The sequence below is a fragment of the Pangasianodon hypophthalmus genome, chromosome 11, assembly GCF_027358585.1.
Source record: "Pangasianodon hypophthalmus isolate fPanHyp1 chromosome 11, fPanHyp1.pri, whole genome shotgun sequence".
NCBI classification, from domain to species: Eukaryota; Metazoa; Chordata; class Actinopteri; order Siluriformes; family Pangasiidae; genus Pangasianodon; species Pangasianodon hypophthalmus.
In genome coordinates this window covers 26162936-26280435 of record NC_069720.1, presented here as the reverse complement: position 1 = coordinate 26280435, position 117500 = coordinate 26162936, and the positions used below count along the sequence as shown (strand labels likewise).

The following is a 117500-nucleotide window of genomic DNA, read 5'->3' as shown; positions in this document are numbered from 1 at the left end:
AATATTTATGTTACTATAATAAATTGGATTATTTTTGACTGATCAGTTGTCTACAGACATTAGACCTCATTTTAAAGGTTTGAGAGTCTTGATTAAAGCAATGATTAAATGATTAAAATAATCTATTTTGGTGACAGTTATGCATTGGTTGATGAACTTATTTAATTCAGGAAAATGAGTTAAAGATTTTGAGTGAGTTACTACCTTTCGTATGTAAGACTCAGAGTTGTGCTCACAGTGTAAATGGTCGTGGTCCATTTTTAAATATAAATGTGCTCTAAGTAAGCAGGAGCTTTGTGACTTTGTGGAAAAGGTCACGATATGCACCAGTGGTGGTTGCAAGGGCTGAAACAGAACTAACAGAACTTTTATTACTCTTCATGTATGACTTCATACATTAAGCCTACGACCTGGCTTGTATGGTCATAGCTCATAAACAAGTATTTGTGTGGAGGCTGCCAGTGTGTGTAACTGTTTGCTAGCCTTCTCCATGCAGGATGGTAAAGCAGTTTCTATAATCTTGATGACGTAGGAGAAGCATTATAAGCTCTCCTTATTCCACTTTCCACTTTGATTGTGTTCCAGTCAGAAAGCATTTCCCTAGTTCGGACGACAGCTGTCCTCTGAGTTCCTTACTGTCCTTACTGAGACAAATTTGAGGAAAAGCTATTGTGCATACAGTAGTGTTACTGTGTTTGGCAGCAAAACAAATCTGCCACTAGTGCAGGATCCATCCACAGGTAAGCTGGTGACCAAGAGTGGAAAAAAATGTCACATGAGCAGTGCCCTAAAGTTTATGACATTGGGATATGTGTAGTGAGTTACCTACCTAGGCAGCTTACAAATGAAATGATATTTTTATGTGATAACAATAACAATGGCATGCATGTTGAAAACACAACTTATCATACAGCTTATTATCAGCACAGGCCTTACTCTTCCATTAGTCACACTATGGAAGAGAGAATCTCTAGCAATTCTGCACCAACACAGTAAGTTGCTCCACCAACACACACTCTTATTTATAGCAATGACGCAACTAGAAACATCAAACAGACAAACACTCCATCTGCTACAGACTAATCAGTGTGCATGGTGTTCATGTGTATTTCCGCTCTTTCTAAAGACTGTGCAACTACAAAGCACCACACTACAAAATTACCCTATAAAAGTTTTACTCCTACTAAAGTGGCTAGCTGTGTGTGTGTGTGTTTGTGTGTGTGTGTAAAAACTGGATCTCAGATTTATGATTTAGGCCATATACGTGCCATTCATGAAAGAACTGCTGTACCTGAGACACATGCTGTATTCCACCATCACAAATACCTCACCATCATCACTCCACTGTGGACATTGTCCTAAACCACACACTCTATTCTCTATACAAGCCAATTAAACACCATCACCACTCCAATGTGGACATGTCCCAAACCACATGCCCTATTCACGTTACACAATTTCAGAGGATCAGAGGGGAGGAATAAGGGATACAAGAAAAGGTGAGACTCCCTGTGGAGGGATGAAAGTGCCCTCAACTCTTTTCTTATCTGTCTCTATTTCTGTCTTCTAAACCTCCGTCTCTCTGTAGCTCTCTCTGTGTATCTCTATCTTTTTTCTCTGTCTGTCTGTCTTCTGTTTCTTTCCGTCCTCTGTGTCTTTTTCTTAGTCCTTGTCTCAGTCTCTTTATGCATAAAAACATATTTTTAACTTAAAGGAACACCCCAGTTTAATTAAAGCTCAGCATGGAAACATCTTCCACACCCTTTTATTTACACATGGGACTTTGTACATAGTGCGCACACACACACACACACACACACACACACACACACACACACGGAACCAGCAAGCTCAGGATGGTACAAAGGACAACAAGGTCAGCAACTACTGTACAAAAGAATCTGCTGAGCTGTCAGTCTACCATCTCTCTCTCTCCCTCTCTCTCTCTCTCTCTCTCACACAACACACACACACACACACACACACACACAAAGCTTGATGTTGCCATGGAAACATGTCTGGAAGGCAGAGGTGTGTAAAATAAACAAATGGAAACACACACACACACACACACACAAACAAGGGTCCAGTAACCAGAGATATTTAAGTGCTTGCCAATGATATAAGAAACCTAGACTTGTATGATGTTCGAAGATTGTGTTACCCCGAATTCACACCAGATGTGACAAGTCAAGTCCTCAGTCAGTTTTTGCACTTTGATTTTAATCTGTTTTGGCTCCAGCATTCGATTATAAGTTATGAGTAAGTACATTTACATTTCTGAGAATTTATTTAGAGGGAAACTGTTTAACGTTTAATAATTCATGGAATAAGTCTGCTTTCAGAGCAACCAAAATCCCTCGCTGACATTCAGCCACGCCCCCTCTGAGCCAAGATGAGCAAAATCTCCTTCTTTCCAATTACACTTGTCTGTTGCTCACCGTGTGGCTCATGGCATTTATGAATGCAGTTTTGCTATAGAATAATGAAGGAGAAGTCGGTGCTTTATCTCCATAATTTCCACTGACACAGACAGTGTGGTGCCTATACACCAGATAAGTCATGTTCGATGACTAACATCTCAGAAATGTGAATGATCAACAGCATTGGGCCAAAACAAGATTTACACAAAAACATATAAATCTCCTTAATTGACTTATTCAAATGATTACAGTGCTCTGTCCCAGTGCTCTGTCCCTCAATCCCAACTGCGTACTTCCATAATAAATAGTATGCCAACATTGCCTAAAGCAGGAGGTTAGCATAAATAAATAAATAAATGATGTCCTAACATCACATTACCATTCCATACTATCTTGTTTTTGGTGTCTTTTTAACTGGATGCAAACACTTAGCTAGCTAATCTTAGCTTTGTTAGCATTGGTATGTATCACAGATACAGATGTAGCCAGGTACAGATGGGTGCAGCTGTAGGCCAGTAGGCCATCACCATTTGTAAATATAAATAAAGAATAAGATGGAAAATGAGGTGGGAATTAATGTCAACGTTTCTGCTGCCGCTGCTTCCATAACTCTTATTCACTCTTAACTGCAGTCTGGAAAATACTGTCAAACCTCATACTGACTCCATCAGTCGCTACTGCTGTCAGACCATCAGAAGTTTACATTACATACAGACTTACATTAGTGAAGATTGATAGAGTGTGGTTTGGAATGACATTACCCATAATGCCTGAGGGATTTATCTGGGTGGCAAAAGCCTCCATGAAAATCTCTTTACGTACTAATGAAATTAATGTCCGCAAGGGAAATAAATATCATATAAAATCATTTATAATCTCCCATAGGCGCAACTGAGATACTGTTACAGAGAGAGAGAGAGAGAAATTGATGCTTTTTGTTAGTTGTGTTTTGGGTTGAATATTTCATTCTTGTTCATTGTTCTCTGATAAGCCCCTTCTCTGCTTCATAATGTGAATTCATTACATCTTCTCAGAATATAGAATATGGCTAATAGGGCGACATTAACATATGTTTAGAATAGCGTGTTTTTTTTTTGTTTGTTTGTTTTTAGCATTCTGCAAAGGATTTTCTTCTTCGAACAAGATACTCATCTCTTGCTTTAGGATCAGACTTAACTCAGTCCCAGGGGTATGCAGTTATTTTTCGACTAAGTGGCATATTGTAAACAGGTTATAATTTTTTGATATTTTTGAGTTTACTTGAATTTAACAGACACAGAATTGATGACCTAAGCAAAAGGGGTCTTTATCTCACCAAAGTTCAATATACAGTATAATTTATAATAAAATATAGATTAAAAAATATAAAATTTAATTTTCATTATTTTCTTGAGATGCGTAACACATGACAGCCACATTTGGCAACTATATAGCAGTACTTAAAGAAGTAAATGTTCTGAAATGTTTTGAAGTCTTACAAACCTTCATGATGTTTGCAAGGATGTTGCTGTATAATATTTTCAGGATTGCACTAATGGTCGGGGTCACACCACATGACATTTGGACTCTTCTAATAAACAAAAAATAACCAATACCTAAAAAAATTGGAAAATAAAGTGGGTCCATGTATTTATGAGAGATGCTAGATATGTTTTATGCCTTATTATGCATTTGAGTTTTTTAGTTGGACAGAAAAAAGTGTGTCATGTTATCGACCGGTCTATAGTTTTTTAGGAACTAGCTCAGCTGTAACAACACATGAGCAACAGAGGAGAAAACTTGGGGTCAAAAAAGAAAAAAGTGATTATTTTGAGAACTGCCCTGGGTACGCTTTGCATTCACAATGCATCAAGAACCAAAACCACAAAGTAGACTTGGAAAAAAACAACCTGCTCAGCCCACCTCCTGAGATGGTCTGAGTTCAGTTAAAGTGGCTGCAACTAGCCAAGTGTGAAAACACCCTAAAGCTGGCAAGTGACTAATTAACTGAAGATGAATCCTGAGTGTTAGAGCTGGAAAACTGCAAAGTATCTTAGATGGCTATCCATGCGCACTGCTGGTCTAAACATTTTTTAATGTCTGTAAATATTATATATTATACTGTTTTTGCCCATAACGCCCAGCCCTACTTACTGCCTATGCTGTCTCATGAGTCAGTGCTTTAGAACACAGCAATTTAATAGTTATAAAGGTACCTATAAGAAAACTTTATACTTATGCTTAGACACTTTGAAGGTAGTATACATTATGATTTTGCCAAGATACAGTCATAATCTCTAATCCCAAATATTAGTCAGGTACTATTGGTGATAATAGAATGAATATTTATTTCATTATTTTTCTCATTAGAAATAGCAGTGTTCCTCGCATAGGCACAAACCTTACCAAGACAAAGCGCATACTGAAGGTAAATGAATGATGCTATAATGTGCCCCGTATTAATGTACTATATAGTGCACATGATCCTTCAGTGTGTGGAATCGGAAGTAGGTTGGCATTTGTAACACAGTCCAGTAAGCTACACACATTTTCACATTTTAGACCCAAGGTCAAGAGCAATGACAGTTCAGTAGATATGGTCAAGTATATTTTGTAGCCTGGAGTTGATCAAACATGTCACATTACCTCTTATCTTAATTTTCACAGCAATAGGGAAAGGCACGTTGTGTGCAGCAGACAGACTGCTCTCTCAATATATGGGGCAAAGAAAGCAGTTAACTATAAGCGACTATAAAGAAATAAAAAATATGCCACATTACCAAAATAAATTGATTCTGAGTATGAACTTGTGCGTTCAGTGTGAAAACACCCTTACACACTACAACCAGTATAACAATATAACATACGATAACTCACAGCTGCAAAATTCTGAAATTTGAACATCATCTCTGGAACAGAAGTATAAACAGTTAACACACCTGAAATGAACACACACTGGCCTGTGCAGGTGGATCTCTCGGATGAGGAAATGTAACTGCTGCACATCTCCAGCTAATGGCTAACGCACACAAATTAAGGTCACGCTCCCTGTTTATGTTTGAATGTACGCAATCAGAGAAGCAGGAAGTGCACTGTGTGAAAGTGAACTATGAACTGTAAATTCATGTGCACTTCCTGTTAACTGGTCTAAAATGATATAGTAATTTATGACAAGCAGTGTGTGATGTCAAGTGATAAACACCTCATCCACCCACATCCACATTTGTACTGTCCTTGTGAGGATGTTCCATTGATATAGTAGCATTAGGTTCCCATCTTCTTCTAAGTGGCCCCCGATATTGTGATTATGAGTCAATACGCAACTGTACACTATTATAAATATATATATATATATATATATATATATATATATATATATATATATATATATGTTTTTTTTTTTTTTTTTTTTTTACACATACCAGACTGCATAATACAGTAGACTATTTGTCATAAACTACTGCTTATAAAAAAGTAACTTCCTTTTAATCTCAACCCAGGAGAGTCTATGGGGATTTAAAACTTAACACACTTCTCCTAAGCCTGCTGTTTTTACCACCTAATTGAAGATACAGAGGAAGTAACTTTATCATTGTGGGCTTGATTAAATGTTTATTACAACTCACATACTATAAGCAATATTTTATGATAAGCAGTATTTTATGATAAATAAAGAACTTATTATGCAGCCTGTTGAACGTGTTGTTTGATTCACTGACGCTTTATATACCACCCTTCACTTGGTGAAATTTCAACATTAAAATGATATCCCATTCACTACATTGTGCACTGTTGGAGGTGCCCGATATTTCTGATGTCCAGTTCACTGAAATCCCACAATGCACTGCAGCATGTTAATGTACACATTGCACCCATAAAGCACTGAGTTGTTTTATGACACACAATGTCGGTGTGTCAGGGGCATGGCCGAGTGTCAGCTGCCATTGTGCCCTCTTCCTTAATCGAGGTCCCCTTCGAAAGAATTGGCATGGACCTCGTTGGGCCATTAAAAGGACCAAGCCATCATTTTGTGTTAGTTTTAGTGGCAACATGATACCTGGAAGCTGTGGCTCTTCACAACATCTCAGCATGCAGCATTGCGGAGGCACCCTTCCATGTTATCTCTTGAGTCAGGATCCCAAAAGAGATCCTGACTGACTAGTACACTACCTTTATGTCACGCACTCTTTGTGAACTGTATGAATTATTAGGGATTAATTCAATTCACACCAGTCTTTACCATCTGCAGACGGACAGCTGCCTGAATGGTTTAATCAAACACAGAACAACATGATTCATAAGTTTGTTCACGACGATGATCGACATTGGGATAGGTGGCTCAAACCTCTGTTGTTTGCAGTACAAGAGGTCCCACAAGCCTTCATGGTGTTTTCCCCATTCGATTTATTGTACGGGAGCAAACCTCATGGCATCTTAGACACTCAGACATTTTTGGGAAAATTGGGAGCAAAAATTAAATTCAGCAAAATTAATATTTTCTTGACCTGACAGCAGAACATCAGGCCCAAGAACGACAATCCCGAATGTTTGACAGGGGTACTTGGCTATGAGAATTTACACCGGGATATGAGGAACTCATTTTACCACACACATCGAGCTCTAAATTACTCCGAAAGTGGCAAGGGCCCTCTCAGGTCACATAGCAAGACAGCAAAGTCAACTATGAGGTCAGGCAAACAGACAGAAGCGATGTACATCAAATATACCACCTCAATCTCCTGAAACTGTGGAGAGAGGAAGATCCTGTCTCTCTGCCGATGGTGGTTCCTGAAAGGAATGAGCTGGGACTGGAGGTAAGTCTAAAAAGTGTGCCCCAATTCACTCCAGGCCCTTGTGGAGACCACCTCTCACCATCCCAGAGAGCACAGGTTGCCAGGTAAAAGTGTTTTGTGTGGGGGCCCGCTGTTGCATTCTCCTGACTTTTCTCTCTCTTTTGTTCTGCAGACTGATGCATCGGACAGGGGGCTGGGGGCCATTTTGTCCCAGGTGGTGGAGGGAGAGAAGCGCCCTGTGGTGTACATCATCCGCAATCATGAAAGAGAACAAGTGTCTAGCCATCAAGTGGCCGGTCCTCACCCTCAGATACTACCTACTGGGCGGTCCTTTCCCTCTGTTCCCTCTAATGATCAAGCGTCAGCTGTGGACGGAGAGGAGGCAGGTTGAACCGGCAGGTAACACGTGATGATTCTCATCTGTGTATTATTACCACCAGTCTCCTTACTTGTGTTTCTTTGTGCTTTCAATGACTGCCGTAACCAGAAAGAGAATGAGTGATCTAGCTGGCAGACCATGCAACACACACACACGCTGAGGAGCATGAACTTGAACTCGAACGGAGAGAAAGCCACGAATTCCTGAAGGGCCCTGTTCAGTTGGTTTGCCCTTTTTTGTTAGTTTTTGAAAGTGGATTGAAAAGCGCGATGTAAATAAACACGAGCCCGTAGCTCACCTCCACCTGCCTCCCGAGTCTTCCTCCGTACCTTACACACCAGGTTTTACAGTAGGGCACAAATGCTACGTTTCTGACCTCTGACTATTAAAAACCAAAGAAACTGCCCTCTCATTTTGGAATTCCTACTCGTAAAATGGAAACATCAAATTCACATGGCTGCTCACAGCATCAACTGTAAACACAACAACTTCTTACCTTTAAATGAGTTATACTATATATACAATTAATTGCTTTAGATCAATCAACATACAAACATATTCAGTTGTTAAATCTATAACACTAACTCTAAAGTTCACCTCTTTGAGGAGGACAGTATACAGTAGAGCGCTCTTAAAAGAGGTAGCTCACAGTGCCATCCAATAAAGCATAAAATATAACTCAACTAAATAGCTTAGCAATAGGCTACTAGCTTGATAATATACTTGATAGCTTGGTAGTAGCCTACTATCACACTGTAAATGTTAAGAATAGACGAGTTGCTACTAGACTTAAGCCAGTCAACTATTTTTTACAGATGTTGTAATACAACAGCAGCCACATCAGAAGAACAGAAGAAACCCTGAAGCCAGAGCATATGCAGTAGACATGGCCGGTCAGACATTTGAGTCCACCCATATTGGTGATGGACACTATACTTGTTCATGTTGGGAGTGCGCACACTGTGAGATATTACCTGAAATGGAACTCAAGATGGCGCGTTGGGTAACTCAAAGTAGTAAGTACAGCTTTATTAAGTCATATGTAAAATGTTAAATTGTAGTATAATTTTTGCAAGTATATTCATTTTACTGTTGTCAAGAAAGGACTGACTGAAAGATGAAAAAATGATTGACTGAGCTACCATTTGCTAGCTAGCTGACATTATCCATCATTTTAATCAAAGTTATATAAGTATAAGTAGCTAATGTAACATAACAACTGTAAATATACTGGTAAACTGCAGTCAACATTTACACTCAACACAACCTTTTTTTGAGGAATTGACATCTACAGTAATTTACCCATCTGAATAGAGAACTGTGTGTCTTTTATGCTTGTTCTGTTGGTGTAGTTTGTTTAAAAAGGAGTGACTGGCTATAGCCAAGCTATTTTCTAGTGTTAGCTATGGTCTCATACAGTCAATAAATTGGTTAAGAAAATTAGCTAGTGTTAGTTGCCTTGGTTTATTCCATGACTTTGTGCACTCACATTGTAATTAGTACACTGAGCTTTCTTTGACCTCAAAATCAGCAACTTACACAAAAAAAATCTGCAAGGAACTCCCCTCTGAGGGTCTGTTAGAAAAGTTTACAGCAGAACAAGACATGGCTTTGCTACAGAACTCTCAAGAGCTTCAGGTGCATATTAGAAAGTGCGAGCGTGTTAATGAGGGCTCAACTGCCTTGTCCAAAACTGTCAATCACCTCATCAACCACGCCTTATTTATTTATTTATTTATCATCAAAAACACATTAATCTTAAAGAAAAATATTGGGGGGAGATCAAGGTCACCTGAACTTGTAAAAACGTCAGAACACTATTCTCAAAAATAATTTGAGGAGATGTAACTTAATTTTTGTAACTTAAAAACATAATTTTGGCCTGTGTTCTATTTTCTTACTTAGGAAGGTGCAGGGTTAAAAATTGTACTGCAGTCAGCCACTAGAGGGCCTCAGAGACATTTTGGCTTAATTTTTTTTTTCTCCACTGTTTGAATCCACCCATATACAGTCATTGGTACATACTGACAGCACTGTTCTTCGCCCTCTATTGTACGTAGTGTCACCAGAATTGCAGAATTGCTTACCAGAATTTTGATTAATATTAATGCATGCCACTGTATGCTGCAATTTAAGGTAATAAATATCATCGCTATCAGGCTATCATCACAGTAGCTAGGTATTATCTTCATAATCTAGACAGCTAGCTCAACATACAACTTGAATGTTGTAAGGATGATGTTACGTTTGATTGACTCAGCAACCACAGCGCAGTACAACAGCGCAGTACAACAGCAAAGTGAAAGTGCTTTACCAATTACTAGCCAATCATAGTGCTGAATACTGAAAAATGATAGCACTATGTACACTAACAACACTAACAACACTAAAGAGACTGTTATTAACTTACTGTGACCTTCTACACTACAGAATGCTATAGTGTAACTTACATATACCATATAAAACAAACTGTGTTTCAATAGAAGCAGTTAAGAGTGAATACGAGCACAGAACAGAATGTCCTTATTAGGAACGGAAACACAGTGGACATCAACACAGTTTTTGTCTCTGGGTGACATACACACACACACACACACACACACACACACACACACAAACACACACACAATTCTTAAGAGTTGTGAATATGTTTAAACTCTAGATTAAGCACTGCATTGAAGGGTGTGTGTGGATGTGTGTGTGTGTGTGTGTGTGTGTGTGTGTGTGTGTGTCTGTGTACAACACTCTCCAACCACTACATACCCTGAGGATAGCCACCTGCCTCTGACTGCAGCTGAGCCCAATACACACATGCGCCTCCAGGGATCAAAGACACAGATAACCATACAGTCAGTCAAAACAAATTGCATACACCCTCTCTCTGTGTCACACACACACACACACACACACACACACAATCAAATGCACACATCAGCAGCCAGTCAGTGAACGCAAGAGAATCAGACTTATTTACATCACAGAGAGAGAGAGAGAGAGAGAGAGAGAGAGAGAGAGAGAGAGACAGAAAGAGAAAGAGAGAGAGACAGAGAAAGAAAATCTTTACCATAAAAGGAGAGATCAACACTCCTCTGTTCACACACATACACACACACACACACAATCTTACTTGCGTGGACCTTCCACTGATATAATTATTTATGCAGACCATTAATGCTATGCTGTTCCTAAGTCTAACCCCAAACTTAACCTCAGTAAACAAAAGGAAACATTTAGGCCCTTTTAGATTTGGAAGGGCCTAAATAGAAAAAAAGTTATACATGCCCACAGGGCATCCCCACATATTCCTATCCTCATAAGGGCATTTCGTCTGTACCAAGATATAAAATGTCCGCAAATACACACACCCACTCACACCCAAATTTATATTTCTTTAAACGTGCTCATAAGTGACCACTGTAAAAAAGTTATCAGCTAAATATTTATGTTAATTACCAGAAATATTCTAATTATGATTATTATGTTAATTACAATGAGCCACAGACGGACTGTGTTAGTTCTGAGCTTTGTCAGGTTTTTAGGTTTAAAAGTTTGTCACAAAATGCAAAATCCCTGTCCAGTCCCTGCAAAATCCCTGCTTTTATATCTATCTATCTATCTATCTATCTATCTATCTATATATGTATGTGTGTGTGTATGTATATATATATATGTATGATATAAGGCTTAAGGCTAAAAACTCCAAAGAAATTAAAAAATACTGTAATTCTCATACAAGATCTTTTCCACAGACTATGCACTGTTTGACTTATATAGCATGCATAACTGCACCATCCGGTGTCACCCAGCAGAGGATGGGTTCCCTTTTGAGTCTGGTTCCCCTCAAAGTTTCTTCCTCATGTTGTCTCAGGGTGTTTTTCCTCGCTGTCACCTCTGGCTTGCTCATTAGGGATCTAAATCCATATTTTGCATCTGGATTTCTGTAAAGCTGCTTTGTGGCAATGTCCGCTGTTAAAAGAGCTATATAAATAAAATTGAACTGAATTGAATACACAGCACACACTCTGATTAATTTCCATAAATGCCTTGCTAGCTCCCTGGAGAGTGTATAGTGCTCTGTCTGCACTATCTCTGTTTAAACATGCATATCAGCTGTTCTGAGATTAGTGAAGTCAGTTTGGCTTCTCTCTGTGTTTTACTGAGCTTCTTTTCTTCTCGCCGATTATAACTTGATGGTGGTCAGTGTGATAACACACAAAATGACTCACAAAAAACATGATCCACATAGGAAAGGCTACAGCTGTAGGCAAAAAACTAAAACAATAATGAACAATACTGTCCTCTCTCCAGTCAGGTTCAAAATTAATGTTGCATCTACAAAAGTCTACAAAATATAAAAATGATAGGGTGGATTTTAGGAGAGAGAAACCCCTGTTTCCGTTAAAGGTGTGAATGTGGAGTTGGTTCAGTATTATAAATATCTGGAGGTTACTCTAAATGAGTCAAAGTTGCACAGCAGTGGAGCTTGTTTATGGACATTTTTTATTTGTTGACTTTTATAATACAGACAGAAAGTACCCTATTTAGTCAAGTCTAGTCTTTATCATGTTGAATAAACAGTTTTTGTTGTATAAACAGAATATAGCCTTTATGCCAACTGTGGACACAAATCCTTGTTACGCCCCTATTAGGCGGCAAAAACAAGAGAAAAAACTGAGTCGTATGAATCCAGTATTTGAGGTGATAATAATTTAAATCCCAGATTTAAATTATACATCCTGATTCTTTTACATCTGTAAGATCACAGGAAAGTGGTGTCCCCACAAAGCATGGGACTAGTGTCCCTATGATGTTATATTTACAAGAATACATGTGTGTGTATGCATGTGTGTGTGCATGTGTGTGTCTGTCTCCTGCAGCTGCTGTGATAAGGATGTTAATTATCCATTAATGTGTGATTAAAAACTGTACATATCCGCCTTTAATCTGGACTTCCATTAATGAGCCATAAAACACACAGGATGTGCTCTGTGTGTGTGTGTATGTGTGTGTATATGTATGTGTGTGTGTGAGAGAGAGAGAGAGAGAGAGAGAGAGAGAGAGAGAATGATGCACACATGTAGCACCTGTGTGGACGTATCTCCAAGTAATTAGCTCCATAATGAAGAATACACATGAACTAAATGTGTATTTATATGTTGTTTGCTGTCTGAATATCCTGATCAATTCACTTCAGTTGGTTTGACATCATAAGTGTGTGTGTGTGTGTGTGTGTGTGTGTGTGTGTGTGCTATTTCTTACTAATACCCAGGAGCTTGAGCTACAATGGCATTAGACTGAAACATTCCTGCTAAACTCTACACACACACACACAAACACACACACACACACACAGTGGGAGAGAGTGAGAGAGAGAGAGACAGAGAGAAACCCTTGGGAAGCTCAGGTTTTCTGTAATTAAATTCACTCTGCTCCCATAGAGCTGCACTGAGGGAACAACAACCAACGTAAAAGAAGATAGTGGAATGATGAAAATACACACACACACACACACACACACACACACAGAGGTTACTCAGAAGAACTGACTTCTTCAATAATAAACATTGGCTAGAGCAGGTTGTGTTTCAGTCCACATACGTCTGACAGAGAAGGCCAAACATTCAAGCAGGGAATCTATTACCTTCAGCAACTATTTTTTGCAACAGTTACAATTATGGATGTCCCTGCTTTTGTCCCTCTCATACAGCTATATATATAGCTCTAACTCTCATACAGATATAAACTGAAACATTTAAGCATTTCATATATTTTTGGGTCCAACTTCATATTAAGTGTGTAATACTTAATACTTCATAATAAATGTGTAGTGACATATAAATCGTACAGGTAACTCTAATGTAGTTGGTGTGTATTTATGCTCTGTTACAACACTACATGTTATATAAATATTCATGTGTATCAGCTTCATTTCTGGCTTTTGTAAGTGCAGGATGTTCTGTCTTAGGTGTAATGGGGAGGGTAATTATACCTGTATGAACTGCTGGTTTTCAAATACGATTTCCTTTCTGATTCGGATTGTACCCACATATTAATTCAATTCTATTCACTTTTATTTATATAGTTCTTTTAACCATGGACATTGCCACAAAGCAGCTTTACAGAAATCCAGATATAGGTTTAGATTTTTCCCTAATGAGAAAGCCAGAGACGACGCTGGCAAGGATAAACTCCCTGAGACCACATGAGGAAGAAACCTTGAGAGGAACCAGACTCAAAAGGGAACCCATCCTCATCTGGGGGACACCAGATAGTGAGATTATGAGTCATTAATCATACACAGCTGTATACTATCAAGAAGTGCTCAGTGTGTTGAAAGGAACTTCAGTGTGTTGAAAGGAACTTCAGTGTGTTGAAAGGATCTTCACTCATTTTTTATTTCATTAGTGTTTTTAGCTTTAAAGATACAGCACCCAAGTGAAGTTGTCCACTGTATAAACTGTTTTCAGTAAAAGCAATCTTCAGGCTGTCCAAGTGAGACCATCCACAGCCATTTTTGGGGTATCTGTGTGGTATTGTCCACTTAATTTATACAGAGGTTACACGTTATATATAATAGGCAGTCAGTTTTGTTGTAGTTGGTATGTAGGTACAGTATACTATGTAGCTTAGTATGTACATGTACAGCAAATTCTGCCTCGACCACATCAGCATTATTGTGAGCCTCTGAAGTGCCATAATAAAAGGCTATTCATTTTTTTTTTTATTTCTATTGATTGATATTTCTAGAGCTAAAAAGAGCTAATATACATGTAAATTATTCAACTGTATGAACTATTAAGTGATGTTTTCCAAATATCAAAAATATATAACACTAAGAAAGAGATTTAAAAAGAACTCACATATGATTATCTCTGAATGTCCTTAGTCTCCCATCTCCCTTGTCTTTGTGTCCCATCAGCTTTTCTTTTTTCAACATGTTTGTAGGTCTCTACACTGTGATACATTTTGGGATTTGGAATTAATCAGTGGATCACACTAAAGGCCCACACCCAGAGGCACAGCTGGGGTTAAAGCAACACATATACAGTGCAGCTGATAATATACTTGTCAAATAACATGTTTTGCACAATAATCACGCTGTAATTATGTTTTATAAAAGGTCAACATCATTACCATTCCTCCATATTTGGAAAAGGCAACATTATTAATATGCCGAGATTGGTTGATGGAAGATCATGCACAGAATGATTAAATAACAAATTCGTGCCATCACCACATCAGAGTGGTGCATGCAGAAAACGGGTGGTCACTACAGGCCGTTTCAATATTCATACAGTTCAGTACAGTATGCATATGTAAAGCATATTATGTAGGATATTATGAATACGTAAAGCATAGTTTGTATGTTAGTGGCCATACATACAGCGTAGTATGTAGTTTAGTATGTCTATATACAGTATGGTATGCAGACTAGTATGTCTATGTACACTTTGGTATGTAGGGTAGTACGTGTATATACAGTCTAGTATGTAGGGTAGTACGTGTATATACAGTCTAGTATGTAGGGTAGTACGTGTATATACAGTCTAGTATGTAGGGTAGTACGTGTATATACAGTCTAGTATGTAGGGTAGTACGTGTATATACAGTCTAGTATGTAGGTTAGTATGTCTATGTCTAAGTTAAAATCCTAGTATGCTCATATGTAAGTATGTTTGAAGATTAAAACATGATCAATGATTAAAGCGTTAAAGTGTTAAAACATTAAACTGTTACTTGGATATTCCAGGAGGTTGCTAGGGTGTTGCTAGGTGGTAGGTGATACAGACTATGATATTAAAGAAAGAAAAGTATGATAGCCTCTGGTGGGTGTGATTTCAGGACCTGTAATAGGCAGTTGAGATGTAATAGGATGCACTTTGACCTTTGGGATGAACTTGGGATGCACAAATCCCCACACTCCAAAATCTAGTGGAAAGCTTTCTCAGAAGAGTGGAGGTTATTGTAATAGCAAAGGGGAAATAAATCTGGAGTGGGATGTTCAACAAGCAGATATGGGTGTGATGGTCAGGTTTACACATACTTTTGGCCAAATAGTGTACCCTTGTTCAACTGTTTTTGAGGGAATATCATTAACCAGGGTTGATAGCTTTCAGCAAATTTTCATGCCCAACTACAACTACATCTCAAACACCAGACAAAAGACTAGCTCAAAATACTTAGGCATTGGAAAAGTGAGACATCTTTTTTCTCAGCCTTTCTCAACATGTGAAATACTTGTTTCTCACTCCTTTCTGATGTATAGACATTACTCTAAAATTCTCCACACTGTCTGCATGTACACATTGCTTTTTCATGAAACTTTATTAGATTTAATTCAGAATATTTGCTATAAAACAAGATCTTGGCAGACAGAGTATTTTTAAACTAGCCCAATCAAGCAGCCCTGTCCTGTCTGATGCTAATTCAGGGAGAAAGAGAGAGAGAGAGAGAGAGAGAGAGAGAGAGACAGCTCTTTGACCACTTGGTGCAATAATAATTCTTTGGAAGCTAAATGGGGTAGTGAGCACACTGCCCCAGGATTGTGTAACATCTAGAAAAGCTAGATCAAAAATCAACAGTAAAGCTTATATCTGTTAAATAGCAACACTTCTTAAATTGTTGGTCACTCAAAAGGGGTAATTAATATTTAAATGGAGTTTAAAATGTATGCAGTTGTGAATGAGTACTTGAAGATTAATATTTGATAACATTTAATATATATGATGGCCCTCTGCTCCATCTGCCCCTATGGACGAGCTGCCACTGCCCTTTTTTACAGACCAAAGAGACCACAGTTTCTCTCTTTAAAAGACCCAGAAGTTGTGATTCATGCTCTTATTACAACACAGTTGGACTACTGTAGTTCTCTGTATGTTGACTTGCCTCACACTGCCTTATCTCGCTTTAGCTTGTGCAAAATGCAGCAGCTAGATTTTTAACAGGAACCAAAAAGAGGGACCATATTTCCCCTGTTTTGGCATCTCTTTCTGGTCTTGCTACAGAGTACATTATTGACTTTCTTCACCCCTACTCTCCTGCCAGAATGCTAAGATCTTGTAATCAACTTCTTCTCTCTGTCCCCCATTGTCATATTAAGACAAAGGGTGATCAAGCCTCTTCTGTGGTTGGGGCCAAACGCTGGAACCATCTCCCTTTTCACATGATGTCTGCTCCATCTTTAGCCATTTTTAAATCTTCTCTTAAAAATTATTTTTATTCTTTGTCTTATGATGCTATTTAATGTGTTGCTATATGATGTTATGTACAGCATTTTGGATCACCTGTTGTCTTTAAACAATAATATAAATAAGTTTTATATTGTAAATATAAAAATATATATATAAATATTTATAAAAAATATATATAAATAAAAATTTGACTTAATTTGACTTGACTGTATTGCCTTCTTGTGCACAAAACTGAGGTTTGCAAACTCACAGGTCAAAGTTCACCTAGATAAAGTTGCCATGTAGCGAAAGTAACGGCTACCAAAAGCACTTTAAATGTCATAAATGCATGCATGTTGACAGCTCTCATGTCAAACTTTCACTCTCTCACTCTATTGTTCTCTCTGATGATTGGCTGCTGGCTCCTGTCAGTTACTTTCCATGCTTGAAGTGCCACACACCTCTGAACCAGCACTGACTGTGAATTACCATTACAGACCTGCCAGGGTCTCACAGCAACTCAGAAATATCATACTATAGAGCAGAGGTATGCAAACTAAAGGAATTGCAGGGGTGACAGGTGAGAAATGAGATGGAAAATACCATAACTAAATATTTAAATGACTATGTCAGGCCTGCTTGTCTTTATGCAAAGTATTTTACTTTTGAGCTCAGAACTTTAACATCGGAGTACACTAGAACTAGTTATCACTCAAAAATACTCCAAAAGAGCAGTCTTCTTTTTTCATCATAAAAATGGCAAATCCACAAGAATGACTGACAGTCCTGCCTCCATCCAGTCAGACGTGCTTAAACAGTTTCTAACAGTTTGCAAGCTCTCAAAAACCTGGGAAGTGGAGAAAAAGTCTGAATACCTCTGGAAGGAACACTCACTCACTTTCAGCAACCACTTTATCCTTGTCAGGCTCACAGATCTGGAGACTATCCCAGTAACACTGAGTGTGAGGCAGGAATATGTATCGGATGGGACGCCCGTCCATGCACGCATGCATTCACACACTCATTCACAGTTAGGGGCAAATTGTAGCCAATCAACATACTGGCATGTTTTAGGGAGGTGTGAAGAAAACCCATGCGAATATGAGGAGAACATGAACAGAACTCCACACACACTAACCCTCACTTGAAAAGTTATTGTTGTGAGGCAAATGAGTGTGAGCTCCAGTGGCAAAAATGAAAAAAGTCTTGACATGTCTTGGCTAAATGATAACACTGTGGCTAGGAAATCCATTGTGTAAGATTACTCAACAAACTAACACGGTAATTTTTAAAAATGGGAGGCTGAGCATTTTTAATGACAAATTGCACCCAGGTTCCAAAACAGCTCTGAGGCTAAACAGCACTAGCTGTCAAGCCCTGTTAGCTAATTTAGCATTTGTGGGTGAGGTATTTCTTAATTATTTTCTGTAATGAAGCTGAATGTTGGTCCAAGAGGTTCATTATGATTCTCCCAGGTGTGTTACCGTTCAGTGGGAACTCCTCTGAGGCTCACTTAAGGCTTTATTACTGTTCCCTCTGTGTGTTTGTGTCCTGTGTGTTAGTTAGTTAGTTGGGGGTAGTGTCCCTAAATGACAGCTGTTAAGTAAACGCTATAAGAATATCTCTTCTCTGTTATTTTCGCAATCAACGCAATCAAGAAAACAAAGGCTTGGTAAGTCAGGTGATGCACACTGAATGACTGTCCAAGGTCTGTTTATATAGGGTGTGAGTGTAATTGGAAACAGGTGTGTGTGATTAAACTTCAGGAGATTATGAAAGTGACTGTTGAGTGTTGTGCTGGGGATTGAAGTTTGTAGTGGCCATGTTTGTATGCCGTGGTGCGTTCTGGGAAGTTGAGTTAGGATTAGACCTGAGGATTAGACCTGACAGTAGGCATTCAGATTGGTTGTTTTGTTTTGTTTTTTTTTTTTCATTAATTATAAACCCTACACCACTATGCTCCCAGAAACACTGGAAAAACACTGGACTAGAAATAGTAGCAGTTTCAACATGGTGTGTGAATTCTGGCTCTGACACTTCCACACCCTCAGCTGCATCACTCCGTCATAATTGGTCTAAAATAGAGGTGTGCGCGGGACTGTTTTTTAATCCTGCTTGCCTGATTATTATTTTTGTTTGTACCTGCCCACAATATTTTCTAATGAATTTAGTTGTTTTGTAGTAAATTTAGTAGCCTAATTTAAACTACCACTACCCTGACCAGGCAGGTACTAAGGGTGATCGAAAGAGTTACTTAGTCTTTCGACAATACAAGTAAAAAGTTCTCAGATCAGGTTCTCAAGTTTTGCAACATAATTACCTCCAATTAGTATATGTATTTGTACGCTTTCAGAACACATTATCTTTTCACATCACATTGTCACATTATCTAGATAATGCATTTGTATTAAGTTGCATTCTAATAATAAAAGTTACTATAACTTGGATGGGGGCAGCAAAGATTCTTTGTAAGGATGACATCATGGAACACACTCACCACAATACATCCAGTTGTTGATTAGTGTAGCTACAGCTAGCTAAAGCAACTAATAAATTCAACAGAAGTCTCGCAAGAAAAAGGGAATTTGTAATGTAGAAACATAACACAGTTCTTATAACAGAAACAGCCCTGATATCAGGTGAGAAGTCTTGGTTTCCTCCAAGGTCTCTTCCTCTATCATAAAGGGTTTCCCGTGTGTCTGCTGTTGCCTTGTCTTGCTCACTAGGCATAAAGTCACTGATGTCAGCTATGAGACTGTTATTCTAAGTCATAAAACACACAAAAACGTACAATTCTCCAAAATGATATTTGTGTGTACGCTTTGTGCTCATGTTTGCATGTCCATACATGTGTGGGGTGTGGCTGTGTGTGTGTTTGTGCGTTTTTGTTTGCAACCCTGTTTACATGTGTGTGTATGAAATATGAATATGTGACTACTACATAAGCATTTGAATATGTGAATATGTAAATATATGCAAAATATGAATATGCAATTTCTCACTGCATGTGTTTCTTTTTGTTTTCTGTGTGTGCGCGTGTGTGTGTGTGCGTGTGTGTGTGTGGACTCATCGTGGGGGCTGGGCTGTTTTGTACGTTCACACACATTTATCACACCCTCTGCTCTGGAACCTTCTGAGAGGTCGACTACAGCTTCCAAGTGATGTTACAGTAAAGATGGTTCTATCAGCCAATCAGAGCACGAGCCTCAGAGTGGGCCAATCAGATCACTGGTGGTGGGAACAGGACTGATGAGGGAGTGAAACAGCAGTGACAGCTCAGCACACTCACACACATTCGCACTCTTCGACAACCCTCGTAACAGTGGATCAGAGATTAGATCTCTCACCAAGTCACTGTGGAGAATGTGTTTCACAATTTCATTTCTGAATCTTTAATAATTTAAAGAAGGGGGGAGGGGGAACCAGCAAGATTCCACATGTTTTTGTATCATCAGTTGCTACTTACTTAGCATTAATTTAAAATCTTTTAGTGTTTAAAGTTCTTAAAGGCTTTGCCATTCTTCATCCATGAAGGAATGACCAACTGTGCTCCGGATGGAGGTTTCATTTACATTTTGTTGTTATTAAAGCCATGTTGATCTGTGAAGCACCAGCCTACTTTTCTTGGAGGGTAGAGGAGTGTGATAATCACCTCTGTGTGTGTGGATGTGTGTGTGTGTGTGTGTGTGTGTGTGTGTGTGTGTGTGTGTGGATGTGTGGGTGTGATGGGCCGATGGCAGCAGTAATCTGCCTTTGCTGTCATCTACAGGAGTTTTTCCCTATACATCATGGACAGAGACAGAAAAAAAGGGGGAAATGAGAGAGAGAAGCAGAGACCAGGGTGGGGGAGGAGTGTTGAAAATGCAAAGTCAGTGGAAAAAAGGGTGGAGAAATGGGAAATGGGAAGGACAATTAGCAGTGATTTTGTCAGCCTCCCTAAGGCAGGTGTATATTATTAATTCATACCTCTGTGAAAGCACTATTTAAGCACACTATGAGCTTTACTGTTGCTTTACTGTTTGGGTTGCTGTTGTCACACAGATGTGTCATAGCACACATGTCACACATAGGCTACATCAATTACATCAAACCATTTGGAAGAAAATAGATATTATTTTGATACTGTAAAATTTGTAAATATCAAATGCTGCAGTTGAACACAAAAATGGAATACTGTTTCATTACACACGTTTTATAGGAAGTAGCTCAATCTGCTTTTCCTTTTTGCCTTTCACAGGAACTTCTTTTAATCAAGGTTAAACAAATGGCCTGTCAGCTGTATCAATGCTTTAATGCTCTCCACACCCTTTATGTGTTCTGGCATGAGAGTCTTCATAATTAAAACTCTTCATTATGGAACTTGCATTTAGTCTCTATATTTTTGTTGTCTGTATATTTGATCATTTCCACCATTTTACACCATTTTGCTTTTAAACCACAAATTGCTCCTCATAAAGAATGGACCGAATAGCTCATCAGGCAAGCACATTTTGCGTGATGAGCTATAGTCTTAAACTGAACCTTGATTTCAGGCACACTATGAGTCATGTTTTGTGAGAACTAGAGCCACTGAGACAACAATAGAGAGGAAACAGTAAGAGACACAGCTCTTATCTGACCAGACAGGAGCTGTTGCTGTTGGCTTCGGGGGTAAACACACTATCATTATCTTCATTACACACACACACTCACACACCTCCACTCGCACTCAGTCAAAGAATGACAAAAAACTCCTGACAGCTGATAAATTAACACCATTAAAATTAGACTGAATTTAAATTCGACATGTCAAACATCCCAGATACCACCATCTGTGCTCCTTTAGGACAGAGGCTTTCTAGGTAGGACAGGTAAAGTCTGTCTTGTTTGGAAAGCAACATAAGGACATAATTACAGCTGTCAGACTCTGCCATGCAAGACCTTGAGTTATTTTGGCTGTATGTTAGGGGCCATTGTCTTGAAACGTCCGTCTTCTCCCCGGATTCATTTTTTTTTTGCTGATGAGATTAAATTCTCCTCTAATATCTCCTGGAACATCGTTCCATTCATGTTTCCTTTGATGGCATGTAAGTACCATTTACAGAGAATCAGCCCCATATCATGATGCTCCCACCCCCATGCTTCACTGTGGGTATGGTGTTCTAGGGATCATACGCATAACCCTTTCTTCTTCAAACATAACGAGCTGAATTATTGCCAGAATTCTAGTTTTTTACATTTGAGATCTTTAGGAACTCCTTCATCTTCACAATGTTAAGAGAGTTGTGCTCAAGGTTGTTCTGGCTACACCAGGAGGCTAACTGTAGCTCCTGGTAGTACTTTGACTCTTCACTGTCGGAGATGAGACCAATCACAGTAATGTCATCTGCAAATTCGATCAACTTCACAGATGCATCACTGGAAACGCAGTCATTTGTTTAAAGCGAATATAAAAGTGGTGAGAGGATACAACCTTGTAGTGCTCCAGTGCTGAGTGACCAGAGTTCAGAAATGTTCTGAAGATTGTGATCCACATGTAGATGGAACCAGGTACATGCAAAGAGATGAGTTTCTCTTGCAGGAGTTCAGGTACAATGGTTTTGATGGCCGAACAGAAATCTACAAAGAGGATCCTGGCATATGTGTTTGGAGAGTCTAGGTGCTTTAATACGAAGTTAAGCCCGATATTAACTGCATTATCCACAGATCTGTTGCTTTTGTAGGGAAGCTGCAGTGGATTCAGAAGATCCTGAGTACTGGATTTGAGAAATCCAATCACCAGTCTTTCAAAGGTCTTCATGATAACAGAGGTGAGGGCTACTGGTCTGTAATTATTAAGGGCAGTTATCTTTGGGGTTTTTGGAACTGGGACAGATGTCTTGAAGTATGCCAGAAGAGTATTCCGCTCCAATGACCAGTTGTATATGTCCGTAAAGATGGGGGATGGCTGATCAGCACAGTATTTGATATATGCTATTGACATATATCATATATCATTTACTTCTCGGTTACACCTGCCCTCACCTTATTAACAGCTCCACACCAGTGCTCATATGATTCCTGGTAATTTTGCATGCCAAAATGTTTCAGTGTTCCATCATGCTGAATCACTCCATCATCATCAGTGTTTGAACAAGTCACTCTCAGATTTGGCTCTAAGCACCCTACTGTAGTCATTCTGAAATGTGGGAGTGTGGCCAACAACTAGACCTGATGCTCCTTACAAAGGGTTTGAAATAATGGCAACACACAAAACCGCAACATCACCCTCAAAATATGCCTTTGGCTTATGTAGCATAGGCCCCTGATCTGTTTCTCTCAGTCCAACTCACATAATGTAATATTGTAGATTATATAGCTATTACATAATATATGTAGATAATGAAAATAATGTAGTATTACATAATGTAACATGATACTTAATAGCTACATTATATAAATGTCTTTTGTAACAATACTGTGTGTTTTTGATCACAGTATATTATATTACTGAACATAAGCACAGGCTTTAGGATCTGGAAACGCTGCCCCTTGGCGCCTCAATAAATAATTGAATAGGGGAAAAGGCTGAGGCTGAGGCTCATCGATCAAGGCCATTATCCTATCCCGTTATGTTACTCAAGGGCAGTGACAAGTTGCAGATGGGTGGAGTCAGAGCTGTCAATCGAAATCTCAAAGTCAATCTTCGGATTTATGTTAGCAAAGAATGAGGGCATCTTTGCTGAGAAATATCATCTAATAATGAACACGCAGGCTGTGTTCTCTAAGCATCAAGGTTGTGGCAGTGCTGTAATTTTAACCATTAAAAGCACCCCCAAGAGAGAAAAGACAACAAAAATAAAACAGGAAGTAGGAAGTCCAGAAATGTGATACATGCACATAATACTTTCTCTCTCTCTCTCTTGCACACACACACACACACACACACACACAGATACAAAGAGTAAACCTTTGCAGATGAAATACAACTCAAAGTTCAATTAATCACCCAAGGTTTTAATCTGGATTTTCAGAAACCAGAAGCACATGGCAAATCATTATAGTTAACATCCAAAAACATATGTTTTTCCCAACTTGGCCATGCCTGATGCGAATAGAGATTTAGGATAAGACCTGAAATTTACAAAGAAAAGATCTGGTATGTCTCAGCCTACCATGAGCTGTATACTCCCTAGTGTGCTGCATGCCATCATTCTTCCTGAATACATCTGCACAGACAGTAACCCGAGCTCAGGATCGAACCAGTGACCCTGGAGCTGTGAGACAGCAACGCTACCCACTGTTAGCTTTCATTTCGTGTTAATGTGATCTGTTTTTGATCTGAGGTGAATTGAATTTAGATGAAATGGATTTAGGGATTTAATGCACAATCGCTCAGGATGTGTACAGCGAACATGTGTCACTGTTCCAGATTTGACCATCTGACACACTGATCTTAATTTAAATACCACATAATATTGTACATCCATCTATTTATCTGTCTATCCATGTAGCTATTCACCCATCCATCTGTCTATCATCATGCATGTATGTATTTATTCATCATACATACATCCAGACAGCCAGCCATCTATCCTTTCGTCTGTTTGGGCCACCTGTCCCCCGATAAACAGAGAGAGAGAGAGAGAGAGAGAGAGAGTGTGTGTGTGTGTGTGTGTGTGTGTGTGTGTGTGTGTGTGTGCGAGACAGATGGTGTTTGGGGCCTCTGAGAATTACAGACCTGGTGGTTTTACTCTCTGACCCCGCCCACCTGCCCCCGCTTCACATACACATACGTTTATCTTACTATCCTTGTGAAGAACTTAAATTGACATAAATATTAACCCACCTAACTAACATTACATTACAGATAAATCTAACCCTAACCTTTATCTCAGCAACCAAAAAGAAACCTATATTTTAAAAAAGCAGTTTTTCTTGTGGGGACCAGCCAAATATCAGATATTTCTATCCTTGTGGGGACATTTGAGAGAGAAGGAAACAGCTGATAATGTAGTACCTGAATATTTGCTGGACAGCTAAAGAGAAAAGGCAGGTCACTGCATAACCTCACAACTGAACCTCCAGAAGATCCTCCACAGAAACAACCGCCAATTTTACAGCCCCGGCCCAGCTGCCTCTGACACACACAGCAGCACCTCCTTCAGGGGGCTTACAGTGCACTTCCCCAGTGTGGACACACTACTCACAGCAAAAATGCACATTTTTAAAAAGTACACAAGCATAACTCTTGCTCCAGAATAAAGATATCTAGTAACAGTTATCCCACTGATACTGCTGAGCTTATCAAACAAATTTCAAAGGATAATCATATAAATATCAAGGAGAAGAAGCTAAGCTGCATTTAATGGCCACTGAATGACTGAAAAAACACTGAAGATCAATACAGACAAAATACACACATCCACCAGCACAGGAAACATACGCTAATTAACCTTCTGGAGTGATTTAAAGGCCAATAAAGAGTTTTGAACACAGATGCTGAGGGTGTAAAGTGCTGAAATTCAATAGGGACTGATGACCTTATTGACCTTAACCATATGGAAGTGTACAGAGAAACACGGACCTCAGACAATACACTTTACTGCTCATATTTTATTGGCTACTACACACACTTCTGTGGTTCTTTTTATTTATGTAAAATATTACAGTTGTTTAAACACTTTTTATAGGCTATAATCTGAATCAAGTCTGAGTCCACTACCATTTTTTTTTTTTTGAAGTTGCTGTATATTATCATCCCTAGTGCTCTCAACCAACAAGACCACACTGTACGAGATATTACGAAATATTTCAATAATATAGATCCGTATTTGCAGTGGGCAATGGCAAAATGTCACAAAATGTATTAGACACTTAGGATAGCTAACTAAAATAAAAGAATATACAAAACCAGATTTCTGTGTTGTCTCCATATACTGTACATCGGCATTTACAATGTTGAAACACATGCACATAAAGCTCTGATTTCATGGCATTTTAAGATTTTGTGGCAGAAAGAATGATCGTGAAAAATCATTATCAAGAACTCAGAAACAGCAAAACAAATCAAACATAAAACTGAGTCCTGGTTGATCAGCACAAGAGTTTCAGCACACATAAAGAAAGAGCTCACAAACATCCTCTTTCCTGTGGGTATAGCTCAAGAAACGAGCTTGACACTTTGAACATCAATTAAAGTGCAGAACAATCCTGTGAAATTATTATTTATTAATATTACCCTACCACTCTGCCCCTGGAAACACCAGGGAAAAACTAATGAAAAACCCCGGGGGTAGAAATGCTAACACTATCAGCATGTCATAAATAAATGCTGTAAATGCATCGTGTAACCTGGTCTTTGCTTGTTGAGCGTCATAGATGGTCTAATGTAGGTCTGAATGAGATATTAAAAGTACATATACTGCAAAGTGTTCCTAAAATATCTACAAAATTGAATTAAGGAATGTACAAAGAAAAACAGCTCTCAGACAGTCTGAACCACATTTATTCAATGAACATTATGCGACTAATGTATTGTCTGCTCTTTATTGATCTTCCACTCCTCCCTGTCAGTGAGGGGAATGAACAGCAGGGCCTCTCTCACATCCTCACAGGATTCACTTCCATGCCTCACTGTACAGTGATTAAAAACATTCAAATACAGACCGTAGGAGTGGAAAGAGTCTAATTATCCAACACACAGAGAATCTAAAGCTGTCTCAGTTATCTGATTCACTTAATTATAATAATGCATTTCCTGTAGAGGAACTGTAGCTGAATAAAACTCCATAATATATTAACATCATAATATAACCCTTGCTTATATTCTATTTTGCTCATTTCATCTAGTTAAGCAATGTCCAAAACACTAGAGTTCTACTGTCCTAATTAGAATTAATGCTACTGAGCAAAGCACAGTCAACTATGCTGTGGTATAAATGAGGAATAAAATATGATGGGCATGCTCACTCAGTCACTCACTCACTCACTCATTCACTCAATCACTCACTCAGTCACTCACTCACTCATTCACTCATTCATTCACTCACTCACTCAATCACTCGCTGGCTCGCTCACTCACTCACTCACTCACTCGCTCGCTCAAGCACTCATTCAATCACTCGCTGGCTCGCTCACTCATTCACTCACTCACTCACTCACTCACTCATTCACTCACTCACTCACTCACTCGCTCAAGCACTCATTCAATCACTCGCTGGCTCGCTCACTCATTCACTCATTCACTCAGTCACTCACTCACTCATTCACTCAATCACTCACTCAGTCAGTCACTCATTCACTCACTCACTCACTCGCTCATTCATTCACTCAATCACTCACTCAATCACTCGCTGGCTCACTCGCTCAAGCACTCATTCAATCACTCGCTCACTCACTCATTCACTCAGTCACTCACTCAATCACTCACTCGCTCACTCACTCAATCACTCACTCGCTCACTCACTCACTCACTCACTCATTCACTCAATCACTCACTCAATCACTCGCTGGCTCGCTCACTCATTCACTCATTCACTCACTCACTCAGTCACTCACTCAATCACTCACTCGCTCAAGCACTCATTCAATCACTCGCTCACTCACTCACTCACTCACTCACTGGCTCACTCACTCACTCACTCACTCGCTCACTCAATCACTCACTCACTTGCTCGCTCACTCAATCACTCACTCACTCACTCACACACTCACTCACTCATTGACTCACTCACTCATTGACTCACTCCTTCACTCACTCCTTCACTCACTCATTCACTCACTCATTCACTCACTCACTTACACACTGACTGACTGACTCACTCACTCACTCACTCATTCACCCACTCATTCATTCACCCACTCATTCATTCACTCATTCACTCAATCAGTCACTCATTCATTCTCTCACTCATTCACTCACTCACTCATTTACTCACTCAATCACTTTCAGACACTGCTTTATCCTGGTCAGAGTTGCAGTGGGTCCGGAGCCTATCCCTGGTCACTGGCCATGAGGCAGGAATACACCCTGGATGAAATGCCAGTCCTTCACAGGGCAAAATGCACACACACACACACACACATTCACACCTAGGGGCAATTTATCTTAGCCAATCCACCTATCCAGCCAATCTACCAATACCTTCTGACCAATCAGATTTAAGAATTTACCAGTGCTGTGATATAAGGCATTGTTGACTAAGTTATACAGTATAGCAAGTACTATGAAAAAGCAGGAAGGATTGAAAAAGCATTTGCATAGTTCAACATGATGAGAGGAAACACAGCTATAAACCTTTTGGCATATTAGATGTATAGGGGTTGTCTGGATTACACAAAGACTCATCATAGTTCCAATCTCAGCTCCCTATGCTGCTCCCATGTATTTGCATCAAATTTAAGCCCCTGGGCATGTGTCAGTAATCAGTTACACAATTAATCAGTTGTTTGATAATCAGTCATGCCTGTAGCTCTGCTCTCGCTGCAGTAGCTGCCATGTCAGCCCATTAAACTCACACACAGGAACTGCAGGAAGTCTCATGAAAGTTACAGGTTGGGCAAATGAAGTGTGTACAATGTCTCCTTTTTACATCTAAGGAGGTCAACAAGCCAAGACATGTTTCGTGTCAAGTTTGCTTCTTTGGTTTTTCACTGGAGCTACACGGCTAATGTAGCTACACAGTAAAGAAAGCTTATAGCCTCCACTTTAGCATTATGCAAACTGCATGCCTAAATCATAATTTATTGTACCTTGTAGTGCTGTAACAAAACAATTTTCCTCAGGGATCAATAAAGTACTCTATCTATCTATCTATCTATCTATCTCTCTCTAATGCAGAAGCCAGGATGTCATTAATGTAAATCCTCTTACCTTCTTCTGCTCCTCTGGTCCGTGTATCACCTGTTTCCTCCGATGCCGCTGAGCTGGAGGCGTCTTTGCTCCCGAATCCGACATCTTCTGACAAATTCTTCAGTTATAAAAATCCAACTGCGACCCTTCTGCAGAACTCTTCAATATGGTATTTCGTCCATCAGAGCCACTCGGTTCGACTCATCACCATTGCCATGCCAATGTGCAGTGTCATTCGCTCATGTGAACTGTTCACCTAGGGCTAAAGTTCAGCTCAGCCTCTCTGTCATCTACTGGTCCAGCCATCCAAACTTCGTCCTCATGCATTTTTCCGTAATTGTTTGAAATCCTCAAACTTGTTAATCCATGTACGCTTTAGGACGACATGTTCCTGTATTAATGCGCCTCAGCAGCTTCTTGGGAGTCCCAACAGAACAAGAGACAAGAGAGACTGTGATAAATTGAGAGATAAGAAAAATAAGTAAAGGTATCATGCATGCATGTGTGTCTGTGTGTGTGTGTTAATCAGTTCTACAATATTCACAACATTGTTGTAAAGGAACATTTCAATATATCAGGACTATCTCTAGATATCTGCTGGGTGGAGGATGCCTAGTTAGGGCAGAAACAGTCGGATGTCAGCATAAGGACAGCCATCTCATCATCATTTTGGAAAAATCTGTCAGTCCCATAATTCTGTTTACCACACAAGAGAGATGTATAAGTCAGTGGCCATGTCGGTTCTTTCTGTCGGCTAAGAAGCCTAACCGTTTGGCTCCATGGTGCACGATGGAACATGTTAGTGCTTAAAGTGTCCATTACTTCACACGTCATTTGATTAGAAAGTACAGTCCATCATCTGCATATTTATTGTATTACTTTCAGTTTGTCTTTCTCAGCATCCACACACTGCACAGTTATGAACACTCAGCCATCATCGAGAATAGTGTGTAAATTATGTGGCAGGGCTAAATGTTTTATCACTGTAGTAATATAACCACAGTATAACTATATTTAAACCATGACAAAATGTTAGATATGAAAGTGTAATATCTAAACACAATGTGATTAAATAAGATAGATAATATGTGAATGAAGCCTCAAAGTGCTGCACAGGTTCAAGGCTAACACAGCAGTCTGCGTTCACTTAGAGACCAATATGGAGGTCTGAATGAGGGTTTTAAATTACAGTACACACATAAACACACACTTCTATGACTGTGAGATATTTCCATTCACTCGTATTACTCTACCTACAGTACATATTACTTGGAGAAAGGGATTTTTGTGAGGCTCCTTATTGTCATGTAGTGTGCTACCATCTTTATGAGATCACTGTCACTACTGACATTCCTTTTTAGGTAGTTTTCAGGACACACACACACACTCACCCACACATACACACACACACACAAACACACACACACAGTATCATAGGCTAAAACACCATAAAAATGTTTATGTTTCTGATTTGGCAGTATCATTAATAACATTACTGACATTTAGTTTTTGTCAGTTTTAGGGACACACACACACACACACACACACACACTCACACACACTCCATATTGTCATGTAGTGTACTATCACCATTATGAGACCAAATGACCCTCAGAACCAGCTAAAGACCTGCACATAACACACACACACAGCAGTAAATCAACCTAGGTTCAGACAAAAACCTCATTAAAACGCATTAAAAAAAAGACAAAAAAAAAATATCACAACCAATAACAGCCATATTCCTAAACGGCACGCGGGAGGACTCACTTTTAGGCACGCGCGCACACGGATCGTTAAACTTACACCGATCTGGGCGTGATACACACTCGATTGTGTTGACACGCGCTTTGTCGAGAGTTAAAACATCCCCAATCCGCAAAAAATCAGGCATCAGTGAAGCAGACTGAATCTCACCCCTGTGTCCGGGTCCCGCGCGCGCCCTGCAGCTCATCACGCAGCGCTTTAGTTTCAATTCTGTGAGAAGATGTACTGCTTCAGCACCAGCATCACTCTCTCTCTCTCTCTCTCTCTCTCTCTCTCCCCCCCTTCCCTCCCTCTCTCTCTCTCTCTCTCTCTCTCTCTCTCTATCTCTCTCCCCCCCTTCCCTCCCTCTCTCTCTCTCTCTCTCTCTCTCTCTCTCTCTCTTTCTGGGGGAGGAGGAGGAGAAACCCCGCTATACCAACCCCGAGGACCCAGTGATGCTGCATTACGTCTCTGCACACACTGCGTTGCCTCGGTCCAGCTCTGTTTCCATGGCAACTGGCAAGCAGAACGCGCGTGTCGCCATCTAGAGAGCAAAGCAGCGGCAGGATGATTTCTCCTCACCTTTAAGCAGTACATACAAAGCAAACGACCATGTGGCATGCTGCTATCACTAAGAGAAAGATAAGAAGAGAAAAATAGATGGAGAGAAAGAGACACAGAGATTTATAAAGCACATTAAAACCCAGCTTGCGGTGATTAGGTGCTGTGCATCAGTGAAAAAGGAACAAGAAATAAAATAGTATTAAAAATAACAAATAATTTTAATAATTAAAATAATGCATAAAACAGCCAGAAAACAAATAGCAACACAAAAAAAATTACAACAAATGCGTCAGACTATAATCTATACCACCTTTAAGATGGAGGTATACAGTATAGCTGGTAAAGCTGTTCCATAGACGGCAAACGCCCTGTTACTCTGTTATACACTACATGGCCAAAAGTATGTGGAAACCTGGCCATCACACCCAAATGTGGCTCTTCCCCAAAACATTGCCACAAAGTCTGAAGCACACAATTGTATAGAAAGTCTTTGTGTCCTGTAGCATTACAGTCTCCCTTCACTAGAACTCAAACCTGTTCCAGCATGACAATGCCCCTGTACACAAAGCGAGCTCCATGAAGACATGGTGTGTGAAGGTTGGAGTGGAAGAACTCGAGTTTCCTGCACAGAGCCCTGAATTTACTCAACACCACTGAACACCTTTGGGATGAACTGGAACACAGACTGAACCCCAGACCTCCTCGACATCCCAACATCAGCGCCTGACCTCACTAATGCTCTTGTAGCTGAATGAACACAAATCCCCACAGCCACGCTCCAACATCTAGTGGAAAGCTTCCCAGAAGAGTGGAGCTTATTATAACAGCAAACACAGGGGGGAATAAACCTGGAATGAGACGTTCATCAAGCAGATATGGGTGTGATGGTCAGGTGTCCACATACAGTACAGTCCATATACTGTACTTCTCTGAGCAAAGATACTCACACAGGGTGACGTCTTCACACTTGCACTTAAGGTGAGCAGGTGGCAGAGTCGCATAAACCACAACAAAATGAACAGAAAAAGAGACAGCGAGAAAATCTTCGAAGCCTGTGGTCCCCTGATCCACACTGGCACTTCCCATTGTTTTATTTGCACAATTTACTGTAACTAAAGTTGAGTAAAATTTACTTAAAGAAAACGAAAACTGCCAGTTAAATTTACTTATATTTTTTTATGAGAATAATCCTTGGTGCCATGTAAACCCTACTTAAAATATACTTAATTAAATTTACTAAGACTTGTGTGAAAATTGCTTTTACATTTTTCTTGAGTAAATTCCACTTCAATATGTTTTTCAATGTGTATTCATATTAATTGTGGGTAATTACAGGCTGCAAACAGCTGTGAAGTAATTTCACACGTTCACAGATCTATTATAGGCTACATAATGATATAAATAGGTGTAAAAAAAAATGTAAATAAAACGTAAAAAATAAAAAACGTATGTTGTGGCATGATTAAACATACAAGTCGGTACATCAGAGCCGCTTACACAGTGAGTGAAGAGGCCAACATCAAAGCACAATTTTCAGCAGTGTCCGGTTTCCCAAACGTAATCGTAAATGACTGCACTCATGTTGCTATGAGGGCATCTAATCAGAATTTTGCCAATCGAAAGCAATTTAATTCTCTAAATGATTTTCTCTAAATTAAGTCATTTTTTTTTTTACCCCAAACCTACACAGAGCAGAGGAGAGACACTACACTGACGCACCACTGGCCTGCCTAAAGCGAGATGTTGTCTGGACGTGACGGGAGGGAGACTGCTTCAGGAGGGACACTGCTTCAGGAGGGAGACTGCTTCAGGAGGGACACTGCTTCAGGAGGGAGACTGCTTCAGGAGGGAGACTGCTTCAGGTGGGACACTGCTTCAGGAGGGAGACTGCTTCAGGAGGGAGACTGCTTCAGGAGGGACACTGCTTCAGGTGGGAGACTGCTTCAGGAGGGACACTGCTTCAGGAGGGAGACTGCTTCAGGTGGGACACTGCTTCAGGTGGGACACTGCTTCAGGAGGGAGACTGCTTCAGGAGGGACACTGCTTCAGGAGGGAGACTGCTTCAGGTGGGACACTGCTTCAGGTGGGACACTGCTTCAGGAGGGAGACTGCTTCAGGAGGGACACTGCTTCAGGAGGGAGACTGCTTCAGGAGGGACACTGCTTCAGGAGGGAGACTGCTTCAGGAGGGACACTGCTTCAGGTGGGAGACTGCTTCAGGAGGGAGACTGCTTCAGGAGGGAGACTGCTTCAGGTGGGACACTGCTTCAGGAGGGAGACTGCTTCAGGAGGGAGACTGCTTCAGGAGGGACACTGCTTCAGGAGGGAGACTGCTTCAGGAGGGACACTGCTTCAGGTGGGACACTGCTTCAGGAGGGAGACTGCTTCCGGAGGGAGACAACTTCAGGTGGGAGACTGCTTCAGGAGGGAGACTGCTTCAGGAGGGAGACTGCTTCAGGTGGGACACTGCTTCAGGAGGGACACTGCTTCAGGTGGGAGACTGAATCATCAGCACATTGGGCAAGAAGGGCAAATGTCTCAGTGTTTCAGAGGCCAGTTACAACACTGAAGGGGTTACACAGCTCACTGGCTGAAACAGAAGAACCTCAACAATATCAATAGTTCTTCACAGATCCAGCCTCTATGGGAGAGTGGTCAGAAGGAATTCAATTCTGAGAAAGATTAACATAAAGGCACACCTGGAGGATGCTATATAGCATGTCTGACCACTTCAAGGAAAGATTTTCAGACATTGGGTCTAAAAGCAAAGCATTAAGTTTGGCACAGATAAAATTCAACACAACACCCAGGTAGCACCATTCCTACCATCAAGGACGTTGGTGGTAGCATCATGCTCTGGGGTTGCATTTCAGCAAGAGGAAATGGAAACCCTGTTGCCATCAAGTGCAACATGGATGGAGCCAAATACAAGCAAATTCTTGAGAAGAACCTGTTCCAGTCAGCCAGAAATCTGTGTCTATGGTGAAAATATGCGATCCAACAGGACAATGAGCCTAAGCACAGGGCAAACACTACAAAGGAATGGCTTGAAAAAAGGTTTGTGTTTTGGATTGGCAGAGTCAAAGCCCAGACTTAAATACAATTGAAAATCTGTGGCATGACCTGAAAATTGATGTCCACCACATTCTACATCTAATCTGGGAGATGGAGAAAATTTGCTTATTTGAATACTTATCAATTAAACAATGTTTAGATTGTATTATTTTTAAAATAATTATGAGGCCATCTAAATACTCCATTTGATTTTATTTCAGTAAATAATCCCATTCTAATATATATATGTTTGATGAGCGATAACTGCTAACACTTTTTGGAGGCACTGTACATATCTAACAAGGGGGTTGCTAGTTTATCTTTAAAAACTTTGTAGGTTAACCATCCAGTCCTGCTGCTTTTCCACCTCTCATTTTAGCAAAAGTTTCTATTATTTCCTCTTTTAGTGGCAAATCTAACTGATCTTTGACTGCTTCAGGCAATAAAAGAATGTTGAGAACCAATAGTTTTGTTGTTCCTATTCTGATTTATCCAGGGCTTGATAACACAAAGTAAGTGTAGAATTTATCATTTTTGGATCTGCTTGTAAGTCAGTAGGAGGGGTTTTAATTTTAGTATTGGTTCTGATTGAGTCCAGCATTTTACCTTTTATTTTTAAAAGTAAAAAATAAATAAATAATAATAAAAAATAATTCCCTGCCTTGTTTGTCAGATTTTTTTAATGGATATGCAGCTGTTCTTACTCATTATACCATGCTCTAAGAAGAGTGAGTTCTTGCTGTAGAGACTGATCTTGTTAAGTCTGTATGAACCTGAAGCTCCTTTTCTTTGATGTCTCCTTGAATGAAATCAGAGTCAGCAGAACCTGAACCTGAATTTTTAATGTTAGAAAGAAAACCATGTTTATGTAATGTGAAAATTTATGTAATGTGACAGACACATCCATTTCCCATATGGCTCAGAAGGCTCACATTTATTTGTTAAATCAAACTCACAATTATTCTTTATACATTTCAGATACAGCACTATGTATTTTTACAAAGCTAACCAGAGAATGCTAGCACCTCAATGTTAAGGTCAAGTTTATCAGTTTATTTGGACGCACATGCACACACACACATGCACACACATGGCTCTGTTTTTCCAAGACTGTTCAAGTGAAAAATCAGGACCAGTAAGTCATAAAGGTAAAGCCAAAGCTACAAAACATTCAGATAATTAAACAGTCATGTACACAGTTCACAAGTTGTTAGTGGTCATTAGTGGATGATCTCAGTGTTCCTCTGAGCTCACGTCCAGCTTCCTCTGAGGGATGTACAGGCTCTTACTGGCAGTGGGCGTGACCACGGTGGAGACTGGTGTGTGGAAAAAGCACTGCTGGGGGGCGGAGCCACTTTTGGGCGTGGTCAGGGCCGGCTAAAGACAAAAAGTTTAGGAAATAATTGCTATTATTTTATTATTATGTGGAGCACAAAGTATATGTGCATGTCTGCATTGTGCTCACCTGCTGCAGGCTGATGAGTGTGAGAGGTGAGACGGGCTTGATGAAGATCATGCCGTGTGTTTGGAGCGGTGTGTGAGCATGCGCGTGTGTGCAGGGTATGGGGCTCGGCTGCTCCGGTGCTGGTACTGTATGTGTGGTGTTGGGTGTGTTGTGGATCAGAGCAAGGTTCTGCAGGGTGAAGTTGAGGATGGAAGGGTTGGGGCTGACCCGGTGGGTGGGGCGATGGACAGGTAGAGGGGATGGGGTGAACTCCTGAGGTGAAGGGGCTATCGAACCTGCAAATCACAACAGAAATAAATTAATAATTATCAGAGAAGCTGGACACAGTGAGACAGACAGATAGTAGGTCTGTCCAAGTCCTAATACAATTATGTATTATGATTCAGTATTTAACGAGAGCAAAAGAGCAAAAATATTATATCAGACCTTTCTAAAATACATGAAATACATCATTAAAAACAGATTTGTTAAAGCGATGATACATTATTTAATGTCTACAAAACTAAAATTTTTATTTCTAAAAATAAATAAAAATTATTTAACACTGAAGAGAAAAATTTTTAATTTGTACAAATATTAACATTATACTTTTTTAAGATTAGGTAGAAAATTTTACATCACATCAACTGTTTCAGTCTGTAATGATTATTTTGAAATTAAACATTAATAAAAAAAGATGGAGAAAACCCCACGGCCTCAGTGTTTCCAGAGACACAATATTTTATGAATTAAAAAAAAAAAAAGTGATTACACCACCAATCAATCACTAACTCTCTGAATGGGTTCACTGTGTTTGTGTTTGTGTGTGTGTGTGTGTGTGAGAGAGAGAGAGAGATTTACCTGCAGTTGGTGTGCGATAGATGTATGTTGGCGTTTTATTTGTCTCTCCACTGGAGGTCGAAGTCTCTTTAAAGCTAAGCAGAGGCTGTTGGGAAATTGGAATCAAATAACCTGTGGGGATCAGAGTCTGATACACATACACACACACACACACACACACACACACACACACACACACACACCAGAATTAGAAGTAGACATCTCAGGGGCATAATTAGCGATTTGTAGTAAGGCATGTCCTTTACTGAATTGCTGGATCATGATAGTAACTAATTATTTTACCATAATTTACAACATTATCAGGATATACTATATTTTATAAAGATTTTATCTGTAGCTCTACTCACTGGCCACTATATGAACAAGAAGAAAACCAAGACAGCATCTCTTTCAGGTCTCTGTAATACTGTTTCTCAAGCTGCCTCCACCCAGAGAAGGTGAACAAGAAGGAAGTGACAGTATTGAGACATGCTGCTAATACTAATAAAATGTGTTTAATATTGTGATCTACTATATAACTGATTACAGCTTAGGACTGTGACATCCCACAGTGGTGATATCTACTACATTCAAAGCTTTGTTACTTTCATGTAGTAAGCTTACTATTCACTCTCCTGTTAATATTGTGGCTATGAATTGACTAAAGCCTTGACTGATTTAGTGCTATTTAAAATAATAAAACAATAGACCTCACACCACTAACGTATCCTCACTGGAAACACCGCTGTGTCAGTTTAATGCCACGTAATTGAACCTTTTTCAAATGTATTAAAAAACCCTGAAAACTCATATTTAGATAACTATTCAGGCCCTTTATTCAGTACTTTGTAGAAGCACCTCTGGCAGCAGTTACAGCTTCAGGTGTTCTTGGGTAAGTCTCTAAAAGCTTTGCAATGGAAATAGGCAGTTTCTTTCATTCTCTCATTCCTGCCAGATCCACTCAAGCTCAATCAGAGTGAATGGTGAGTGCCTGTGAACCTCCATCTTCAGGTCTCTCCACAGTTGGCTGGACCACTCAAGGAAATCCTTCTCTCAATTCTGACTGTCTCCCCGTCCCTGCAACTTAGAAGCACCACAATAGCATGATGCTGCCACCACCATGCTTCACCATAGGGAGAGTATTACCAGTTGCTGAGTAGTGCCTGGTTTTTGCCAGACGTAACTCTTGGAATTCAGGACAAAGACTTCAATGTTTCTCTTATCAGACTAGAAAATCTCTTTCCTCATGTTCTCAGAGTCCTTTAGGTGTATACCACATTCATTTTGCACAGGATCCGTCTAGCCTCTCTACCATAAAGACCTAATTGATGGAGTATTTCTGAGATGGTTGTCCTTCTAGCAGGTTCTTGGACACCAGGGAGATCAAACTCTAGAGACATCTCAAAATAATGAAAGCAAACAGGATGTACCTGAGCTCAATCTGGAGTGCCTTAGCCAAGGGTCTGAATAATTAACTAAATAAGAGATTTAAGATTTTAATTTAGGGCTGCACAGTATGTCTAAATTATTGAATTATTACAAATGTAAATATTGCGATATGCATACAACTAAATGATTTTAATACTTCAAAAAGTTACGAAAAGTGAAAGTTTTAGGGCGATGCAGATAGCAGAGAATACTTTCTTTTCCACAAAAGAACATGAAAAATGTACGTGGGTTATGTCATTTTCAGTTTTTAAATATATATATATGTACAGTATATAAATATAATTTGATAAATTGATTTTACATAATTATAGCATTATCATACCACATTATTTAACAAGTTATTGCATATCGCATTTATCTTCAGTATAGTGCAGCCCTATTTTAATGACACAATAAAGTACAAAAGGTGAAGCAGTCTGAATACTTTCCAAAGCCACTATAATCACTCAAGCCAAAACAGTAAAGGTAATATGAGGTAGTGCTTCTATATTATTAGTCGACTAATTGTTAGGAAATTGAATACCATTTTTAATTAGAGCTTTATTTAATGTTAACATCAAACATCAGAATGGTGAAAAATATGATCTCAGTGAATTTGACTGTGACATGGTTGTTGGGTGAGTATTTTAGAAACTACTCAGCTCCTTCCTCACACAGAATGGTGCGAAAAAACAAAAAAAATCCAGTGAGAAGCAGTTCTGCTGTCAGAAATGACTTGATGAGAGAGGTCAGAGGAGAATGGTCAGACTGTTTCAAGCTGACAGGACGACTATCCGCTCTCTGTGCTTCAAGGAACTAGTCAGACTCGGAAGTTGTTCTCCTTTTTTTTTTAGTTATCGTTGTTTTATTTTTTTTCCCCATAATTTTAATAATTCATTTTGATGTCATTTTTGTGAAAAGTAGAGAAAACAGGCACCAAATTTTTAAAAACTTTTCGCTAACTCGGTGCCTTTTGTACCAATTTTCAACCCTGATCCTGTAACTTGTTTTGATCACTCCTTGGTCTTCATGATGCTGTTTGTTTAGGCATGTTCTCTAACAAACTCTGGGTTTTTCCAGGAACAGACGGGTGTTTATATTGAGATCCCACAACACTCTAATTACAAGCAGGTTGACTACATTCAACTAATTACGTGACTTCTGATGGCAACTAGTTGCACCAGAACTAATTTAAGAGTTTCACAACAACAGGGCTGAATACTTTAGTATTTAGTATCTAGCTTATGTCTAGCGCAGGGATTCCGAAACTAGGGGTCGCAAAAGAAACTTGGCTTGTGGCCGCAAAAAAAACATAAAACATATGTGGTTATTTGCCCAAAACGTTTGGGAAGCCCTGTTCTAGTGTGTCCAGTTGTTTCTTCATACTGTTAGGTTGTTCTTGTGTGTGTGTGTGTGTGTGTGAGAGAGAGAGAGAGAGAGAGAGAGAGAGAGATTCTCTCTACCTCTGTGTTTGTGTGTCCAGCCGAATCCTGCAGAGTGGGTGTAACCTGGCTCTGTATTTTCTCTTCCCTCTCCTCTGTCTCCAGGAAGTGCTGCAGCTCCATGTTGTGCTCCACAGTATCAGGATTATTATGGGGTGTTTTGTTAAATTCAGGCTCGAGGTGCAGAGCTCTCGCTGAGGCACGGCTGGAACTCAGGGCTCCTCTACGATCTTTCAGACGAGCCTGCAGGATCTCACACAGCTTAGGGGACAAGCTCTGGAACACACAACCATACACAGACACACACATCTGAATAACTTCTGCAAAATAACCTACTCCCTTACAGCTCAGATTTAAAAAAAAAAAAAAAAAAAAAAAAAAAAAAAAAAAAAAAAAAAAAAAAAAAGCTTTTAGCTTTTGTAGCAAAGAATGAGCTATTCACCTTTGAGTTCATCTCAGGCCGTTTAATCTTAGCTGGACTTCTTTCTAAACTTTCTAAGCACGTCCGTTTCAGAGCAGGACTTGCCGGCTCGAAACCGTGCACCCTCTGGCCTGTCACTGTTACAGACGCTGGTGACGCCTTCGTGTTTGCTCCTCTGGGGCTTTCAAAGGTCATGGAGCGCACAGCAGTGCTAGAGGGCAGAGGCCTGGCAACATGGCGAGGACGGACAGGGGTGTGGCTGACGTACACAGCATGGGGAAGCAGCACAGGAACGAGGGAGCAGCAGGGAGGAGGCGCAAGCGATAACTGCACCGTCCGAGGACAAGCCTCTGCCCCTGATGTCATCACGGGGGGAATGGGTGACAACATTGAGTTTTTCTGCTGCAAGTGAGCAGCCTCTTTCAGATCGCTCTGCTTCTGGGCATTCCTAAAATTAACAGCAGTAACAAGCAATGTTAATTAATAACAATCAAACTGTTTTTCCAATTTTGTTTAAATTAGTCATGACACAGATTAGTAAAAGGAATCAGACTTCCTATTTAGAGGAAAGCTCTTCCTTGGCATATATAAGAGGAAATGTGGCAGTAAAATTAAGTTCTCACAATGAATGTAAATACTAACTGGTGGAAATTCATTTTTATTAATTAGCTATGTCAGCATTTTTGCATTTTCACCAAACCCTGAGGCTGATTGTACAGCCAACTTTAGTCTATTAAAAAAACAAAGTAAATTTGAAATAAATGCATGGTGACATGAATTATGCAATAGCCTCTACAGTTTTACTGCCAACATTTCTTTTGCAATTAAGTAGTTATAAGGTTTTTTTACATAGCTTGCTGGTCCAGCTGCATTTTACAAATCTCAGCGAGGTGATCCATTTTACTTGAATAGAAACTTCCATTAACCGCATCACCTGAAACAATGAGAAAGAACTATAAGCACCATTGGGACAAATTTCTTTTCTCAAGGCAGAAATAAAAACATCTGAAATCATGTCCTCACTTGTGATTTTAATGGGGCTTGATGGAGCAGAGTTGATCTTCCTGCGATCATCCTGGATGCTTTTGGCCAATTTGACGAGTGAATGATGTCGTGTGAAGCCTCGTTTAGTGCTGGGAGAGCAGAAAAGGTTTTTGGTGCAGTTGTCTACAGACGAGCGGGACTCGAGGGGCCGAGGGCAAGAAGAAGCCTCAACCTGCAAACCTGAAACAAAGCAAAAAGAGTAAGACAAATCAGCAAACCATCTACAGGTGAATCATATCTTAATAAAACGATGAACGTACAGAACAGGGAAAACACAAATACGAAATGAATCAAATGGACTGTCACATGGTGTAACCCCATTAGGTGGCACTGACCTTGTAAGGACAGATTCTCTGGTCCAGTCCATTTAAATGCGGGTTTTCTTCCTCGTTCTTCCGTCACATGCACTTTCTTAATAAGCTTAAGACTACTGAGGACGTTAGAGATGTCATATAGACGACGAATCTTTGCTAAAAACACAAAATGGAGAAGAAAAGGAAAATTAGAAAATGAGTACATTCAACAATTAGCATCAGGCTAATCATACAATCCCCTGTAATGTTTTTCAAGCATCTTGTCCATGGAACAGTATTATGAGATTACTCTGAAGCAGAGCCTTCGAAGGCAGCAACCTCCTGAATGCAACAGAGCAGAGTGACACTATTAGAGCTTGTCGGAACAGTATTTTACAGGATTTTAATATTTGTTGGAGCTTCCGAATGCCCAAATACCCATTCTCAAACCCACTCTTACAATCAATGATCATTAATTTCATGATTAATGATAATATTAGGTACGTTCTTTACTGTATTTGAAAATATAGCCAGTAGATGACAATGATGTATTAATAGTGTCTACTGGTGATAGCACAAATAAACTAAAATGAACCATGTGTATGAACTAACAGCAAGAGTTATTGTTGTAAACTATTTTTTAAATTATTGCACAAATCACTTTTGGAAACTTAAACTTAGCCTACAGTCTAAAAGTCGTGTACGGTTCAGTAGCTGTGTAACAATAAGGTAAAAATGAACAAGAACTCAGTGTCAGCAGTGTCAACAGGGATGCCTCTGCCACCAGCAGAAACCATAACACTGCCACCATCTAGTGGCAGAGGCATAAAAATTAAGGTGTTGTAGGTGTTCACCTTGTGCATCTGACTTCAGACCCCCCAACATCATACCTTCGTTCTGCCGGTCAGGGTTTTTAAAGCAATAATCCATTTTATTTGGTGTCAAATATATTTTATAGAACATGTTCTGTATTCAGGGCTGCCGTATTTGTTCAACAGTTATAAAGTAATTTGGGTCACTTCACCCATCTTTCCACAAATGGCTTGCAATTTGAACGTTTAGTGTAGTACACAAGGTGGAGAAATCATTACGTCATTGCCTATGTGGTGTACTTATACAGGGTTTAGGAAGGTAAATATGAAGTTTCTGTATATTAATTAGAGAAAAGTATTTTAATTGTTTGGGCCAGCCCTCGACACTATCCACCCTAACAATGCTGTGCAGAAGTGTATTACTCACTCTTGAACTTGCTCTTGTCCTGGTCCACCACCTGGTCTTCTCCGATCAGGATCTTGGCTGCGATTTCCAGGCTCACCACACGTGGACTCGACACCAGGAACAGCATAACGAACTTCTGACTCATCACACGCAGGGACTTATCCTTACGGCTAGCTGTGGGTGCAGTAGGCCATGGGAAATAAAAATATTAGTACTGTGATACATGTGTCCCTCTTACAAACTAAATTAACTTAAAATCAGACACCTACACGTGCTCCACACACTCTAATCCACAATAACACACTATAACACATATACTCATGAATGACTTTACGAGGGAAACATGGTAGCAGTCTGAAACCCCAACAACATTTTAAGCTAAAATTTCAGTGTTAAATGTAATGTAATGTACTCTGGGCTCTTAATGAGAAAGATTTAGCTCCACACTGACCCCCTTTAGCATCGACAGTGGCTTCACTAAATCCTGGCTCCTTCTGTGTGATTTCTCCATCGACGTCCTCGTTCTCTTTCTCCTCTCCCTCCATCTCCAGCATGTCCTCTGCATGTCTCTGCCGTATCTGCTGGATCTGCTGGCTATAGTGGTGTTTCTCTCCCTCTCTTTGGAGCAGTGCTAGTGTGTGTGCTAGCTGAGCACGACCATGCCATGTGTAGCGGTTTTTAGCCAAACGGCTGACCATGTTCAGGCTCTCCAGAACGTTCATGATGTCATATATACGTCGCCGTTCCACATCTGAGAGAGAACCAAAACATACAATTAAAACCGACATCCACATAGCTGTGGATATACCAGCCAATTGTAAATCACTAGAAATACTTTGCAAGTGTGTGAGACGTGTGCAAACACAACAGACTGTATTATATTTAATGCAAGATCCAACAACAACCAAATTTGAGTACTCTCAATTTCTTTGAAGAGAACGTGAACTGCTGAAATAACCAAAGTGCATGTATGATATATATGCATGTACTATGCTTTTTGTAAGAGGCTTACTCAGTTCAACAGCAACATCATCAAGGCAAATGTCATTGTTTAGAGCTGGATTCGGATAATCTGGATATCGAGCCAAAAATTTGTGACACAGCAACCCGAGGCTTTTCTCTTTTCGGCTGAGCTGCAGCCTCTCTGACTCTTCTCCTTGTTCAGTATCCTGTAGAGTCAAAAGCAAACATACCACCAACACACGTTAGAGCAGGCAGACGGTCAGGTCAAACACGGGCCAACCCAGCATGCCTCAGTCCCAGCACGTGGATATGTCAGTGCGAAGCTTCCCAGACAAAACAGTCCAGTATCCAGCATTAGGCTGATATCAGCAGAAAATGCTCTATTGGATATTGGAAGGGAAAATGATCCTGATCTGATTCTATAACAAATCTGTCCTGAAATATCTCAGAATTTTTTGAGGCACATCAAATAATGTAAAGTAGAGGGATTAATCAGCATCGCCTTTCTCTTTCCTGCAGGCTTCTCCTCAGACAAGCTTCTCGTCTGAGTGAGCAGCATGGACATTTTAAGTACCTCAACTGTAAAAATCACTCATTTTAAAGCAGAGCAGTTGAAAAATTGTATCAGCATCAATCTATACTCAAGGTTTCAGTATCGCTATTCAAAAGAAAAGTCCACCAATAGCCTTATTGTACAATGTCAGTAGGTTGTCCAGCTGGATAAATGCAACTTAGTATTAAACCAGACTGTCAGACTTTGAGCTTGCCTTGTGTGCTTCGTGTGCAACACAACATGAACTCTAAAATTGGGCTAAAATTGACAGACAGCTAGAGTTCAACAATGGCATCTTTACCTGCAGTTATTAAGGTGAAGAGATGCACAACTAAGTTAAGGAAGAAATGACACTTGGATTTTTTTTTAAATAACAATAATTACCTTAAAAAACCTCATGGTTTAAGGCCAGACCTTACACACAGGAATGTATGAATCCAGAGTGGCCCAGATTCATAACAATATTAATATACTTCAGGGTCCATGTAGGCAGTCATGCAAATTTTAAACACAACAGTAGTAAAGCATAACATCCCCAGAAAACACCAGCGGTACCACAATGTGTATTCAGCTTCTTTATGTGCTCCAGAAGGTAGCCAGACAGACCTTTTGGTGGTCTTGAAGGCTACACAAGAGGTTTTTAAAATTTTAAACCCGGTTAGTGTTATTTACTCATTAACAGTCTAGAACAGTAAATAAGTATGTGATTTGAGAAACTTTTCATATATTTAATTATTGTTAGTATGAGTATTACCCACTTACTTTTCTGGCAATATTACACATACTGGTGTCATAATATATTTGTATCGTGTCAAATAAACTATATATCCTTACAGCACTTTGTAAGCAGTACGTAAATAAAGCTGAACAAACCCTAGACATATTTGTTTTCATTGTCACAATTACCTGAGAGGAGTTCTCATGTTCCTCAGTGCTGTTCTTCTCTTTCTCTCGGTTGCGTATTTCTGGACTCGCAGCGCTGATCAACATTTTCAGGTTGGACGTCGGTGTCCACGGTTCCCCTCCCGGGGCCTCCGAGCCCTTCGTAGGTGTGGATAAAGGTCCCATGGCCTTCTGAGCTTCCTGAAGTTTTCCTAAAGTTGTTAACTGTGTTTGTGGCTCCACAAACACAACTTTTTTCTGTTAAAGAGGAAGAATAATCAGATCACTGGGACTGCGAGTACACAGTCAGTGAACTACTGCAGACTTTGCTGGTTATGCACGGACAGGGAGGTTAACTGGCGAGCAAGGGCCGAATGTTAAATGACTTACCTGCGTGTTTAAGTATTAACAGATGGACATAACACACTGACCTTCTCACGCGCTGCACCTGAGCTGCTTGGGTTTGGGTTAATCTCAAGCTTCTGCTTCAACTGCTGACCATCCAGTAAAGTGCTGCTCATCTTCCACCTGCATGTGAGGTAAATAAATAAATAAATTTGCACATACAGGGCGGAAAAAAAGAGCCTAGTTAGAATAGGAACTGTTATATAAGCTGAGTTGGTTATAATGAATGGGTGCAGTGGTCGCTATGCGACGGTAGCTTGAGCAACCCGGCTGCTGAAGTCTCCAGTTCTTCTGGAGAAATTACCTTTTCTTTACAGCATTGTACAGTCTGGGAGAAAGCATCGCAGAGCCCTGATCAGGGTGTAATGACACAGGGTTAATGAGCTGGCACACACTGCTCTGAGTAATGACGCGCTGAGGCACGAATTGTTGCGCAAATCGGAGTTATTTTGATTTCAAATCGCCGCGGCCCGGTAACCAGGACGCTTGGCGGTAACTGACATCCGCTCTATCGAAGCTACCGTACTACGTGTAAGTACACGCCCACTCCATGAACACAGCCAATGAGCGCAAGGCATGAGGTGTCGTCACACTCAAAGCGGCCAATGAGCATGTAGCGGAAAACGGAATTCCACAGCGGCGCGCGCTGGTGCGCACTTTTTTGAAATGTTGGCGCGGAATTTCCTACTCAAGAGTCCAAAGTTACAAGCCGGAACTCCTGAATGTAACTAATTAACACTAAAAAACTGAGCGCACGGAGTTTAAAACCTCCAGAAATGTGCACATGACCCCGAAATGCTTAAAGTCTGCATTAAATATTCAAACAGTCGGGTTAGACTGACGCTAATCACACTTCCCTGTGTAGCCGGACTGCTAAAGCTCCAGCCGCAGCCCATAACCAGGTCTGTATTCACACTAAACTCATCCCCGCATCACCAGCACCCTTTCCCCCGGCACTGAACACTCACTCCAGACCCACAGCTGCAGTGTGAGCGACCTCGGGACAAAATGATCCCCTAACGGTGGGAGGTTTGATTATTAGCATGTGTGCTAGCTTTAATCGCACAGCTGGAGAACTCGGGGAAACAGACATGATATTAATCTCTCATTTATGTTACAGATACATTTCACACCATTTTAAATACTTCAGTATCCAATTACAACGCAGAGCAGAGGCTAGCAGTAATACACAGACCTGAGAGTTACTCCTGCTCTGTGTGTGTGTGTGTGTGTGTGTGTGTAGCTCCGTTTTGTCTGTAGAAAGGTGTAAGAAACCTCTTACCCGTCTCGGGAGATAATGCCGTCTGACTTCGTCTGAAAAGTGGCTCACGGCTCCATGGAAAGAGCAAATCCCGCTTCGTTTACAGAGAAAACTCTTTAGCTGTTAGCCCGAGACTGTTAGCAAGCTAGCTAACTAGTAATAAAGCGGTAATTAAAACAAGCAACTGCTGTCAGCACTGGAAACCCAGTCTGAGGAACACGCAGGCATGAAAAATAAAATAAAACTAACTAGCATTAAAGAAAACTTTCCCCAGTCGCATACCGTTCAGTAGCTCAGACCAAAAGGCTGTGCTAATCCAGGACAGAAAGTGTTAATGCAATCAAACCTCCCGCCAGCAGACTGAACACAGCGCGCTTTCTCCCGCCCCCCACACTCACACACTCTCACACACACACACACACAGCCGTAATACACAGAGGAGAGGGAGAGAGAGAGAGAGAGAGAGAGAGAATGTTAACTATACCATAGTAAAGAACTAAACAGTATTAACAGTTGATGAACACACAGACCTATTGATTGTTATTTATTATAATCAACAAATTCAGAGTACACCTGAAATAAATGTAGCGTAGTTATTTTTTATTTTGTGTAAAAATGTAAACAGAAAAACAGAACTGCATGATCCGCAGTTAATATTCAGGTTTATAAATCTGTTATTTCTGACTTTGGAACAGTTTGCACATGTGGGCGGGGCTTAGAAGATGACTCACAGGTCACCTGGAGTTTCCTGGACTTGTCCCAAAATGGCGACCTGCGGCCTTTCTCTATGGTGACGTCATCAAGGTGCGACCTGTAGCGGGTGGGTGAGTGGTAGAGGGCTTGATTGTGTAAAAGTGAGGATTTGGGAGAAGAATTTTTACAATTGGACTGTGTTCAGTGGCTCACAGCGAGGAGAGGTACAGCAGTGCAGTGAAATGCTGGTGATGCCCATTCTTAATAAAAGTAATGCATGGCCAAGAATTAATAAAGTGTGGGAATGAGATTATTATCCAGTCAAGTTTTGTCTGACTGGAGGGCTGTTTTGGGTGATTGCATTTCTCTAGTGGATTACTCTCAACGCCAGCGCCCTCCTTACCTGGGGACAGAGGAGCTGCTCTGTTTCTGTCAGCCTGCTTTCAGGGACACTTGGAGGCCACTGAGGGGCTTTTAGCTTTCCCCGAGGGGCAGTAGGCCTACAGTGAGGGGAGGTGTTAGGCATCTCCAATTACTGCTTCAGAGAATATCTACAGTCACATCCAAGACCTAGAAGCTGCATTGTCCAGGGTATCTAGGTTTATTTTGGCCAATAATTGACACTACCAACAACATATCTAATGTTTCACTTGTGGAACTAAAGCACAGGCTTTGCGAGAGAAACTCAAATTAATATTCAAATTAATATTAGAAAAATTAATATTAGTAATGTTGAAGATGGATTTTGTGTGCTAATAGTTTTAAATGTTCCTGGGAGTCACATTCAACCAAGCCACATTTAAATGAGTGTATGTGCTATTTTGGTCTTTTTCACTATCCTGACGCACTGCACTAGTGTAGTTCAGCAATAAAAATGGACAAAGTTCCCCGTCCATCTACCTCCACTAAACAAACTAGCATTGTGTCTCAAATCACATACTTTTGTACTATTCTAGACAGTTATTGAGTACTAATAGTAACTGGTTCTCCTATTACAGTTAGTGTTAGAATTTTAAAAACCTGTCATGTTGCCATCAAACCTACCAAAAGATCAGATTTGTGTACCAGTCTTCTGGATTTTCTAGATTAGTAAATTCTTTTCAATGTAAGGTCAGAGTTTTTGATTTGAGATGCAGCTCATGACAACAATCACGACAGCGGTGGAAAGTGTTAAAAGAGACAGAGTTCTACAGTGCATCGCTGTGCATTAAATCGCTAAACATTTTATAGTTAGACTTGGAAACCTGAGGGACAGGTATAGTAAATGTTGCAATCTTCCAGATGTACATGAGATACGAAGTGCTTGTGTGACTACAGCTGCTCGTGTTGCTGCTGTCATGCGCCAATGTATAAACCAGGCTGCTAACAACACAACACTTTCCACTAGACTGGTAAATAGGTGCAAACAATATTCCATTAATATTACACATACATATGTTATTGACATAATAAATGGTTGAAATCTTACAGTAGTCCTATATTATGAATCTGGAATAAAAGAAAAAGTAGGTCGCAGAAAATTCATAATGTCCCAAAATTTTTGGGAACCCCTGAAATAAGACAATTGACCTGTGTTACAGTAATATTAAACATGGCAAAGCTAACAGCGAACTACCTTTTAGGACCTCTGATCATGACACCATCCACCTGTTACCTACCTAAACTAAAGGAGTAAAAAAAAAAAAAAACCTGATAAAACAGACTCAGGTGTGGGACGTTGATAACCAAGAGGGAATGCTCTGATTGAATGGACTGGGATGTGTTTGAATGCACAAGTATCCATGAATATGTTGACGTTGTCACTTCCCATTATAACCTCCTCATTAACGATGTAATTCCAGTTAAATAAATAAAGATGTGCACACTAAACCTTGGATCACAACTGGAATGAGGAAACATCTGGTTGAAAAAAAAATGTGCATTCAGATTGGATAGGCAAAAGAGCAAATCCATTCAAAGGTTTAAAAAAACAGTCAAAAGCCAATTACAGTAGTCAAATACAAGAACAGCTAAACAGCAAACCATGAGAGGCATGGCAGGGAATTAACCCACAACTGTTCAAAACTCTAAAAGCAGCAACCAAACACTAACAGTAGAATTAGCTAACCAACTTAACAGATTTTATGCCAGATTTTATATGGACCAAGTAAAGATAACTAAGGTAGAGGTGGACAGTGAATGCAACCCAGAACAAGTCTTCTGATATTAAATGAAGGAAAGATTTGGGACCTGATAGGCAAGATGGTAACACTGAAGAAGTGCAAGGAACAGCTCAGCCTGTTTTCAAGGTTGTGTTCTCTCACATGTGTATATTGTACTTTATATACAAATGACAGCCATCACCCAATGTGCACACTGTTTAAATATGCTGATGATGTTGCTTTGGTCATTCTGCTAACACACAATTATAGTGAAGATCTTTACAGGGAGGAGATTGAGGGTTTTTATAAGTGGTGCACTGAACACTTTACCGCTCTTCAACACAACAAAACCCTGAAATATTTAATTAAAATCTGAAACACTTGTCTAAAAGCCACCAATAGGGGTGGCATAGTAGCAGCAACCCATGACCATAGATTTTGGTGAAACAGGACAACAATAAAAACAACACTTAAAAATAAAATTAAACCAAGAGGCTATCACACTTGACTTTTGCAAAAAGAAAAGAAATTAGCAGACCCTGAAACATTACTGTTTCTGAATCTAAGTAAACCTTGGGAAAATTATTGACAATAAACTAACCTTGAAAGTCAGTAGTGAGGCAAGACATACACTTTATTCTTCTAAGACAACTGAGGAAATTCAAGACTGACAAGACCATAATGATGCTCATTTATAAAAGCTTTATTACACTGTTTTAACCTTTTCACTGTTGATGTGGTGATCTCTGTGTCCAGAACAAAAAAATCATTTAAAAAGAGTAATTAGGACAAGCTTTATTTTGTTGCATGTATTTCTCATGTTGTGTAAAACAAATTCCCTTCAGGGCAATAAATGTTCATATCATAGCAACATTAAGTTGTCAGAACATTTTAAAATTAAGTCATGGCCACAGTTTAAGCCAAGTTTACACTGCACCTTGTTGCTTTTCACAGACAAAAGAATGCATCACATCGTAAAAGAACTTGGTTGTGATGTGTTCTTATCACACGTAATGTTGTATACTCACTGGCACTGGTTTAAGTTGGTTTTTCACTGTGTAATTCCAGCTGTCTTTTACAATTATTACATAATAACATCTTACGATGTTCTGCCATACTGGATGCACAGCGATGCAGCACAGGTTTGTAACTTGTCAACTTGAAAGCATGAAATGGTTTCACACTGTCATAATAGTAAAACTTGATGAACAGAACTTTTGTGTGATAATTAGCTAGATGCATACACTGTTAAACATTTACTGTAGATTTTACATTAATTTACTGGCAACCTGGGTTATAAAATTTGAAAGAAGTATGTTGATGCAGGATACAGCTGAGTTGAAGGGTCTTGCTCAAGGCAGTTTGAACACTGGGGTTTGAACACATGCCCTATCTTATCTGCAACTGGAAGTCATAACCACTGAGCTACCACAGCTAGCACAACTAGCGTGCACTGATTCATTGCAATCTTTTAGTGGTTCTTGCTTGGCCCCTGGAGGACTAGCGTTTAGGCCACAGTGCTCTCACCGCTGCGGCCGGGGTTCGATAAACCACAATACAGTGCACTTCCAGTGCTGGTCCCAAGCCTGGATAAAATTGGGGAGGGTTGTGTCAGGAAGGGCATGTGGTGTAAAAACTGTGCCCAATCAAAATATGCAGCCCAATGATCTGCTATGGTAACCCATAATGGGAGCAGCCAAAAGAAGAAAAACAATTAAATATTAGCTCTCTTAGACTGTGGGCCAAGCCTGAAAAACGTTCACTTTCAGTAGTGGCTTGTCCATAGGGCTAATTCAGTACTAACTGCTTCCTTTGAATGACCAAGGATTTAAAAAAAAAAAAAAGTCTCCTGCTTACTTTTCTAGATGTTGTGCAATTGTAGGGCAGCGTGTTCACTGGGACACTTAGTGGAGTGACTAAGGGATTGCTGCAGTCCTGCATGAGGCCCACAGTTTTAGACCTGTAGTTACAGGACCCGAGAGCTCCTCGATCAAACGCTAGGTGGAAATACATACAGTTTTAGGATCGTGAAGCGGAAAAAGTCAATCGATTATGCTTCCTATATTTTTCCTCAACATTTGATTAAACAGATCATTTTTTTTAGGCCAATTAATGTTTTTCAGCTGGCTGATTTAGCTAAAATCAGTCAACATTATACAAGCTGATAGCTGGCTACATGGATAATATTGGGTGTAAAAAGCTCGCACTCGGTAACTAATATTTAATCAGCTTGTGTTTTTGTTTTCCCAGTTAAGGCTAATCTTTGACATAGGTGTCTAGTCTACTAGTCTTTGATAATCATTCAACAAGGTTTTTCTGTGGTCTCTGGTCTACAGTACCCCAAATATAACATAAATTTGACATATAAAAATATAACATATTTTACTCAAAAATGAGTGTTATAATTTCGTGTGACGTTTATTCACCATAAATTGCAAAAAAGGAATGTAAATCTTGTGTAAATCTTGTGTTGCTTAAAATGTGTTTCTGCATAAATATGTGATAATAAATAGCCTGTTCAATTTTGACTGAAAACGTGTAGAAGCCTGACTGTAAAGTATAAATGTTTTAACAAATAAATGAAAATTGTTCTTTTTTGGTGGTGATCTTTTGCCACCTTTAACGTGATATAACAACCAACAAAATTCAAGTGGAAAAAATGTTTTAGGAAAAAAAAAAAGAAAAAAGCCTATAACCTATAATAAAATACAATAACCTTATTGCATAAGTGTGCACACCCTTTTATAATGGGGCATGTGACAGTGTTCAGAATGAACCAATCACATTCAAACTCATGTTCAAATGTAATTATCGTACACCTGCCATCACTTAAACAATTCTGTTTAACCCCCAAAATGGTAAGCTGTTTCTGTAGGATTTTCTTGACATATTATTGGTTTCATCAGACTGCTGAAGCCATGGTCCACAAAGAGCTTAGAAAGCATGTACAATATCTCACTGTCAAAAGGTCTACAGTCAGGTCCATAAATATTGGGACATCGACACAATTCTAACATTTTTGGCTCTATACACCACCACAATGGATTTCAAATGAAACGAACAAGATGTGCTTTAACTGCAGACTGTCAGCTTTAATTTGAGGGTATTTACATCCAAATCAGGTGAACAACAGTTTGCATATGTGCCTCCCACTTGTTAAGGGACCAAAAGTGATGGGACAATTGGCTTCTCAACTGTTCCATGGCCAGGTGTGTGTTATTCCCTCATTATCCCAATTACAATGAGCAGATAAAAGGTCCAGAGTTCATTTCAAGTGTGCTATTTGCATTTGGAATCTGTTGCTGTCAACTCTCAAGGTGAGATCCAAAGAGCTGTCACCATCAGTGAAGCAAGCCATCATTAAGCTGAAAAAACAAAACAAACCCATCAGAGAGATAGCAAAAACATCAGGCGTGGCCAAAACAACTGTTTGGAACATTCTTAAAAAGAAGGAATGCACCGGTGAGCTCAGCAACACCAAAAGACCCGGAAGACCACGGAAAACAACTGTGGTGGATGACCGAAGAATTCTTTCCCTGGTGAAGAAAACACCCTTCACAACAGTTGGCCAGATCAAGAACACTCTCCAGGAGGTAGGTGTATGTGTGTCAACAATCAAGAGAAGACTTCACCAGAGTGAATACAGAGGGTTCACCACAAGATGTAAACCATTGGTGAGCCTCAAAAACAGGAAGGGCAGATTAGAGTTTGCCAAACGACATCTAAAAAAGCCTTCACAGTTCTGGAACAACATCCTATGGACAGATGAAACCAAGATCAACTTGTACCAGAGTGATGGGAAGAGAAAAGTACAGTGAAAGAAAGGAACAGCTCATGATCCAAAGTATACCACATCATGTGTCAAACATGGTGGAAGCAGTGTCATGGCGTGGGCATGTATGGCTGCCAGTGGAACTGGTTCTCTTGTATTTATTGATGATGTGACTGCTGACAAAAGCAGCAGGATGAATTCTGAAGTGTTTCGGGCAATATTATCTGCTCATATTCAGCCAAATGCTTCAGAACTCATTGGACAGCGCTTCACAGTGCAGATGGACAATGACCCAAAGCATACTGCAAAAGCAACCAAAGAGTTTTTGAAGGGAAAGAAGTGGACTGTTATGCAATGGCCAAGTCAATCACCTGACCTGAATCCGATTGAGCATGCATTTCACTTGCTGAAGACAAAACTGAAGGGAAAATGCCCCAAGAACAAGCAGGAACTGAAGACAGTTGCAGTAGAGGCCTGGCAGAGCATCACCAGGGATGAAACCCAGCGTCTGGTGATGTCTATGCGTTCCAGACTTCGGGCTGTAATTGACTGCAAAGGATTTGCAACCAAGTATTAAAAAGTGAAAGTTTGATTTATGATTATTATTCTGTCCCATTACTTTTGGTCCCTTAACAAGTGGGAGGCACATATGCAAACTGTTGTAATTCCTACGCCGTCCTACACCGTTTAATTTAGATATCATGCATGTATGCATATGTAGTTGTATGCAGATAAACAAAATGATCTTATTTACACTTGTGCTGAATGTGGTCAGAGTGTGTCTCAATGTGGATTGAGTCATCAAATCTTAATTTGATCAGAATAAGTCCTGGGTCCCTTGTCACCAGCATTTGATAAGTGAAACCCAAATGTGATCCAATTACTGAAAACTGAATCCAATCAACTGCTAATTATGAGGCTCACATCAGGTTTGCTGGTGCATGTATGTATGTATTTGACTCTGTCCATATTACCTAAAATTCAGTGTTATCTTTTAAACTCTGCCAAACTCTTGCTTTTTGTGTATGATAAATGTATTATATTTGCTTTGTATTATATTAGTGAGAGACTGCCATTTGATGCAGCTATTTTGAAAGACCTTAGGAAGAGAGGCTTAAAAAGTGCTTATTTGTCAAGTATTTGTCTGTCTATGGGTCAGGCTGACTCTTTCCTCGAAATCAACTTCCCAGAACACACTGCAGCATACAAACATGGCCGCTATGGACTACAATCCCCAGCAAAACACTCAACCGACATGTCCATCATCTACTGAGTTTTGATCACACACACCTGTTTCCGAATTACTCTCACACCCTATATAAACAAACCTGGGACATAATGAAGTAATGCCCAGTGTGTCTTACCTGAACCTACCAAGCATTTTGTTCTCTGATCACTATACTGGTGTTTTGACTCTTTTGCTTCCTGGTTTTTGTATTCTGGTCTCTGCTATGATGTACTGTTTGCCAATCACCTGACGCCTTGCCTGTTTTTTGACTTTGACCCTATCTCATGTTTTGGTATTGTCTGCCTTGGTTATTAAACTGCTTGAACTGCATTTGCATCTGTCTCAGCCTCTCCATTGTGACTGATTACTTTGCTGCTTAAATGGATGCAGCAAGAGAGCCAGATTTGTGCCATGCTCTTACAGCACAAGGATAGTTGATGGGAGAGCAGCAGCAGCATCTGGCTGATCTCCACAATAAAATTAACCTCCTTTCTCAAGCTCTCGCCTCCACCGTAGCACATTAAGCTCCTGCTCCGTCAGCCAGTGTGCCGTCGCCAGCTCAGTCACCAGTGATACCTCTCTTTGTAAAGGGTTCCTCCTGCAATGCTCCCTTTATTTCGCCAGCCACAAGGGAATGCCAGTCACAGAAAATAGCACACTTCATGAATCTGCTGGGTTTTTAATCACTCCCCAGAGTGAAAAGAAGTAGGAGAGCAACTTCTATCCCTCAATCAAGTTACCCGTCAGATGGCCGAATACGCCCTTGAATTTCGCACAATAGCGGCGGGCAGTGGATGGAATGACGCCGCATTAAAAGCCGCATTTCACCAAGGCCTCAACCCAGAAATACTTACTGAAATGGCATGCGGTGATGAACCGCTCACATTCGACTCCGTCATAGACCTCACCATCTGCCTTGACCATCTACTCCACAGCCGTAGTCCTTACAAAGAGGTGGGGAGCCCCCAGTGAGAGGGAGAGAGAGAGAAAAATCGGCACAAACATTTGTGTTTTTACTGCAGCAGTCCCGACTACCTCATTGAGCTATGCCCGATATGCACCAAGACCACAGCTAAGCTGCCACTGTCCTCCAGCGGGCGCTCCAAACCCCATTTTGAAATGGTGAGTTTGTACCAATCTCTTTCTGACCAGTCACTTACACTTCCAGTAACAGTACAGTTCTGGTTTCTGTTTTGACAGCATTAATCGACTCTTGATCTGTGGGTAACTTCACGGACTTGGACACTGTAACCCGCCTGAACATTCCAACACAACCACTGCTATGCCCACTAAGCATCCACGCCATCGGGAGGCGCCATCGAACTCCACACACTGCCCCTTCTGTTACAAGTCAGCGCTCTCCACCAAGAGCGGATCACGTTCATGGTAACAGTCACAACTAAACATCTCATTATCTTGGGCTTCCCGTGGATGCAAATCCACAACCCTCAAATCTCCTGGTGGCACAAAGAGATCACCCACTGGTCTGCCCATTGTCACCACCACTGCCTTCTCTTACCCCAGCTCTGCTTGGCCTCTACCTCTGTGGAAAGCCCTGATCATCCTGTGCCCATCGACATTCCCCCCAAGTACCTGGACCTCCGTGAAATTTTCAGTAAAGCTAAAACCAGCGGCTTACCTCCACACCGCCACTATGACTGCGCTATAGAGCTACTTCCTGGAACCACACCTCCCCGCAGCCGAATCTATCCACTTTCAATCACAGAACATAAAGCCATGGAAGATTACAACCAAGAAGCGCTGCAACAGGGATACATTCGCCCTTTCACATCTCCTGCATCAGCTGGGTTTTTCTCTGTGGATAAAAAAAGGGGGGATCTCAGACCCTGTATTGACTATCGCGGGCTCCACCAGATCACTGTGAAATATCGATATCCCTTACCCCTGGTTCCATCTGCACAAGAACAATTCAGTTCAGCTTAGATATTCACAAAGTTGGACCTGCGCAGCGCATATAATCTAGTGGAAGACTGCTTTTATCACCACCTGTGGCCACTATGAGTACTGCGTCATGCCGTATGGGCTCTCTTGCACCCCTCAGTTTTCCAGAATTTAATCATTGATGTCCTGAGGGATATGTTGGGCCAATATGTCATATCCTCATCTACTCCCCATCCTATGAAACTCATGTGTTCCATGTTCGCCAGGTTCTCCAGCTTCTTGCACATCATCAGTTGTTTATTAAAGGGGAGAAGTATGAATTTCACAAAAGCACCATTTCCTTCCTGGGTTACATCATTAGCCTAGATGGGGTCACCAGGGACCAAGCAAATGTGTCTGCTGTCACATAGTGGCCCAAACAATGAATCAGAGAAAAGCCCAAGCTTCACCCACTGGCCTATTTTTCCAAAAAACTTACCCCAGCCAAACAAAATTATGATATCGGGAACAGAGAGCTGTTGGCAGTAAAACTGGCCGTTGAAGAGAGGCGCCACTGGCTGGAAGGGGCCATCATGCATTCACCATATTTACTGACCATAAAAACCATGAGTACCTCAAAATGGTGAAGCGTCTTAACCCTCGCCAGGCTCAATGGCCACTGTTCTTCGCTCGGTTCCAGTTCACCCTCTCTTATCAACAAGGCTCCAAGAATACCAAGGCTGATGCCCTATCATGCATGCATACAGCCTGCCCTCATAGAAGCAGTGAGGAGCTCATTCTCTCTCCATCTTATTTTGTGGGAGCTATTACCTGGGAAATGGACCAAGCAATCGCCTGTACCTCTCCACACCAGGTTCCTTGTTCATGTCCCCTGAATAAGAGTAAGAGTAAGTAAGTAAGAGTAAGATATTCCTTTATTTGTCCCACAGTGGGGAAATTGCATTTAGCAACAGCAGGGGTACAGTATAGAAAGAGTATGCACACAAGAACAGCAGGGGTACAGTACAGAAAGAGTATGCACACAAGAACAAGGTAGATTAAAAACTATTCTGTACATAAATGGCTTAAATAGTGCTAAAAGCAAAAATCCTAACACAAAACAAAAAAAGGAGAGGGGTATATACATATAAGTACAGGTTGGTTGAGAATAGTGTAGCTTGCCAGTAGTGTGACGGTATTGCACATTAAAATATTGCACACTGATATTGCACATAAATGTAAATAAGTGTAAATACTGCACTGAGAGTTTATAAATAAATAAATCAGCAGTGTTCATTATAAAGTCTTACAGCAACAGGAAGGAAAAGACCGACGAAATCTCTCCTTTACACACTGAGGGTGGAGCAGTCTGTCACTGAAGCTGCTCTCCAGAGCTGACAGGGCGTCCCGCAGGGGGTGGAACTCATGGTCCAGCATAGATGTCAGTTTTGTCAGGACTTGTCTGTCACCAACCTCCCGCACTGAGTCCAGAGGACAGCCCAGGACAGAGCTGGACCTCTTGATGACCTTGTCCAGCTTTTTCCTCTCCCTCTCAGTGATGCTGCTGCTCCAACAGACCACACCATACAGGATGGCTGATGCCACCACAGAGTCATAAAAAGTCTTTAGGAGCGTCCCCTGCACACCAAAGGACCGCAGTCTCCTCAGGAGGTAGAGCCTGCTCTGACCCTTCCTGTACAGTGCGTCTGTGTTGTGAGTCCAGTCCAGTTTGTGGTTTAGATGAACACCCAGGTACTTATAAGAGTCCACTCTCTCAATGTCCATTCCCTGGATGTTCACCAGTGAGGGGGCAGACCGGTGTCTGCGGAAATCCACCACCATCTCCTTGGTCTTTCCCGCGTTGATGAGGAGGTGATTTGGCCGACACCAGTCCACGAAGTCCTGCATCAGTCTTCTGTACTCTGCGTCATCGTCCTCACTGATCAGGCCAACGATGGCTGAGTCGTCAGAGAACTTGAGCAGGACACAGCTGTTCGTGTTGTATCTGAAGTCTGCAGTGTAGAGGGTGAAAAGGAAGGGTGCGAGCACCATGCCCTGGGGGACACCCACACTGCAGGTCAGGGTGTCAGATACGCAGTCCCTAGCTCTCACAAACTGGGGCCTATCTGTGAGAAGTCAAAGAATAAAATCCTCACAGCGCTGCCGGGCTTCTCCAGGTGAGTTAGAGCACGGTGCAGCAGGAAGATCACAGTGTCCAGCACTCCAATCCCGGGTCGGTAGGCGAACTGCAGCGGGTCCATCGCTGCAGAGCGTAGGTGGCCCAGGACCAGTCTCTCCAGTGTCTTCACCAGATGTGATGTGAGAGCCACCGGCCTAAAGCTGCTGAGGTCTCTAGCGTGCTGTGTTTTGGGCACTGGTACCACACAGGAGGTCTTCCATAGCTGTGGTACCACCCTCAGCTTGAGGCTCATGTTGAAGACTTGCCCCATAATCCCACACAGTTCCTCTGCGCAGGATTTCAGGAGCCTGGAGCCGATACCGTCAGGTCCAGCTGCCTTCCTTGCTTTGATCCTCCTCAGCTCTTTCCTCACCTGGCCAGGTGTGAAAGACAGAGGTGGGCTGAGGGGGTGAATGAGTCTATGGGGCCGTGAGGGGGTGGTGTGGAGTGAGCCAGAGGTGTGGGGGGCTGGGGGAGGGGGGCATTGTCCCGTTCACGAGGTGTGGTGCAGCTGCATGGGGGGGAGTAGTGGGTGACTGGTCAAACCGGTTGAAGTGATGGTTCAAGTCATTGACCCACTGCAGGTCCCCCACAACCTGGGAGTGGGGTGCTTTGAAGCCTGAGATGGTCTTTAGGCTCCTCCACACCCCACTGATGTTTTGCTGCTTCAGCTGCTCCTCCATCTTCCTCTTGTAGCTGGCCTTGCCCTCCCTGATCTTCTTTCTCAGCTCCTTTTGTACAGTCCTGAGGTCCTCCTTGTCCCCTGACCTGAAAGCTCTCTTCTTCTCCTTCAGGAGAGCTTTGATGTCAGGGGTAATCCACGGTTTGTTGTTAGCAAAACACCGTACCGTTTTGGAGGGCACAGTGTTTTCAACACAGAAGTTGATATAGCCTGTTATGGTGTCTGTGATGGCATTGATGTCCTCCCCATGTGGGTCAAAGAGCTCAGCCCACACAGTGGTGTTAAAGCAGTCCCTCAGAGCCTCCTCGCTCTCAGTGGACCACCTCATCACCACACGGGACTCCACAGGGTGCCTGTGTACAACAGGTTTATACACAGGCTGTAGATAGACAATATTGTGGTCAGCTCTGCCAAGGGGGGGAAGGGGGGATGCAGAATATGCCTTGGTGTTGGCATAAAATAAGTCCAATGTTTTATTGTCTCTTGTGTGACATGTGACATATTGTGTGAGTGTTGGTAACACAGAGGAGGGTGGTGCATGGTTAAAGTCTCCAGAGATGAGGAAGAGGGCCTGTGGGTGTTGTGTCTGCAGCCTGTTGGTAACAGAGAGCAGTGTATCGCAGGCAATGTCCGCTTTAGCAGAGGGGGGCACATACGCAGCTATTGCAATAACATGCGAGAACTCCCGTGGCAAGTAGAATGGCCTCATGCTAACAGCTAACAGTTCAATGTCCTTGCTGCACAGTTCCATTTTCACTGAACAATGTCCTGGTTTGCACCATCTCTCATTGACAAACACAGCAAGACCTCCTCCCTTCCTCTTACCACTGTCCTTCGTCCTGTCCGCCCTCAGGAGATGAAAATAATCCAATATGATGGCGGAGTCTGGTATGTGAGGGGTTAACCAGGTGTCCGTGAACACAATGATGCTACACTCTCTGTACTCCCGCTGATGCCGAGTCAGCGCCGCCAGTTCGTCAGTTTTATTGAGAAGAGATCTCACGTTTCCCATGATGACGGAGGGGAGAACAGGTCTGTAGCGTCTCTTCTTCTCCCGGAGTTTTCTTCCCGCTCGGCGTCCTCGGCGAGTCTTCCGAAGCAGCAAATCACATGTTTGTCCGATATAGACACACGCTCGCTCCGCAGCGCGATCAGCTGTTCCCTAGTGTAAACAATAGACGCTCGGGTCCCGACGCACATTGTAATTATCAATAAGTGTCTAAAACAAAGTGAAACCAAAAAAAAAGTGGTAGGATTACGCAGTGCAGCTATTAAACAAAAAAATTAACATAAAAAGAGAGAGTTTAACTAAGTAAAAGTTAGAAAGAAAGACGAAAGGTGTAAGAGCTGCTGCAGCCAGCAGCCAGCTCGTGCCGGCGCCGGAAGTTAAAAAAAAAAAAAAAGAAAAAAAAAAAAAAGAAAAAAAAAAAAAACCTATTTGTACCAACCAATCTGCGAACTCAAATCATGAAATGGGCAGACAACTTCATAGCCACTGGTCAACCAGGGACCCAAAGTACTTACCACCTGCTATGAGCCACTACCCTTACTACAGAGGCCCTGGTCACACATTGCTTCAATTCTGATCTTCCGGAATCCCAAGGTCACACCACCATCCTGGTCATTGTCGACCGGTTCTCAAAGTCACTCCGCCTCATTTCTCTGCCCAGGTTACCCACTGCTTTCGCCACAGCTGAAATCCTCTTTGACCATGTATTCAGGTATTTTGGGATTCCTGGGGACATTGTCAGTTACCGAGGCACCCAATTCACCTCTAGAGTTTGGGCATAACTGTCTGGATACCACCAGAAGACCAATGGACAGGTGGAGAGGGCCAACCAGGAGATTGACTGCTTCTTAAGAACATTCTGTGCTAACAACCAGGAGGATTGGTCCTGGTTTCTGCCTTGCACAAAACTCAAAACTCATTACTACACTCAGCCACCCAGCTGACTCCCTTTCAGTCAGTGCTCAGATACCAGCCCCCACTATTTCCCAGGAACCCTAACCCAACCAATCCAACCAATTCACCAGGAGTAGATGACTGGTTCCAAAGAAGAGAACAAGTGTGGGAAAGTACCCATCAGCATTTGGAACGTAGCCCAGTCCAATAAAGAAACTGCTGACTGGCACCAAGGAAAAACCCCCACTACCAACCCAGGGACAGAGTCTGGTTATCCACCAAGGACTTCCATCAACCCCAAGCCTGCCAGAAATTAAGCCCCTGGTGCATCGGCCCTTTAAAAATCCTGAAACAAATAAATGAAGTTACATAAAAACTAGACCAGCCACGTCACCGCTGCATAGCTCTTTCGTTCCGTGTTACCCACTTGAAACCCATGATACCAGGACCCCTAGCCACTGACACACCTCCCCTTGAAATTGAAGGCCAGCCTATATATCTAGTCAAAATGATACTCAATTCTCATCGCAAAAACGACAAATTAGAGTACCTTATCGATTGGGAGGGTTACAGTCATTCCAATGCTGGATACATGCACATGACATCCTCAACCCCAACCTGTGCTGGGAATTCCATATCAGCCACCCTGAATGCCTGGGCCCATGACGATGAGGGGGTGGGTGGGGGATGGGGGGATTTGATGTCTCTGTCAGCTCGACTCCTTCCTCAAACTCAACTTCCCAGAACATTCTGCGGCATACAAAAAATGGCCGCTATGCACTACAATCCCCAGCACAACACTCAAGCTCCATGTTCATCATCTCCCGAGTTTTGATCACACACACACCTGTTACACACATGCCAATTATGCTCACACCCTACATAAACAGACCTTCAATCAGTGTGAAGTTTTCGAATCACTATCCTGTTTTTTTTAATGATGTTTTGCTTCCTGGTTTTTGTATTCTGGTCTCTGCTACGTTGTTCTGTTTGCCAATCACTTGACACCTTGCCTGTTGTTTTGACTTTGAGCCTGTCTCACATTTTGGTACTGTCTGCCTTGGTTATTAAACTGCTTGAAGTGCGATTACATCTGTCTCAGCCTCTCCGTTGTGACACCCGGTACACACGTTTAAATGACAAGGAGCTACAATTAGTTTAGTGCAGTGTTAATACATTTTTAAGGTCTTCATTCTGTTATTATAGTCATTCCTGCAATAAGGATGGATTGTTTTGCTACTTACTGATTTGTTTAGAAGTTGTTACACCTTTATTTGGCACTGATCTGTCTAAATGTAATTCAGGTTTGATAATTCATTATAAAATGTTTACGTTTGCCTCTTGGTGCCTCTTGAATCTAAGAGTCAAAATTGTTTTATGTCAGTAATGCGATATCACTGATTCTTCTGTTTTTAATTATAGGTGCCAATTATATGTGGGGTTCTACTCAAATTCATATCAATGTAATCAAATTCAAATCAACGTAAAATGAATCCATAATAATTCATCTTTGTGTAAGGACTTACAGTTGAAACCAGATATTTACATACACTTCAGAAAACTTTTTTTTCTTTACTGTCAAACATTAAATCAGAGTAAACTTTTTCTGTTTTAGATCAATAAATATTAACATATTTTTTGCATTTGTTAAATGTCAGAATCGAGCGAGGGAGAATTTGTATGTATTTTTTTTATCACTTTCATCAAAGTCAGAAGTATACATACACTAAGTTTATGTCTTTAAACAAAAAGAAAACTCCAGATGATTCCATTCTTAGCTTAAGAAGCTTCTGATAGGTTAATTGATTCCATGTGAGTTAATTGGTGGCACACCTGTGGATGCGTATAAAGGCACACCTCAAACACAGAGCCTCTTTCTTTGACATCATGGGAAAATCAAGAGAAATCAACCAAGACATCAGGAAAAAAATTGTGGACCTCCACAAGTGTGGCTCATCCTTAGGTACAATTTCCAGATGCCTGGAGGTCCCACGTTCATCCGTTCAGACAATAATACGCAAGTAAAAAAAACATGGGAATGTACAACCATCATACGAATCAACCCCAGGACAAAAGGAAAAGACCTTGTGAAGATGCTGGCTGAAACTGGTAAGACAGTGTCATTATCCACAGTAAAACGAGTCCTGTACTACCATGAGCTGAAAGGTTACTCTGGGAGGAGAAAGCCATTACTTCAAAACCACCATAAAAAAGCCAGACTACAGTTTGCAGCTGCACATGGGGAAAAAAATCTTAATTTCTGGAGACATGTCCTGCGGTCTGACGAAACAAAAATTGAACTGTTCGGCCATAATGATAAACAGTATATTTGGAGGAAAAGGGCGAAGCTTTGAAGCCTCAGAACACCATCCCAACTGTGAAGTATGGGGGTGGTAGTATAATGTTGTGGGGCTGCTTTCCTGCAGAAGGGACTGGTGCACTTCACAAAATAGATGGCATCATGAGAAAAGAAAATTATGTGGATATATTGAAGCAACATCTGAAGACATCAGCCAGGAAGTTAAAGCTTGGGCGCAAATGGGTCTTCCAAATGGACAATGACCCCAAGCATACCTCCAAATTAGTTACAAAGTGGCTTAAGGACAACACAGTCAAGGTATTGGAGAGGCCATCACAAAGCCCTGATCTCAATCCCATAGAAAATTTGTGGGCGGCACTGAAAAGGCGAGTGCGAGCAAAAAGGCCTACAAACCTGACCCAGTTACACCAGTTCTGTCAAGAGGAGTGGGCCAAAATTCCAGCAAACTATTGTAGAAAGCTTGTGGAAGGATACCCGAAACATTTGGCCCAAGTGAAACAGTTTGGGGCAATTCTACCAAATACTAAGGAAGTGTATGTATACTTCTGACTTTGATGAAAGTGCTAAAAAAAAAAAATACATAAAAATTCTCCCTCGCTCGAATCTGACATTTAACAAATGCAAAAAATATGTTAATATTTTTGATCTAAAACAGAAAAAGGTTACTCTGATTTAATGTTTGACAGTAAAGAAAAAAAAGTTTGTGTTTTTTCTGAAGTGTATGTAAATATCTGGTTTCAACTGTAGATCACCAATTAATTGCCACATCACTTATTTGTTAAAACCTTTACTTTTACTTTTATCTACTTGAGTATTTTTAAATGTAAATACCTATTTACTTTAACTGCAGTATATTTTTGGTATCATACTTCCACTTTTAATTGAGTAAGATTTTGATTATACACTATATGGTATGGTGATCCCTTCTATTGCATTATATTGTGCATGAAGAAATTCAGTTGTTAACATGATAATGATAAAATAAGGCTGTGTGGTTTTATGGATCATGTCTGCTCCACCTCTAAAACTAACAGGCACATAACATGCACAGCGTGGCACCTGAGATCAAGTCATCATTTAACATAGTCAGTAAAATGAAGACATGCACTCACAGTCCTGAACACAAGTTTATTTTAAAAGCATGTGAAGGAGAAATCATTGCAGTTGCTGTTATTCAGTGCGCAAAATGCGGCCGGCATTAGGACTCTCGTTTAGCACACCGACACTGTGTGGAGGCCACAGCTGCAACATAAATACACAAAAGCATGAATACTGCTGAGAAGGAAGTACTGTAACTCCACCCACTGCCATGTTTTGTTTACTCATATGCATGGCAGGTCATGGGCTATACAAATATTTTAATATACAGGCATTCATATTGTTCACTTTGTGTTTAGTTTGATGTACTGCTTGGCAAAAAATACAAGTACAATATAATCTAAATAATGTTAGCTAGGCTAATCAAACTACCAAAACAAATTAGTGTGCCAACATTAACCAACTATTTAACTTAAACATTGTCTCTACAGCAGTAGCTATCTAAAGTACCTAGGAAAATTTGCTAGCAAGCTATGTAACATTAAATTAAAAATATAATTTAGGGACCACACTGGTAGAACAACGTTATTGCAAGTAACTTAAAGAAAAACATTTTAATTTTTTTTTTTTTTTTTAATGTATGTGGGTTGTGCTCCGCATTGTTACAATCTGATGGTAGAGTCACAAATCAGTGCACATTCAGGGAGTATTCAAGGCTGCACCCCAGAACAGCATGCTCCGTACCAAAAGGTAATGGGAGTGGTTTAGTATGAAAATTATTTTACAGTGTGACTGTCACAAGTCTCAAGAACTACTGTAGATGAAAGAGTGAACCTATTGCCTTCCACCAGAGCATGTGCTTCAGCTAGCTTTCTACCATTAGCAGGGTAGCTTGCTACTGTTTGCTGTTCAACAATAGCAAGCTAACTGGCTTACATTAGAGAGCATATGAAAACATGCCCAGCCCTGCACAGATCTGACGTCGTGATTAACCTGTGAGGCAGTAATGCTACCCCGTGCATCACCGTACCACTCTGTTAAATCTCTACTTTAACTACATTTTTTCTAGCAGTGATGGATTTTTTTTTTTTTCCTGATTTTCTCCCTAATTTTAGCCATGGCCAATTCCTACCTTTCAGTTAGGTCTCCCCTATCACCCGACAGCTACCAACCAGGGAAGGCGATGGCTATCACATGCTTCCTCTGAGACATGTGAAGCCAGGTGACCGCATCTTTTTGAACTGCTGCTCATTCCATGTCAGGGGGCGGCATAACACACACAGAGGAAAGCACTACCCACCCACATCTGCATGCATGAGCTCACAGATGCCCATGGTTGGCTAGTGTTGCTGTGATTGATTGATAGGGGAGAGAGTATGTCACCCTCTCTCCCTGAGATCACGGCCAATTTTGCTTTCTTGGACTCCCGGCCACGGAGGATTCAAACTTGCAATCTCTGGATGATAGGGCGACCGCTTTTCTGTTGCTATGATATCCAGTGATATTTACTACAATTATACTGTATATCCAGACTTGCCACTCGCGAATATTAACAGACACCGCCTGGAAGCCCCGCCCCTTCCCCTTTCATCTCACATGCTTTCAACTTGGGCAGCACTCTTGCTTTCTGCAAAGGTAAATGGAGAAAAATCCACCAATCCACAGAGTTTTTATGATTGCTACAGTTCCCAGTTGTCCTTTTAAACTTATTTGGTCATATGCAGAGCTGAGTTAAGTATGTGTAGTGAGGATTTAATACGAAATTGCCCACCTCAATATTCAGATCTATTAAGCCCAAGTGTCTGATAGTTTGTTGTAACCTCAATGTCTCAGAAAAACTATGGAAAGCCATTCGAGACCAATATTAAATACAGTACACAAATATGGCACTATTAATCCATTAATAATATCGCCCCTTTAAAGTCCATGAAAATGAGGCTATCGGAGGATATCAGTGTAGCAGATGAGACCATGGTCAGCTTATCCTTTAAACCACCAATATGCTTTTTTTTCCTACAGGAGAGTGCATTGAATTAACAGAAACATTATTTTAATAATTTAACAACTCAAAATAATGAATTAAAAGCATGATTAAATAACCTACATGCCACGCACATTGCAATTTCATGACCATGAAGTAGTATCTTATGCAATTCCAAATAAGGTGGTTGGAGGCCATATTGTTAAATTAAACCAAATTTGCAGTGATGTGATAATTACTACTAGGACCATTCTTGCAGCAATATATTAGCAATATACCATATAGCAATAGACTCATATTAGATTTATTTCAATGCTTCTCATTCATATATCATAGTCCTTTTTATTTTTCATGTTTAAATAGTCTTTTGAATTCATATCAAAATACACTTGTTTTCTATCCCTGAATTTTTGGGGTTTAAAGGCAAGTGTTTGCGTTTACATGTGATAGTCAGTACGCCATTGAGAAATCCTGTCTCGGAAGCATGAACTACCCCCAGGTCATCAGCATTATGTGAATGGTGCACATAGAAAATTTACTTAAGTGATTTAAGGTTTGTTTGCTCGGTTAGCTGAAAAAACAGAAAATCATAGTTTTCAGGTTGCTCCTGTATCACCCTGGCAAGATGTCAAAAATCACAGATGCTATAGGTAAAGCCTACACGTTGGCACCTCTAAATAATATCAGTCACTTTGATATAGTGTTGTGCAATTTGCAGTCCTGGGTTATACCTTTAAACACACTCGTCCTTGTATGAGTCCATAGGGAACAGGGCCGTAACATCGTGAGTCTGTAGAGTTCTGCAAATTATCACCTTCCAGCCACACATGACCTCTTGGTACCTAACACACACACATACACACAGACACACATATGGTCATGAAATGAGAAAATGTTATACTCATCCAATCTGCACCATTAATATGGATAAAACATCAGCTATCTTCATCTCTTAATTAAAATTAAAATGTAATACAATACTGAGGTCTCTTGATACGATTTAGTTGCATACAGTTTCGAATACAGAAAAAATAAGCATTGCCTGAATATGTGTATTAGGTTCCAATTGAGTCAATTTTCAATTGATTAAAACATTCAACATTATTATAAGTTTGAATCATTGTACTTTTATAATGACACATTGTTTGTGTGATCCATTCAGACTCCGTTCAGCAGCATATACTGAAAAAAACACTGTGCATTAGTGTGTGACAAAATTAAACACTCTGGCCAATACAGCTAATGAGTTATGGTGTGAAAGGTTGCAAGGTCTCAGCAAAATTTCCACCCCAAATATACAATACTGTGCAAAAGTCTTGGCACCCCCCCCCCCCCCCCCCCTTTTTTTTTTTAGTACAATCTTTGTTATAGATGTTTATTTTCTGACTTCTACATTATTGATTCAGTACAAAAACATTTTATATTCCAAACATTAGTTTTCCAGCACAAAATGAAACTTTACAGAAAATGTTTGTATGTCAGTAAAGAAAGCAGCAGATTCCATAAGAGACACTTTTCAGATAAAAACATAATGAAGGCTGCTGGGTTTCGCTGCAGAAATAAGAAGCGAGTCGACAGTCAAAGTCTCCAGAAGAACTGTGGCTGCTTCTGCAAGATGCTCAGTAACACTTACAGCTCATTTCCTTATAAAACTGCACACACTGCACCTGAGAATACTATTTTTTTTAAAGCGAAGGATCGTCACACCAAATATTGACTTATTATATATTATTATATTATATTATTATTATATTATTACTGTTTACTGCTCTTTATAGTATTTTTTTTTAACGTAGAAACATTTAATTTCATTATTTTTGAAGGCATTTTAGCTCTACAGCATTTCTTTCCATGTGCCTAAGACTTTTGCACAGAACTATATATGTGTATATATATATATATATATATATATATATATATATATATATATATATATATATATATATATATATATATGTATATGTATTTCACAGGGAGACACATGTGAATTGATGTATGGTGGTTTCTGTGCTTTACTGCTGTATAAAGCCAAACCTCCGTTGATGTGAGGACCCATGCTGTGATTGATTCTGTTGAGTGCAAAACAGTCATGTTCAACACAAACTTCCAGGTATTACATAGTCAAGAACACAGTACATATTGACACAGATACAGTTTATACTTACAAAAGTGTGTGTCTTAAATGTATCCGATGGTCCACTGGTGCACACTTTATCTCCTTCCAGTCCAATAACTCGTTTACAGATGTTCATGTTTGGGTCAAATGGGCTCTTAGCAATCACAATGTCCCCTCTGAAATTTTAAAATTCAAACACACATACTTATGGAAACTGACAGTTCACTAGTTAGCAGTCTAAGGCCATCTATATATTTTATAGCAAAACACACACACACACACACACACACACACACAGACTCCACTCTGAGCAAGCAAACTACACTCACTTCTCTATGCGATACAAATGTCTGCTGAGGCGTTCTGAAAAAACAACGTCGTGATCGGTGATGGTTGGCTCCATTGACGGTCCTGAACACTGCACGTGGAATTAACACACACACGCAAACATTACCACAAGACCCACTTTGTTTGACTGGCTGTGTTCAAAATGAAATGTTAGCATCACAAAAAGTCGCAAATTTTGAATTGGAAACCATTTATTCATAAAAAAACTAAAAACAAGGAACACTAGAAGCTGGATTTAAAATGTAATGAACTAATTTGCATATTAGCATGCAATATAACTAATGTACTTCAGTCTGAACAGAGACACATTTGACTACAAGTGTAAATGCATGTGGTTAAAATCTGAATGCAAACCAAATACAAGCTGCATGAAAGGCACTGAAGTCAGATGCTATTAAATGTTCTTGTTCATTTAATGATAAGACTTGTTTATTTAAATCTAATGCCTATTTGCTCTGTTGATACACACATTACAAAGCACAAAAATTATAGTCAGGAGCAGTCATCACATATTACTTTAACAAAATCGGTATGGAGAGAAACTTAGAAATTCACCATATAGGCCTGCAGTACCCAGGACAATCCCATACGAATCATATATATTTACATATGTCAGTCTGCTGTCAGTCTGAGTGTTTGCTCTTTTCCTATTTACCTCAAAATCAGCTGACAGTGTGTTAGTTGGGACCAAGAGACCACCTTTTCAAATTATTATTACTAAAGTATACACAATAATGCGAATATTTGATTCACCATGATTCTTGTCAAGACCTTTACCACAAAGTCATGTTGTTACCGTATTACGTAGTATCCGGGTAGTAGCATTCTTGGGCTGTGGCATTTGGCTCATATTTGACTCAAAACTTGCAGAGGAGAAAGGAAGCTCTAATCTCAATCTTCTGATTGAAGTAGGTCAGCTACGAGTTACTTAAGCCACGGTCGCTGTGGCTAAGGACACAGTCATTCATTTGCTACAGACATAGCAGAATAAAATTGGGTCTGGTGGGGAGTATAAAGTCTGTACTGCTCTAGGAGGGCTATGACTTAGATAGCAGGTGACGAATTACAAACTGTTTTGCTTGTACTAAGACATATGTTTTTTTTATGGCAACAAAAATGGTTATTTGGAATTTTATGTATACCTTGGCTGGGAGGCCTGTATGAGTTGTTTATGTGATTATGTTTAACTTTATGTGTATTGTGAGTTAGGAAAACAGATGTAATTGATGTTCAGTGAACTCACCATGACAAACTCTCCAATGTACTCAAATGTGCAGTGAGCGATGCAGCCATACTGAACAGTGTAGCCGATAAAACCCAACACCTTGCTGAACAAACGCTGTGACATCACACACCCCTGCAAAACACCTGTAGCAAGCCAGATGACAGACACCAGCTTAATAAAGTTGAGGAATGTGTAAAAGACATTAGAAACTGGATGCTTATTAACTTTCTCTTACTTAATTCTGACAAGACAGAAGTACTTGTACTAGGACCACATGCAGCTAGAAGTAAGCTTTCTGATTACATAATAACTCTGGATGACCTTTCTGTTTCATCATGTGCAGCAGTAAAAGACCTTGGTGTGATTATCGACTCTAGTCTTTCTTTTGAAGCTCATGTAGATAATATAACTAGGATTGCTTTCTTTCATCTCAGAAATATTGCTAAAATAAGAAATATATTGTCACTACACTATGCAGAAAAATTAGTTCATGCTTTTGTTACCTCTAGGTTGGATTATTGTAATGCCTTGCTGTCTGGATGTTCCAGTAGGAGCATAAACAAGCTCCAGTTAGTCCAGAATGCAGCAGCGAGAGTCCTTACTAGAACCAGAAGATATGACCACATCACGCCTATCTTATCCACACTGCATTGGCTCCCAATCAAATTTCGTATTGATTATAAAATACTACTATTGACCTATAAAGCACTAAATGGTCTCGCGCCACAGTACCTGAGCGAACTTTTGGTCTTTTATGATCCGTCACGCCTACTCAGATCAAAAGATGCAGGCTATTTGTTGGTACCTCGAATAATGCGGGCTACAGCTGGGGGTAGAGCTTTCTCATACAAAGCCCCACAGTTATGGAACAGCCTTCCACTTAGTGTTCGGGGCTCAGACACAGTCTCAGTGTTTAAGTCTAGGCTGAAAACATATTTGTTTAGTCAAGCCTTTTGTGAATAGTTTTCTTAGGTACAGGGGCAGGTCTGGAGGGTTTCACAGGCATAGAGTGTTGTGGTGAAATGGGATGTTTGGATGCTGTCGCCCCCCCACTCTCACACGTTCACTCAGGTTTGTCGACGGTGGAGTGGCTGGCTGCCTTATGTCCCAGGGTGCCCTCATGTCTGTGTTAGCTTCTGGCTCTCCCTTTCAGTTATGCTGTCATAGCTAGTCTTGCCGGAGTCCCTGCTTGCACTCTGCATGCAAAGTACATCGTGCTTAACCATTAGAGGACAAAAGCTCACCTAACAATCTCTTCCTTTCTCTCCATCTCTCTCTCTCCCTCACTCTCTGTCGAGCTACACATGCTACTTCTGAGATGCCAGTGATGCCAGTGATCCTGACCCCTTCTGCTCCTCCTCGCTGCCTGACCCATCCTGATGCCCTACTTCTGGTTGGAGTTCTCATCGGTTGAGTTCGCTCGCTGCTGCTGGGGGTGGCCCCATATGGACTGCCTGAAGAACTGTTTGGATTGCTGGGGATGGTGCCACCTGGGGGCTGTGGAGATGGCTTGGGGATCACATATGGGGAGCTGTACTGTAATGGCTTGGGACTGCGATAGCTGTAGTGGCTTTGGGGCTGCAGTTGCCACGAGCAGCTTCGTACTCAGGACTCCATCAGTGGACAGTGGATAGATTTTAACCAGCCGGACCTCTTGCAAATACTGTGATGAATTTATTGGTTGCACAATTGCACTATTTGTCCATATAGTACACAATAGAAGGGATTTATTTATAATTGCACTACCCGTTGCACCCAGATGAGGATGGGTTCCCTTTTGAGCCTGGTTCCTCTCAAGGTTTCTTCCTCATATCATCTCGGGGAGTTTTTCCTTGCCACCGTCGCCACTGGCTTGCTCATTAGGGATAAATTCACAGTGATAAATTTAAATATTTACAATATATTTTTGTGAATCCATTTATTTCTGTAAAGCTGCTTTGTGACAATGTCCATTGTTAAAAGCGCTATACAAATAAAATTGAATTGAATTGAATTGAATACCCTGTAACATCAACCACTACTGTAGAACAGTCTCACATTAGACACACTCTCACATTACACACAGTATAACATCTTTCACACATGAAATGTAGCTCAAAGGTCTTCACAATGATATGGCAAAAGACAATCAAAGAAATCATAAGACTCCAATAGGGGAAAACGTGGTTCAGTGATTATGACATTGGACTGCTGATTGCAAAGTTATGAGTTCAAATCCCAGTGCTTACAAAGATAAATGTAAGTCACTCTTTAAGTAGGGACATACTATGATCAGCTAAAAAACTAGGCTTGAACAGGTTTGTAAAACAATATAAATAAGAAATAATAAAAATCAGACTTTATAAAACCTTACTTATAAACTTGTATACTGCCTGCCTGATCTCAAATGGTAAATCACTGTTTTTTTAGGTGCATAAAAAAGAAGCCTGCTTTGCCACATTTCTTTTTGTTGACTCTGCATACATTGAGCAAGCCTTGAGCAAGTACTAGATCTTAAAGTGTAATAAATTGATTGATTACAGGTTAAATATGAAATTTAACTCTTTCTGTTGTTCTACACTATTAAAATGTAAAGCAGGCTGAGTTATATAGTGCTATACAGTTCACACACATCTGAGTTTTAGTCACCCAGCTCCCCCTGAAACCTCTAATTTATCTAAAGATTGTCTGCTACAGACTCAGCTACATTTTTGTCACTCAGTCTTAGACAGTGGTCACAGCTGGGCTCTAAACTTCCTGAATGTGTTGTCTACAAAACTGACTTAATTTCAGCCTTGGAGTCTCTTCATGTACTTCCAGGCCCTGACAGAAACATGGATAACTCAAGAAAACACAGTAACTGTAGCTGTTTGCATTCTTGCATCTCAACAAGAGACTGGTGGAGGTAGAGGCAGAGGTCTGCTTCTATCCCAGAAATGCCACACTGCTCTTTTTCATATCCATCCATTAAATTCCACATTATTATTATACACACTAACCTTATTGTCATCTACTGCACACCAAACTCCATGGAAAATGAGATGAGAAAGATATCCTCCTGAGTCTCCAGTTGCTAGAACTGAATCTCCTATCACAACAATATTCAATCCTCTTCCTCCTTTCACTATTTTCTTCCCTTGTAACAAAACCTCAAATCAAGCCCCTCAAAATGAATGACTCTCAGAGGACAACATGGTGGACAACATGGTCTATTGACTCCCATGTTGCAGTTTTGAAGTCTTTATTTGGTCACCATCTGAGGAACAAATCTCTGCTGTGTTCTATGATTTTCATTTAGCTCTGACACCTGCAGTATGTTACCCAAATGAATGGAGAAGTGCGCTTTTTTGCTCCGCTCGTTCTGTCAGTGGAGTTCGTTTAAAAAGGAGAGACTGGCTAACTTGATTCAAGCCTTAGCTAAGGTCATACAGTCAATAGTAAATTGATATGAAATATAGCTAGTGTTAGCTGCCTTGGTTTACAAAGGATTAAAAAAGTCTAAACACCCCTGTTAAAATGGCAGGTTTTTGTGATAAAAAAAATGAAACCAAGATAAATAATTTCAGAACTTTTTCCATCTTTTTCCAGAACCTTTGAAATTACATTGTATAAAAATTAAGTAAAAAACAATCAGAAACATTGTAGGGAAAATTAGGAAAAATAAAAAAGTTACAATAACCTGGATGCATAAGTGTGCACACCCTTTTATAATTGGGGGTGTGGTTGTGTTCATAATGAACTGATCACATTCAGTCTCATGTTCAAAAGTAATTATCATACAGCTGTCATCACTGAAATTATTCTGATTAACCCCAAATAAAGATGTTAAAGATATACAGCTGTTTCTCTAGGATTTTCTTCTTGGCTTCGTCTGACTGCTGAAGCCATGGTCCACAAAGAGCTTACAAAGTATGTACAGGATCTCTTCTGGGAAGATTAACCACTGTTCCAAGTTTTCTCCATTTGGAGATAATGGCTCTCGCTGCGGTTGCTGGAGTCCCAGAGCCTTAGAAGTGTCTTTGTAACCCTTTCCTGATGGAAATATTTAAATAACTTTCTTTCTCAATTCTTGCAGAATTTCTTTTGATCATGGCATAGCGTGCTGCATGTTGAAACCTTTTTGCTTGTTTCACACTGCAAGATAGATTCTATTTAATTGATGTTTTCATTCAAAAGGGCTTGCAGTAATCAAACCTGGGTGTGTCTCATCTAACTGAACCCAATTATCAATTAAATTTGGCTAATTGTTTGATTAAGTAACTTAGGGGACAATTACTTTTTCACACAGGGCCAGCTGGTATTGGAAAACATTTTTCCTATAAATTAATTAGTGTTTTGTCTTATATTAAATTTTGTTTGAAGATCTAAAACAATTAAGTATGAGAACTATGCCAAAAAAGAAAGGGGCAAATTCTTTTTCACAACACTGTAACTGATAACTAAATGCTGGAGTTGCCTGGAGCTCATATGAAGACCCAGCAAACAGTATTGGACTTGGTATCGGTGGGTACAAAAAAGCTTACTCGTGCTGGGTACAACTTCTACGCTTGGTTTGAGGTGCAGAATGACGCGATGGCGAGGAAGACCACCCCTCCTCCCAATGACCAGTGTCCCAATGACATTCCTGGCAGAGTGCTCAGAGGATGTGCAGACCAGCTTGTGGATGCTTACACGGACATCTTCAACACCTCCCTGAGGAGCGCCGTCATTCCAATGTGCTTCAAGGCCACCACCATCGTCCCTGTGTTAAAAGTTTCCAGTGTCCTGCCTCAACGACTACCGTCCCGTTGAACTCACACCCATCATCAGAAAGTGCTTTGAGAGGCTCGCCAAGAGGCACATCAAGACCCTGCTGCCCCCCTCACTGGACTCCCTGCAATTCGCATACTGTCCCAACCGCTCAACGGATGACGCCATCACCACCACCCTCCATCTGGCCCTCACCCACCTGGACAAAAAAGACACATATGTTCGAATGTTGTTCATAGACTTTAGTTCAGCATTCACCACAATCATTCCTCAGCACCTGATTGGAAAGCTGAACCTGCTGAACCTGCTGGGACTGAACACCTCCCTCTGCAACTGGATCCTGGACTTCCTGACCGGGAGACCTCAGTCAGTCCGGATCGGGAACAGCATCTCCAACACCACCACACTGAGCACTGGGGCCCCCCAGGGCTGTGTGCTCAGTCCATTGCTGTTCACTCTGCTGACTCATGACTGTGTAGCAACGCACAGCTCGAATCACATCATCAAGTTCGCCGATGACACGACCGCGGTGGGTCTCATCAGCAAGAATGACGAGTCAGTATACAGAGAGGAGGTGCAGCGGCTAACGGACTGGTGCAGAGCCAACAACCTGTCTCTGAACGTGGACAAAACTAAAGAGATGGCTGTTGACTTCAGGAGAGCACGGCGCGACCACTCTCTATTGGCGGCTCCTCCATGGAGATCGTCAAGAGCACCAAATTTCTTGGTGTTCACCTGGCAGAGAACCTCACATGGTCCCTCAACACCAGCTCCATAAAAAAAAAAGCCCAGCAGCGTCTCTACTTTCTGCGAAGGCTGAGGAAAGCCCATCTCCCACCCCCCATCTCCTCACCATGTTCTACATAGGGACTATCGAGAGTATCCTGTGCAGCTGCATCACTGCCTGGTTTGGGAATTGCACCATCTCGGATCGCGAGACCCTGCAGCATATAGTGTGGACAGCTGAGAAGATCATCAGGGTCTCTCTACCCTCCATCACCAGACACTTACTCCTCACGCTGCATCCGCAGAGCCGCACCCCCTCACACAAACTCTTCACTCTCACAGCCAGACTGTGCAACAGTTTCTTCCCCCAAGCCATCAGACACCTCAACACTTAGAGACTGGACTGAAAACACACACACACTCAACTGAACATCACCCCATCCTCTTTGCAATTTTTTACACATCTCCGTATTCAATTTCTGCTGCTACAAATGTTTATTATATACTGTATATTATCTTTATACTCTCTACCTGGCTGCTACTCCTTATGTTTACATTTACAGCTACTTGTATTGTTACTCTTTTGCACTACTGTCGTCTGATTCAACTTCTACTAGAACTGTGTGCTAGTCGGCGCTGCACTGTAACTTATTGTGCCTATTGTCTTGTTTTGGTAGTTTTGTACTGTCTTTTGCTGTCTGCACATTTTTACACTGTGCACTTTATGTAAATATATGTAGTCTCCTGTATTATTATTATTATTATTATTATTATTAATCAATTAGTAAGCTACTAACACTCTTATCATAGTAAACAAAAATCGACAGACTGAATGTCACTGGCATTTATCTTTGAAACCTCCTGCAGACCCCGAGTGTAAACACCGCAGTTATGATTGTGGTGAATGAACCGGAAACACAGGAACCGTACTGAGAAGAATGCGAAAGTGTTCTTTAATTTTTTTTTTTAATAAAGTCAAAACTTTATTTTTAAAATGAATTTACGGGGGAAAAAAGAACTAATTTCCCATTTCAGTATGTACCAAGACAAACAGAAATAAAATAAAATAAAACCTGTTTTCTTGTTTTCGTTTCGAAGCGAAAAAGAACTGAGCTCCTGCACACACCGCCAACATCTCCTCCTACAACACTTTCTATATCTTTATTTATATATTTATATAAAGTTACACTTATTCACGCCCTTTAAAACACGAATGTACACATTAGAAGCAGTATTCGTATAATAACCTTACCTTTTTAGTTATAGCTGGAATATTTTATTCATGTCCGTCTGCTATGACCTTTGAACTCGCGAACGTAATGCTCTGATTGGCGGCGCCATTATACGTCATCTGTTTTCCTCTATCAGGCATGGCGGCGCCCATGGAGAGCGCGACTAAAGGGATTCGTTTATCGGGAAGCGCTACCAGTTTTCAGAAAAAATCGCGCAGTAAATTGATTCAGATTCCTGGTACTAAACCGTCCGTTCATACCGGGCAGCTCATCATCTCTACCGGTGTACCGTCACTGGACTGCGCTCTCGGTGAGTCGGCTTCACATTAACGGTTCCGCACAGCGACTGTGAAAGTCACATTTAAAACACGGCACATAAAGTTTAATGTAATAAAACCCTGCTGTGGGACGATAGCTGCTGCCATTGGGACAGGATCAAAAGCGGAATATATTGAAAATCTACGTCCGTATACAGTTAGCATAAATAACTGGACTGTAAGTTGATAGAGAAGAGGTAACCTATATTTTTATTTAAAAAGTGTTAAACGATATCTTTTCTTATTATTTTACTGATTCTTCTAGATATAATGACTTGTCTTGACGTTTCTTATTTCATTAGGAGGAGGACTGGCAGTGGGAAGCCTGCTGCTTATTGGTAAGATCTCACTCATACACCTCACAGTCTCTATGAAACAAGTGCTTTAAAGTGTCCATCAAAAACAAATCCTTGTTCTCCTAGAATAATTCTGGGTCAACTAGCGCTTCTCAACAGCATGGCTCGAGAACAAATCCTAACCTGGGGCTGTCCGTATTTTTGGCAAGTGCATGTGTCGCTTTCCCAACACATACTTATACAGGATTGCCTGTATTGCGATGATGGGTTTCTGTTAGAAAAATCACACCTTTTCCTCGACATATACTACTAAGCTTTCCCAGTGAAAACACCTTTTATCATATCTTGAAAATGGCTTTAAGTGCATAAACTGTGAAAAGGAAAGGTACTTTAAAAGGTTCCACACCTGAACACAAAGTACTTGAATTTCACTCTTTATTAGTTAGACCAAAGAATCTGAGTCCTCTTTTGCATCTTGGACTGATTTTGCATTGGCAAAATTCTCACAAATCAGACAGCATGAGTGGATATCAGGACCAGTATATACTCAATATAGTCAAAATGCGTCATAAGGTTTTAATAATGACAAATGTTTGAATAGTAGAGCACACACATGTTTTCTTCCCATTAACCTAAATCATTAAAATTGTTTATCATTGTTTATATAATTGTTCATAATTGTGAGTCTGTGGGAGCCAGGAACCTGTTTCCCTGCAATAAGATGGTCCCATCAAGTGATAGATGGAATTTTTTATTGAGTTGCTGTGGTTTACATCTTCTACATTGTCTACTGGGAGTCCCTTAGAAGGAAAACATGTGTGAGAGAGCTGAAGGCAATATAAAGCCTCGCACTTGCACATGTCACAATATCACGATATCACGATTGCAGTTTTCTATAAATAAATCAACTGTAAATCTAAATAAATCTATTTGCTTATTCTGTTCATTTATAGCTGTACATGTCCATTTTATCATAGATGAGACATTTTATTCAAAACAGCCTGAGAAAACTAACAGTGTGGCTCTCTCAAAGCTGAGATTTTTAAAAAGGGTTTTTATCAGTTTCTGTTGTGAGCTATTATGTTTTTTTTATATAGCCTACACTTTCAAAAAGGTGTTAGGGACCATGATCACATCTCCAGACTGTAGAAAACGTTAAGTAATACATATGATGAGGGAACATTTTATTGTATTTGGAAAAAATTTTATTTTGCAAGCCTTGATCAAACTTGCAGAAGAAAGTTAAATATTTCTGGGCAACAGCACACACCTCTCCAGCAACCAATTAGCATTTGCCAGTGAAGTCTGGTTGACACAGAGCACTGTAGATGCAGTTAGCATGTGGAGGACCATGCCTGAGAACATAAAAAGCATATCTACATTGTTGCACAAACACATGTTAATGCAGCATAAGATGCCTTTAGCTAGCTGACTTTTTGTCATTCCTCTATATCTTGTATACATTGGAATTAAATGTTTCTCCAGGACCATGGTGCAACATAGAAGAGCATGTAAGACTACATAAAGTGCAAATACACAGCAGTGTGAGACGAGTGCAGGTCAATAAACGCACTGAACTTGGGGTGTTATCTGTAAACTATTTTTTTATTAACTGTAAACCTCAGTCACTCTGGATCGGGAGCAGCATCTCCAACACCACCACACTGAGCACTGGGGCCCCCAGGGCTGTGTGGTCAGTCCACTGCTGTTCACTCTGCTGACTCACGACTGTGTAGCAATGCACAGCTCGAATCACATCATCAAGTTCGCCGATGACACGACCGCGGTGGGTCTCATCAGCAAGAACGACGAGTCAGCATACAGAGAGGAGGTGCAGCTGCTAACGGACTGGTGCGGAACCAACAACCTGTCTCTGAATGTGGACAAAACAAAAGGCTGCTGACTTCAGGAGAGCACTGTGCCACCACTCTCCGCTGAACATCAATGGCTCCTCTGTGGAGATCGTCAAGAGCACCAAATTCCTTGGCGAAGAACCTCACCCGGTCCCGCAACACCAGCTCCGTGACCAAGAAAGCCCAGCAGCGTCTCTACTTTCTGTGAAAGCTAAGAAAAGCCCATCTCCCACCCCGATCCTCACCACATTCTACAGAGGGACTATAGAGAGCATCCTGAGCAGCTGCATGTTTTGGAAATTGCACCATCTCAGATTGCAAGACCCTGCAGCAAATAGTGATGACAGCTGAGAAGATCATCGGTTTCTCTTTTCCCTCTATCATAGACATTTACACCACACGCTGCATCCACAAAGCCACCAGCATTGCGGATGACCCCACGCACCCCTCACACAAACTCTTCACCCTCCTGCTGTCTGGCAAATGTTACCGAAGCATTCGGGCCCTCACGACCCGACTGTGTAACAGTTTTTTCCCCTAAGCCCTCAGACTCTTCAGTACCCAGAGACTGGACTGACAACACACACACACTCAAATGAACATCATGCCACTCCCTTTGCACTGTCTCTTACTGTTCCTGTTGTCCTGCTTTAGTAGTTAGAGTACTATCTTGTGCTGTTTGCACATGTTTGCACGTGCACTTTATGTAGTATTGTGTAGTCTCATGTAGTTCTGTGTTCTTTTGTGTAGCACCATGGTCCTGGAGGAATGTCGTTTCGTGTCGCTGTGTACTGTACTAAATATTGACTAAATTTAAAGGCTATTTTTTTCAGAAGACAAAAACTATGACTAAAGCAGTGTGAAAATTAACACTGGCCTGAGAGCCTAGTTTGAATCCTTTTTTTTTATTATTTATTTATTTTTTAAAATAATTTTATGATTTTATGCACTTTATTTTAAAACTAAATGCACGTTGTTAACAGCAAGGTTTGTTCTTTGCAGTATACAATATAGCACGGTGCTGTTTGGTTTGTATATGTTCGTTGCGCCCTCTTGTTGAATGTCGATTTAAAAAACTGGTGTTTGTTTTGACTTTCCAATTCCGATGTTTGAATAAAAGTTCATTCCTCTTTAAAAGGGTATACTTGCATTGTTATGCTATTATATTATCATTATATCAGTGGCATAAAATGGTTTTAAAATGACAATATCATCATTTATGGCAATTATTTCTGGGATAATATATCGTCCAACAATAGTAGTTGTTGTGACAGGCCTAGCTGTGACTTCCAGGTGAGAGATTTAGGTGTATTGAAGGAAATGCATTTCGAGATAAGATTTATTATTTTGTGTGTGTGTGTTTTGCAGAAGAGGATGAGTCTGACAGTTACTCACATGCATTGCTGCAATATTTCCTGGCAGAAGGGGTGATGAGTGGACACGAACTCTTCGTTGCTTCTGCTCAAGATCACCCTGATGACATCGTAAAGGTAATCACACTGTGCTGTATAGTCACAATATGCACTATCAGAGGTGATTCTAGCGACTGTGGCAGTGAAGAAAAAACTCTTTACAACAGTCAGTTAGATCAAGAACACCCTCCAGGAGGTAGGCATATGTGTCAAAGTCAGCAATCAAGCGAAGGCTTCACCAGAGTAAATACAGAGGGGTTACCACAAAATGTAAGCCTCAAAAACAGTAAGACCAGATTAGAGTTTGCCAAAACATCTAAAAAAGCCCCTACAGTTCTGGAACAACATTCAATGGACAGAAGAGACAAAGATCAACTTGTACCAGAATTATGGGAAGAGAAGAGTATAGAGAAGTGAAGTACAGTCAGGTCCGTAAATATTGGGACAGTGACACAGTTTTGGTAATTTTGCCTCTGTACACCACCACAGTGGATTTGAAATGAAGCAGTCAAGATGTGACTGAAGCGTAGACTTTCAGCTTTAATTCAAGGGGTTTAACAAAAATATTGCATTAACCGTTTAGGAATTACAGCCATTTTTTACAGCCAATGGAGTTCCTCCATTTTCACAGGCTCAAAAGTAATGGGACAATTGACTGATAAGCAGTTTCATGGCCAGCTGTGGCCTGTTTCCTCCTTATATCATGATAAATTAAGGAGATAAAAGGTCTGGAGCTGATTCCAAGTGTTGAATTTGCATTTGGTAGCTGTTCATGGGAACTCTCAATATGCCGTCCAAAGAGGTGTTGATGCAAGTGAAGGAGGCCATCATTAGGCTGAAAAACCAAAACAGACCTATCAGAGAGATAGCAGAAACTTTAGGAGGGCCAAATCAACAATTTGGTGCATTCTTAAAAAGAAGGAATGCACTGGCGAGCTCAGCAACACCAAAAGGCCTGGGAGACCACAGAAAACCACTAAAGTGGATGATCGTAGAATTCTTTCCTTGGTGAAGAACAACCCCTTCACAACATCTAGCCAAGTCAGGAACACTCTGGAGGAGGTAGGCCTATCATTGTCAAAGTCTACAATCAAGAGCCACCTTCATGAATGTAAATACAGACGGTTTACCTCAAGATGCAAACCGCTGGTAACACTCAAGAACAAAAAGGCCAGATTAGACTTTGCTAAAAAACCTCTAAAAAAAAAAGCCTGACCAGTTCTGATGCAAGATTAACTTGTACCAGAATGATGAGAAGAGAAAAGTATGGAGAAGGAAAGGAAGGGCTCATGATCCAAAGCATACCACATCATCCGTCAAACATGTGGAGGCAGTGTTATGGCATGGGCATGTTTGGCTGCCAATGGAACTGGGTCACTGGGGTTTATTGATAATGTGACTGCTGATGGAAGTAGCAGGATGAATTCTGAAGTGTACAGAGCTATACTTTCTGCTCAGATTCAGTCAAATACTGATAGGACAGCGCTTCACAGTACAGATGGATAACAACCCAAAACATACTGTGAAAGCAGCCCAAGAGCTTGGAAATTAAATATTCTTAAATGGCCGAGTCAGTCACCTGACCTCAACCCAACTGAGCTGCTTTTCACTTACTGAAGACAAATCTGAAGGCAGAATGACCCACAAACAAGCAGCAACTGAAGATGGCTGCAGTAAAGACCTGGCAAATCATCTCAAGGGAGGAAACTCAGCATTTGGTGATGTCCATGGGGTCCAGACTTCAGGTAGTCATTGACTGCAAAGGATTTACCTCCAAGTAATAAAAATAATCCTAATATTTATGATTATATTAGTTTGTCCCATTACTTTTGAGCCTGTGAAAATGGAGGAACTCTGTAAAAAATGGCTGTAATTCCTAAACGGTTAATGCAATATTTTTGTTAAACCCCTTGAATTAAAGCTGAAAGTCTACGCTTCAGTCACATCTTGACTGCTTCATTTCAAATCCACTGTGGTGGTGTACAGAGGCAAAATTACCAAAACTGTCACTGTCCCAATATTTATGGACCTGACTGTAACTGCTAATGATCTGAAGCATACCACCTCATCTTGTAGCGTGGGCGTGTATAGCTGCCTTTGGAACTTGTTCAGTTTTATTTACTGATAATGTCACTGCTGACAAAAGCAGCAGGATCAATTCATCATCCAAATGATTCAGAACTTATTGAACGATGCTTCATATGGACAATGACCCGAAGCATACTTCAAAAGTAACCCAAGATGTTTTTAAGGCAAAGAAGTGGAATGTTCTGCAATGGTCAAGTCAATCCCCTGACCTGAAGGTAAATGCCTTGAGAACAAGCAGGAAGTGAAGACAGCTTCAGTAAAGGCCTGGCAGAGCATGACCAGGGAAGAAACCCAGGGAAGACATCTAATGTCTATGGGCTCCAGACTTCAGACAGTCATTGACTTTGGATTTGGATATTACACTTCAGTACAATGACTGAAAGTGTAGGCATTATATTCTGCATGCTAGATGTAGTGCTAGATCAAGGTTTCAAACTAGATAAACCACTGTTACATATAGGCTACAACAGAACACCCTGGGTAAAGTGTTGGCTCTTATACTCTATATACAGTATATGTTAACTAAGCCATCGAGACAATCTACAAATTCTACCAAGCATGCTAGCTAAATAATTAGCATTATGTCATCCAAACCAAGCACCAACTCCTAGTTAGCTGCTTGCTTGCCAAAATGATGATGGGCTAGCCTTTTTGGTTTAGCCTACAGTTGTCATCCTTAGTTTTTGTGTTATTAGATTATCTCTACCACTTACCACAGTTCTGCTTTCTCTTTTCCTATTCTTGTCATTTTCAGAAGCGTGACAATTCAAAATAAACTTGTGCAACCTCCACATGCTAGCATGATGGGGGCCCGTTTAGAGAGGTTCCTGGAGTTGTTAATTACCCATATGAGGTTTTGGGGGAGTTTTTCACTTTGAGATCTGACATTTTCATGGACTTCTTATCAGCATTCAGGGCCCCCCTCAAAACTCGGTGGCCCAAATGATTGCCTTCCTTGCCTGTCCTGTAGCTACACCACTGTGAACTGTGTATTTCTCAGTGTAGCAAATGGATATTTGTAGACCAGTGATGTTGAAACAAACTTTTTCACTAAATGGAAATGGAGGTCACCACACAGTATATCGCATCATTTACAAAACCAAAATGGCTGCTTTAAATCTGTGGTGTAGCACCATTCATGTTGACCATTTCGCTTGCATAAATGATTGTTGTTTAAGGGCCATCTTTGAATCATTTATTTTTTGTTTGTGGTGAACAACAGTGACTTTATTCAGACAAATTCAGATGCTAATTAGAAAATGCTCTTCAAACTTATATAACCCCTGGCAAAAATTATGGAATCACCACACTTAGAGAATGTTCACCCAGCTTTTTTACTTTATAGCAAACAAACAAATCACAGATATCACACAAAAAAGGTTTTGTTCAATAGCTTAACATTCTGGTTTGTGAAATATACATAAAAAAAATTCAAGGACATTTTTTTTTTATTAATGGCATGTCTTTTTCCAAATCAAGTAGAGGAAAAAATTATGGAATCAATTTTTAATTTCCATTTCTAAAACAAATACTGGGACAAGTCTAAAAATGCTAATAAGTCAGCAATTAAAAGGGAGTGCTTACACACTTTAATGGGCTGTTGGATTTGGCTAATTGAAAGGAAACATGGCTCCAATGAGAGAGTTGTCAGATGAAACAATGGAAAGGATTATAAAACTCCTTCAACAAGGAATTTCAACATGGAGTTTGGCCAAAGAAGTTGGTTGCTCCCAGTCAGCTGTGTCTAAAATTTGTTGCAAGTATTAACTTAATGGGAAGGTTATGAAAGGTAGATATACAGGCAGACTAAGGAGGATGTCAAAGCATCAGGATAGAAAACTCAAAGCACTATGCCTTGAAAATAGAAAATGCACAACAAAACAAATGAAAAACAAGTGGGCGGAAACAGGAGTCAATGTTTGTGACAGAACTGTAAGAAACCGGCTGAATGAAATGGGATTCACATATAGAAAAGCCAAAAGAAAACCAGCACTAACACCAAAACAGAAGAAAACAAGGTTACAGTGGGCTAAGGAGAAGCAGTCATGGAGTGTGGATGATTGGATGAAAGTGAAATTCAGTGATGAATCATGAATCTGCATTGGCCAAGGAGATGATGCTGGAACTTTTGTCTGGTGCCGTTCTAACAAAACATATAAAGATGACTGCCTGAACCAATCAAATTTCCCAACTTCTTTATGATATTGGGTTGCATGTCAGGTAAAGGACCAGGGGAGATGGCAGTCATTACCTCAGCAGTCAATGCACAGTTGTACAGTGACATTTTGGACATTTTCTCATTCCATCCATAGAAAATAGGTTTGGTGATGATGAAATAATTTTTCAGGATGACGATGCATCTTGCCACAGAGCAAACAGTTTTAAAGCTTTTTTTCAGGAAAGGCATATCAACTCAATGATATGGCCAGCAAAGAGTCTGGATCTCAATCCAATTGAAAATTTATGGTGGAAAGTAAAAAAACTGGTCCATGTTAAGGCTCCACCCTGCAAAGCTGATCTGTCAACTGCTATTCGAGAAAGTTGGAACCAGATTGAAGGGGAATATTGTTTTTCATTAGTGAGGTCTATGCCTCAAAGAATAAAAGCCAGAGGAGGAGCAACAAAGTATTAATTGTGTTTTTTTTTTTTTGTTGATGATTCCATAATTTTTTCCTCAACATTGAGTGATTCCATAATTTTTTCCTCTACTTGATTTGGAAAAAGTGATAGTGATAGTGAAGTGACTTGTGGCCAAGTATGGTGACCCATACTAGGAATTTGTGCTCTGCATTTAACCCATCCAAGTGCACACACACAGTAGTGAACACACACACCGTGAACACACACCCGGAGCAGTGGGCAGCCTTTTTTGCTGCAGCGCCCGGGGAGCAGTAGGGGGTTCGGTGCCTTGCTCAAGGGTCTCACCTCAGTCGTGGTATTGAGGGTGGGAGAGAGCGCTGGTCATTCAATCCCCCACCTACAATCCCTGCCGGACCTGAGACTCAAACCCACAACCTTCAGGTTCACCTTCGGGTTGCAAGTCCGAGTCTCTAACCATTAGGCCACGACTGCCCCCATAAGACATGCCATTAATAAAAAAAAAAATAAATGTCCTTGAATTTTTTTTATGTATATTTCACAAACCAGAATGTTAAGCTATTGAACAAAACCTTTTTTGTGTGATATCTGTGATTTGTTTGTTTGCTATAAAGTAAAAAAGCTGGGTTAACATTCTCTAAGTGTGGTGATTCCATAATTTTTGCCAGGGGTTATATAAGTTTGAAGAGCATTTTCTAATTAGCATCTGAATTTGTCTGAATAAAGTCACTGTTGTTCACCACAAACAAAAAATAAATGATTCAAAGATGGCCCTTAAACAACAATCATTTATGCAAGCGAAATGGTCAACATGAATGGTGCTACACCACAGATTTAAAGCAGCCATTTTGGTTTTGTAAATGATGCGATATACTGTGTGGTGACCTCCATTTCCATTTAGTGAAAAAGTTTGTTTCAACATCACTGGTCTACAAATATCCATTCGCTACACTGAGAAATACACAGTTCACAGTGGTGTAGCTACAGGACAGGCAAGGAAGGCAATCTTTTGGGCTACCGAGTTTTGAGGGGGGCCCTGAATGCTGATAATGCTGATATTTCACAAACCAGAATGTTAAGCTATTGATTCCATAATTTTTTCCTCAACATTGAGTGATTCCATAATTTTTTCCTCTGCTTGATTTGGAAAAAGACATGCCATTAATAAAAAAAAATGTATATTTCACAAACCAGAATGTTAAGCTATTGAACAAAACCTTTTTTGTGTCATACCTGTGATTTTGTTTGTTTGCTATAAAGTAAAAAGGCTGGGTGAACATCCTCTAAGTGTGGTGATTCCATAATTTTTGCCAGGGGTTGTATTTGCTACTGCACTTTCTCATTGCATTTGCATTTTCATTTTCAATGGGGTATGTCTGTCAATCAAATACTATGGGACAGAATTTTTGTTGCAGGGTTTTGCAGGAAGTGCACACAGCCGACATCACTAAAACGGTTTTAGTTACATATGGAAATTTCTATTGTTCAGCACCTCAAATGGTTCACTCAGACACTCCATAAAATTATACAAGTTAACAAATGATGAGCTGTGCAGAATATACCACTCTATCTGCTTGATGGGAATATTTATCACTGGCCATCCTGGTCCCCTTGTTGGCATTCTTCCACCTGAAGCCTGTCAATCACTTGATATAAGGGTGGGTGATTGGGCAAAAATATAATATTTTTTCATGCTGCATCACAATCCACGATATGATCAAGATTAATTTTCTTGTAGTTTTTTAAGACTATTTTGCAAGTTACTGAGCAGAGCAACCAAACTAATTTCATGCTTGAAATCCATGCTTGATTGTTTGCTAAAGTATTTAAAAGTGTTTAAAAAATGTACGTCACACTATTAATGTCCAGAGTATTTAAAAGTGCAATAAATGGAAAGATGATTGACTGGCAAGTGAGCATCGATCCATCCGTTTTCTATACCACTTATCCTACGCAGGGTAACGGGGAAGCCTGGCGTCTATACCAGGGAACTTGGGGCACGAGGCGGGGGACACCATGGACAGGGGGCCAGCCCATCACAGGGCGCAATTGTGCACACTCGCTCAGACATCCATGCACACGCTACGGACGATTTGGAAATGCCAATCACCATCTACAACACATGTCTTTGGACTGGGGGAGGAAACCGGAGTACCCGGAGAAAACCCCCGAAGTACAGGGCGAACTTGCAAACTTCGTGCACACAGGGTGGAGGCGGGAATCAAACAGGTCTTCAGTTGCGCAACTGTACAGGGCTTTCATTGCCGTATTTTGCGCTTCACTATGTGCCACACATTCTTAATTGGAGACATGTCAGTGTCATCACCCAACACTGATAACAGCTTTGATAACAGCTTTGATAGTCCTTTTCCTATTTAGCCTGAAAAACACAATGTTTTGTCCAAAAACTGTTTGAACAGAACGTTGACTCGTCGCACACACTGTGTTACTGTTCATCTCGGATGAGACCAAGCCTAGTGATGTCTGTTGCGCTTCTGGACATTGTTGATGTATGGCTTCGGCTTTACATAACCAAGCCTTAACTTGCATCTGTGGATGCAACAGCAAAGTTTTACTGAAGTATCTCTATTACAGACATGTTGCAGTTTTTAAGACAGTGATGTCTGAGGGCTCGGAGATCATGCACATTCATTTAATTATATTGTATAATTATAATTATAGTGTGCACTGTGGAAGGTGAAATGCCCCAAATCCTATCGATTAGTGTTTGGAGTGTGTTGTTTTCAAAGTTCTGGTTTATTCATTGACTCATCTGTTGACAAATTGGTGAGCCTTGACCCATCCTTGCTCTTAAAGGACTAGGCCTTTCTCTGAGGCTCCTTATATATATTTTAACACGGGTGCCTCATCTGTCTCACCTTGTTATTTCAACTTTTCACATCGTTATTAGTTCTAAATTGCCTGTCCTACCTTTTTCTGGAACGTGTTACAGGCATCAGTTTTAGAATAAATGTATTTCTTCAAAAAACAATGATGTTGATTAGGCAAAACATGAAATACCTTGTCTTAATACCGTTTTTGTTTGAATGCAAGTCAAAGTAAATTTACAAATTACTGTTTTCTGTTTTTAATTGCATTTAATTTACCATCTCACTTTCTGATTGCATAATAACTCTGAATGGCCTTTCTGTTTCATCATGTGCAGTAGTACAAGACCTTGGTGTGATTATTGACTCCAGTCTTTCATTTGAAGCTCATGTAGAGACAGTATTACTAGGATTGCTTTCTTTCATCTCAGAAATATTGCTAAGATAAGAAATATATTGTCACTACGTGATGCAGAAAAGTTAGTTCATGCTTTTGTTACCTCTGGGTTGGATTATTGTAATGCCTTGCTGTCTGGATGTTCCATTAGATGCGTAAACAAGCTCCAGTTAGTCCAGAATGCAGCAGTGAGAGTCCTTACTAGAACCAGAAGATATGACCACATCACGCCTATCTTATCCACACTGCACTGGCTCCCAATCAAATTTGTATTGATTATAAAATACTACTATTGACTTATATAGAATGGTCTCGTGCCACAGTACCTGAGCGAACCTTTGGTCTTTTATAGTCCTTCATGCCTACTTTGATCAAAAGGTGCAGTTTATTTGTTGATATCTCGAATAGTGAAGGCTGCAGCAGGGGGTAGAGCTTTTTCTTACAAAGCCCCACAGTTATGGAGCAGCCTTCCAGTTAGTGTTCAGGGCTCAGATACAGTCTCAGTGTTTAAGTCTAGGCTGAAAACATATTTGTTTAGTCAAGCCTTTTAAATAGTTTTTTCTTAGGTAAAGGAGCAGATCTGAAGTGTTCACAGGCATAGAGTGTTGTGGTGAACTGGGATGTTTGGATGCTGTCGCCCCCCCACTCTCACGCGTATACTCAGGTTTGTTGATGGTGGAGTGACTGGCTGCCTTATGTCCCAGGACTCCCTCATGTCTGTGTCAGCTTCTGGCTCTCCCTTTTAGTTATGCTGCCATAGCTAGTCTTGGCGGAGTCCCTGCTTGCACTCTGCACGCAAAGTACATTGTCCTTAACCATTAGACCTGCCTGATCCATCCTGCTGCCCTACTTGTGGTTGGAGTTCTCATCGGTTGAGATCTCTCACTGCTGCTGGGGGTGGCCCCACGTGGACATCCTGAAGATCAGTGGGATTGCTGGGGATGGTGTCACTTGGGGGCCGTGGAGATGGCTTGGGGATCTCATATGGGGAGTTGTACTGTGATGGCTTGGGAATGCGATTTACTGGTTGCACATTTGCACTATTTGTCCATATAGTACACAGTTACAGAAGGGATTTATTTATAATTGCACTATCCGTTGCACCCAGATGAGGATGGGTTCCCTTTTGAGTCTGGTTCCTCTCAAGGTTTCTTCCTCATATCGTCTTAGGGAGTTTTTCTTTGCCACCGTCGCCTCTGGCTTGCTCATTAGGGATAAATTCACATATTTACAATTTATTTTGGTTCAATTTAATTTGAATCTATTTATTTCTGTAAAGCTGCATTGTGACAATGTCCATTATTAAAAGTGCTATACAAATAAAACTGAATCGAAATTGAGTTGAATTGAATCCCAACTTTTGGGGAATTGGGGTTGTCATAAGGCTTGTGATTGAATTAAAATTATGTCTAAAATTATGCGCACTCACAGCATATAGAATAAAGAATAAAGACTTCACAGAATAAAGTCTGACACATAGATTGTTTTAGATTTTCATTATTAAAGTGGAAATGTAAAGTGTTTGATTTCTGTGCTGCAGGATCTTCCATCTCCACTTCAGGATGAAGATCCAGAGTTTAAAACCGTATCATCATCAAATCTGGATCAGCAAGATGCCATGAAAATTGCCTGGCGCTACCAGAACCTTCCTAAGGTCCAGGTAAACACAATTCTACATGGAGAGACAGAGATGAATGTGTACAGTCGAAGTAGTGAAAAGTAATGAATGGTTTTGTCTCATCCCTCATATTTTGTCCAGACTGTGTTGTCCTCTTCATCCCGGTTTGGTCATTATTATGACCTCTCCAAACATATGGAGCAAGATCTTCTACAAAATGCCAAGATTCACACTTTCTACCTGCATGAAGAGCAAACAGCACCTACACATCTCAGGTACATACTTCAGTTATAGACACCTGGTAAATGACTCCTGGTTAAAACACCTAGTAACAAACACCAAGTTATAGCCACCTGGTTAACTAGTCAGTTTTCTCTGCAAATATTATTTATCTGCATCAGCATGCTAGATTAAGACTACTTTAGTCTGGAAATTCTGTTAATCAGTCCCTGGACCGATCTGTTATGTCAATGCATAACTGACTTAATGAGGTGGAAATAACTCACATGGTTTTCTTATTTCATGAAACAGCTCAAGCAATGTGCATGAGCTGTTTCATGAAAATGTGCATGTGTTTCGCGGTTTTTGCATGGGTAGAAAGAATGCATTATTGGTTGTAATCAGCAATGTTGTAGTTGTTCTTTCGGCTGCCTCATCCCTGCCTCATCCTGATGGTAGTCTCATCACTTGGGGATCTGCATGTGTCCTCAAACCACTAGCGTCAGCAGCAGGAAAGCATGCCAAGTTGCAGGATGCGCAGAATGTATTTTTGATTCTTACCTTACACTCATTAATTATGCCCAGAAGACCTGTGCATCCTGAACAAGGTGCAGGGGCTCAACCCCACAGTGATTCACACTCACTAACACCTCACCCTTATGTCCTCTCATGCAATGCAGAGAAAGGTCTGGGATCAGTTGAACGAGTGTTATGCTACACCTGAAGCAATCAAGAGTGCCCTCTAAAGAATGCTTTTGCAAAAATTCCCCCAAAAGACTATGTTAAACTATGAGAGCTTGGGGATCTCTTGCTGGAACTCTAGTGATCAAAAGAAGACAGTTTCCTGCCTGGGTTGTCTTTTCTAGACATTGCGTGTGGTGCAAATCCTATTTTTGAGAAGCTCTCTAATGCAGTACAGGAAAAATCGATTTATTGCTGCTCTAAGTTCAAAGCTGAGAACAATGAGCATTTTCTTTTGTTCTCATTCTTTGGTGAGTTTGTCTGTCAGGAAGCTCACACCTAGCATTTGTCCTTCCTAAAAACAGTAATGCTTGTTATAAGAGAGAAGACATTCAGTAAGTGTTCAGATACAGAATCAATGCACAAAACAGATGTTAGCAAGGAAAATTACTCCACTTCAGAAACTCTTAAAGCAAAATGAAAGTCTAACTAAAAATGCCTCATTCATAACAAACCTCATCCACTCAAAAGATGAACAGCATTCATGGAAGACAGAAAGTCCTTCCTAAAAGAGAGTAGAATTTGTTACAGATGCTGCTCATCCACCACTCATCTGGTTAGAGAGTGCAAATTGCTGATAAAGTGTGTTAGAGTATGACAGCAATTGGCACATCAATACAATGCACCCTGGCTCAGTTCTCCAAAAAACCAAGGCTCTTGCCCAGTGAACAGTGATAAGGGCAAACAGGCCTCAACAAATGCCTCCAGCATTGTTTCCAGCTGCAACAAAGTTTGTGGTTACTCCCAAGCACACAGCTCATGTGCAGAAATGTCCTGCTAGTGTGTTACCATAAGGTCAGAGAGAAAAGGCTGTATGCTGTTCTTGTTGGCAAACGTAACTGCTTACTGTCCAGGTCCAAGTTCTTTGAATTATTTGATATTCAAAGCCAGCCTCACCCCTTTTCAGTGAGAGCATGTTCTGGAGTGAGTGACATGCAAGGAGGAAGAGCACATGGCTTTTGCATTGTGACAAACATCAAAGGAGAGAGCATTGTTCTACTACCATTAATGGAGTGCAACCAAATACCCAACAACTGGTCCATGCAATGCCTTTGCCCCCTTTGCCCAGAGGTTGGATTTGGGTTGGGTCCTGGAGGGAGAGGTATGCCTTCATGGTGCACACAAGCTAAATGTGAGCTCATTCAAGACCAGTGTATTGCAGAATGTTTGACCATCTTACCTCACATCATGTGACCATTTCATTCAACTATGAAAGACAACAGATTTGGCCCATCCATTGAAGACATAGTCTTTTTAAAGACTTTGGTCAATGAATCGAGACAAGGATAATAGCTTGGTTGCTCCACTCTCTTTCAGAGTGCCCAGATGATGGCTACCATCAAACCATTCCTGAACAATTTTTGCAATGTGGCAGGGTGCATTATCCTGCTGAAAGGGCCACTGCCATTAGGGAATACTGTTGCCATGAAGGGGTGTACTTGGTTTGCAACAATGTTTAGGTAGTTGATATGTGTCAAAGTGACATCCACATGAATGCTAGGACCCAAGGTTTCCCAGCAGAACATTGCTCAGAGCATCACACTGCCTCCACTGGCTTGCCTTCTTCCCATAGTGCATCCTGGTGCTATCTCTTCCCCAGGTAAGCAATACACACGCACCCGGCTGTCCATATGATGTAGAAGAAAATGTAATTCATCAGACGAGACCACTTTCTTCCATTGCTCCATGGTCCTGTTCTGATGGTCACATGTCCATTCAGGCACTTTCAGCAGTGGACAGGAGTCAGCATGGGCACTCTGACTGGTCTGCCGCTACATAGCCCCATGCGCAGCATTACACTGCGATACACTGTGTGCCCTGACACCTTTGTATTATAGCCAGCATTAAGCTTTTCAGCAATTTGTGCTACAGTAGCTTTTCTGTGGGATCGGACCAGACAGGCTAGCCTCTGCTCCCCACGTGCATCAAGGAGCCTTGGGAGCCCATGACCCTGTCACCGGTTCACTGGTTGTCCTTCCTTGGACCACTTTTGGTAGGTACTAACCACTGCATACTGGGAACACCCCACAAGACCTGCCGTTTTGGAGATGCTCTGACCCAGTTATCTAGCCATCACAATTTGGCATTTGTGAAAGTCCGTCAGATCCTTACGCTTGCCCATTTTTCCTGCTTTCAACACATCAACTTCGAGAACTGACTGTTCACTTGATGCCTAATATATCCCACCCCTTGACAGGTGCCATTGTAACAAGATAATCAATGTTATTCACTTCACCTGTTAGTGGTTTTAAAGTTAAAGCTGATCGGTATATGTGCTTGTTGAACATCCCATTCTGGATTTAGTCCCCAGTTTGCTGCTGTAACAGCCTCTAATCTTCTTGGAAGGCTTTCCACTAGATTTTGGAATGTGGCTGCAGGTATTTGTGCCCATTCAGCCGCAAGAGCAATAGTGAAGTTGGGCTTTATAAACCTCACTTTGTACACAGGGGCATTGTCATGCTGGAACAGGTTTGGGTTTGGTACAGCATGCAAAGACAGTCTAGATAATTCTGTGCTTCCTACATTGTGGCAACAGTTTGGGGAAGGCCCATTTGTTTTTGGCAGGTTTTCCCATTTCTGCCCTATCATGCAGTTGCTGTGTTCTCTCCACTGGCTTCCTGAAACTGTGTTGATGCTTGCCTACAAAGCCAAACACATTTCTAAACTCATGCTCAAGCTTAAACATGCCTTCAGATCACATCTCTTCGTTACTAGGAAGGATTCTGCAGACACGATAAATATCAAGCTTTACTGTAATTCTTTCCCCAACCAATCTGTTTATCAGTATTCTTCCTGTCTCTCCCTCTGCCCTGTCTCTCTCTCCCTGTCTCACTCTCAGTGGTGTTCTTGGCCCCTACTCTGTGTTACTGCAGTCTATCCAGTTGTTAATCAAACAAAATGGCTTTGATGGCTCAAACTCACAGGTCAGTACTTTTATTTGAAGTGGAATTGTGTGTATATATTTAGAGTCTTTGACTGAGAAGTACAAAAATATACCTGACACACTAAGTTGCCAATATATACTATAAAAATCCACATATATTCACAGTTCCAAGTATATCAGGTAGAGTAGTATTGTTGCACCTCAGTGTCACTGCTGGGTTGAGCACAGTGGTGCTGTTGTCAGAAACTGAATCTGAAGAAGAGCTCAATGATAAATAATACAAATTGTTCCTGGGAAGAGATGAGTTTTAGTCTTCAACTGTAAAACCTGTAAGATGCACAGTCAAGGTAAGCCTGTCTAATAAATTGTATTCACAAAAAAGTATTTACACTGTGCAGAAGTCCCAGCAGTGTAGCTGTGTTTGATACATACATACCAGTGCTACCCACATTGTGTCATCATGTCAGTATCACTGCTTTCATTGAGAGTGATGCACTAGCTACGTAATATCTAATCAGCAGTGGTGCTATAATGGTTCCCTTCCACTGATGGATGGGATACAGAGGGTCTAACTGTTTATATAGCAACAGATGTAACCAGTGTGTGTACAATATACAGTCAGGTCCATAAATAGTTGGACAGTGACAAAGGCAAACATTGGTAGACAAAGCTGTCTACCACAATATGGAGTTGAAATTACATAATTAATAGAATCTCAAAGTGCTTTCAGCTTGAATTTCAGGGTGTTTACATCCAAATTGGGTGAATGGTGTTGGAATTGCAGCACTTGTTATGTGGTTCCCCCTTTCAAGGGACCAAAAGTAATTGGACAAGTAATTGGCTGCTCAGCCGTTCCATGGCCAGGTGTGTGTTATTTCCTCATTATTTCACTTAAGTAAGCAGATAAAAGGACTAGATTTAATTTCAAGTGTGGTATTTGCATTGGAATCATGTTGCTGTTAACTCTCGATATGAAGTCCAAAGCACAGTCACTGCCAGTGAAGCAAGCCATCATTAAGTCAGAAAATCTAAACAAGATCATCAGAGATTGCAAAAACATTTGGTGTGGCCAACTCAACTATTTGGTACATTCTTAAAAAGAAGGAATCACTGGTGCATTCGGGAACACCAAAAAGGCCTGGAGGACCACAGAAAGCAACTGTGGTGGATGACAGAAGCATTCTTTCCCTGGTGTAGAAAAACTCATTCACAACAGTTGGCCAGCTCATGTCAATCACTTGACCTATATCCAGTTGAGCATACTTTTCCCTTGCTGAAGGAAAAACTGAAGGCAAAATGCCCCAAGAACAAACAGAAACTGCAGACAGCTGCAGTAAAGGCCTGGCAGAGCATTACCAGGGAAGAAACCCAGTGTGGGGTTATGCCTATGGGTTCCATACTTCAGGCAATCATTGACTGCAAAGGATTTGCAACTAATTAATACATATTACAATTTAATTTATGATTGTTAGTTTGTCCAATTACTTTTGGTCCCTTAAAAGGTGGACCACATAGAAAAACTGCTGAAATACCTATACCATTTGCCCAATTTGGATAAATACCATCAAATTAAAGCAGAAAGTTTGCAGAATGAGCTCATATTCATTATCTAACTTTAATTCATGACTTTAACAACTACAATATAATGTGGTAAACAGCTAAAATAACAATAACTTTCCCAGTGTCCAAATATTTATGGATTTGTCTGTATATTGAAATATAAGCAGTAGCAGGAGAGGTGAAGTGATGTTCTGAACACATGAAATTTCTGTATCAAAGCTTTTTATATTCATCTCACTTTGTTTACATTTTATCATATTAGATTAGCTTATAATGAATAGCTCTGAATGTCTACTCTTGAGCCCTGGGTTTCACCTGTGAAGACTGCATTTGTTGTTAAAAATGATAAACCAAAATGAAGACCAGAGAGCTGTCTATGGGAGAAAAGCAAGCCATTCTGAAGCTGAGAGAAGAAGGAAAATCAGAAAAGAGCTATTGCACAAGCATTGGGCATACAACAATTTGGAGTGTCCTGAAAAAGAAAGAAACTACTGGTGTACTAATAACCAGACATCGAACAGGCTGGCCAAGGAAAACAACAGCCTTGATGACACACACAGTGAGCGCTATGAAGAAAAACCCCAGAGCAGAAATATAGAGGCCATACCACAAGATGCAAACCACTCATCAGCAGTAAGAATCAGAAGGCCAGATTGAATTCGCAAAGAAATACAGAGATGAGCCACAAAAGTTCTGGAACCAAGCTTAACCTCTACCAAACTGATAGAAGGACCAAAGTGTGGAGAAAGAAAGGCTCTGCTTATGAGCCAAAACATATGAGCTCATCGGTCAAGGCTCACTAATCTTTATCGATGATGTAACTCATGATAGCAGCAGAACCAAGTATTAAGTGTTACTAACTTTAAGACGATCTGTTCCTATACTTTTTGCTCACCTAAGCATTGGGTGGTCTGCCACCAAAGGTGACATGTTCAAAGTTGTTGAACACATCTAGATGTGTAAATATCAGAAAATGAAAGCTGAAATTCTGATCTATCGTCTCATATTTGTCTTTTGATCTCAAGCCCAAATGTCTTCAGTGTGTAGCAAAAGCTAAAGAATTGGCCTTGCCATTCCAATACTTTGGAGGTGACTGTATAGAGTTATCTAATGTTAGCTAAGTGAAACATACATTGATGGATTTTATTTCATATTAATGAACTTAAAACATTTTCCATTTACTGTGACAGAAAGCGAGGGCATCCCACTGAGCGCACATTAGATGGAAGGGGGCATGGCTTCCAAGTGGTGTCACCTGCACCGATCATTCCAGATTCATATGTCAATCTCCCAATTTTTTGTGAAAAAGACTGTTCGTTTTGCTCCTGTGCAAAATGTGTAAAGGTTGGCAGGTCTGGAAATACAACATAATTGCAGTAAACGTCACTAGATATTATGGCAGTGCAATATTGCATAGGGGAAATTATTATATCAAACAAGCCCAATGGTGGTTATCATGGCAACATTCTCCTGGCATAACCTCTTGCCACTTCCACTATGATGAGCGCTTGAACATGGTCCACTGAGACTCAATGTCTTTGACCTCCCTTAGTACATGAGAGAAGTCATTTTGGATGTGTGAGTTTAAATTGCACAGCTTCTCTCCAATAGTTTACCTGACTATCCAAGACATATGGCCTAAAGTCTGATAATATGATCACAAAAGTGATCATTGACCTTTGCCCGTTATGCTCTGGTACCAAGTACACTTATGAGCAACCTTGTGTTTAAAAAAAAAGTGTTTGTTTTTTATTGACAATCTGTGGATTGTCTAACAACAGTTCCCACTCTGGTTCAGATCTGGGAGATCGTTCCTACCTATTCACAACTCTCCAAGTATTGCCATCATTCCCGACATGAGCACTGAAGTTACCCAGGAGCACTATGGAGTCAGTAGGAGGTCTCAAGCCCTTGCTCCAAATTACCCAAGAAGGCTGTATATTCTTAACTGCTATTTGGTGCATATGGACAATCAACTGTCAGTTTTCAATGCTGAGACTCAAATTCTAATTGAGGCAACCTTTATGTCCACTGGGGGAAAAACTCCAGTTGTGTGACCCTCAGCCTGGGACAGGTGTATATTCCCACACCCACCTGAGGCTCATGTCCTATGGCAACTCTGGAGAGAGAGAGACCAGCCCTGGTCTTTTAATACTGGAGCCCTTAATTTGTGTGGATAAAAGGCCAACTACATCTAGTCCATACCATTTCATCTCACATACTAACTCAGATTCTTTCCCCACTAGTGAAGTGACATTACATTCCAAAGGTCTAGTCCATCTAAAACTGTCCATCGCAGGCCTGTGACTTAACGGGCATTGCACTATATCTTGCAAGTGGTGAGCCCAGAAGGTGGCTCCATGTCACCATTTCAGGGTGAGTCTGTTCAGGTTTCATGGGTGGCCCAGTCACCAGATGCTTGGCTTGGCTCTGTCAGTGGGTCCCAGTAACCTTTATCCAGGCAGAGAACACTTGGCTATTTGGACCTGTCATGGGGGGTCATTAGGATCACTCTTTGTCTGACCTCTCCCCTCAGAATAGCATTAAGCTCTTTATGACATAGCTATGAGGTTTGCCAAAGTATACAAGCCTATTCACCACATTCACTTAATCCACAAAGGAGACCTTGATTACACTTATATTTATTTTTACATACATCACAATTTTTTATTAAGAGTGACACAAAATACAAAGTGAAAGTGAGCACACAGCTGAGCACCGAAGAGATTTGAACATTCTAGTTACTGAAATGGGGCTTTATTCATTGAGTAAACACTGCCCTTGTTTTATAAAAGGACCCTGTCCAAAAGAGGGATGAGCTAGCACATTAGTGATTATTACTATTAGCATTCATTATTATATTCTGTTTACCTCTCTCTCTAATTCTTTACATCTCTCTCTCTCTCTCTCTCTCTCTCTCTCTCTCTCTCACTTTGTATCTCTCCCTGTAAGGTGAAGACTTGTAATGTGCTACGACTTGCTCTTCACTCTCTGGGGTCAGCACTATGGGGTGATAATGTGTGTGTTAGCCCTGCCCACAATCACACCATGTTGACCTTTCTCTATGCCCTCCGAGCCCTCCTGCGCTCCTCCCTTTCTGTTGCTATGGTGACAGTACCCACTCACCTCATCAGGGTAAGAGACCAGAGTGTGTGTGAGTGTTTCCTCTAAACTTGAAATTCTTAGTTGTATAATGATCCCCCTGGCTATTTAAAGGCAGAGCTGTAAAAGTTCGATATGTGGACTTATAATTGGCTGTGCTTGTTAGAGGTGGTGCACAGCCTTAAGCTACCAGTATATCATTCATTTTGCGCAAGAAAGACAATGTTTTTATGGTGTAGTAACAGTAAAGTAGTACCCATGTTAAGTATACCAAACCCACAGACAAAATATTTAAACAGTTCAAAAAAGTGGTAAACTGTCATTTCATGAAGTCGCCTCAGGTCACGGCTCCCTGAAAACATTCTGAGCCCCCAAGCAACGAAAAGAAAAATGCACAGCAGTTCTTGCATATACCAATGATTGTGTGTTCAGCTCTGGTTATTTTGGGTTATTTCTTCCGTTGTTTGAAGTACTCCATCAGGTTTACATTTTGCAGCATTATGAAGATCTATGATTGGCTGTGTGTCAGTGTCCTCTTAAGCTGTCTCTTAAATGGTGTACAGAAGGAACTGCAGTTTTATATTTAATGCAGAATTAGTTTTTCCTCATCAAAGAGTTTCAATTAGGAGATATGAACTTAAACTTTATGCTGGCATAAAATTTAAGTTTAAATTGGCACTTGGGGGCAGTGCACAGTTTTACCTTTGACTATGCTTATTAGGGGTATTCTTGTTCAGCCTTACTCTGTCTAAACTTTCCTTAAATTTGCCACTGTTCTGTTGAATGAATACTAAAGACAAAGTCTACATTATTTTTATTAACATTATTTTTTTATAATTAAAAATATAATTAAAAAAATAACATTAAAAAATTGTGTTAAACAAATTTAGTCAATCACAACTGATAGCCTAAAAAGACAGGAAAACAAGCATTTTTACAATTTCATGTTTAAGGAGAGTTGGGGAGCATGTAATTATATTGTCAGCTTTCCACTCAGGAACTGCTTGCTGACAGCAGCTGTCACGAAAACTGTCATGAATCAAGTATTTTTAGGTGATTCCTTCTTTAATGGTCATTAAAAAATCAGCATATTTGATGACTTTATAATTTTGTCATCATTAGCATTATTTGTAAAGTGTTACAGCTGACACTTCATTGTAGGCCTATTTAATCTTTTGTGTAAAAAGTTTTCATTCTTTTTTCTTTTTCAGCTGAAATCCCAAAGTGCGTTTTTGACTATTTTCAGCCAAGATTTTTCAGTGGCATCAAACCTACATATTTTATTTCATATTGATGGACTTAAAACATTCTCCATTTATCTTGTAGCTCTCAGAAGTACTTCTGATGAAGAACTTTTTGAGCATAAACAGACACTGTCCTTTGTGGTGTATTATGGGATTTCATGAGTTCACTATATAGACTATATTGCCAAAGGTATGTGGATACCTCACCATCACATCCATATGTGTTTTTGCATATCTTATTCCATATTTAGTTCCCCCTTTGCTGTTGTAATAACCTCCACTCATCTAGGAAAGCTTAACACTAGATTTTGGAGCGTGGATGTGTGGATTTGTGTTCATTCAGCTACAAGAGCATTAGTGAGGTCAGGCACTGATGTTGGATGAGGAGATCTGGGGTGCAGTCGGTGTTCCAGTTCATCCCAAAGGTGTTCAGTGGGGTTGAAGTCAGGGCTCTGTGCAGGACACTTGAGTTCATGCTGGAACAGGTTTGGGCCTCTTAGTTCCAGTGGAGGAAGATTGTAATGCTACAGCATACAAAGACATTCTATACAGTTGTTGCTTCCTACTCTGTGACAATATAGTCATATGGGTGTGATGGTTGGGTGTCCACAAACTTTTGGCCATAAAGTGTATTTTAAAAATGCCACATAAATACAAAATACCATAACTACCCGGATAGTTTAGTATAGTCAGCAGGTTTGTGGACTGGGACAGACTGATTGTGTCATTTTTTATAATTAGGTAACAGAGCTATTGTAATAATTTTTTGTTAAGATTTAATACAATACAATAACTCATGGTCCATCTGTCTCTGTGTCACTCTGCCTGTCTCTCACTATTGTGAAACTGTTCATTTGGCTGTATGTCTGCCTGTGTCTCCTTTTGTAGAATAAATTAATAAGAGGGAGGATGATCAGACTGTGTGATACAGCTATTGCTTTGCAATCGTTCTCAGATGCAGAGAGAAACAACAACCCACTTTATAAGGACTACCATGGTGAGACACACACACACACACACACACACACACAAACACACACTGTAGCAGTGTTGCACATATCAGTGTAATCTTTTCAATCAGAGACACACCAACAAGTAGATGATATAGAGTATGTTAACAGAATTGTGCAGTTTAGGAAAGTAACATAAGGAAGGCAAAGGTAAGGCAACTGATACCCATTGTAAAATATGGTGGTGGATAAGTGATGATTCGCACCATAATGTTTTTGCAGCTGGTGGAACAAAAGTGTGAAGATTGGTGGCTAGAACATATCAGGGTATTTTGGCCCAAACATGTTTGTGGTTATGACCTGGATATTGATGGATGTTACAGAAAAATAATTATCTGGTAAAATACACAAAAACTTTTTCTCACAGAAACATTTTTTGGAATGGCCACAGAAGTCTCTACATTTGCTCCCTACTTAAAATATTGTGCATGGAGGAGTATATGGGTCCATGATCCCTCTACAAGAATAACATTGTTAGACAGCACAGGAGGAAGTTTGGTGCTCAATGTTTTAATTATAATTTTATATTAATAGCTTTATTAAATTACAATTTAATTATAATTTGTTGCAACTAGCTTATTTGTTGTAACTCGTGACTGTGTGTGCGCGCACGCATGTGTGAGGGCTGCAGGTCTCCTGCATGTTATCCAAGTTCCTCGGTTGAACTGTTTGGGGTGTGAAGTTCCAGATACAAAGGACCTCGCATTCAGACTGAAGAGGAAACAGTTCACCATCGAGGTGTGTATATATATATACACACACACACACACACACACACACACACACACACACACACACACACAGAGTTGGTCTTATCATTGGTGTTCATCACAGACATCGTATGATTAAGTTGATCACAGGGATCACATGACCTGTGTTTAACTTGGGGGATCATATATTACTCTTTTTTTGGACATAAGGATAGGCACTGGTTCTTCACAATGCTAACCAGGAAAGCTTTGTTGTGGATGCTAAATACTTGGCTAGCTGGCTCAGATAAAGGCAGCTTGCCAGCAGTGAAAGCTGATCATCCCAAGCGTATCATACTTAGTAGGATGCATCATGTTTACCATGACAACTAGGTGCTACCTGTGGCTGCATTCCAAATTCCCATACTTCCCAGTGTGCAAAATAGTATGCCTCCAGTTGTACAGTGATCTACCTTGTGGTACTGTTTAACACACTATTTAATACTTGTTGTATTCCACCCTTTTGGTGTTTCTGAACTCCCCAGTGTGTTCTTTCTTTATAAGAATGTGCCATATAGTTGATTTGAGATTTGAGAGTTAACAGCAACATGGTTCCAAATGCAAATGCCACAACTCTAGACCTTTTATCTACTTACTTAAGTGAAATAATGAGAGAATAACAGATACCTGGCCATGGAACAACTGAGCATTCAATTACTTTTGTCCCCTTAAAAATGGGGTGACCACATTGGAAAAAGTGCTACACCATTCACCCAATTGCTGAAAGGTAAGCAAATGCCAGGATAATTGTTAACATAAATGTTAACATGTTAACAGTATGGTGTGTGAGGTCAGAATACAAGAGACAGGAATCTTCTTCAATTTCCTTTTCATGCACAGATAAGCCTACAGAAGACACAAAAATATAAACCATGATACCTCACTGTTACTTTTTACTCACACCACATTAACTCTGTTTCTGTCTGCCTGTCATTCCTCTCTCTCTCTCCCTTTCCAGAGGATGTATTTGCCCCCTGATCTCTCTGACTCAGTAAGTCGGGTCAGCAAAGTACAGCGTACGCCAGTTTGTACTTCTGATGGAAACAAACACCTGGACTTCTAGAGTGCACCCATCCCCTTTCATGTTAATGTCTATCCCTTCCCATTGAATAAAATAAAAGTTGTTACTCAAAAGGACCAAATGTTGTGATATTTTAATCTTAATTACTGTTGATAGTGTTGATATTACTGTTGACCTGTGACATGATAGAGAGAGAGTAGTGCTTGTAACCCTGTCATTTTTGTTAGGATTATTAGGGATCCAATCACCGAACCCAAGAACACCAAAGGGAGTGCATTGGTACATTGACCATTGGCCATTGTCTCCTATACTGCACTGTTTTAAACGTCTTGGACTTGTTTGTAAGGTTGTAGCTGCATCACTTAATTCTTTCCAGCCAGTCCATCCTGTTACGTCCCTGGACGTAAGTTATTCTTTTTTTAATTTTATTTTATTTGCATTTGTATGTGTCTTATATGTTGTACTGCGTGCTACAGATTGTGCGCAGTCTGCATCTCTCTCTCTCTCTCTCTCTCTCTCTCGCTCTCGCTCTCTCCAGAGGGTGGAGTATATTGTGGCAGTCCAGTGTGTGCTGCAGAGAGAGACACTCTTCTCCCCTGCTCCAGACTGAATTTAGTAGTTTCAGGATTATAGTTGCTAACCTGAGTTTGAGTTGTGAATTAGCAGTGGCTAATAGTGCTACAGTTGTGAACTGTGTCAGGAGGTAGTGCTTGTTCTGCTTATTTAAGATAAGTACAAGATCATGTTCTTTTGAATTCTGTTCTTGGTATTTTGCTGAGAGTAAAAAAAAGGGAAGCTGTAGGGGGAGAGTGCCTTTTTCTTTAGATACTACGTTCATCCCTGTTTTTGGTTCAGTTAGGGAGTTGAGGGAAGATTTATGCTGTTTATTTCTCTTTTCTTTTGGGTGTTTGAGGTAAGTTAGTTAGAGAACTGCTTGTGTGTGTTATTTTAGGCCTGGCTCTCTCCTGAGCCATTGCTCCCTATCTCCTTATGTTAAACTTATTGTCCTTTTTTTTTTTTTTTTTTTTTTTTTTTTTGTAAATAAATCTCCACTTTTGTATATGTCGGAATTGGTGTCATCTTCACTCTGGGACAGAGGACTGAAGTGTGTTCTTGCCGTTTCTTTTAATTTTATGCCTTTTCATTTGTTACTTCCCCTCACAATCCCCTAGACAGGAGGGGAACGTAACAATCCATCCATGACATCATTCACATTTTCTCTTATTAGAAGCAGAAACCTAATTATAGCAACTTGACTCTGATTAAATGTAGTATCTGCTCTTTTCTTTTTAATGTATTGTGGTTCTTCAATATCATGATGTCATGATTGCTAATAATAAAATAATAATTATCCTCAATGTTTCAAATGTTTCAAAGTTTTATTAGTGATTGTACAACACTATTGTCATCCAATTTTTAATATATTTTAGTATTTTTATTATTGGAAGGTCCAACTTTCTAATTCCTGTAGCATTTAAGCATTTGTCATTTCAGATACATTGAAGATAATTAAAAGTGGACTGCCCCACCCACCTGCACCCTAGCAGCCTCCTGGACTACCATAGCAACCGCCTAGCAACCATCTCGGATTTCTGAGAAACTACATAGCAACACACTAGCAACCACTTGGGATACTATAGCAACCACATAGCAACACCCTAACAACCAAATGAAATACCTTAGCATCACCCTACCAACCAACTGGAATTCCATAGCAACACCCTAGCAACCACCTGGAATACCTTAGCAACACCCTAATGACACTTTAGCAACAGCAATAATTTTGCTGAAGCGGTGCAATTATTCTGCCTTTTCTTCAGGAATTGCACTCTTCTAGGTTTAACCATCAGCTTAATGATGTTGCCATTATAAACACTACAGTACATAGAATCCTTGTCTTCTCCAACTAATCAGAAATTAAGGTTTTTGGGAGAGCCATTGGAATACTGTGCTCCCACATTCCCAAATACAATAGCTTCCTAGCTATCTGTACCCAAAAAGGCAACACACCAACTCGCACACACAATGTTTTCTCAGGGTCAAGCCCGCTTGTCTTGCTCCGCCCGTATGACTTTGCCCAGAAGCCCATCTTTGGGTCGAGTTGTTATCCTGTGTAAGAGGTCCTTTACCTTTTGAATGGAAAAGTTTAACATTGAATGTTTTTATGAGCACATTCTTATAGTCTACTATGTATCACCCATGGTGATACACTTACATAGCCTTAATAGCACCAAATAGGATCATATATCAACACACTTGCAATGCTGTTTCTGCAATTATTCAGTCTTGGCCAGAAATATTAAAACCCTTGTACATTTTTTTCCAAAAACTCACAAATTGCTTTAACATTAAAAGCTTCACCGCAAAAGGAGTTGAAATTGTTGAATTGTAGCTTTCCACAATTCTTTATTTCACTAATAGTATTTGGAATTTTCTTTTTTTCCACTCAGAACCTAGTATAGCCATTCAAATTTTAAAATAATGGTATGGACAAAATTATTGACACCCTAGACTTAATATTTGGTAGCACACCCTTTGGATAGAATAACTGAAATCAAGTGCTTGCTATAGCCTTGAGCTTCTTGCACATCTCTACTGGAATTTTGGCCCACTCTTCTTTTGTGATCTGCTCCAGATCTGCAGGGTGCCTTCTCTCAACTGCTGTTTTGAGTCCTCTCCATGGGTGTTCTATGGGATTTAGATCTTAAAACATCGCTGGCCACTTCAGAACTGTGCAGAGGCTAAATGTACTCTGACACTGTCCTATAAAACACATAAAAGTCTAGTTACTGACAGAGTCTTCTCTTCTTAAGAAATATATGTTCATATGAGCCTTGCCCTCTGAACTATGACCTAATCAAATAAATTTCAAAAGATATGATGGAGTAAGCATCATGGTTTGTGGATGTTTACTGCCTCAGAGCCATGACAGTTAGCAATCATTGAGGGAATGATGAATTTCAAAATTGCACCAAGACCTTTAACAGGAGAATGTGAGGGTAGTGCTCCATTACCTTAATGAATTTGAGCATAGGCAACAATATGTGGGCCTTTTCTTGCTTCAGGATGACGACACCCCCTGCCTAAAGCAAGGTCCATTTGCAGAGTTTGGTATACTTGTAGAAAATCTTGACTGGACTGCACAGAGCCATCTTTGGGATGAAATCTGCTAGTCAGGCCTTTTTACCCAACATCAGCAGCTACGTTTGCATGCAGCTTAATATTTCATTGATTATCCTGACATCCACTGACATCTCAATCAGAATAGAAAACATCCTCAGTTGGAACAGAGGAAACAATCACGGCCAGTGCAATTTCTATCTGACTGAATGAAGTGGATTAATGTCTTTCTAATAAGCCATTTAATAAAAGAATAACACCCATGTAAATAATTCTATCCAAATTATTTTACTATCAGAATCTTTGTGTGCATTCTGTTCATGTGTGTTTGGGTCACAATGCAATCCACAAAATAACATTCATGTTACTAGTTGTATATTTAAAAATAATTGTGAGGTTGGATGAGTGATGGGATGGGCATGAAAATAACATTTTAAGGCAGATGAAGGATGTGAATTGACTTAAAGTTCAGTGTTTAATAATCACCATACATTCAGCGAGGATGCAGAACATACACACTGTAAAAAGGGGTAAAATCTTTATTAAAACTTTATTTCTTGTATTATTAATTATTAAACAATGGCCTCTAATTTTACTAAGATTAGAATATAAGCAAAGGTATTATACTGTATATCTAGTTTACCAGACATCCTTGTTCCCAAATGCTGGACAAATAATGTGAAATGGTGAGCAACATTTCTGTGGTCACTCTTCTTTTCGCTGACCAACCTCCTGTGATCGAAAATACAATAGGGCTATAATACTGTGAATGAACTGAAAGGAATGCCCACAGCCATGCTCCAAAATCTAGTGGAAAGCATTGTAAATGTATTGTACAAGGAAGCAAAACTGAGGACTGCCATACATTATACTAATAACAGACTTTTTAATATTATACATTTTATTTTATGATAAAACTTTGTAAATTGTTAATGCATGTGTGGTACAGATTGGGCAGCATCATTGCTACCGAAAGTGCACCAGATTGCGCTAGTGCAAATCAAGCAGGGGTAAACCACAGAGTAAAAGTTTGGATATACAATGCATATAGTGTACATTGTGTACTTGTGGCAGGACATGGATATTCATCATATAGATGTTGCTGCAAGTAAGGTTCATATAAAAATATGAATTTTTTTTTATAGGAGACTATGCTAATATAGCAATGTAAATATGAAAATAACAATTATACAACACAGAAACACTAGATTATTTAAAAAATCTATTTATTAAATGTGCATAAGAACTGGTCATGTGATGGCATCTTCCCCGTACTGTATGTATGAGAGGCAATGAAACGTGTATATGTAACAAAAAAAAAAACGTGTGCTTCGTACAAGTTATTTGAATTTTGGAAATGGCCTTTCAGCAAAATGTGTACAAATTAGGGCTGAGACCACTCAGTAAATATTGGAATGAACCACTGAAAAACCTATATCAGTTTACCACTACTTTTTTTTAATTATAATTCAACATTTAAACAATGGATTAAATGGGGTTGAATAAATGTTAACTACCCGTGGCTTTTCACGCACTTTCAACATTGAATCCACATTGGAAATCAATGTTGGTTCATTGACTGAATGATGACGATTCAATGCTGAATCAACATCCTTTTGTACTCCAGGTGTCAAACTGAAGCAGATACTTTTGTGCTAAATGTACAGACATGATTATATAAAAGGAACACAACTTAGGTGAACTAATACCATTATAATGACACAAAAATACAGAAAGATACAGAAATATATCTCTATCCACATATATTATTTAAAGTTCATGTCTAGATGATGATTAAAACATTATATAATTTCAAGAATTCCTATAATTCACATTGCTTATATCAGCCATTATTTCTCTTTGGCCTTTACTGGTTTAAATTTTAACATTGTGGTGCTGTCATCTAAAACAGTTTCATGTGGCACACAAATGGACACTTCAAGCCTTGAGAAGCGACCCATTTTTAACATTGTTGGCTGGAAAGCATTATTGCGCTCACTATCACTGCATACTAGCAATGTATTTATTCTGAAGTATATTCTCTATGATATAATTTGCTAAATTAAATGTCCTCTGCAATCAAGCCTTGTGAAATGTTTGCATTTCCTAACAACACAACTTGGAACTTGTACCTGATCTAACTCCACTCTATGAACGTCAAACCTATGACAACATAACATAGGAGGCATTGGATGAGGTCCAGCTGCTGGACTTTTGGGTCTCAGATCTAGCACCAACATCACTTCATGCAGCAGGAGTACACATGCAGATGGACAGAAAGTGAGAACTGATTATTAGGTATAAAGGTATATAGACACACATACTCCTATCCTGTGAACTAGATAAACTAAACAACACTGAAACTAGGTAAGCTAGCAGCTAGAACTCCCTAATTAGCAAGTCAGAATTCCATGCTCTGACAGAAAATGAAATGGACACACTCACCGCGGTGGGGAAAGACAAAAGAAAACAGAACAGGAAAAAAAACGGAGTCTGTCACAACTCTGGAGGTCATAAAAACTCTGAAAACTCAAAAAAAGGATAAAAGGGAAGTTTGAATAGTTTAACAGCTGGCAAGGTCCAATTTTATTTTTTTAGTCAATGGTTTGATATCTGCTAGTTTAAGAGATTTAGAGACATAGCCAATGCTAAAGGAGGAGTTTGTTATTTTTGACTGAGGTTCAGTTGCAAGTGAAAATTGAATGTAGTCGGATGTATCTAGTATTTTTATGATTTCAATTGTCTGACTGCTAAGCTTTAAATTTTTCTTTTTCAATTGGCAGATAATTTTCCTTGCTTGCAAGCTTGAAATTAGTAAAACAATTGTCTAGAAATAGAATTAATAATCTTATATTTTGTTTATTGTAATCTTATTATAGGAAATATTATTTCCGCTCTTACTGCTAATTAATACTACTGTTTCCTATTTAAATAGAAATGTCATTCTTTGCAGTGTTCTATTAATATTTGTTCAAGAAAATGTGTAGATATTGCATCTAGTACGCAAATGAATGATTTTTGAAGAAATCAGTCAAATACAGTCTGTTGGATTAGGGTAAAGTATTCCTAGCATGCTAGGAATACTATGCATGTGGTTATTTCTCTGAATTTTATGCCTAATATTTTTAAATTTGTCATAGAAAAAAGTCAAGTCATTGTTACTGCTTCTGTGGTAGCCTTATTCTTTGTTAAATATTGCTACTGTACTAAATAAGAATCTAGGATTGTTTTTGCTGTCTTCTATTCAGGGGAAGAGATAAGCTGATCTGGTGGCTATAAGAGTCATTCTATAGATAGTTCTCATTCTACACAATTAGGAATGCTACCAAATTTTATTTAAATGGCTTCATTTTATTCTAACTTTTGAGTGTTCTTTTTTAAAATACAATTGTGATCATGGTACCAGGAGCAACATTATCCAGCATGGAGCGAAATGTTGACTCTGTAGAGTTATATGGGATCAGAGGGTGAACTGATCAAAGGAGGTTTTCAATAAAGCTTGATATAGTAGCTGACATGATTGTACCTATGATGCAGTTGCAATACGAAGTGCATATATTATGACTAAGTTTTTTTAAATGATATTTGGTAGTGATAAGAGATCATTTTAGCCTGGTGTCTGCATGGTATCTATGATTTCTATATTTATGCCAAGTGACGGTATTAAATCAGTGGTGTGTCTGATGTAAATAATATCTAACATAAAACAGACTATTTTATTCAGGTTTAAGAGTGTCTTCTATATAATATTTAAAGTAGTTTGTTTGTTCATGTTGGGTCTTTTATGTACACTTGAATTTTGTGTGTTAGGTTGGGGGGTGTGTGTGAGTGTGTGTGCTATCTGCCTATGCTGTAAAAGTCTGCCCATGTACACTCTTATCAGTGTTAGAGTGACAAGGAGAGGGAGTTGGTCAGGTAATAAACACATGAACTCTTGCAAAGGGTGTATATTAAAATACATACACCCACACTTGCTTGCAAAAAAAGGAGCATTTTTGGTTTAGCCTGCTTTTCCATTATTTTTGGGAACTGCTGTATCCAGTTGTGGTTGCATATTCAAATGTTTTTATTGTTTTTATTATGAATTCATTTGATTTGATGTTTATTTAAACATTTGCCTTCTTCTCACTTGCATATTGTCCAATTATTATCTTATCTCCAAATATCATTTAAAGCAGAGGTGACAAATCATATCCTTAAAATATATCAGTCAGGTTTTCTGCCACATCAGACACCCCAGTTCTGTCATTTGTCTTTTAGAAATTGTCTCTTGCATTTATGTTACACTGTATCAATTTTATTTCTCAACATATTCTGGCCGCCAGGTTAATTTGTCCCAAAAGGCAAACGCTGGTTTCTAGTCCAGGGGTCACATCAGTATTTTAGTGAGCTTTTTAGAGGTCATAAACTAAGGCAATTATTTGTGGTTTTTGAGTGTTGTAGTCCTCGGTTTGTAGGACATGTCTGTAGGCTGCTGTGTGCTCTGGGAGTTGTAGTTGGCTGCCGTGTTTGTAGGCCGCTCTGTGTTATGTGATGTGGGAACCATCGCCATTTCCTGTGTTCCCCCCAAGGAGCTCACTCCAGGGGCAGGATTCTTCCTGGGTCTCCACCTGGGATACGGACCTGGTTTGTCAGGGTGTTTGGCATGATATTCTTGGCAAAGAAGTGGATCAAGAATATCTCTGGCTGGGATCCATCACCTTTGTCACCAATGTCTAGAGGAACTGGGGGTGGGAAGGGAGGATGCTTTCGGCTAGGGGGCCTGGGGTGACTGGGTTGAGTTTGGAAATGTGAAACAGGCAAGGCAGCAGTGGTGTGGTAGGTGAAGCTTGGTGAAGTGACTTTGTTGATTTGTTGCATAACTTTGAATGGGCCTTTTTAGAGAGCCACACTCTATCCCTGGGTTCATATTGTGTCATTGCACTTTGACGTCTGTCTGCGAATTTCTTGTTCCCCTGGGTTGCATGTTCCAGGAGTTGGTGTGCAGCCACACTTGTTCACTCCTCTTGAACCATTCATTGACTACTGGGGAGTTGGATGGGTTGGCGTTCCATGTAAACAGGGGAGGTTTGAAACCTAGAACATGCCTGAGTGGCATCAATTGCATGGCTGAGTGATAAATGGAATTGTGGGCGTATTCTCCCAGGACAGGAATTGGGCCCAGTCCTCTTGGTTGTCAGTACAGTAGGTTTCCAGGAAGCATCCCACATCTCTCAACCTCACAAGTCTCTCAACCTGACTGTTGGCTTGAGGCTGACCGATACTCCCAGCTTCTGTATAACTTTCCCCCATACCTGTGATGTGAATTGGACTCCCCGGTCACTTACTATGTCTTCAGAAATGCCAAGGTATACATGGGTAAAAATTTGTTCTGCATTTTCAAGGGACAAGGGAAGACCGGGGTGGGGAATCAGGCAGAGGGACTTGAAAACTGGTTGATGACTACCTTGGGAATGAGGCAGTCATTGCGGTATGGGAAATGGAAGGAGTTTACCTGCAGGTAGGGCCCTAGGCACCTTGGATTAAGCACACAGAGTACAGGAAGAGATAAACATCTGAATATTGGAGAGCATGTATGGCCAGCAGTATTTTCTTTGGAGAAGCTAATGTGTTTTTTGGGTGCCAAGGTGTCCGGTGGCAGGTGAGGTGTTTGCCCATGTGATGAATTTGCTCCTCAGCTGAGGGGGCACATACTTTTACCCCGCTGGACACTGAATGTTCTTAGGCCTGGGGTATTCCCAATTTCTTGGTCTATCTCCCAGGTTAACGCTCCTACAAAACAGGCTGGTTGCAAGATGTACCCTTTGGTGTCCTCCTTGGGAGGGGCTGGGTACAGGTGTGAGAGGAAATCGGCTGTGGTGTTCTTAGACCCTGGGTGGTAGGAGAGGGTGCCCTCAAACCTTGAAAAGAGCAAGACCCACCTTGCCTGACGTGAGTTGAATCTCTTGGCTGCCTTGATATATTCAAGGATTTTATGGTCAGTGTATATCACGAATAGGTGTTGGGTCCCCTCCAGCCAGTGACGCCACTCCTCAAGGCTAACTTCACTGCATGGAGTTTTTTGTTGCCAATATCATAGTTTCGTTCAGCTGGGAATAATTTTTTTCAAAAAGGAATGCACCCTTTTTTCAGGGCTTCTGTTTGTAATCATCCATGGCCTGAGTTTCTATGGCTGAAAGGGGGTAGATACGTTTGTGAGAAGGCATAGCAACTGCCATTAGCTTAATAGCGCAGTCATAGGGCTGATGAGGAAGGAGGAGGCTAACCTTGGTTTTTGTGAAAATTTCCTTGAGGTCCTGATACTTTGGGGGTATTTCCACGCTACAGCTGGCTTCAGGGTGTTCAACTGAAGTTGACGCATCAAGGAGGCTAGGGGCCTGTGGACAGTGGTCAAAGCAGTGTGGAGACCAGTGGAGGATTTCTCGCTCAGACCAGGAAATCATGAGAGTGCATCCAGAAAAATCCCAACACTATGGGAAAATTCTTCAAGGAGGGAGATTTGTTCCTGATGGAGGTCACTGACTCAGAGAAGTATGGGTACAGTGCAATGAGTTATGAACCCCCCTCCAAAAGGTCCACCATGCAAAGCTTAGATGTGCAGGGGATTAAGGAGTGGCTGGGTGGGTAGATTCAATCTTGAGCTGAGAGAGCTGTTGATAAATGTGCCAGCCGCGCCAGAGTCAGTTAGCACTGAAACGGTAGTGAAACCTTCTAAGTGTCCTATTTGCACTAGTATGGCAAAATTCTGAGGAGCAATAATCTGCCCTAGTGAAAAAAAAGTATACTTTATTGTATTTGTAATATATTTCCTGTTTCAATAGTACATTGCAAATATACTAACAAAAAATTGTACTAACTTTAAATATATAAAAAGTGTATTACCACCATGCTTTTACCTATTTTTACAATACAACTTTTAACACACTTTAAAATAATTGTACTTTAGTATATTTTCTAAAAATATATTTTACAAAAATATACTTGAATTGAAAGTTTTGTTTATTTTTTTAAGAGTGTATTTATTTGCACTTTATGTAAATATATTTTAGTATTATTTTTAACTGTGTGCTGAAAATGACTATTGTAACAATGCACTGAAAGTATACTTTCAAAGTACATTATTAAATAACCTGAAGTTGTAGTATACTTTAAGTTAAATTTTGGAGTAATTTTTAAGTGGACTTCTTCATGCTTGCAATTCACTTCATTACTGCTTTCAGAAAGTAATAAAACATAAGATAAATGCGTTGAAAGCCCATTTAAACCATTTTTAAATAAAGTGTATGCACTGCACAAAAGGCTACTCTTGTAATTGTGATTTAAATATTTTAATAAATTTATACAATGTCACAGAGAGCTCCAATGTATAAACATCAATCCATGACTAATTTTATACCAACAGCACACCATACGAACACAAGAAAATATGTTCTACAGGAAAGTAACCTTTTATCGAATGTGTTTTTGAAATGTTTCAGATGAATTTTGGGCGAAATGAGCAATTAAATTAGCGATGCTATTTTTAAATTAGCCGATGCTATTTTGCTTAGCTCGCTATCAGTGCTGTGGCTGAAGCTTACAGAGTGCTAACAGTTAGCCTACTAGCTAATCCGATAGGCTTAATATAGTTCGGCGAACTTAGTTGGCTTGGTATTGCTAACTTCATAGAGCTAGCTATTTATAAAGGCAGCGTTGCAGTATACAGACTTGGTAGTTGATGTTTAACTGTTTGTGCTCTTGTCTGAGGGGATTTGTGCATTTTTTTAAAGTTGCTATTCACACTTCTTGTTTTTGACAGCGAGGCCGCGAATTAGCCATCATCTCAGTCTCAGCTTAGCCTGTTAGCTAGCTAGCTAGTCGTGTGTGTGTGAGAGAGAGACATTGCTAAAGTTCGGTGCTGTGCCTCGAGATGCCCGCGATGTTGGGAAAGGGTACGACGGAGATTTCAGGGAAAAGAAGAGGCAGAAACTCGGTGAACAACCCGACAAAAAGTTTTACTGCCAACGGCAACAGTAACAATTCTTGGTCAGTGATGAGGAGCAGGGTAAGTGACGGGTGGTACAGGCCCGGATTGGCTGTGTAGGAGAAGTATTCTGTCAGGCGGTGGAGATAGTGACAGAAGTCAGTTAATGTACAACCACACTTTGGCAAGAGACAAAAACATGAATGAGAAACTAGAAGCCTCCTCGTAATCTTAAATTCAATTCAATACAATTTTGTTTGTATAGTGCATTTAACAATGGGCATTGTCATGAAGCATGTCATGTCATGAAGGGAAGTGGTAGCTCAGTGGTTAAGACGTTGGACTTCTGATCAGAAGTTTGAGAGTTCAAATCCCAGCACCACCAAGCTGCCACTGCTGGGCCCTTGAGTAACACCCTCAACTGCTCAGTTGTATAAATGAGATAATTGTAAGTCACTCTGGATAACGGCATCTGCCAAATGCCATTAATGTAAACGTAAGCAGCTTTACAGAAATATATAAATTCTGGATTTAAATTCATAAATTTATCCCTAATGAGCAAGCTAGAGGCAATGGTGGCAAGGAAAAACTCTAACCAGGAACTTATAAGCAACTTATCAATATGAGTATCAGAGTCATATCTGAATTCATTACAGTTTTAAATTGAAGTCTATTTAACTTTAAACAATGTAGCACTGAATCAAAAGGCTTGGTATAGACACATGACACTGAGCTTATACTTCACACTGAATGAATGGTGTGAGAGTCCTTATATACTGTGTGGCTGTGATTGTGTGACTGAGTCCAGGTATGTGTGATCAGTAAGCTGGTGAACATGAACACGACAGTCTCTGTGGTTGTTGGGTGCTGTCGTCCTCAGCCACCATATATGTAGGCTGCTCTGTTTCCAGTGGTGACATGACATATGCACTATTTGATTAAAGTTTTTTAAAATGTATATTGGGGTTGCGTTAGACTAATACATTCACTAGTCACTGTTACGGATTGGCATTTATAAACAGTATATTTGATATAAATAGAATACATTATATATATATATATATATATATATATATATATATATATATATATATATATATGTATATATATATATATATATATGTATATATGTATATGTATACACACACACACACACACACACACCCACACACACCAATCAGCCATAACATTAAAACTACTGACAGGTGAGGTGAATAACTTTGATTATCTCATTACAATGGCACCTGTCAAAGGGATGGGATATAATAGGCAGGGAGTGAACAGTCAGAAACTGGTGATCTCCTGGTAATTTCACAAACAACAGTCTCTAGAGCTTACACAGAATGGGGCAAAAAGCAAAAAAATATTCTTGAAAAAAAAATATTGAGTGAGAGACATTCCTGTGGATGGAAACATCTTGGTGTTAAGAGAGGCCAGAGGAAAATGGCCAGATTGGTTCAAGCTCCCAAGAAGGATATAGTAACTCAAATAATCACTCATTATAACTATTAGAAAGGCGAAAGTGTGGAGAAAGAAAGGATTTGCTCATGATCCAAAACATACGAGCTCATCAGTCAAGCATGGTGGAGGTAGTGTCATGGCATGGGCTTGCATGGCTGCTTCTGGAACAGGCTCACTAATCTTTATTGATGATGTAACTCATAATGGTAGCAGTAGAATGAATTCAGAAGTCTACAGAAACATTCTGTCAGCCAATGTACAGAGAAATGCATCCAGTCTAAATGGGAGGAACTTCATCATTACAGCAAGACAATGACCCAAAACACACTGCCAACACAATGAAGGACTTCATCAGGGGCAAAAAGTAGACGGTTTTAGACTGGCCATGTCAATCACCAGACCTTAATCCAGTTGAGCATGGATTTCACCTCCTCAAGATGATACTGATGGGAGAAACACCCAAAAAACAAGAACTAAAAGAAGATGTGGTACAAGCCTGGAAAAGCATCACAAAAGAAGAATGCAACAGTTTGGTGCTGGCTTGCAAGTAATAGATATGCAACCAATTATTGTTTTATTTTAACTTATTTTAAGATTAAGCAGATAGGTGTTGATTTTAACCTGTGAAAGCATTGTACACTGCTGTACAGTGGCATTGCAGTATGTGGGCAGTTACTACATTACTGGACTGGTGTGGATTCTAGTTTGAAAATGTAGAGTAGTAGTGTACTATGGACCTTTTCATTATTAAGGCGGGCCGACAGGCCTTGTGTTAAACACGTTTGACACTATTGAAAAACTGCTGCCCTGAAAAAGTTAAGCACCCACCTAGCACAAGTTTGAATATGGACAACATTACCCACATACAGTGCCTTGCAGAAGTATTCAACCCCCTTAAAAGTCATCAGTTTACAAATGACGCTTACACACAGATTGTAAGTATCAAAGTTCATTTTTTGGCAACAGATCTAAAAAGTAATTAAAAACTGAAAAATGTGGCTTACATAAGTATTGAACCCCTTTGGGTAGATCTGCATTTTGCTGCAATAATACACTATATGGCCAAAGTATGTGGATGCCTGACCTTCACACCATATGTGGTTCAACTGTTGCCACAAAGTTGGAAGCAGAGAAATGTCTAGAATACATTTTTATGCTGTAGCGGTAAGATTTCCCTTCACTGGAACATAGAGACCTAGCCAAAACCTGTTCCAGCATGCCCCTGTCCAAAAAGTGAGGTTTATAAAGACATGGTTCGCCAAGGTTGGTTGAGTGGCCTGACAAAGCCCTGATCTCAACCCCACTGGTCATTTTTGGGATGAATTGGAACTCTGACTGCATGCCAGTCCTCCTCACCTGATGTCAGTTCCTGACCTCACGAAAGCTCTTGTGGCTGAATGGGCACAAATCCCCACAGCCAAAAGCCTTCCCAGAAGAGTGGAGGCAAATAGGGAACTAAATCTGGACTGGATGTTCAAGAAGCAAGAATGTGATTGGTCAGGTGTCCACAGTGTCCACTTTTGGCCATATAGTGTAGCTTTAATGGTGATGGGGTAAGTTTCTACCAGCTTTGCATACTGTTTGGGAGTGATTTTCATCCATTCTTCCTGGCAGATTTGTTGCAAGTTCTTTCAGGTTGGTTGTATGTTGTTTGTTGACAGCAATTTTCACACAGTGCCACAGATTCTCAATAGAATTCAAATCAGGATTTTGACTTGGCCACTGTAGAACATTCACCTTTTTGTTTTTAACCACTCCTGCATTGCTTTGGCCTTGTGTTTAAGACCATTGTCCTGTTGTAAGGTTGTAAGTTTCTCCCAAGTTTTAGTTGTTTTTTTTTTTTTTTTTTTTTTAGCAGATTCTCTTGTAATATCCCCCTGTAATTTTCTCCATCCATTCTCCCTTCAATTTTGACAAGAAACCCAGGTTCTGAGGATGAAAAGCATTCTAGAGAATGATGCTGCCACCATCATAATTCACTGTAGGTATGGTGTTAATTGAGGTGTGACCTGCGTTAGGTTTGCACCACACATAGTCTGTTGAAACTTGCCCAAATACAATATCTCAATTTTGGTCTTTTCACAACAACAACAAAAAAAACTAATCTTCCCTGGGACACTACTGAGCTTTATATGGGTCTTTTTGAGCAATGGTTGCTCATGAAGCTATTGAAATGGCTGTTGGGTGCAGCTTTACTCTACTCTCAGCCACTGTACTCTGTAACTCCTTCAGAGTGACTGTTGGCCTCAGTTTAGTTTTTCCTTACCAGTCTCTGTCTTGTTTTTGCACTTGAGGAATGGCGTAATCTAGGTAGTGCTTGGGTGGTGTGATGCAGCTTTGACTGCCTCACTATTGGTTCAATCAGTGCTTACCAGGATGTCCAACCTGTTAGATATAAATTTACACCCTGTTCCTAATTATGAAATTCTATTACCTTATCTTTAATTTCCTAATAATGCTCCTTAGTCTTCATTTTCATGCCTTTCCTTCAGACTAACAGTCTCTTCAGTGACAATTCACCTGAGGTGGTCTTTGTTCAGACAATGGGAGCTGTTTTAATATTTCACAGGTGACAGGCAATTATTAATCAATCGTGTCCTTGTTAAGACAATATCTTCCACCTGGAGCTTCTGGAACCTGGGGGATTACTTATGCAAGCAGCATTTTTCAGTTTTGGATTTTCTTGGAAATACTTGCTGACCAATAATTAATT

General features: G+C 40.3%; 5 protein-coding genes across 16 annotated transcripts in view; 2 read left to right on the top strand and 3 right to left on the bottom strand.

The window, feature by feature from the left end:
* The window catches only part of nav2a (neuron navigator 2a), a 122874-nt gene extending 92286 nt beyond the window's left edge, over positions 1-30588 (bottom strand). For 2 of the 4 annotated variants that reach the window (XM_053238004.1, XM_053238008.1), the window contains exons 1-2: positions 30363-30513; positions 28578-29007 (exon numbers count right to left, since the gene is read on the bottom strand). In XM_053238004.1, the coding sequence (XP_053093979.1) occupies positions 28578-28661 (84 nt within the window). In that variant the 5' untranslated portion in view covers positions 28662-29007; positions 30363-30513. Of the gene's footprint in view, positions 1-28577; positions 29008-30362 lie in introns of all 4 variants that reach the window. The other 2 variants (XM_053238005.1, XM_053238006.1) reach the window with 2 other exon arrangements.
* Positions 30589-34825: 4237 nt separating this feature from the next.
* On the bottom strand, positions 34826-46531 carry e2f8 (E2F transcription factor 8). 2 transcript variants are annotated; one of them, XM_026909972.3, is made up of 14 exons: positions 46135-46531; positions 44879-44975; positions 44472-44705; positions 43062-43218; positions 42501-42800; positions 42071-42223; positions 40874-41008; positions 40518-40718; positions 40344-40428; positions 39516-39942; positions 39095-39349; positions 36225-36351; positions 35385-35659; positions 34826-35296 (listed from the first exon to the last, which is right to left on the bottom strand). In XM_026909972.3, the coding sequence occupies exons 2-14, from the start codon at positions 44966-44968 to the stop codon at positions 35153-35155; spliced, it is 2583 nt and encodes an 860-aa protein (XP_026765773.2). In that variant the 5' UTR covers positions 44969-44975; positions 46135-46531; the 3' UTR covers positions 34826-35152. The 2 variants fall into 2 exon arrangements, with proteins under 2 accessions (XP_026765773.2, XP_026765772.2); XM_026909971.3 differs by lacking the exon at positions 46135-46531 and adding an exon at positions 45157-46076.
* A 17494-nt stretch (positions 46532-64025) lies between these two features.
* immp1l (inner mitochondrial membrane peptidase subunit 1) lies at positions 64026-76467 on the bottom strand. Of its 4 annotated transcripts, XM_053238091.1 has the most exons (7): positions 75904-76000; positions 69639-69763; positions 68377-68465; positions 68097-68223; positions 67966-68000; positions 66663-66773; positions 64126-64154 (listed from the first exon to the last, which is right to left on the bottom strand). In XM_053238091.1, exons 1-6 carry the CDS (start codon positions 75917-75919, stop codon positions 66665-66667), a joined length of 501 nt encoding a protein of 166 aa, XP_053094066.1. In that variant the 5' UTR covers positions 75920-76000; the 3' UTR covers positions 64126-64154; positions 66663-66664. The 4 variants fall into 4 exon arrangements, with proteins under 4 accessions (XP_026765820.1, XP_026765818.1, XP_026765821.1 ...); XM_026910019.3 differs by lacking the exons at positions 67966-68000; positions 75904-76000 and adding an exon at positions 76327-76467 and having other exon boundaries at positions 64026-64154; XM_026910017.3 differs by lacking the exon at positions 67966-68000 and having other exon boundaries at positions 64026-64154; positions 75904-75985.
* On the top strand, positions 76445-103596 carry elp4 (elongator acetyltransferase complex subunit 4). Of its 5 annotated transcripts, XM_026910014.3 has the most exons (10): positions 76445-76616; positions 76926-76961; positions 80141-80262; positions 89636-89755; positions 89855-89988; positions 93513-93597; positions 98070-98252; positions 100352-100460; positions 101105-101211; positions 102181-103596. In XM_026910014.3, the coding sequence occupies exons 1-10, from the start codon at positions 76445-76447 to the stop codon at positions 102283-102285; spliced, it is 1173 nt and encodes a 390-aa protein (XP_026765815.1). In that variant the 3' UTR covers positions 102286-103596. The 5 variants fall into 5 exon arrangements, with proteins under 5 accessions (XP_026765815.1, XP_026765817.1, XP_026765816.1 ...); XM_026910016.3 differs by lacking the exon at positions 98070-98252; XM_026910015.3 differs by lacking the exons at positions 101105-101211; positions 102181-103596 and adding an exon at positions 100841-101098.
* A 9407-nt stretch (positions 103597-113003) lies between these two features.
* Positions 113004-117500, top strand: part of LOC113523940 (annexin A2-B) — a 13822-nt gene continuing 9325 nt past the window's right edge. Inside the window, exon 1 of the mRNA XM_026910032.3 lies at positions 113004-113407. Within this exon, the coding sequence (XP_026765833.1) occupies positions 113273-113407 (135 nt within the window). The 5' untranslated portion in view covers positions 113004-113272. The remainder of the gene's footprint in view (positions 113408-117500) is intronic.

Coding starts and splice junctions, on each gene's coding strand:
- e2f8 (XM_026909971.3), bottom strand. CDS start 45,194: ATGCTTTCTCCCAGACTGTACAATGCTGTAAAGAAAAG. Junction 42,801..43,061: donor TGATGTTGCTGTTGAACTGA/GTAAGCCTCTTA, acceptor GTTCTCTCTCAG/ATGTGGAACGGCGACGTATA. Junction 41,009..42,070: donor GGACAAGAGCAAGTTCAAGA/GTGAGTAATACA, acceptor TTGTGTTTTTAG/CAAAGATTCGTCGTCTATAT.
- immp1l (XM_026910017.3), bottom strand. Junction 68,466..69,638: donor ACATTGGAGAGTTTGTCATG/GTGAGTTCACTG, acceptor TTCCACGTGCAG/TGTTCAGGACCGTCAATGGA. Junction 68,224..68,376: donor CATTTGTATCGCATAGAGAA/GTGAGTGTAGTT, acceptor TTAAAATTTCAG/AGGGGACATTGTGATTGCTA.
- elp4 (XM_026910014.3), top strand. CDS start 76,445: ATGGCGGCGCCCATGGAGAGCGCGACTAAAGGGATTCGTTTATCGGGA. Junction 76,962..80,140: donor GGGAAGCCTGCTGCTTATTG/GTAAGATCTCAC, acceptor TGTGTTTTGCAG/AAGAGGATGAGTCTGACAGT. Junction 89,756..89,854: donor AGAACCTTCCTAAGGTCCAG/GTAAACACAATT, acceptor TATTTTGTCCAG/ACTGTGTTGTCCTCTTCATC.